The 144,179-nt window shown below is 38.2% G+C and overlaps 4 protein-coding genes and 2 long non-coding RNA genes across 12 annotated transcripts; 3 read left to right on the forward strand and 3 right to left on the reverse strand.

The window, feature by feature from the left end:
* Positions 1-5,524: 5,524 nt before the first annotated feature.
* Positions 5,525-32,828, reverse strand: LOC100713427 (ATPase PAAT). Of its 3 annotated transcripts, none has more exons than XM_003479296.5 (6): positions 32,614-32,827; positions 31,717-31,920; positions 31,060-31,132; positions 28,396-28,602; positions 19,018-19,457; positions 5,525-6,500 (listed from the first exon to the last, which is right to left on the reverse strand). In XM_003479296.5, the coding sequence occupies exons 1-6, from the start codon at positions 32,775-32,777 to the stop codon at positions 6,266-6,268; spliced, it is 1,323 nt and encodes a 440-aa protein (XP_003479344.1). In that variant the 5' UTR covers positions 32,778-32,827; the 3' UTR covers positions 5,525-6,265. The 3 variants fall into 3 exon arrangements, with proteins under 3 accessions (XP_003479344.1, XP_023417335.1, XP_012999133.1); XM_023561567.2 differs by lacking the exon at positions 32,614-32,827 and adding an exon at positions 32,099-32,247; XM_013143679.3 differs by having other exon boundaries at positions 6,426-8,001; positions 32,614-32,828.
* Positions 32,829-32,868: 40 nt separating this feature from the next.
* LOC134475231 (uncharacterized) lies at positions 32,869-34,480 on the forward strand. The gene is made up of 2 exons (XR_010046263.1): positions 32,869-33,047; positions 34,173-34,480. It is a non-coding gene; the product is annotated as an uncharacterized LOC134475231 (long non-coding RNA).
* A 3,557-nt stretch (positions 34,481-38,037) lies between these two features.
* LOC134475232 (uncharacterized) lies at positions 38,038-50,578 on the reverse strand. Its single transcript, XR_010046264.1, has 2 exons — positions 50,441-50,578; positions 38,038-42,625 (listed from the first exon to the last, which is right to left on the reverse strand). It is a non-coding gene; the product is annotated as an uncharacterized LOC134475232 (long non-coding RNA).
* On the forward strand, positions 50,153-58,916 carry Pstk (phosphoseryl-tRNA kinase). Its single transcript, XM_063244893.1, has 6 exons — positions 50,153-50,577; positions 52,909-53,200; positions 53,428-53,626; positions 54,952-55,027; positions 55,614-55,707; positions 58,700-58,916. Exons 1-6 carry the CDS (start codon positions 50,383-50,385, stop codon positions 58,894-58,896), a joined length of 1,053 nt encoding a protein of 350 aa, XP_063100963.1. The 5' UTR covers positions 50,153-50,382; the 3' UTR covers positions 58,897-58,916.
* Positions 58,917-59,873: 957 nt separating this feature from the next.
* Ikzf5 (IKAROS family zinc finger 5) lies at positions 59,874-76,410 on the reverse strand. Of its 5 annotated transcripts, none has more exons than XM_013143606.3 (5): positions 76,271-76,410; positions 74,645-74,796; positions 67,369-67,539; positions 65,138-65,320; positions 59,874-63,788 (listed from the first exon to the last, which is right to left on the reverse strand). In XM_013143606.3, exons 3-5 carry the CDS (start codon positions 67,499-67,501, stop codon positions 62,848-62,850), a joined length of 1,257 nt encoding a protein of 418 aa, XP_012999060.1. In that variant the 5' UTR covers positions 67,502-67,539; positions 74,645-74,796; positions 76,271-76,410; the 3' UTR covers positions 59,874-62,847. The 5 variants fall into 5 exon arrangements, with proteins under 5 accessions (XP_012999060.1, XP_005008131.1, XP_003479343.1 ...); XM_005008074.4 differs by having other exon boundaries at positions 67,369-67,507; positions 76,238-76,387; XM_003479295.5 differs by having other exon boundaries at positions 76,238-76,387.
* A 54-nt stretch (positions 76,411-76,464) lies between these two features.
* Positions 76,465-114,824, forward strand: Acadsb (acyl-CoA dehydrogenase short/branched chain). The gene is made up of 11 exons (XM_003479622.5): positions 76,465-76,626; positions 93,868-94,000; positions 96,011-96,111; positions 98,825-99,031; positions 99,662-99,832; positions 100,515-100,640; positions 101,386-101,478; positions 104,373-104,462; positions 108,649-108,786; positions 110,893-110,992; positions 111,681-114,824. Exons 1-11 carry the CDS (start codon positions 76,582-76,584, stop codon positions 111,749-111,751), a joined length of 1,275 nt encoding a protein of 424 aa, XP_003479670.2. The 5' UTR covers positions 76,465-76,581; the 3' UTR covers positions 111,752-114,824.
* The last annotated feature ends 29,355 nt before the right edge of the window (positions 114,825-144,179 follow it).

Here is a 144,179-nt window from a genome sequence, read left to right on the forward strand (position 1 = left end):
GGAAATAGTGCCATGTGTGGGCTGCAGCCAGACTGGGGACAGCCAGACCCAAGCCTTTCCCCATGAGTCAACACCATCTGCAGACTGCGGAGAGAGAGAATAAAGCCACAGCAGGAAGCAAGCCCAGTCTGGGAAGCAGTGCCATGCTGTAACCCTTCATCTGTAATAAACAGAAGAGGCAGGATCCTGGTACAGACTCAAAGGCCAAAAGCCAGCTATGCATAGAAAGCATCTCTGAAAAGTAGTCATTTCCTTAAGATGTCTCCATATTAGTAAAGCTCCCTACCATAAGCAATTTACAAGCCTCAGCACAAAAAACAAATAAAAAAATAGAAAATGATAAAACATGGAAGCAAGCTGCAACCCAACACCCCAACTATCCCAAGGCAAATCCAGGGGCCTTTGAGATGGAAGAAAGCCACCCAGCCATACATTCTGAAATGGTAGTAGCAGAAGTAACAAAACAGATAAATAAGTCTCTTGACAAAACCAAATCAGAATGCCTGGGATATAGCTCAGTGGCACAAGTTCCTGCCTTTGCAAGCACAAGATCTGAGTTCAATCCCTGGTATAAAAAAAAAAAAAGAAAGAAAAAAGAAAACAAACAACAGAAATAATTACACAGATAACTACAGAAATGATGGTCATATGAAGAAAATGACTAGTGAATCTAGAATATAGATAATAAAATACAGGAGATTAAGAAAGACAGGAAAACTATGAATGGCCAACATGAGAAAGAACTGGATGCATAAAACAAATTCAAATAGATATCCAGGAGATTCAAATTTCCATTGAAAGTCTATGCATTAGGATTAACCAATGTGAAGATAGGAAGGCCGATCTAGAATACAGGTTTACAGCTGGTGATCATCAAATGAAAAACTTCTTAAAAGTAGTAAGGGATCATGAAAAGTCAATCCAACAGCTGCCAGATGATGCAAAGAATAATTTAGTATTAAAACTTGTTCACAAAGGTAATAGCAGAAAAAAAGTAATAGCAGAAAACTTTCCAAGCATAGAAAAGAATTTGACATGTAGATAAGTGAGGTACACAGAATCTAAATAGCCCATGATCAGAAAAAAACTACACCAAGCCATATTATACTCAAGATTCCAGAAATTCAACAAAATGACAGACTATGAAAAGATGCTAAAGAAAAAAATAACCTATAAAGCAAAACCAATCAGAAGCACAGATTTCTCAAAACAAAACTATAAGGAGAATATGGAGCAAAGTATTTCAAGCCCTAAAAGAAAACAACCTGCAACTAAGACCAATGAAACAACCTGCAACTAAGACCAATATCTTTCAAACTTGATGAAGAAATAAGAGAACACCTAAAGAATCCATGAAGAATCCACCAAACATGCAACCAAAAAGTTCTGAGGGACAGTGTAGAAAAAAAGACAACAGGTACTCCAGCAGCAACAATGGAGGATCTCTTTCAGTAACCAGCTAGATCCTGAGGCAAGAGACGGTCCTGCCCCTGCAAGCACTCCACCAGCCATCAGGGAGCCAGCAGAGGCTGGGAAAAGCACCAGCCAACCCTATACCAGCACACCCAGTGGTCAACATCAGATACCCCTAGCCAGCACTGGCCAAAAGAACCAAATAATCTCACTTCACAGAAATTGTAGCCAATGCAGGAAGTGCCTGAGACACCACTACCCACTTGTTGGGAAGAACTCAGGGATATGTCAAGATAAAAAAGCAAAAGGCAGCCTCTGGCCTCCAACCCAAGCAGATCTGGTCCAGGAGATGTAAACACAGAAGAGATTGGGAGTTGCACACCTGAAGTTTCTGAAGTGATGGCAACTGAAGTAAAGAAACAATTCCATGAGACTATAAAAGAAATTAGAACACAAATACTTTCTTAGGTAAAAAGAAGAAACATAATAAAAGAATTGCTAAGTACCTCTAAAAAAGACACAGATTAAAAAAACACAGGAGAGGGGCTGGGGATTTAGCTCAGCGGCATAAGTGCCTGCCTTGCAAGCAGGCAGTCGTGAGTTCGATCCCTGGTACCGATAAAAATGAAAAAGACCAAAAAAAAAAAAAAAAAAAACACAAAAAAAAAAAAAAAAAAAACACAGGAGCATAGGAAAATGAGGGAAACTTTGAACAATATCAAAAAGATTTAGAATACATGAAACACATTCAAAGAGATTGCCAGGAAATTAAAAACTCCATTGAAAACTGGCAAAATCACTTAAAAGAAACTGAAGATAATACTGTTAAACCTCAAGACAGGTTTGCAGCTTGTGATTATGAAAGGAAAGATCTCTTAAAAATAACATGGAACCAGGCATAACCATTCAATGGCTGCAAGACAATAAAAAGAAACAAGAATAATAAAAGTGAAATGAGTGAAAAAGCAAGGGTCAACACAAATCACATAAAAAGTCTATTTACAGAAATAATTTCAGAAAATTTTTCAAGCATAGAACAAGGAAATGATATTCAGATAAGTGGGGCATATAGAACTCCAGCTAGCTGTAACTAAAATAAATCTACACCCAGACACACAATGTCTGTCAAGATCCCAGAAATTCAACTGAAAGAACAGAACATTAAAAGCTATTAGAGAAAAGAAACAGATCACCTATAAAGGAAAACTCATCAGAATCACGACTACTTCTCAACGCAGACCATCAAATCAAGAAGAGTTTGCAGTGGAGTATTCCAAGTCCTGAAAGAAACAACTTCCAATCCAGATTGATGTGCCCTGCAAAACTTTCTTTCGAAATTAACAGAGAAACAAGATACTTCCATGACAAAGAAGAACTGAAGGAATTCATGACCACCAAAACAACCCTATAAAAATACTGAAGGACATTCTAGAGAGAGATAAACATGACCATGATTACAGGAACCGTAGCAGGGGGGCTCACCAAGTTGGGCAGACAGTGGAATGGAGGGGAAAAGTAGAAAGCCAATGGCAGGAAAATAGCACGGCAGAGACAAGGCCATAACTATTAATGTAGATGGCCTCAATTCACTAATAAAAAGAAACACAGGCCAAGTGGATCAGGAGATAGGGTCCATCAATCTGTTTTACACAAGAAACACATTTAACTTTAGAAAGAAACATTTTCCTTTAGAAAGAAAATTCACAGACTGAAAGTCCAAGGAGAGAAAACAATGTTGTTTGTGACAGGGAGTCAGAAAAAAAGCAGGGGTAGCTTGCCCATCAATTGCAGAATGGATAAGAAAGACTTGGCATTTTTATACAATGGAAAGCTACTCAGCTATAAAGGAAGATAACCTCAAGGCTCTTGCAGGCAAATGCACACAACTCAAGATCATGTTCTTGATGAAAAAACATGAAACGGGTCAGTCACATGGGGGAACATCATGTCGTCTCGCTAGTGTAATGAGATCCAAAATGTACAGTACATATTGTGAAAGTGAAAGGGGAGGCAATGCCTAAAAAGGGAAGGCAGTGGCCACTGTGAATCTATTATTGGGTTTTGAAACCCTGTATTGTTTTCACTGTTCTGGTTTTATTCTGTTGTTTGATTTTATTATATTGGAGGGCATGGACAGCTAATTCAAAGATAACAAAATATATTACGGTAGCCATTATTGATTTCCTATTATCTTGTTTTGAAGACCTGTACTGCTTTCACTGTTTTGCTTTGATTTTATTCTATTTTGTTTTGTTTGATTGTATTATGTCTGATAGTATAGGCAGCGACTCTGAACAAGAGGCATTATGTTAGACCCTGTTGTTTTACTATTATTTCATCTTGAAGTCCTGTATTGCTTTTACTGTTTTGTTTATATTGATTTTATTCTGTTCTATTTTGTTTGATTTTATTATGCCCGATGGCATGGGTGGTTATTTTGAAGATAACAAGAGGCATTATGTTAGCCATTATGGATTTCCTTTTATCTTATTTTGAAGTTCCATACCATGTTCATTGTTTTGTTTTGATTGACTCTATTTTGTTTTATTTCTTTTGGTTTTATTCTCTTCCAAAATATGTTAGATTTAAAAAAAAAAAGACAACAGAAAATAGAAAGATATCCTTTGTTCTTATTCTTGGAAACAGAAACACTCAATCTGCTGGAAGATAGGATAGGTAAAATTCTCAAAAAAAAAAGAGGTATAGGCAAAGACACTATGAAAGAAACCTTGATCTCACAGGAAATGTTGCAAAGAATCAATAACTAAGATACAAAATCAAAAAGCTTTTGCATAGCAAAAGAAACACCAACAGAGTGAAGAGAAAACCCACAGAATGGGAAACATTTTACCAACTAGTCCTCAAAGTATTAACATCCAGAAATAAAGAACTTAAAAAAGCCCAGAATGCCAAAACTTAGAAAGACCCAATCTAAAAATGGGCGTTTGAGATGAACAGACATGTCTCACATGAAGAAGTAGATATAGCAAGTAAGTATGTGAAAATATATTTAACATCATTCGTCATTCAAGAAATACAAATGCAAATTAAAACAATACTGAGATTCCATCTCACTCCAGAAAGAATGGCTATCATCAAGAAATCAAAAACAAATACTAGCATAGCTGTGGAGAAAAAGGGACCCATCTCCACTGCTGGTGGAAGTGTAAATTGGTACAACCACTGTAGAAATCAGTATGAAGATTCCTCAAAAACTAAACGTAGAAGTTCCATTTAACTCAACTCTGGCTCTTCTAGGTATCTACAAGTAAAACAGGAAGAAAAACAAGAAAGAGAAACCCTTCCCACGAACCAGCTGGTATGTGGGGCTAGGAGACCAAAGCCAAGTCTTTCCCTCACAAGCAACTTGCTGAGTCACAGGAACACAGACTAGGATACAAAAACAACTTAATGCTTACATTATTTGATTGATTTTGCTGGTCTAAAGCCGGTAGTCTGAGTATCTATATAGAGGTTAATAATATATAATATAGCAACTATAAGGGATTTTCTTCCGTCTTGTTTTTGAAATCCAATATTGGTCTGTTTTGTTTTGCTCCATTTTATTGTTTTGTTTCAGTCAATGTTTTGTTTTGGTTTTATTCTGTTCTGCTTCTTTGATTTTATTCTGTCTGATGGTAGGGGGAGCAATTAACAAGAGGCATTATGGTATCAATGGTTGATTTCCCATTATCCTACTTTGAATTCCTGTATCACTTTCATTGTTTTGTTTTGATGGGTTTTATTCTGTTTTATGTTGTTTGTATTATTTTTTTAAATAAAAAATTTAAATTTTTTAAAATAAAAAAATAAACAGCAAAATAAGGTTATGTAGGAATAAAACTCCCCAAGGCAAACGCATTTTTATGTATCGTAAATATGCATTAGTAAAAAAACAAAACATGAAACATATAAAGCAAGATTAGTTGCTTAGAAGATGTAGCTTTCGGAGAGGATGCATTTCTTTTTATATGAAAACACATCCACCCTTCAAAGTCCAAAAAGTTAAGTCTGCTAAAAAGACTTGGAATTCTTCTTGATTTATAAGTCTTGATACTTCAATTCTTAGAACAATACACATTAAATATGCCAGCAAAGAATTCTGGGAGAATTTGTTTCAGTCCAAGAAAGGAGAGGTTTTATTACATTGTCTGAGGTTACTGTGATCAAAAAAACCAAATTCTCACTTTTTTATGAGAAACACCAATGTACAGGCAATTATACCTGTACATAATAACCCTAAAAAGGAACAACCTAGTTCTCAATTTTACTTTCCCACCTACAGCTACACTGTATGAAACAAATATTCATAGCCCTGGTATAAATTAGTTTTATATATATATCAAACATTGCATTTTACTCATCACCTCAGATAAACAATATAAAATGCAAAATAGTGATATGAATTAAAAGTTCCAAGTATATAATATCCAATACTTAGAAAAAGAAAAAAATGAAATATTTCACCAAGTACTGTATTTTCTCATACTTTTAAGACTATGTGTTTAATATAAATAAAAACTTCACTTTCATCAAACACAAACATTACAATACAAACTAATAAACTGCATTAGAAATTCATAAACATTTTAAATATTATGTGATGCGTGTATATACAAATTTCTCTAATGAAAAATAATACAAACAAAAATAACCTGACTGTATTACGTCAACTCAATGTACAGTACTGGATTTACAATAAGGGCAGTCAAAATGAACACTGAGGTCACATTATATAAGACAATGATCTTTAAAGGATGTTAAATACTTGCTTTCCATAAACATTTTTGGGTTTTGGTTGTGTAATAAATATGTAATAAATATCTGCAGTACAGTGTACATATTGAGAAGCTTATCTTTCTCCATTTGAAAGTCTTTCTCCAGAGTCATAATGTGTTAGAGGCATCCCAGTGAGTGGAAAGTTAGGATTTTGCAGCAAGTCCATTAACAAAGCAATTTTATCATCTATGTGCTCCTGGAGTTTATATATTCGCTGGTCAATGTAGTCCATAAGTTTCCTTTCCATCAGCTCCATATTTTTAGAAAGAATCTTTTCCAAGTAGGAGAAAATGGTTTGTTCTTCCATTCTAAAAATAAATTTTAAAAAGTATATCAATTTTGTCCAGTATTGCAAGTAAAACTAGCTATGCAATAAGCAAGCAATATGTATCACTAAAATTTACATTCACAATAGTACCATCTCCTTACAGCATTTTTTGAGATTCTAAACTACTTACACAACAGGTGGCTACAGCCCTGAATGTCCACTGCATTTTTATTTCTTTAATTCTTTTTATTCAGCATATAATTGAAGTGAGAATATAAAACTTAAGATGAATCTTTAAAGAGAAAAACTTTAGAAAAAACCTTTTTGGATTCTGAGTACTAAATAAAACTGATCTAGTCCAATTTTTTAACAATTGAACATACATATTTTCCAAGTAACCCTATAATTTCAAGCAGTTTTTCTTCTATACAAACAAGCTTACTAAAATACTGAAAGGCTCTTTATTAACCCAACAGGAAAATGTTGAAGACTGTAAGATGGGAAAACAACCAACCAAAAAAAAAAAAACAGTAACACCTATTTTTTTGTTCTTTTCCTTTTGTGATGGGTTTTGCTATGCAGTTTAGGCTGGCCTTAACCTTACTTTGTAGCCCAGGTTGGCCTCAAACTCACAGTGATCCCACACCCATTTCTAAATTTCAAGTGAACACCAGAATGATGAATCTCAGAAGATGGTTCACAAAATCCTGGAGTTTCCAGTAGTCATTCAGGGTTTCAATCAGGGTACAGTATTTTTATACTAACAGGAAGATGGTATTTGACTTTTCCATCCTTTTACTTTGTGACTATACAGTGGTATTTTCCAGATGTAACATAATGTGTAAAGTTACTGCTCCTAGTAACTAATAGAATTTTTAATTATGAATTCACTTATCACGAATTTCATACAGCTTATTATATAAATACATGCTTTCTCAGAGATTAACTCAGTTTGATCTCTAAATTTCTACTGTGCTATACTTGACTATACATCTCAAATACAACATGTATCAGAACAGATGGATACTAATACAGATTTTTATATATTAAGTCATTCTCATTATAACTTAAGAAAAGAATTTGGCTAATTTTTACATAAATATGTTAATATATATATTAACAATTTTTAAAAAAATAATGACTTTATTTTTTTATTACCTTTAAAACAAATATTTTACATGGCTGCTTATAGTTTTTTTGGGGGGTCCTCAATTTTTTTTCCTCAATTATTTTTTAGAGTAAGTTTGAGAATAAAGTTTGAGAATCACTACCCTAGAATAATACACACTAAGGAGGGTTTTTTAAAAATAACTATTTAAAATTTATAGATTCAAATAAAGCTGGAAGATGGTAAGTTCCTCAGTAACTATCTTGGTTACTTTTCTCTCGATACTGAGACAAAATACCCATCACCCAAAATTAAAGAGAGAAAGGTTTATTTAACTCATAGTTTGTGGAGGTTTCAGTCCTCATTAGCTGACTCCAAAGCATGGTGGTGTGCCAGAAAGGCAACAGTTCATGGCAGCAGAAGATAGCAAACGCTACAAGAGACGAAAGGGGAAGAGAGGGATTGAGGATTTAGCTCAGTGGCATAAGTGCCTGCCTGGCAGGCAGGAGGTCATGAGTTTGATCTCCAGTACCAAAAAAAAAAAAAAGGTGTAGGTGGGGAGACAGAAAGAGACAGCAAGGCTCATTCCTTCCCTTACATTATATGCAGACTACCTGCCCCAGGGTGGTGTAGCACTCACACCCATAATCCCACCACTGAACTGTAAATCAATCACAAACTCTAGAAGCCCAACTGCAGGACTCCATGAGGCTCTGGGAGATGTCTAGACACAAACCATAACAGTAAACTTCACCTCATTTTCTCACTGTTAAGATACTACCTAAGATGTAATATCAAAACCAGCAAATTGATATTAGTACAATATATGTATAGTTCTATGCCATTTCACCACATGTACAATCATTCATTCACCTAGTCACCAGCACAACCAAGAGGCAGGATTATCCTAACTGCAAAGATCTCCCTGCTGCTGCTCTATGGTCACATTCACTTCCCTAGTTCCCAGTCACCACTAAAATGTTCTCCATTCTTTTTTTTTTGAAGAATGTGATATAAATGGGATCAAATAGTATGTGATCACTTAAGATTCTCTTACCATTCAATACCCTTGAGAAACATTTAAATTGCGGCTTTTTTATTGCTGATTAGCATACTATGTATGCAGTGCTCCTTTAACTATTCACCTACTGTCAGAAATTCTGGTTGTTTCTAGTTTGAGGCTATTGCAAATAAACTCTCAATGAACAACGATGTGTGGGGTTTTATATAGCTATCATCCTTCATTTTTTAAGGATAATTGTCCAAGAGAATGACTGTTAGGTCATATGGTACTGTGCATTTAGTTGGTAAGAAAAAGAAACTTTTTAGTCTGGCTACACTGTTTTACATTCCCATCAGCAACTTATAAGATCCAGTTTTTCTATATCCTTTCAGCATTTGGTACTGCTATCACATTTTACTTTTTTTTTTTTTTTTTTGAGACAGGGTCTCACTGTGTACTTCAGAATGGCCTTCAACTTATGGTGAACCTCTTGCCTCAGCCTCCTGTGTGTTGGGATTATAGGTGTGTGCCAGCTCACCCAGCCTATTTAAATTTTAGTCACTTAAATATCTAGGTGGTGGTACAGTGTTAATATGCATTCCTCCAAAAGCAACAAAGTCAATGTTGTTCATGATGTTCTCTCCTCATCCCTGGAATAAAGGCTATTTTTACTTTATATTCTCTTTCATAATGCTGAAAACTCTTTCATAATGGTGTCATGACTCGGATGGCAGAGTGAGTGGCTCCTGGGAATCTCTCCCAGTTTGAGTCCCCCTGCCTAAGAACCACTTTTTCTTCCTCCTGGACTGTTTACTTGCTGCCACTAATCTGCATGCAACAGTAACCTTCCTCACTGAACAGGGGTGAGCTACCATCTGTCTGGGGTTTTCTATTTCTGTTCTTTAGCAAGCTTGTGACAGAAAATCCATCTGCCACCCAGAACAGGGATACCAGTTTTCACACTTAGGCCATATGGCTTGAGGCAAAACTGGTATTTTTGTTCCCTGGGACCCTACCCCACACTCTTTGGTGACCTGACAGAGGAGAATGGGTACTGGGATCTTCTGTGTCACACTTTCAAAACAGATGATGACCTCTTTAGTTAAGTGTGACGCAGGACAGCTTCTACGTTCCTTGGGAGAAGCTAAAGCTCTTATATTCCAAGGCGAAGCTGTTCTTCTCTCAGCTCACTTATAATTCGGTCATGGGGACCACTTCCTGTCCCCTTGGGGTGCCTGGCCCATAACCTTGGTGCTCTTGGCTTCTAGAAGGCTATGAAAACTTTGGCTCATCTTTTATTTATGCTTATGTCACAATGGCAGCAAGTTGGCAGAAACCCTTCATCTTTAAGCTTTTTTCATTTAAGGACATGTCCTTCTCTCACTCTGTCTTCTATGATGGCCCAAATACTTCTGGCTCACTCTGCTTCTCCAGGATCTCTCCCTCCCTCCCCACTGGACCCCCTAGATGATGCATCTCCTGTCTTTACGGCTCCTCCCCTGCATCTCTCTTACCAAACCCTACAGACTTCTCAGCCAGAGGTTTCTTAGCCTCCTGTGCCATCCTTTCCCCATCCTCACTCACAGCGGCCTCTAATCCTTCTTTTAGCATCTCTCTTGTCTCCAACTTCTCCATCCCCCCCACCTGACCCATCTGGGGGTTCTTTGTCTCCTTCCTCTACACTGCCATTTTCTTTGCCTGTCTCATGCATTCCAACTTTCCAGCAGGCCACATACTTTGCAGAAGCCACGTTGCTGCAACTTGCATGGAGGACAGCTGCCATCATGCAGCCCTCCGCCAAGTGGCAGGGTGTCGCCATCTTGTGACGGATCTCAGGGTCAATGGCTGCCCCTTTGTGGGGCCTCGTGGGATCAGCAGCAGCTATCTAACTGTGGGTCATATGATGACCAGCCACCATCTGGCACCCCCTCACTGTGCTACCGGCAACAGCTAGGCTGCTGTGGGTCACACAGTGACCCGCCAACAGCCTGCATGTCCTTGTCACATGGTGAGGAACAGTCGTTTTATAGCCAATCATTGGATAATTGCCCACACACGCCTGCCAGATGGTTGGCTACTGGGTGGCCACAGCCTTCTCAGCCTCAGTCTCTGCTTCTGCTTCAGGAACAGGACGGCCCCGTTCCCAAGAGATTAGCTAATATTTATATTCCTTTTTTTCCTTTCTGAGCTATCTCAGAATAGCCATAAATTAGGTCCCTTTTCTCATATTCTTATTTCAAGAGATCTCTATTAATTGGTCTATAAAAAGGTTCACGCTAGTCTATTTATTATAGTTCAAATTAGCTAAATATATTTGAGTACACTCTGATTTTATGATTGTCAGGTTACATATCTGTTATCTATTTGCCTAGTCTGTTTATATTGTACATATCATCTGTCCAGATCTGTCCATCTGCCTGCTCTGTAAACAGCTGTTCCTTTTTATTTGAGCACCACAATCTTGTTTCCTCCTGTTTTACATTTTCAGATCATTTAATCAACATGCTTCCACCTAGGTTGCCAGCCGGTCAAAATGATAGTAAAATCGGTTAAACAAAATCCTTTGGGGTGAGGAGACATTGGACAGGACTTCAATTGATGAACAAGAAAGTAACCACCTGGTACTTTAACCAGTTCTTATTTATTAATTGGAGGCCCCAATAATCTCCATAGTTCATACGACTAAAAAATGAATTGCTGCTGATCTGATGGAATATTCATGTCTTCAAATGTAAAATTGGGATTGTTTATGACAAGTGTTTTCTTTCAGATCCAGATGATGGCCTTTTTCTTGTGCTCAAGCCAGGAAATTCATTTCAGACCACTAGTCAAATGATAATTTTTAAACAAAAATTTATATAAGGTATATGCTATACTTAGAGATGCTTAAATAGTGAGCAGTCCAAACAATGTCACAAATTTCTTCAGTGCTCAAATATTAAAACACCCATGGTTAATGTTAAGCTTACTGTTTCTACTGCACTGTACTGTTATCAACCTTCTAGATGTTCAACAACAAAACTAAGAGATAATTATAAACCCTTTTGGATTCCTTTTGCTGGGATCCACCAGATCTTTTCAAAAAAAAAGGTTATATGATGCATATTGGGGCCATAATTGACTATATTCAACTGGTGTTAAATGACACTGCAGATGATCTCTTTACTAAATAAAAAGGTAAAATTAATAAAACAGGCCATCATCCAAAAATCAGATAGCATTAGACATTCTAACAGCATAAAAGATAACTTTAAAGTTATAATTATAAACACCCTTTTCATGGTATTGACTCCTGCATACGTGACTCTTTGCCTTTGTCTCTTTTAGACTTAAAGCTGTACACCTACCCAAGATAAAAACCAAATGTCTTGTGACTGTGCAGGAGACAGATACCTTCCACTATGGGCCAGATTCCAAGACAAAAAGCTAAACTGGGCCCTCAAACCCCACAAGGAGACCTTCTTAATATAACTTTTCAGGTTTTCAACAACAGAGATAAAAATTAAAAGGAAAAATAACTGTTGTACTCTAAGAAAGTAGCTTCATCATTTTGTGTATTATAGCAAACCTGCAACGTAGCTTACTAAATGTGTTTTTTTTATCCTTTTTCCCTAACTGATATGTTAAGTGACCTAATTGATATGTTGAGCAATACTCTCCTCTGTAAAGAATTGCAAGAATTTCACTTAATTGATATGTTAACCAGAGCGGCCCTCTACAAACAAGAAGAGTGGTGCTAAAACAAGCTAACAAGGGTTATTAATCACGGTTAGGCGCCTCTATTCTTCGCTAAAGAGCTAAAGAAGACTAGGATGGCCCACTAATTTACACTTGTTTGAAGTAACTTGTTTATATGCAGGGAGATTTGCGTATGAGTTTAACCTTTTTACCTAACCTTGGTTCCCTTTCCCACAAGATAGATACCCACCGTTTTCCTGTTCTGTAGTGCACCTTATTGCCTTCCCCCACCCACCTATCTGGGCCATAAAGAATTTGGGTTTCTGGTGACCTCTCCCCGACCCGGTGATGATCTGTCATAAAATGAGCCTGCCCCAATTTTAAGAACTGCTTAGCTTAAAAGAAATTACCGAGTAATACTATGGCCCAAACCCCGATCTGTGCCTTCCTTTTTGCTCTGTATGTATCAAATGAGTTAGATATCAGATCTTTGTAAAACTTAAGTTTCAGCGTCTTGTAACTCGTGACCCCTTCGCACTCACTAGCGAAGACGAGCTGTCTTGGGATAATTAACTCTCTACTTTCTTCTCCAAATATTGCTGCAGACGTGCCACTCTGAGATAATGTCAGTCTGCAGGATGGGAGTAATTCGAGGAACACCAGGAACTCCCAAGATTGTCAGAGCTAAGTGGACAGCAATACACTTTCCAGATGCAGGTCAACAGGTTTAATGGCCTTGCAGGCCCCCCCCCCACACTTTCCCTTACTTTTAAAAACTCCTTTTCCCAGTCTTGGGGTGCGCAGTCTTTGGGTCGATCCGGGAGAGACTGTGCCGCCAGGACTGGCTCAATAAAGCCTTTGCTACCTAAATTTTCGGACTCTTGTTTCCTTGGGTTTTATACCGGGGCCCAAGTTATAACATAACAATCTGATCTTTTAGCAGTGACACTTAGAGCTCTGAGACAGGTAAACTGAGACAAGGCAGAACTGCCCAAGCCCCTCCCGGACCATGATTCAAGTGCAACAAAGAAGGACATTGGGCAAGAGAGTGCTCCAACTCTGGCATTCCTCTGGGGCCTTACTCCTATTGCAATCTCAAGGGCCATTGGAATAGTGACTGTCCTAGCCACCAGAGAATGGATAAGCCATCCTCTAACTCCATAGGAAATCTCATCACCACTGGATTCATCGCTGACTGATCTACTCTGACTTACTGCTCATGATTCATGGGGCCCCCATTAAGGTGTCCTTCTCAGAGCCCCAAGTCCCACTAGAGGTCTCAGGTAAGACATTCTCTGTACTTGTGGACATAGAAGCCATATATAGTGTTCTTCCTGAGTTTTCAGGCCATTATATTAAGTCTTCAGTCTCTATAGTGGGTGTTGATGGCCAAGCAATGCAGCCTTTGCAAACAGGGCCTATTCCATGCAGGTTCCAGACTCCCTTTTTCTCTGGTCAATCCCATAGCTTGAGATACCTCCAATCCCACCTGCACTACCCATGCCATGCCTATTTTAATTCATCTCAGGGATCCTTCAATTTTTCCTTGCATTCCCCATTATCCCATAGCTCCTAAACATTTACAGTGACTTAAACCTATAATTAAGCGTCTTTTAGACAATGGCTTTCTTAAACCTACCCATTTACCCTATAATACTCCCATTCTCCTGGTACTCAAGCCTGATGGGTCTTACTGTCTAGTGCAGGACCTTAGGGTAATCAATAGTGCTGTTACCCCAATCCACCCAGTGGTGCCAAACCCTTATACCATGCTTTATCTCTCCTTCCACCACTCACTTTACAGTTATAGATCTTAAAGATGCCTTTTTTTACCATCCTGCTGTACCCTGATTGTCAGGATTTCTTTGCATTTGTATGGAATGATCCAGACACTCTTAGGTCTCAACAACTTACTTGAATGGTGCTCCCCCAAGGGTTAGGGATACTCCTCACTTATTTAGCCAAGCTCACGCTGCTGACCTTGCCGAACTTGATCTCAAACCTAGCACTCTCTTTCAATACATAGATTACCTTCTCTTACGTTTTCCATCCCATAGTTAGTCATACAGCATTCAGCTAGTCTCCTTAATTTCCTTGCCAGTTGTGGGTACAGGGTCTCTCCTGCTAAAGCCCAAATAGCTTCCCCAAAAGTCCCTATCTAGGTCTACATCATCACTGATTTACATAACTGTTTCCATATAGGATCACAGGCCCTATATAGACTCTTAGCCCCAGTAGTTACACATCCTTCCCTAAGGGTTATTATTCTTCAGATTACTCACACCTGTCATCTCTGTGCTAGGACCTCTCCTTAGGGTCATATAACACTCCCTTCCTTTCCTACTCATCAGTTTTGTGGACACTGATCAGGAATGGCAGATAGATTTTACACACATGCCCTGCTACAAAACTCTCAAATATCTTCTCATCTTTGTACTTTTTCAGGATGGATAAAAGCCTTTCCCACAACCAAGGAGACTGCTAATGAAGTTACTAAAGTCCTGTTACAGGAAATCATCCCAAAGGTTGGTCTACCTCGAAGCATTCAGTCAAATAAACGGTCCAGCCTGTATTTCTCACATCACTCAACAGGACTAAAACCAAGGTGGAACAGCCGCTATCTAGTCTTCTTGGCAACCCGGACAGTGGTCACAGTTGCTGGACTGCCATCCTGGTTTCACATCACTCAAGCTAAACAGTGCCCTCCCAACTCTGAATCTAACCATCCTGAGTGGTCGTCTCATCTTCTATCACCTACACGTCTCCATCTCACCAAGGCCTCACAGCCACAACTCTCAGGCTAAGTCATGTTTTGTTATCCAATTTGGTTCCTAATTCCTTACATTCTATTAACTATCTTTTTTTACAGCAGGACTCTTGATAGTTTTTCCTAAAGACTCCCACATCATGCATAAGATCGTCTTCATGTTATTCTATGTGACAATTGTCTTGGTTCTCTCTACCCTCAGCTGTTTGGCCAAATGTGAGATCCCTGAAGACCTAGGCTCTTATCTGCCTTAAAGTGACAGAGCCATAGCCCTTCCCTCCTCTACTCTGTAATTTCCCAAATATGATTCAATCAGGCCTTCTATTTCTCATGCCTCTTTTTCTTTCCAGCTCAACTCCTGGACCAGAGACAAGCCCTACCTACCTATACTTTTAACTTTTACCCTTTAAGATGGTGAAATCATTACCTCTCATAACTTCACTCCTCGTAACCCCACACCTAATTTTACAATTCTACCTCACCATGGTTCTGATGAAATGGCATATTTAAATCAAAGGCACCTTTCTTTCTACCTCACCTGGGTCCTTAAATATGATGGTGGCCTTCCTTTTCACAGCACCTTGTCTCTTTGTTTTTCCAGTCTAACATGTGGGCATTCACCAATGATAAAGTTGTCTTGGCTAAAACACCTGGTAGCAGCTTTTACATGGGCATCAACCATCATCCTCTCAACCTTCCTGAACCCCAGTGCAGTGCCCCCTTTCAGCAGAAAGAAGTAAGAGAGAGACTTTGCCCTTTTCCTAACAATAAAAAGACAGGAATGAAAGGTTCTTGCCTTAAAATAAATTACTGTACGGTTATAGTGGTGGTCTACTGTGGCAGAAGGCCAAAGCAGGAATGCCTATCACTTCCTGCTTCTTCCTCAGCCTTAATTGCAACTCCCCTTCCTGTTTGCATATGAAGAAAACTCCAATCAGCTTCTCATGCCTCATCAATGCCTGCCCTAGGGGCCACCCCTGGTCAGAGGTTATATACAGATCCCATATCCCACATTCTGGCAGAGAAAGCCAGGTTGCTGGCAGTCATGGAGTTCTCTCCACGTCCTTAGAATAAAGGCTATTTTTTACTTTATATTCTCTCTTTCATCATGCCAAAAACTCTTTCAGATATGAAGTATGCTAAACACTTTTATCAACCAATTATATTGATGGGAAGGGAAGGGGAAGAGAGGGAGGAAGGGAAATGGAAAAAAAAAGAAAAGAAAAAATGAAAACAAAACTTTTTTATGTAAGGATAAAGGAGTTGAAAGCTTAGAGGGAAAAGGGAAAAAGAAAAGTTAAGATGTAGCATAAATTCCAAATAATGAATGTTATCACTATGTATATCCAAAATATATCAATAAAATTCTTTTATGGGAGGTGCCAGAAATCAAACTTAGGACCTCATTCTCTACAGGCAGGAGCTGTGCCACTGAGCTATATCCTGGGCCCTTAAAATTAATTCTTAAAAAAAAGCAACTACAAAATTTAAACAGTTGTTGTTATGTATTGAAATATTCAGTTATGCTATATCTGATGATATAGCCAATTCTGTTGATAACATGAGACAACACAGATAGAACTCCTTGTACAGCAGTTTTATATGTCTTTCTAGTTTTATGTGTCTATAGGAATATTTTTGTTCTGTCCTGCTTTGTTCTGTTTCTCCAATATAGAAAGGATAGAAATATATGTTAAGACTCATGCTTGTGTAAAACCTATAAACAGTATACAAGAACTGATCTTATGACACATGATGAAATGGACAAATACTTTGAAGGAAAAAAAGGCACTACAGCACCCAGTGCCGACTCCGGAGTGTCATGATGTGAAATGCAGCAATACTAGTATTCTTCATTCGAAGTGATTTTAGTCTGCTTTGGTTTGTTAAATCTCAACATAAATGAAGATATGGATAAATGTGTGTATGTTTAAGAGTATAGGATTGATAAACCGTTTGCAGTCTCAACGTTTGAATTCCCTTTAATTGTTCCACTTTTGTATCTTGAACAACTATTTATGAGAGGACAATATGTAAACATCAACAAGTGATTTATTAGTTTATTTTTTTCTTTGAAAGTATGTACTATTTCTACCCATTTTGTTTTGTCTTTCTTTAAATAAAATTTTAAAAAATTTAAACAGTTGTAAAAAAAATCAATAAAAAATCAATTGAGTCTTCAAATCCATGAACATGGTATGTCTCTGCATTTTTTATGCTCCTCTGTGATTTCATTATTTTACAATTTTCAGTTTTTGATTCTCTCTCTCTCTCTCTCTCTCTCTCTCTCTATATATATATATATATATATATATATATATACTTTTTTTTTTTTTTTTTGACCAGGGATCAAACTCACAACCTTGCCAAGCAGGCGCTTATGCCACTGAGCTAAATCCCTGGCCCCTCAACTTATATATTTTATGTATATTTACATATAAGTTTCTTTGGGGTAATCTAACTATGTGTCAGGGCAATACTAGATTCACAAAATGAGCTGGGAAGGTTTTTTTCTCTTCTATTTTTGGAAAAGTATAAAAATTAGGTGCTTGCTTTATATGTTTGGCAAAATTCTCCACTAGAATCATTTCTTTTTCATATTCTTTGTAATCACAAATTCAGTATTTTTAGTGATTATAGGATTTTTCCAATCTCTAGTTAATGTTGTTAGGCAACGTGTGCTTTTTAAGGAATTAATTCATTTCTTCCAAATTGTTGCATTAATAAGCATAAAAGTGTTTGTACAGTCCCTTATCTTTGAAGTGACCTCAGATCTATAAAGACATTTCCTCTCCCTTATACTCCTTATATTGGTGACTTATATCTCCTTTTATTTCACAGTTTTGCTAGAAACTTACTAATTTTATTAAAAGACTCAAAGAATTGGCTTTTTACTTCACTGATTTGTTTTCCTGTTTCAATTAAATAGATGTATGTTCTTTACCCTTTCCTTCTTTCTACTTGCTTTGGGTTTGTCTGGCTTTTAAATTACAAAATCAATTTATTTAATAATTATAAGACAACTCAGATTATCTGTTTCATTTTTATTGAATTGTGGTTTTGTGCTACTGATCTGAGAATTATGATCTTTTCTAATGTATTTTATATTATAAATATCCTTATCAGCGGTTCCTTAGCTGCATCCCACAAGTTTTCATCTATTATAGTTTCATGTATTTAAAATACTTTCTGTTAAGACTCCTTGAATAATAGATTTACACAAATTGTTTAATTGCTAAGGGTTTAGGAACTTATCTCTCTGTTTCTGTCTTTTGGTCTTTCTTTGTAGTCAAGAGAAAATACTTAGTATGACTTCAATCCTCTTAAATTTGGTTAGGTTTGCTTTATGATTCAAGATAAAAATCTATCTCTATGAACCTTCCATGGATACTTGAGGTAAATGTGTATTCTGCTATTATTGCCAAACTAAGGCAACTACCCCATTTTCAGATGAAAACGGGAAGCTAAAAGCAAAGTCTAACAAAAAACAGTATGAACTTAAACTATTACCAGAGCCATGAAGTTCAATCTAGAGCTGTATACTAACACACTAATTACTCTGAGGCTTAGAATTCTTCCACATTCTTCCACATGGTCTCAGACGATTATCTGAGGCTTAGAATTCTTCCACAGAATGCTTAAGAAATGTGCAACATCTCCAATTTATATGTACTTCTTTCAAAGCAACCCATTCTATTCTGTAGAACAGTTATTCCCTCTAAGTACATTAGTGGCACAATGGAAAAGTTGACAAAATCTTCTCCAGAAAGAGATTTTCAAGACAATATGCACTGAAATAAATCTGTTTCCCTTCTTCTGATTCTCTTTCCTACCAAAACTAATAAACAACATCTTCACTGAAATGAAATACTTAGGGGCTGGGGATTTAGCTCAGCGGCACAAGCGCCTGCCTTGCAAGCAGGCAGTCGTGAGTTCGATCCCCGGTACCGATAAAAAGGAAAAAGACAAAAAAAAAAAAAAGAAAGAAATGAAATACTTACGAAACACCAACAATTCCTTCATGGGACTTGGAGGTATGTTCTTGCAACTTAGCATTATGTCCCACTCGGAGATGGTTAACTTGACTGCATAGATTCTGGAGAAAAGGCAGCAGCTCAGAGTTGGGCATATTTGAGTTGTCACTTGCTTTCTTTGGTAAGAAAGAAGACACTGCATTTTTAAGATCATTTTCAAGAAAGCAATGGTTTTTACACTCATCATGGTTTGTAGTACTTAATTCATCAGGTGGCTGTGTGCTTTTATCAATGAAAGCCTTTAAATTTTCAGTCATGTTTGTAGATGTCAATCCAGTTCTAAAAGGAAAACATGTGGAGGATGACCTGTCCAAGGGTCCTGAAGTAGATGACTGGAGTGTAATCATGGGCGCGAATCCAGTAGTTCCCAAAACTGACTGAAGCTGTTCTCCAATGGAAACACAATTCTAAACAAGGCAAATAAGTAAATAAAGTTACTGTTATTGTTAATGTCAATAACATTAATGTTAAGAATTACAGATAAATTTCAGTCATTACTAGGAGTCAGCCACTTTGCATTATTTCAGTTGACTCTCAAAACATCCTCATGAGATACGTATTACCATTCAATATAGAGTTGAGACCACAGCAAAAGGGAACTAACTTGTCTGTGACAGAACGAGGTCATACACTTGAACAGTGTAACTTCAAAGTCAACAACTGTTAATCATTTTCTACCAAAAATATTAAAATAAGTACTAACATGCATTTAAAACTGCACTGACATATTTTTTTACTCGAAAGGCCTTCTTAGTAGCAATAAAACATAGTCTTGATTGAGTCACAATAATTGGTAATTTTTTTTAAACTGTTATATCGTTCTCTAACTTTAAATCTATGTTAAACCACTCGCTTTTACTTGGTCATATCTTTTGCAATGAGTTTTTCATGGAGGCTACACAGATAGCTACAAATTTAAAGTCAGGTTCTACAGGCATGTATGAGACATTTTCCTTGTCTAAAATGAATTGCCACTTGGCTGTACTTGCCTTAAGACAACTGACCTGATAAGCCACAATGAAACTGCTAAGATAGTATCCTTTCCTGTGAAAATGCTAGGTTATTTTGAAGAGGTTATACTTACCTCCCTCCTTGGCTTTTAAGTTTTTTCACTAACAAAGAGCAAAATAAATGATATGTGTCTATAATCTCAGGATTCAGGAGGCTGAGCCAAGAGGATCACCAGGCATTCGAGGCCAGCCTGGGCTACACAGTGAGTTCAGGCCAGCCTGAACTACATAGCAAGACCCTGTCTCAAAAACAAAAAAAAACAAAAAAAAAACAAAAAGAAACAAAAAGAAACAAAAAGAAGACAAGTCAAGACAAGACAAAAAAAAGAAAAATGATCTCTAGGGGCCAGGGATGTAACTCAGTGATGCCGCACCTGCCTGGCAAGCTCAAGGCCCTGACTTCAATTTCCAGTACCAAAAAAGAAAAAAAAAAAAAAAAAAAAAAAGGAAGAAGAAGAAAAGAAAAATGATATCTAGGCCTAACTGTTGTCAATGTTAAGGTACATCTCTGTCTTAAATTCAAAACCTAAAACTAACTATCACACATCATAAATCTCTCTTCAAGTTTCAGAAGACTAACTTTAGTTTCTGCCAAGGCATTTTGTCAACTTTCAGTGGAGTTTTTAGTTTCCTGGTAATCTCTTTAGATCTGTTTCATGTATTCTAGATTTTGTTTATATTCTTCATGAAAGGTTTCTCTTTCTTTTCTGAGTTCCTCCATTCTTCCCTCTGTGTTCTCTTGGGGGGGCTTATCATTTCTTTAATTATTTTTATATCTTGCCTAACTTGGATCAGAAGTACAGCTTTAAATTCATCAATAAGGTCATGAAGGTATTTCTTTATGTCCGCTGATGCTGTGTCTAATATTACATGATTACTGCACTGGTTCTCTTCTGTATTTACCTTTCCTGGGCTTATTTTCCCAGGGTCTGTGGCTGGAGGGATTTTTGTTTTGTTTTTTTATTTCTATCTCTTGTCATGTATCTGGTTTCTTTCAGACAGGTGTGTCCTGGGGGTCTCTGGCCCTCTCCGTATTGCTTAGGGTCTTTCCAAAGCTTGCTGACTGGGGTTTTGCTGTCCTCCCCAATTTGCTGTTATCTGAGGTATAGGCAAGGACACAGGGACAGTGCAGGCCAGCCTCTAGCCTCTCGGCCAGTCAACATACATTTTCCATCAGGGATTTATGTTGTACCTTGTGGACATCACCGAGTCATGGCCTTTTTGTCCTTGGCTATTGGGTCCCGACCAGAGGTGTAGCTCAGCCACAGCAGAGCCCACCTATCCTCTCTGTACCAGGGGCGGTCGACTGACACTGCCTTGGTGACAGGCTCTGCCCAACTCCAAGATGTCCTCCAGCCAGGGACAGCAGCGGCGGGACCCAATCCCCAGCACTCACTGGGAATCAATGCAGCTTCTCCTCTTGACTCCACTCCCTGCCATGCCGCATCCTTTCGCCAAGGGCTCGGGACTCTACAATTCCCGTTATCATTGGCTGTGGCTTCAGCTCAACCTTGAATTGCCTGACTCCATGGCACTCCCAGTACAGTGCGGACCAGTCTCAGTAAGCGCGCAGGGTTCCAGCCCTACACTTGCGTTTTTCCTTCCTTCGCAAAGGTAGATTCTAGCTTGATGTGGTTTTTCTACGTCTAGATCAGCATCCTGCCTCTTCAGAAAACTGCGTGGTGTGGTGCCTGGCTTTGGCATGCAGGCACATGGTCCTCTCTGTGGCCTCCTCCAGTGCAGGGCCCTGGGACCCAATTTCCAGTACTCACCAAGAGCCAATAAAGCTCTCCCCTTTGGCTCCACTTTAGGCTGCACCGCGTCTTCCTGTAAGGGCCAACGACTCATCAACTGGCCCTCATCGACTCCCATTATCGGAAGCTGCAGCTTCAGCACAACTTTGGATTGTCCAACTCCAGGGTGCGCCCAGCCCAGCACAGAACAGGTCTCAGTGAGTGCCTCAGGCTACAGCCCTCCACCCAAGCTTTTCCTTCCTCTTCCTACTTTTATTTTTCCCTTCAGTTTCCTCCTGGCTTAATAAAAGTCATCCTCTAATTGTCTGGCACTCTCCATGCTGTTAAATTCTAGCATCTGAGCTGCCTTCCCCATAGAGGCTCTCGATCCAGCCCCCTATCAAGCCACCATTTTTTCTCACTCAATTTTTTAAAAATCTAAACATAAAATTATTTTCCTTTTTTTTTGGTATCAGATATTGAACTCAGAACCTCACGTATGCCAGGCAGGTGCCGTGCCACTGAGCTATATCTATATCCCAGGTCCTAAAATTATTATCTATGTAAATTTTTCTTTTCTGGCATACAAAAGTGCTTAAAAGAAATTCACTGATCATAAAAATCATTGTTGGTAAGAATATAAAATGCAATAATGAAAAGCAGTAAGGAAGTTTCTAAAAACATTTAAAAAAAAAAAAACCAGAACTACCACGTTCCTTAATCTTAAATCTGGGTTCCAGTATCGTTGGACTCAAGTTATATATTAGCAACTCTTCATGAGTATTGCTTGTATGGGAATGGGACCTTATGTATGTTTCTACATGTGCAGAGAACTTAATAGAGGATAAAGTTACCTTTGAGGATCAGAAGGATAAGTAGGAAAATACGTGTTTTTTTTATTTAAAATTTCTGTTTGATAAAATTCAAGGAAAGAAAACTTTTATAGAATAAAATCTTAAAAATGCAAAGATATAGCCCAAACAAAATTTACTATCTAATTGCATTTTTTTCTAGAGTCAAGTTTTTAAAAGATACCAGTCAGGGCGAGGAATACAGCTCAGTGGCTATAGGTCCAATGGGCAGATACATGTACATATACTTGGAGTCATAAAGAAGACAAGTCTGCTCACATGCAGCTTACACTTTAGTGAAATAAATAGCAGCCAATACATATTTTTAAAAAGTGATTAAAAATCACAGATGAAATTATGATATATATATTTGGAGGGACAGACTACTTTTATTGAGTGTGTAGGCATAGTCTCATTAAGAATGTAACAATGAAGAAAACTGAGTAATAAGAAAACTGAGTATCACAGGAAGGGAGTTGTAGCCAAAGAAAATAGCTGAGAGGTCCCCAGGTAGAAACAGATCTAGATACCCATGGAAATATCATAGGTCATAAAGCTGAGGATGCAGATGGGGTCCAATCTTACATGTAAACATAAGGACTAGGGGTTAACTCTAAATAAATGCAGAGGCAAGCAGCTAGAGCCTTACCCAGGGAAGGACAAGGTCTAGCTGCCTTTGAGCACACTGTGGCTGCCATGTAAAAGGTGGGTTGTAGTTGTGCAGGAGGTACACTTCACAGTATCCAGGTAAGGCAATGATGGAAGAAAACTTCAGACTGCAACCTGTTTTGAAATGCTCTTTTCTGTGGTTTCTAGAATCTTAAGCTCTCCTAATTCTCCCTTTAATTTTCTTCTCTTCTGGTTCTCTTAACTGTGCCCTTACACCAGTCCTAGTAGATCAAAACTTACACCTTTTTTTCTTCTGGTACTGGGGATTGAAATGAGGGCCTCTGTATTGAGCTACCAGCTCCCACCAGTCCCCACCCTTTCTTTTAAATTTTGAGACAGGATCCTGCTAAGCTCCCCAAGTAAGACACAAACTTGCAATCCTCTTGCCTCACTCTCCCAAGTGTTGGAATTACAAGCCTGTGCTATCACACTAGATAGAAATTTTTTTTAATTTTAAAGAGAAAAAATAAAAATAACAAAAGAGTTTCAAAGTAGGGAGAGTTTAAGCAAAGATAGCAGATATGTAAGAGCAGAATATAGAGGCTCCCTGAGACACACAACTCAGATGCTCAAATGCTCAAATAAAACATCATGGGGAGGGCTGGATAGATCCTCTTGCCCCAGGAAGAAACTAAAGGAAAAAAAATAGGTCAAATATGCAGTCCTGGGGCTACTGTTGGAACAGCTAAGATTCGGTGCTCTTGCTGCAGTGCCCGAACTCACATAGCCACGATTCATTGAGCCACCCAAACTCCCACTACTTTGACTCTCTGGAACTGCAGTCGCACTGAAGTCAGAGGTTGGCAAGCCCAACAGAGAACAAAGCCAACAAGGGACGTGCATTGACCTGCAGTGAGTGCTGGGAATAAGACCCTTCCACGGGAAAGGGGCACCAATGGAACGACATTTTGGAATCAGGGTGGACTGGCAGGAACAAGAAACAGCAGTGACTTCAGTCAGTTGTTCCCTTCCCAGACAAGACTGGTGGGGTATGCTTGGCCTGGATTACGCCTTTGGCTGAGACCCAATAAGTTGTCCGAAACCAGTTCCCTACATGTGGCACACACTAACACAGTGAAGGCCTCAGCAGGTTGACTGACCTGAAGGAGAGGAACCAGCATACACTACCCCTGTTTGCACCTCAATAACACACTGGAGTGGGTAGTATCACCTAGCCAACACGCTTCAGAAGAACCGTAACCAACAAAGAAAGGAACCTCCTCTATACACCTGTATGGAAGAAACCAAAAACATGACAGGAGGAAGAAACAAGAAAAAGTCCCCAACTCCCAACCCCAAGAACATTGATCAAGGAGAGGTATATACAAAAGAGATTGAGGACAGCAAACATGCAATACCAGACAAGGCATCAGTGGCCATGAAGAGATATCTTTAGGACCTCACAGACGAGCTCAAAAGTGAAATATTTAATCAAGTAAAGCAAGATATAAGTAGATTAATGAAAGACATGCTAAGTACCTCTCAAGAAGACACAGACGGAAGAATGGAGGAACACAAAAAAAGGAGAGAAAAGTTCAATGAAAAATATAAAGAAAACAGAATACATGAAGCAGGTTCAAAGAGATTACCAGGAAATAAAAACTCCATTGAAAGCTGGCAAAACTGCTTGAAAGAAACTAAGGATAGACTATCAAAACTTGAAGACAGGTTTGCAATGGGTGATCATGAATGGAAAAATTTCTTAAAAATAACAAGGTAACAGGCAGTAACAATAAAAAGGCTAGAAGACAACAAGAGGATCTATAACTTAAGAATAAAGAATGTGAATGAAGAAGCAGGGTACAAACAAAAAAACTACAAGGGCTATTAACAGAAATAATTAAGGGAAACTTCCCAAGCATAGGAAGAGGAAATGATATTCAGATGTATGAGGCATACAGAACTCCAGCCACCTATAACCAAAACAGAGCCACATCCAGACATATAATAATCAAGATCTCAGAAATACAATATAAGAACAGAATATTAAAAGCCATCAGAGAAAAGAAACAGATCACCTCTAAAGGAAAACCCATAAAAATGATGGCAGACTTCTCAACACAGACCATCAAATCAAGAAGGGCTTGGAGTAAAGTAGTCCAAGCCCTGAAAGAAAATAACCTCCAGCCCAGATTGATGTACCCTGAAAAACTGTCTCTAGAAATTAATGGAGAAACAAGACGCTTCCAAGACAAAGAGGAACTGGGGGAATTTGTGACCACCAATCCAACCCTACAGAGAATACTGAAGGACATTCTGGAGGGAGAAAAAAGTATCAGGATTTCAGGAACAGTGGCAGAGAGGCCTCAATGAATGCAGCAGAAAGTGGAATGAAGGAGAAAAGCAGACAACTGATGGCAGAAAAACAGTACAACAGAAATGAGGCAGAGAGGGTTGGCTATAATCTCCAATATAGATGGCCTTGATACACTAAAAAGAAAAGAAAAAAAGAAACACAGACAGAGTAGATCAGGAGGTAGGGTCCACCAAGATGCTCTATGTAGGAAACATAATTAATCTGAAAAAGGGTTTATGGACCAAAAATCAAATATGAGAAAACAATGCTCTATGTGACAGGGAACCAGAGAGTAATAGGGGCAACTCATCCAGCACCTGCAGATAGGTTGGAAAGACAGGCTTTAATAGGTGAAGGAATACAACTTGAGATCAAGTCCAAGAGGGACAAGGTTCTGAACCACTTAGGTAAATAGCAGGTTGCCCCCCCGAATCTAAAAACTGAGGGAGGTGGTGAGACCCAAAAATACACAGTACAACCTGGAGGAGCGAAAGGGGATGAATAGTCTTAAAAAAGAAGGCAGAGGATATTGTTACTAGTATACCAGGATTTAAAACCCACATTATTCGCACTGCTCTGCTTAGATAAATTATATTCTGTCCCAGTTTGTCTACTTGCATTAGATCTGAGGGCACAGACAGCTATCTCAAAAATAACAGGATATAGTACAGTAACCATTTCCTATTAACATAATCTGGAGCCCTGCATAACTTATACTGTTTTACCATGACTGATCTTAGTTAAATCTGGTTTGTCTGATTGCTGATTGGTTGTTGACAGATTTTATTCAAAACCGTTATGATTAATAGTATCAAGTCTGAGAGTATAGGCAACTACACTGAAGATGACCAGATTCACTATGACACCTATTCTGTTTTGAATATTACCTGTTTTTGAAGTTTTACACTATCTACAAAATTGTGTTTTTATTAATATATTAGGTATTGCTATATTCAATTATACTATGTCTGATGATATAGACAATTCTATTGAAGATAACAAGAGACAACACGGTAACCATGGTAGAACTCCTTGTACAAGGGTTTTATATGACTTTTTCATTTCATGTGTTTATAGAAAAATGTTTTGTTTTATCTTGCTTTGTTTTGTTTCTCCCTCTAATATAGAAATGATACAAATACATGTTGACACTCATGCATGCATAGAATCTATAAACAGTTTACAAGAACTGATCTTATAAAGCATGATGAAATGAACAACTACTTTGAGAAAAAAAGAGACATTATGGTATCCAGTGCTGATCCCGTAGTGTCATGATGTGAAATCCAGAAATACTATTATTCTTTGTTCAGAGTGATTTTAGCCTGCTTTGGTTTATTTAATCTCAACATAAATGAAGATATGGATAACTGCATGTATGTTTAAGTGTATAGGACTGATAATGATATTACTAAGTTTTTGCAGTCTTGCTGTTTGAATCCCCACTTTGTATGTTTCACTTTTGTAACTTGAACAACTATTTGTAAGAGGACAATATGTAATCATCAACTAGTAATTTCTTACTATTTATTTTTTCTTTGAAAGTATGTATTATTTCCACCCTTTTTCTGTATTGTTTAGTTTTTCTTTAAATAAAATTTTTTTTAAAAAGTTTCAGAGTAGGTTAATAGAAGAGTAACAATAATTAATACATTGCATATTACTATCTTCATAGTAGTTACTCTGGTAAAACTTTTGTACTTGAATTATTTATATTAAATTTTCATACCAATCCTGTGATCTTGACAGTACCATCATTCAGATTTTGTTGATGAGAATTCATGTCTAAAAAATGACTAAACCTGCCAAAGGAGGCAGAACTAAGTGACAGGACAAGAACTTGAAGTCACTGTATGAAAGATCTATCTCTTGCTTCCCAATCATACTGTTGTCTGCTGCTCTTCTTGTTTCCTTTCTTTCCCTGTATGCTAGGAACTGTAGCTACTCTCCAAGGTCTTTCTTCTCTCCCTTACAATACTTCTACTATGAGTATATTTCTCAAACCTCTCTTCCAGCTGAATGTTCACTCTACCTTCCCCAATCCTGTGTTTCCAAATTCTGTAACATCTTTCCAGAATGTCTGGTCTACAGCTAAATTCAATATTCCCAAAAGTAAACTCTTTTTTTTTTTTTTTTCCCCTAAGTACTCTCTTTTTTTGGGAAGCAATTATGTTGCTGGTACCACCATTCTCAAAACCTTAATTTCCAATGTGACTCTATTTTCTCCCATAATACCAATATTAAGTTACTTGTCTAGTCCCAAAGGGATTGTTTTAGAATCTCAAAATTAAGCACCATGTTGCTATATCTAACCTTAAATCTTATTATCTGGGTGAGGGACATCCCATGCAGATCTACTTGTTAGTTTCATTTTCCTTTGATTTTCTATCCAGGTCTTTTAAAATGTAGACCAAAAACATTTACAAATTTCCAGTCTGAGCTTTCTAGCTTCAATCTACTTTAAACTTCCCCTGTTATTATTTGCTCTAGAAATAGGCTACAGACTAACTGATCATCTCTGCACCCTCAAAGGTTCTTATACCAGTACTTTGTTTACTGAGAAGTTGCTTAACCAATACCGGCTGAATAAGTAGGTGAGTGAATTCATGAAATAATTGGTATGCTCTGTAGCCAAAATGTTTTGAAGGAAGGATAACTCTACAGAATGTTACTTTTGCAAAACTAAAAGGAGATAATAATAAAAATTAAAAGAAAAATTTAATATACTGCTTTTTCTTCTTAGAGGCCACCATTTTGAAATGTTTAAGAAACATATTTCTACATACCTGCTGCTGAAATCTAACCATGTTCATTAGCTGCTGAGCTCCAGGTGATAACTTTGACCCCATGGACTCCATCATGGTTTGGACTTTGTCAAGGTTTATCCTTGATCCTAGAGCAGGACAGCCTGGTGAAGAATGTGCTGAAATCGGTCTCATATGCACCACAACTTTACTGATGAACACACACTGCTTTTCACCAAAGGACAGCAACTATTATGAAACAAAAGAGTTCCCAGAAAAAATGACTTTTAAAACAATCATCATGTAAACTCACATCTCAGTATTACCTGAACAAGACTGAAATACAGTATGTAAGAAACTAAAAATTAACTTTAAGTATATCTTTACTTTGTAGAACAGTTTGGAAAATTTCAATTAATCAGGAAGCTCAGACGAACTATTTACATAAATAAGTGTTTTCAACTTCGTGTCAACTAAAAGATTACACATAAAAGTAGGAAATTACATAATTTTACAGACTTAACAGTTTTACTTACTAAATGAGGGAAAATAAACATACCAATGTGACATCATAACATACCAATTTGCTATATTATTTAACAAAATATAAAAGCATCCATAAACCTAAAGAGTACTGCATTTACTGAAATCCTAAATACAGTCTTTTCAAATGTAAAACTATAAAGGAACACCAGGATAATCTATGATAACTGGCTACTACACATAAAAGTAACTTCAGGAATTATTATCTAACTCAATGTAAATCCAGCGTGGCACCCAGCTCTTCTGGCTTCTACTCTAGCAGTTTTCTCATTGTTTTTGTTTTGTTGCTGCTGCTGCTGCTTCTGCTTTTTGGAAATTCTGGGGATGCAACTCAGGGCAGCATGCATTCTAGAGAAGTACTACGTAACTGAGGTATACCCCGCGCCCCACCATGTTTCAGAATCAAAAGACATTTTGGGTGTAGTACACACAGCAGCATAGCAAAATGAAAACTAAATTTTTAAATCAGACATATCTGGATTTAACTTATGACTCTGCTACTTAACAACCTGAATGACCCCCAAAACACAAGAAAGGCTGTAACAATGATTTCTCATGGTCATTGGAATGTTTATGTATCAATATCTACCACTGGGAAAGTGCTCAAAACCTGTATCAGGAACATTTATTTTTATTTTGAGTTTCATATAGTAATATTGCCCCTTTTCATATATACCCTATGGTTCCCCTAAATGAAATGACCCTTTGAGCTTCCATAATACAAGTATGAAAAATACTCACCTTGACATATACATACAGACCATGTCACAAGTAAGTCAATAAATACGCTCAAAAAGCTGTACTCAACAACTAAGGAAACACATACTAAACTCTTACCATATCTTTCAATCCCTTATTATCCCTTCTACTTTGTAATCCCTTTTCTCTTTATTACCATGGAATATAGCCCATATTTAACTCATTGAGATTGCTTATCATTTGTCTTGCTCCACCAGAATACAAGCAATGTGAGGCAAGTATTTCAGTTTATTTTTTTATTGCTAATTCTTAAATGCCTAGTATGGTATCTACAATCAAGAGGCACTCACATTTTTACTGAGCAAATAAATAACTTTATTTACACTGCTTTAGAAACTATCATTATTATTTATTTATTTATTTTTTGGGGATTGGGGATCAAACTCATTACCTAGCGCTTGTGAGGCAGGTGTTCAGGCTGCTGAGCTACATCTCTGGCTTACGATTATTATTATTAACTAAAATAGTATTTTTGTGATACCCAGTTCTGTGTTTGCTTTTTTTTTTTCTGCTTCCAGGGATTGAACTCACCAAGCAGGCGCTTATGCCACTGAACTAAATCCCCAGTCCCTTCTGTGTTTGCTCTTTACCTGCTACAAAAATCACTTATTTTTTATCTTATTCTAAAAGGAAACATCATAGTATTCCATAAATTATGACAATAAACACAGATTTCAGAGATTTACAAACCTAAGAATTTGCTTTTTTTTCAGTATTTTAACTTTATTCATAAAGTAGATCTAAACAGGTAACTTTCTCAAAGCTAATAATGTACCAGTCAGCAAGTGAGCTGAAAAGTCACAGTTTTAGACTCCCATCTCAGTATTCTATTCCTAGACTGTGACATCATTAAAGTTCTCCTTTGAAATATTTTTCATTTAAAAAAAGGAAATATTTTTCATGCTGAAGACAAAAGAAAATTCCTTTACCTTTAATTCTCATATCTAAAACTCCTCATTCCATTATTCCTCAATAACAAAGGGGGTCAAAGTTCTGCATATGGTTTTAATTTTTATTTCTGGAACAACAGTTTTACATATAGGTCAAAAATGTTTTTGTAGGCCGGGATTTAGCTCAGCTGTGTAAGTGCCTACCTGGAAAGTGCAAGGATGTGAGTTTGATCCCCAGTACCAAAAAAAAGTTTTAGCTCAGTTTCCAAGACTTCAAAGTAAAGCAATACTAAATTAACAAAATATTTTCTTTACTTTAAATAGTCCCATTTTAATTGGAGAACTCAGTGTAAAAAGGATTGGTAGTTTTCAAAAAGTAATTTTCTTTTACATAAATGTAAAATAAGGGACCATGATGGACTAATTTGTAACCAAATTAGCAGAAAACACATACGTATATAACAAAAACAACTTAGCTCTAATTTATATTGGTTAAAATTAGGTAATGACTTACCTTTATTTTACATGCATGTGTTGAAGGTTCCAATTTTAGGTATTTTTTATACAAAATGATCTTATCACATTCACTAAAAACAAAAAAGATTTTTTAAAAACATCACTTTTAATAGTTATTTCCAACACGAAGGGAATATACAATGGTTCAAATTTTGAGCTATACTAAAGAAACACTGGGGTAGAATCTATACAAGACAACAGGAAGAATATCACAATTTTAATTTTATAACAGGTCCAGCAGCTTATAGTGTGATAGGCTGCTATGGCAGTCACAGATTACTACACCATTTGGAATGGTGTAGAATGTCTTCAGTACACCAAGGGCTGACTCAGGTTTAAAAGATGAGCCTTGAGACTGAAAGGAAACTAGAAATACTTATCATGGCTTCATTCTAATAAAACTCTTCCACTAATTACCTGTAACCTACTACTAATTTGTCTCCATTAAATTAGCCATAAATTTATAAATGTAACAAGCTTTATCTGGACCGTAAGTGAACTAACCGTCTAACTTTTGAGGCCTATGGGTACATTTTTACTTTTTCTCCCCTAATTTCTAGGGGGCATCAATGTCAGGGAATCAATCACTATTCCCAAAGCTGGGGAAAATCAGAGCACTAACACACAAGAACACTCGCCTGAACAAGCCACAAACCTGCTATCCAGAACGGTGCAGACGCTGCTGCCCCTACTGGTTCCACAGTACTCCTCTCCTACATACACTTCCATGTTTCTTGCTGAACTCAAAAGGCCAACACAATCGATTTCTTCTTTTCCTTTAGGGTCACTCATCAGATAAAGGAAACAGGGGTTTCCTCCTTGGGGGCTCTGGCTGCTCTTTAAGCTCACCAGATCCTGGCTGAGAAGAAAATTGATAAACACATTATACGATGTGCTCTTCTGAGCAGGTCTCCAAGCCCACTTGTTCTTCTGACTCACTTCCACTTGCACTTGAGATCCAAGAAGCTTCTCAAACATACACAAACACTTAATAAAGAATCCACAAGAAAGGAGGCTTTATACACTGAGGTATTTACCTCGTTTCCTTTGATCATGTGCATTATATTCAATCTGGGATTCTCAGTTAATTAAACACATTCATTGGACACCCACTGTGTGCACAAAAAGGACAAAAGTGTGTCTGCCAAAGTTAGGCAGACTTCTTAACCAAAATTACGCGCTTCTCTCCCGTGGGTTGGTTGTGTGCATGTGTGTGGACAGCAGGTTTTTGCTCATTTCTGGGAGGAAAACCCTGCTGCCGGGAGACCGACGAGCTGCCCCGTCGGGCACAGGCAGTCGCTTCTGACCCGAGTTTGCAGGTCCTCTCTGGGCCCTGCGCTCAGCACCCGCGTCCCGCAGCCTCGCCCACTTCCCTCCCCGGTTCGGTCCGAACTTCAGGCCCTGGCTCCACCTCGCAGCCCCCGCTCCGTCCCGGGGTCCCAGGGTCCTGCGCCCCGACCCTGTGCCCTAGCAGCCCAGTCCCCAGTCACGGCTCCCCGGGAGCGTGGCTGTCACCGCGCTGAGCACCTCAGTTCCCTCCCGCCTGGCGCACCCAGGAGCAGGCGGCGCCAGAAGCTCCTCCCAGTCGAAATTCTGGGCGCCGAGCCCAGCCCGGGTAAGAAGGAGGCTCTGGGTCAGCGCCCCGTTGGCAGCATCCCACGAAGAAGCTAGCGTCGGGCTGCGGGTGAACCCCGCGTCCCCAGTCTTGGTCTCCATTCCTGCGCCTCCAGCCCTCACGAAGACCGGAACCTAGTTTGCAGGACTTGGGTTTCCGTCCGTGCAGCGTGGAATTGACGCAGAGCGACTTCCGGCTCGTCCAGCTTACACCCAGATCCGCCGCTCTATTCTACCGTGGGGAGAGCCGCAAGGGAAGACACGCATGCGCCTGTCCTCTGGCTTTTGGAAGGACTTTCAAATTCTGCGGGCGAACGGGAGGAGGGCGGAGCTCGTACACTGAGTTGACTGTGTGGAACTAGGAAGCAGCATGTAAGGCATTTGCTTGGTTCTTGGAGGTGACTAGGTCAGCAGTTCATGGAAGACTTGCAGAACCCATTCCTGACCTGGTGATCTCCGAGTGGACACCAGGGCCTTTTCTGCCTTCCTTCTGGGGCTTTTAGGGTGGCGAGAGTGGGAGAACAGCCATGTTTCAGATTATTTTTCTTTCCTACTGTCATAGGGAGAGGAAACTCCCCATCTACTATATGTCCCTTACTAGTTGTGTTCTTCAAAATCAAAGAATAAATTTTAGAAACAACAGAATTTAAGAGTAGAAATATTTATTGAGCAAAAGAAAGCTTCTGTCTGAGAGAGAGACAGAAGGGGTCCGGAGTGGGTTGCCAAAGATTCTGTATTTTCTAGGGGTTTTTATAGATTAAAACCATAAGGTGAGGCAGGTGTAAAGTGTGGAAAACTGGGAACTTGCAAGGCAGATGGGCATGAGGTGGGGCAGAACTATGGTCAACCAGTAAGTTTAATTTTTCAGGTGAAATTGACCAAATCAAGGGTAAACGGGGAAGTGAGTCACATAAGGGAGTCAGCATTCTTCCCTCAGTGACTCTTCCTATAGGGGATGGGGATGGTGACTCCAGGCTTCTCAAAATGATCTATATTTAATCCCTAAGGATTATACTTAAAGGTGTGGTTGCATTTGTTTTGCCTTCTGTTTTTAGATCTGGCCCACAGCAAGAGGTGTGAGTCTCCTCCATGGTCACAAGATACCTGGTCCTCTGTGCCAGTTTCCTGAGGGCCTAGCTATTTCTAACTAGCTCTACTGCCTGTTAACACTACCAGTTCTAACAGTAGAGCATAGTTTAGGTGGAGTTGGGAAGTTGCAGTTTGTTGGGCTTGCTGGGCTGTGTAAGGCCAGGCAGCCTTTGGTGTCTCAGCCTTTGCGAATTGGCTCAGTTTATAGAAAAGTGGAATATCAGTTTCCAAATTGTGTTTCACTCATATTTATATAGGGACAATATGGGACATCCAAATAATGTAAGGGAAATATTATTGAAAGGTTCTTGCCCAAGAAATACATTACTGTACGTTTATGGCGGTGGTCTAACATAGTGGAAGGCCAAAGCGGAACGCCTACCACTTCCTGCTTCTTTTCTTCCTCAGCCTGAATTGCAACTCCCCTTCCTGTCTGCGAAAAGAAAATTCCAGTCAGCTCCTGGTGCCTCATCAATGCCCGCCCTATGCACTCCCAGTCAGAGGTTTTATATATATATATATATATATATATATCCCATACCCCCACGTTTTGGTAGAGGTGGCTAGACTGTCTATGGTCATGGGCTCCTCTCTGCATCCTTGGAATAAAGGCTATTTTTTACTTTATGCCCTCTCTTTTAACGTGCCAAAAACTCTTTCAATTATAACTTCCAATCTACTACATGTCCAATACACAGAGTTTGTATTCCCCAAAATCTAAGAATGAGTTCTAACAGCAGAGGTTAAGAATAGGAAATCCTTATTGAGGGAAAGATAACTTCTAAGAGACAGAAAGGGGCCTGGAAAGTGGCTTGCCCACAAGCTCACTTCTCAAAGAAAAATTAATAGAGTAAAATCACAAGGTAGGTAGGAAATCATGAGATGGTTGTAAGGTGGGACAAAACTAAGGTCAACCAATAAGATTACAAGTATGCTCACTTACAATACTGATCCAGTGGGGAAGCAAATAATGTAGCAAGTGTGCATAGAAAGAACAAAAGCCTTTCCTGAAAGTGATGGTCCCCTACCCAGGTGGTTAATGCCTATTTAGGCTATCAGTCATATTGTTTATCCCTAGGGAAGGAGGTATAAACACTTATCTTTGCCTTGAGGCCTTGCAGGCAACAAAGAAGCCGCCATGCATAGTTATAATGTGTTCTCCTGCACTGACCCCTTCAAGGCCTATCCTTGTGTGACTGCCCATAATATTTCTAACTGTCTTTAATAGTGTGTAATCTGTAGAAAATAAAGTTATGCTTATCCATAACCTAATTTTGCCTCAGAACTTTATCATTCAGTGCAAAGTATGTTTAAATTTCTCTTTTGCTTAAGTTTTCATTTGATTTCATGCGGGTACTGCCTGGCAAATAAAAAATGAATAGTGACTTTTTGCACTGTGTTTACCATTGTCATGGGCCAAAAATAATGCATCTTTCTCTAGTTATTGTATATTTAAAGTGAATTCATAGTAAACAGAAAAACCCAACCAAAAGGCTAATATGGATTCCACAGTTTTTAATTGTAGAGGTCCTAATTTTCAAATTATTTTTGATACACCACACTCATTTTAAGTTGTTATTTTCATTATTTCTATTCTATATTTCTTGTTTTCTCTGGTCATAAATTAACTTTAATTCATGTTAATGTATGTGGACAGTCTGAAAGAAAATAGGCTTTTCATGAGCAACAGCAATATTAACATCTATAAGGCTGATAGATCAGAAATCAGAAAACTAAGCTGGGCATGGTGGCACATATTTTTAATGCCAGTGTTCAGGAGAGGCTGAGGCAAGATGATCTTTGCAAATTCCAGACCAGCCTGAGCTACAAAGTAAGCTCAAGGCCAGCCTGACCTGCATAGCAAGATCTTGTCTCAAAAAGACAAAAAAAAAAACCCAGAAAACTAGAGATTCTTGTGGTCTCCACTTCCTTTCATTCCCACACAACCAATAAGTCACTAACCCCTACACACAAACACACATACACACACCTTGAGGTACTGGATATTGAACTCAGGGTTTGTGCACTGAGATACATCTCTAACCCCTGACTACCTTGTCTTTTTTTCTTTCTTTTTTGATCGGGATATCTTTAAGTCTTTAAAATGCCCAAGCTGTGCTGGAACTTGGAACCCTCCTGCCTCAGCCTCTCAGGGTGCTGGGATTACAGGCCTATACCACTATGGCAAGTGGCTGAAGCTGGACCCATCACACTTGTGGGGCTGGAGCAAAGTCATCCAGAGAACAAAGAGCACCTAACATGAGCCACGTGAAGAAGCTGCTGCAGTGGAATACCAAGCCCTTAGGCTACCATGCAGGCAGGTTGCTAGGCAGAAGGGTATCAGGCAATATCAACCTGCCAAATGTGTAAGTAAATGAGCTGCAGAGATTAAGCAGTTCCTTTTCCTCACATTAGGAGGATCCCAGCCTTCTGTATCTTATCTTCATTTCTTCACCTTTCTGCCCTTCGCAGTCCTCACCCTGGGAAGTTTGAGAGCTGTGCAGGACACAGCTCACCACTCCACTCAGCTCTTTGTTTTCTTGAAAATTCCTTACCTGTGTTTTGAAACACTCACTTTATCAGAACAATTCCAGGAGTTTCTGTACTAATCATTAGCCTGTATTCTCATCAGGAACATATCAAGCTCGGCTGCACTGCCCTTTGTCCCTTCTGGTAATTGATGCTGGTAACTGAATCATTATCACTTTTACCCAAGATGACATGCAAAGTCCTTTGTACTCTGACCAAACTGCCAGTCTCCCAGTGTTCTATACCTGGAGTGGATTTTGTTGTATCCTCCCCACCAAAAAAACAAGGTCCCATGAGATGAAAAATGGGGCAGGATGACAATGTCTTTTTAAAAGAAGTGCTTTTATTTTAGCTGGCCCAGTGACACAGTGCAGGTGGAATTTGCAAAGTTGTGCAATTGAGTCTGAATTTTGACTGATTTTTTATAGTTCATTTATGATTAGCTCATTGATCATTAAGTACATAGCGATGAGAAACAGAAACAAGGTGGGCCTTTGTTCCCCTTTGCTTGAGGTCCAAGGCATTTTACAGTGTGTGGTTAGCCAATTTATAGTCCTTGGTCTGCCAATTCTAGGAACATTTGCCTCTCATAAAGGGAACAATGGTTGACACAGCATCATTTGTCTCTTACAAGGGGAATAAAAGTTGACACAGCAAACAGGCTACTAAGGTGGGGGGAACGATGCATACAAAACAGCATGACTATGCGGTCAGTTAATTTATAACAAATTTATAACAATGTGGTCAGTGCTCTAGTACATGGTTACTAGGGCGATAAGCATAGAGCATAACAGATTTTCAGTAGTTTTGAAAATTCTGGTTTTTATTCAAAATGGTTGGTAAACATATAAAGTTCTGGTTTTTATTCAAAATGGTTGGTAAACATATAAAGTTCTGGTTTTTATTCAAAATGGTTGGTAATGTATGTATTTATATGCAAGATAGACCTCTGTTCATCAGAAAGAACGGTTTGTGCTGTCATTGTTTGATTATTTTTGTGCCTAGATCTTGTAATCTGAACAGCTACTTCTAAGATAACAATATGTAACATACTAACTAGTATTAATTTCCTACTATTTTTTTAAAATTCTGTATCATTTCTATCCTTTCTTGTTTTGCTTTCAAAAAAAAAACACTAAGCTTCCACTCTGCTACAGAATTGAACAAATTCCTCTGTAATACACTGTACTTTTTTAGGCACTATAAATCTCTTGCAATTTCAAATTTTACTAGTTTACATATTTGTGTAATGTAAAGGTAATGTTTGCTATGATTAGGCATTACCTTGTGCTAGTAAAATTTTTCAGTATGAAGTTAATAAACTGGTAAGGGTTAGTTTGTAGCTTTATCACAAATTTATGAGTAGTATAAAAAGGCAGAACTAGTAAATTCCATTACTATAAGCCATGGATGGTGGCCCATGTCTATAATCCCAGTACTCAGGAGGCTGAGATAGGAGAATTGCTAGTTTGAGCCCAGCCTGGGCTATGAAGTGAGTTCAAGTCCAGCCTGAACTGTGCAGTGAGACCCTGTCTCAAAAAATGAAAACAAACAAATAAACAACCCCTCCCCCAAACAGCCTCCCAAATGCTAGGATTACGGGCATAGGTCACCATGTCTGGGCACTTACCTAGTTTAAATAATTCACTTGTTTATTGATGTGTAATAGCTCAAAATGCCCTGTAAGAGCATTGTCTTAGTTACTTTTCTCTCATTGCTGGGACAAAACACCCGATACTCAAAATGAAGGAAGGAAAGGTTTATTTCATATAGTTCTTGGAGGTTTCAGTCCATACTCAGTTGGCTCCAAGGCAGGGTGGCATGACAGGGCCACAGTTCATGGCAGCTGCAAATGTCAAGCTGGAAACTGATGAGAGAGAGAGAGAGAGAGAGAGAGAGAGAGAGAGAGAGAGAGAGAGACCTTCCCGCCATTACATCATATCCTGCTCCAACCAAGCTGAACGCTAGACAATGAACCAATCACAAACACATAACTGCATGAGGCTTGGGGCCACTGACATAAACCATGACAAGCATATTTCAACCTGTTTTCATCTGGGTATAGTGACACATGCCTAAAATCTCAACAACTTGAGAGACTAGGGTGAGTATATTATTTGAGCTCATGAGTTTAAAACCAGCCCTGTCTCAAACAGAATCAGAATGTGAGCCAGTACATATTGGAAAGGAACATTTTAGAAGAAAGTGACTTACTTATTGATTTTCTTGAGCAACTATTTAGGCCATCTTTATTTATTTAGTTTTGCTTTTTCTTTCTAAATCATCTTAATTTTAAATTACATTCTTCTTATATATGACCTATCTTCTACCTAGGATTATACTTCCCAGTAAGGTAGTTATGGGAATTTAATTTCTCCCAGCTAGGTCCACTTGCATTTTACTTCTTCCCTTCCTTTCCTCCTCCATTCCTTGCAGGTCCCAAAGCTGTGGAATTCTTTCTCACCCTGCCTTAATACCAAGCCTGCAACTGAAGAGAGGGGAAAAAACTGACCACCCTACCCTGTCCTTTCCCTTATTTTTATTATTAGCACTCTTCACTTCTACCACATTTATAACCTATCCATGGTTACCAACATTGTTGATCTGTATACAAATTTTAGTACAGCCTGTCTGAAAAAAAAATATAGCAATACTTATAAAGGTTTTAAACTAGTTGAGTCTATGTCCACACTAATATTATCACCTGTGTGATGCTTTCTTGTCCTAAAACTATAATGCAGGAAAGGGTTAATTCAGACAATCTGGGCGTCTCAAAGCTGCCTCTTAACAGTTCATAGGAGATAACCTCTAAGCTACTGGAATATCCTTCCAGGTAAGCATATCTTTGTATAAATCTAGAATTCTTTAGGCCCTTCGAGATAGTTTATATCAACAATATGGTTTATAGTGAAGGACCATGCTGGAATCACAGTATTAGTTTAACCTCTGGACGGGCTGAAGATAATAAATATGGCACAGGTCCCATGCCTGTAACCAACTCTGGTAAAAACCTAGTACACCATGACTCCAATTAGCTTCTCTGGTTGGCAATAGTGTGTACATGCTGTCATCCATCATTACTGGGAAAATTATTGCTGTCCATACAGCATCACTGGGATAGGACATAGGTTTGTATGTGAGGGCAAAATTGGCTCTGGGATGTCTCCATTGACGGTAGGAATGCTTTTTGGATTATTTATTACTCTGTATGATTACTGGCAGTGTTCCAAAGACCAAGTTAGTCTAAATGTGGGCACTAATATCCAACTGAGCAATAAAGCTCTGCGTACTTTCTCTTCTCAAAGCTTTCCAACGTTCTGCACTCAGCTTTTTTCCTTAAGGCACTTAAGGTGGATGGATGTAAATGGAGAAGGCAAAGTAACACAGGGAGGCAGAGCTACCCAATGCAGATAAGCGGGTTTTCCTCATTTCTGTTTCAAGTAGCTGTCCCAACTACCTGGGGTTACAAAATCAAAATTTAGTAAGTTTAGGCTTACCAAATCACTTTCTACATTTTTTTTGTCTTTTTCCTTTTTATCAGTACCAGGGATCGAACACACGACTGCCTACTTGCAAGGCAGGCGCTTATGCCGCTGAGCTAAATTCCCAGCCCCTACTTTCTACATTTTTTTTTACCAAAGTTCTGTAGCTCCTTTGCTGGCACCTTGTATTTGAGCTTTGGGCACTGTATCATGCAACAGCTACAGACATATTGCCTATCAATCAGGGAAGTAGGGCTTACTGCCTCAGTGTCCACCTACCTGAAGGAGAAATAAACAAAGACAGCTTCTTTCCCCTTACTACTCAGCCTCTAAAGATTCAATAGGCAGGATACTGAGGACCCTGACACCCACACACCCCAACTACATGGAAAACAGCATTTACTTCCAGATCCCAGGGAATCTCCTTATATCCCCTAATGTGGATGGTAGAGTCCTTTTGTCTTTTTCAAAAAACAGCTACGTTCCATCTGCACAATGATTGTATAAACTGGAATGGTTGGTATTACACATAGGCATTTATATTTTGACTTTGTAATTCTGTAGTAGTCAGCTTTTCACTACTGTGACAAACTTTCTGAGAAGAGCAATTTAAAAGAGAGAATATTTATTTCCTCTTTCAGGGTTTCAATTCCTTTTCAGAGGTTTCTGTTCGTGGCCAACCTTCTCTATTGCTTGAGGACTGTGGCAAGGCTGAAACATGGTGGAAGGGCATGGGTGAAGAAGGCAATCAGGATGGTGGGAGGAGCTAGGAGAAAGAGGACTGATGGCAGGCCTCTTTCTCCTGCTACCCTCTTCCTCCTGGGCTGAACCCTATTGGATGGTGTTGTTCACATTCAGGGTACATCTCCCCAGGTTGCTGTCCCATGTGCCAGTTGTCTCACACACGGCCGAAGTGAACTATAGTAATTTTCTAGGTGGTTCCTAGCAAAGAGGACATGACCTCTCCACTTTCCGCTGCTTCCTTAATCATTAGCACAACACAAAAAAGATTTTAAACATCCTTTTAAAAATAATTTTCCCAAAGACACATTTCAAATGATTCATTTGAAATAATCTATCCTTGAGGAATACCAGTCTTGAAGTAATAGTCTCACCAGGATTACCAGAAATTTTTTTTTTTTTTTGTCTTTTTCTTTTTTATCGGTACCGGGGATCGAACTCGTGACTGCCTGCTTGCAAGGCAGGTGCTTATGCCGCTGAGCTAAATCCCCAGCCCCCTCACCAGGATTACCTATGGTGCCAACAGATACGTGACTCCAACACTCCCCCCAACAGATGTATGAACCTCCAACTTTATCCTCCTTTTCCATAAAACCCCAAATGTGCTCACTTGCTAGCACATATACAATATAAAACCCCAAGACTTCTATAGGTCCTAAGAAGACATCTTGAAATTTTTTGTCTGTCCCTACATAGCCATGCTTGTTAATGCTACTTTCCTGCCCTTTACCACTGCTCATATCCTTGACTTGCATTATGGGATTCACAGCCAATGTTGTGCAAAAAGCTAGACATCAGCGGGCCTGGAGACTGACACCCAGGCACTACTTACAAGGCAAAGAAGACATCCCCCCTTTTTCATTTTCTTGTTTTTTTTTTTTGTACTGGGGATCGAACTCATGACCTCATGCAAGGCAGGCACTTATGCTGCTGAGCTAAGTCCCTGGCTTCCTTTGCTTTCTTAATCATTAGCTGTAAGTAAAATCCACATGATGGTTTTGTTACCATGAAATGTAATAGATTCTTCTAACCACAGGCTTAGCTATCCCTAATATAACATCTGCCCAACTTGATACCGGGCCCAGAGAAGCAACTTACCTAAGAGTAACTTCCATGTTTTCCTTCTAGTTTCAGAAATAAACCTCCTGTTCCCTTTTTGTTTGTGTGCGGAGTCCTCTCCAACCCCAAGACTCCACAACCATCCAAGAGCTTCAACCACAGCCCCTAGTAAATCCTGTTTCCGGTTTTGCGCATGCAGATGGTCCTTTAAATCAACTGTTGATGTGTTATTTTGCCCATCTCTCAAATTCGCCCTTCCAGCCAAACCTGATAAAAATACTTTCACTTCTTTGTGCTGAAAGTGCTTGCATCTCTTCTCCAGATCTCTATGCCCACAATAAAGGCCTCTTTTGTCTTTTGATATATGAATGAAACTCCCAACCTACTATGTCCACGAGCTTGTGTTCTCTAAGACTGAAGAATGAATTTTAGGAACAATGGAGGTGAAGAGTAGAATATATTTATTGAGAGAAAGAATGCTTCTGTCAGAGACAGAAGGGGACCCAAGCAAGTTGCCAAGGGTTCTGTCTTTTCCAGGGACTTATAGAGTAAAACTGAAAGAGTTTTTGGCATGATAAAAGAGATAATATAAAGTGAAAAAGAGCCTTTATTCTAAGGACGTGGAGAGAACTCCATGACTGCCAGGGCCTGGCTTTTTATGCCAGAAAATGTGGGGCATGGGATATACATATAATTTTCGACTGGGGTGGCGCTTAGGGCAGGCATTGCTGACACGCAAGCAGCCAATTACATTTGCTTCACATGCAAACAGGACCCTGGGGAAGAAGCAGAAAGTGGTAGGCGTCCCGCTTTGGCCTTCTGCCTCGTTAGACCACTGCCATAATTTCTACTGAGGCAAGAACCTTTCTTTCCCATCTTTGTATTGTTAGGAAAAGGGTGAAGTCTCTTTCTTACTACTTCCTGATGAAAGGGGGCTCTGCATTGGGGTTTAGCAAGGTTGACAGGATGATGGTTGATGCCCATGTAGAAGCTGGTATCAGGTGTTTCAGCCAAGACAAGATCATCATTGGTGAATGCCCGCATTTTAGACTGGAAAAACAAAGAGATAAGGTGCTATGAGGATGCAGGCCACTATCATATTTAAGGACCCCAGGGAGGTAGAAGCAAAGATGTCCTTTATTTAAATATGCTGTTCCATCAGGACCACAGTAATTCTGAAAAATAAGTATGGCTTTAGGAGGAGTGAAGTTATGAAAGGTGATTATTCCCCCCATCTGAAAGGGTAACAGTTAAAAGTGTAGGTAGGTAGGGCTTGTCTGTGGTCCAGGAGTTGAGCTGGAAAGAATAAGAAGGGTGGGGAGGGCCATGGCTGTGTCACTATAAGGGAGATAAGAGCCTAGGCCCTCAGGGATCTCACATTTGACTAAATAGCTGAGGGTAGAGAGAACTAAGACAGTTGTCACAAAGAACAACATGAAGATGATGTTACGCATGGTGTGGGAGTCTTTAGGAAAGACTGTTAAAGAGTCCTGCTGTGAAAAAAGATAATTAATAGAATGTAAGGAATTAGGAACAAACTGGATAGCAAAACATGACTTAACCTGAGAGTTGTGGCTGTGAGGCCTTGGTGAGATGGAGACGGGTGGGCAATAGAAGATGAGACGACCACTCAGGATGGTTAGATTCAGGGTTGGGAGGGCACCGCTTAGCTTGAGTGATATGAAACCAGAATGGCAGTCCAGCAACTTTGACCACTGTTGGGATTTCCAAGAAGACTAGGTAGGGCCACTCTACCTTGGTTGTAGTCCTTGGGATGTTTTCCTTACTATACTTTAGTAAGTATATCAGCAGTCTCCCTGCTTATGGGAAAGGCTTTTATCTATCCTGGAAAAGCACAACAAAGATGAGAAGTCATTTGAGAGATTTGTGGCAGGGCATATGTGTAAAATCTACTTGCCAGTCCTGACCAGGGTTGTGTCTGCAAACTCGATGAATAGGAAAGGGATGTTATGTCTGAGGAGAGGTTTTACTAGAGATGACAGGTGTAAATTGTTGAGACCTCAGAGTGTCTGGGTTAGTCTGGGTGTCTGCATAAACAAAGAAATAAATAGGCATTTTTAAAATCTATGACTGTAAAGTGAATGGTGCAGGGAGGGATATGAGAGAGCATAGTAGAAGGGTTTGGCACCACTGCGTGGATTGGGGTAATGTCATTATTGATTACCCCAAGGTCTTACACTAAATGATAAGACCCATTAGGCTTGAGTACTGGGAGAATGGGAGTATTATAGGGTAAATGGGTAGGTTTAAGAAAACCATTGTCTAAAAGGCTCTTAGTTATAGGTATAAGTCCCTGTAAATGTTTGGGAGCTATGGGATATTGGGGAATGCAAGGAAAAATTGAAGGATCCTGAGACGAATTGAAATAAGCATAGCATGGGTAGTGCAGGTGGGATTGGAGGTATCTCAAAGTATGGGATCAACCAGCGAAGAAGAGAGTGTGGAACCTGCATGGAATAGGCCCTGTCTGCAAAGGGTGCATAGGTTGGCCTACACCACCCTCTGCAACTTAAGCAATTTTGTTACCTTGACAGCAAATGGTCAGATTCCTTATCTTCAGAACTTTTTTGTTCTTGCAGCATGCCCCTCCTTCATTCAGGCATGTGGGGCAAGCCATATGCTTTTGGTCTGCTCCATGCTGCCAAAATCCTTACCTGACAATCCTGTGGACCTTAAGACAATATTCTTTCCACTCTAACCCCTCCTACCATACCCACAAAGCTCTCCTCGTTCTCCACTGCCACCATCCTCTCCTCTACCTTTTACCTCCCCCACTACTCATCTGTCATCATTTTCTGCTCCTTACCTCACCACTTCCTCCCCTTCCTGCTCCTCCTCTGCTCCACTATTGCCATTTTCTCCACCACCACACCACATCAGCTCTCATTCTTCTCTACCGCCATCTTGAGGCCCTTCATACTCACTGCCACGTGGTGACCCTTCCCACAGGTTGCCTTCATTATCCCTACCTTAAGCATCTTTGACATGATGCTCACCCCAACTTCTCCTTCTCCTTTGTGAGGTGACAGGTACCAAAGGCTTAACCCTCGTTCATGTCCCTTTTTCCCTCTCCAATCTCTCACATATCTTTCAGCATTTAATATCCTTTGCTGCTGACCCATACAATTATATCACACAGCTTAAATTTGTTATTCAATCCTATCTATAAAGATCTTTATGTTATTCTTGCTTCCACTCTATCCTCCCAACAAAAAATTAAACTCCTATTTTATTTCCCAAGCATCACCAGACATTCAGACTGAATTCAAAGAGTCAGACCTTGGTCCTCAGTCTCCCCAGGGAGACCTCTTAGATATGGCTTTCCATGTCTTCAGTGATAGAGAAAAACAGCAAAAACAAGATGACCTTAAAATGACTGCATTCCAGGCTAAACTTTAAGGCCAATTTCTGGCCCCAAAGATGCAGCAGCATTCAGGGCTCAAGATAAAACACAGGCAGGAAAAAAAAAATCTAAAAACCCGAGCCCCCCTGCTTCCCCCATGCTTCAAGTATGGCAGAAAAAGGACACTGGACACGAGCTTGCCCTGACCTGTGGCTACAACTGGAAATTTGTCCCATTTGCAACCAAGAGGGCCACTGGAAGTGCAACTGCCCTGTCCACCAGAGAGCGGGTGAGTCATCACCTTACCATAGTATTCTATGAGACACTGCTACCTTGGACTCATCACCAGCTGATCTGCTCAGCATCATGTGACACTGAGGAGGACTGACAGGATTCTGGGCCCACAGCTCCCACCTAGGTATTTTTCTCAGACACTCAAGTCTCACTAGACAGCTCAGGTAAAACCCTCTCTTTCCGTGTTGACTTGGAGGCTACCCATAGTATTTTTACTGAGTTTCCAGGCCACAGTGTCTGTTGTGGAGTGAACAGCCAACCTACATGACCTCTTCAGACAGGATCTGTTCCCTGCAGATTCCAAACCCTTTTCTTCACAACAATGGTCTTGTTATCCCAATCTGTGCTATACCCCTTTTTGATAAAAATTCACTCCAAAAACTCAACATCTCTTATACTCTCTCCCCCACTCCCCAGCTCTCACACTCCAATCCCAACCACCCTGTGCTGGTGACTCAGCACCTCCCCATCCCACCTCCCTCCTGAACCTTATAGTCTGGGACACTTCCAATCCTACTTGTGCCACCTCTGTTGCTAATTCACCTCAAACTCTCCTCAGTTTTCCCTTGTGTTCCACAATACCCAATAGGATACCTACTCAATACCTAAACATCAATGGGAGCTCAAATCTATAATCCACCCTTGTTAACTAATGGGTTTCTGAAAGTCAACCGCTCACCTTACGACACCCCTATTCTTCCTGTCCTCAAATCCAATGGCTCCTATCGCCTAGTTCAAGATCCCAGAGTGATTAACAATGTGATAGCGCCAGTTCACCCAGTGTTGCCAATTCCTTACACTACACTGACTCATATTCCTCCATACGCCTTTCACTTTTCTGTATTAGCCCTTAAAGATACATTTTTCGTTATTCCCTTACACCCCAATTCCCAAGATTTCTTTGCCTTTATGTGGACAAATCCAGACACTATCCAGTCTACACAGCTTCCCTAGACAGTCCTACCTCAAGATCTCAGGGACAATCCACGCTTCTTAAGCCACGCCCTTGTGCTGACCTCATGGCTCTGTCTTAAACCTAACTCTTCTCCAATATACAGATGATCTTCTCCTCTGCTCTCCATCCTATACTATAGCTATACATCATACAGCCACCCTCCTCAACTTTCTCTCAAGTCACAAACACAGGGTGTCCCCTACTAAAGCCCAATAGCGTCACCAAAGGTTAAATACATGGGTCTCACTCTCACCCCCCCCACTCACTCTGTAAATGCACATCGCAAAGTCTGTCTCCATGATCTCCAGGTGCCAACTACAAAACTACAGTTTTATCTTTTCTAGGTTTAACAAACTTCTTTCATCTCTGGATTCCTAACTTTGCCACACTTTATAAGACATCAAAAAGTTCCCTATCAGAGCCTCTCAACCCAGCTACTCCCATACACTCCTTTTCTAAACTAAAAGAGGCCTTTTCAGCAGCCCCAGCCCTCACTCTCCCTTACCCAAGCCAAGCTCTCCACCTCTCATAATCATAATGCTATAGGAGTTTTAGGAGACACACACACACACACACACACACACACACATACACACACACACACAGAACCTTCTTTCCAAGCAGAAAGCCTACCTCTCAAAACAAGATGACATAATACACTTGCCTCAGCAGCCCTACTCACACAAAAGGCCAAAGAGTTCACTTTAAAAGTCAATTACAGGGGCCGGGGATTTAGTTCAGCAGTGTAAGCGCCTGCCTATGAAGTCGTGAGTTTGATCCCCAGTACCAAAAAATCCAGTCAATTACAGTCCACTCATCCTATTATCCCAACAACCTTATTTCACACAAGACGTTTCCTGCCTTAATGACACATTCTAACCCATAACAAGTTCACTTAATACTCACACAAGATCTTACAATCACCATCTGTGCTTGCAGCTCCCTTAATCCAGACACCTTATCTCCCAGCTCTGATGAGACCCTGTCCACAATTATATTGAGCTCCTACATTTGACTCCTATTCCCGTCCTTCACATTAATAGTATTCCTCTTCCTACAGCTTCTGATACATGGTCCATCAATGACAACACAACCAACACACTCAAAAGAGGACAACATATGCTACAATCAATGGTTCTAAGGTGATAGAGGCAAGCCCACTGCCACCTAAAACATCTTTACAAAAAACAAAATTAATTGCCCTCACGGGCCCTCACACTAACTAAAGACAAAATCATAAACATCTATACTGATTCCAAATATACATTTAACATCTTTCCTCTCATACCATTTGACAAAAAAATCTAATTAATACCCACGGGACCCCCATCACTAATGCACCTGTCTCAAACTGCTAGAGACAACACAACTAGCAAAACAGATAACAGTTATCCACTATAAGAGACACCAAACATCCCCAGATTCTAACTCTCAGGATGATACCTTTATAGACACAGGCCAAATTAGCTACACAATAGTCATATGTTTCTCATCTTCTTCCCCCATCCTGAACACCTTGCCCTCACCTCAATATTCACCTACACAACCACAATTAATTCACAAACCCACTTATAACCAAAACACTAGAGATAAATTTTCCAAAAATCAAAGCTCCTCCTCCCAGATCAGCAAGCCTTAGACATCATCACTAAAACACATAACTGCTTTCATATAGAAATGCAAGTCTCATATAAACTTCTAACCTCAGTCGTGACTGACCCTTCTCTAAAAAATATTATTCATCAAATCACTCACAACTATCATATTTGTGCCAGAACCTCTCCTCAGAGACACTTCTTTCCCAACTCATCAGCTTCGGGGACACACTTCAGATTAAAAACTAATAGATGTTACACACACACCTCATCATAAGACCTCCACACCTCCACCTCACTCATTGATAGCCCAGTGTGCTGTTATTACCTTGACTTCCTTGACTTTTTTTTATTGCTAGTTCTCATCGTCACTGTCATACTTTAGACAATCTATCCCTACAACACCAAAACTCTGCTGTTCTTTACTATAATTTTAGGTTCAAACACCTTACACTGCCTAAAATAAAGCCCCCAGTCTTACTCCATCTTCCACTATTCCTGCTCATTCTCCCTCTAGGGCACATAACTTTAGCGACAGTCTACTCCACACTTTTCAAACTCACTATCCCTCTCTCCCACATGCATCTCAACCTAAAATCCCAAGTTTAAACCAACATTCAATACTACAACACACAACAAAAATAAACTCAACTCAAACCAAAGCTCCCACAATGCCCCACTTTCATCTCCATCGTCTCCAAAATTGGTAACAAAACCCTTACAACGATTAACTATATGGCCATCAATACATGTTACTCTTCATTTCCTGTACTGCCAGCTTTACCCCTCCACACAAACATAACTATAACAACTAACAAAAAACATCACTTTAGACATAATCATTCAAAACATCTTTCACCAATACTCTTTAGACAAAACATAGAGATACACCTTTTATGACGGAGTGGGTCCCTCTTCAGGCCTCATATTTTACTCAATGCCCATTAAAGCCCCATTCCTAAGTATGCTTGCTCTTGCCTCTCCCCCTACATGCCTGAATCCCCCACACCACAGCTCTCTACTTCTCTCCCTATGCAACATTCAACTCTTTCCAGCAACATTAGTATCACTGACAAGGTTTTTCCATCTGGTCTTCTCTGAGAGGATAAGCCCCCTATCTCCTCCCACCGCCGGGACCTCTGATAATATTCATCATATTATTACTTACAGCTCTTATTTTTAAAAACTTTTTTCAAGCCAGGATATGGGCCTTCACTACTACAGAGCTACTTGTCGTGGCTGAGAGCTCTGACACCAGCTTCTACAAGGGCCTAACCTGTCATCCCAACAACTGCATCAGCCCCACCACGATGTCCCTCTCCAGCAGGGAGCAATCTAAAATGGCCACCACTTCTGTTCACCCATAAATCAAAAGATGGCAAATGACAGATTCTGCTAACCTGGGGCTTAGCTACCTCTAATATGACATTCACCTAACTTAGTACTTGGCTGAGAGTAACTTCTGTTTGTCCTTTGTCTTTCTTATCATGCCATGATGGCATGAAATAAAACTATCATTGCTCAATATTGTGCCACGTTGGCATGAAGTGAGGTAAAATTATGGTTGCCCAATAAGATTATAAAGATAATTGCTCAGGTAATATTAAGTGGGGACCAAATGAGGATGAAGCAAGTGGGCAAGAAGAGAGAATAAGGGTCTTTCCTGCAGGGAGTGGGTCAATAGCTCTTTGTGGTTTTCCCAGGATGATCAGATACCTATTTAAAATATTAGTCACTGTGGTTTATCCTTAGGGGAAGTATGGGGGTGCATTCATTTCACCTTTTGTCTTGAGGTCTGGCCCTCAGAGCATGAGTCTGTATCTCTTCCACAGCTGCAATGTATCCTGTCTTCTGCACTGACTCCTTTGAGGGCCTAGCCCTGTCTGACAATATTCTACCTAATTTAGCTGTCTGTAACACTGGGATTAAGGAGATAAGCACTACCTTCCCTAAGTAGCCTTGATAAAATATAAAGGATAGAAAGAGTTGTGGTCGTCCCTTGCTTGTTTTGCTATCTTCTGTGTGCCATGAAATATTTTCTCCTCCATGATGCCTTGTCTGCCTGCCACCCTTCCTTGGAGCCAGCTAACTAATACCTCTACAAACCGTAAGCTAAATAAACCTTTCTTCCTTTAACTCTGGGTGTCAGGTAATTTGAGTCTGCAGTAAGAAAAAGCAACTAAGATAACTCTTGTGAACAGTGAGGAAAGAACTGCCAAGTGTACATTCAGTAGCAAATGGCAAGCAGCTACATTTATTGAAGGTCTTAGGAAGCTGTGCTCAGGGAAAGTCAGTGCCAACAAAAGGCATAGACATAGAAGATCTGAAGATTAACCCTATCGCTGGGATCCTTTAGGAATGTCCGAGACAGGAACGCGGCGCCGCGAACTCTCCCGCCCGCAGGTCTGGCCACAGGGGCAGGGGGCGCCCACAGACCCCCGGAAGTAGCCCGGACCAGGCCGACTTCTTGTCTGGACTCTAAATCTGGTCTATTCCTTCGCCGTGGCGGCAGGGGGCGCAGCGGGCCGGCAGGCACTGCGCATGCGCGTTGGATGGCAGCCACTCCGGAGACTCAGCTCTCTAGTGCGGAACAGGCGGCATGGAGACCGACACCAAGGGGCCGCGGCAGCTAGGACTCTGTGTCCTCTGCGGCTTACCCGCAGCAGGAAAGTCGACTTTCGCGCGCGTCCTTGCTCACTGGCTGCGGCGGGAGCGGGGCTGGGCCGTGGGCGTCCTGTCCTACGACGACATACTTCCTGATGCGCTCCTGGACGGCGCCGGCGCGGGACCGCCGGTCAGCTGGGAGGGGGAGGGGCGGGGCCTGGGGTCCTTGACGCAGCTTCGCAAGCCAACCGAGGTGGCCCTGTTTCTAATGAGCAAGCGTGTGTGCACTAGGCCGAATCTCCTATGAGGGTGGAAGCCGTGACAGGCGAGGAGAGGCAGGAGTTAGAGAACTGTGGAGCTGGATTGGCATTGCAAAAACAGAAAGAAATAGACCATAGAAATGTATCACTGAATAGTTAAAATACAACAGTTTTAGAATGTTACAGTGTGGTTTATGTGTTCTTCCATGTGTTGCATAGCCTATACCTTGAAGGTTTGGTATTTTAAGATGGGCTGTTGCTGTTGGCCAGGCTGGCATTGAACTGGCTTCGTACAGTTCTGTTGTCTCAGCTTCTTGAGTAGCGGGGATTACAAACGCCTCAGTGCTCTACTCAGAGAGGCCCTCTAAGTGAAGGACCTGGCATCTAAAGCTTATCCCTTTGTTCCTCTCAGGGCAAATCTGCATTGGAAGCCATTTCTTAATAGCCCACCAGATGAAGTAATGGGTTTTTATTTAGCACCAGCTTAATGTTCGAAGTACAGTACCGTGGACCCCCAGAATTTGTGGGAGGTTATGTTCCTGGAGCACTCACAAATTATGAAAAACAGTGAATTTTAAATAAAATGCTTATAAAATGCCTATTTTTATAATTTAAAAACATGCTTCATCTCCCACGGTGAATGTAATTTAATAAAGTAGCGTATTAAAACTTAATATTGTGTTTTGGTGGCATCTTAGGGATGGTAAGGCTGTATGAACGCCAAAACATAGAATACTGGAGACAGCTAAGGGTGTAGAGCAACCTGTTATGATCCTGGAATGCTGCTGCCTCAATGGAGATGGGTTAAGGGTTAGTAGCCAATCGGCAGTAAGGAAAAGTTCTGCCAAGAAAACACTTGTGGAGGATAATTGCTGTCTGTGAACAATTATTAGGTTCTAAGGAAAGATACTCGAATGACTGAGGCTGTGAACTGTGTATATTGATCTCCAAGCCTTCAATTTAGCATGGTTAGGTGTACTCCTTGGGGAAAGCAAATGAACTAACGCCTCCAGGGAAGAGGCGTTAGTTCTTGTCTACAATTACATTCTCATTTTAAAGCAAATACACTGAAATACGCTGAAGTTTTTAAGTTATTTTTGTTGGCTAATGCCTGACTATGGATGAATTCACATAAATCAAATACAAATATGTGACTACACTTTATATATGCAACGATATTATACATTTGGTGAGTGGAAAAATTCTAGACCTCTGCATCCAAGTTGAGCTGTTTCCTCATTCTTGGCTAATTGTGATGTAAATACAGTGTTAGGGTAGCACCACTAGGGAGAAAGCTAAAATTTGTTGATAGTGATTGTTATATATGCTGGCTTTTCCCTCGCTCATTGCTGTTATTTTTCTACTCTTTCTTTGCAGTTACTTGCCATGAGACTCATTTGGTCACTATGATTAGAAAATCTTACTTTTTAGGAAGTGACATGTTTTCTTTGCAGTGGATTTAGTGATGGACTTGTGTGTGGTGTCATCCCATTGATGTGGTAAGGCCTGGAACTGGCAAGAGAGGTTCCGTGGTCTCCTGTCCTTGTGTTTCCCTCCAGTCTTAGCATCAGAACATCAGTGCTGTCCACCGACCTCGAATGACATCAGATTATGTGTATTCTCAAGCTATTTGTATTTTCCCCCTCAAGCAGCTTTCTTTGTTCAGTCTCCGAACAGCCTGGTGGGTAACCTGAGGTCTTTACATCTTAACCCAGGCACCGTTCAGCTGACCATCGTTCTCTCCACAGTCTTTGTTGGTTCAAAGGCAAATCAGCATTTTTATGTCTTGACCAGACTATTTTAATTTGGCAGGATATGGATTTTGGTTCCTTTGGATGATAACAGCTTTTCGTTCTCTCATTTGTCCACTCAAACATTTCTGTTAGATGCCAGACTCTTGGCTTGAGGCTACATATAATCTAGCAGCACGAGATACAGAAACAAATGCCTGAACAGTACAAGTGCTGCTGGAGTGGAGACATATTTTGTACAGAATGGGGTGCTGCGATCAGCAGGGGTTGGGCTCACTTAGGTCAAAGAAGGTGTCACACAGCTAGCAGCATGAAGTTTTCTAGGCAGGGGGAGCAGTACATACAAAGCCATGGAATTGTGAGAAACAGGTTGTAGAAAACTCCGAATGGTTCAGGATTGTAAACTCAAAAATTTTCATATGGAGAGGAGTGGCAATGAGACTGTATCACCACCCTACTGAAAAAACAATACAAAATTCTTATAAATTACAATCCTTCTGTCTTTTATAGCCATCCCAGTGGAAAATGTTTCGACAGGAACTGCTGAAGTACCTGGAATGTTTCTTGATGGCTGTCATTAATGGGTGTCAGATGTCTGCCCCACCCAACAGGACTGAACTCATGTGGGAAGACTTTATAACCTGCCTGAGGGATCAAGATCTGATGGTTTCTGCAGCACCTGAGGCCCCGCCTTTTTACCTCTTAGCAAAAACTGCTGTTTCTAGACCTTTAGTTTTGGTTTTAGATGACAACTTTTATTATCAAAGTATGAGATATGAAGTCTACCAACTGGCTCGGAAATGTAATCAGAACTTTTTTTCTTACACATGGGAACATTTATTCATATATCAAAATCTACTTTTAGTGAGAATTTAATTGGATTAGAGGGTTATATGGGTTTAACTTTAAAACTAGGTTTTCATTATTGCAAATGAGTCTTGTTTTAACTGGGGTTTGTTTAGTGTATATTTATTTCACAGTTTGGAAAGACAGGAGACCAGTAATTTGGTGATTTTAAACTGCTTTCAGATTCGTTGGGTTTTTGCCAGCTCTTTTTAGACTGCCCTCTTGAGACCTGTTTGCAAAGAAATGGCCAGAGACCACACGTGCTGCCTGCTGACACTATCCACCTGATGGAGAGAAAGCTAGAAAGGCCCAACCCTGAGAAAAATGCTTGGGAACACAACAGCCTCACAATTCAGAGTCCAGTGCACTCGTTAGAGGCCAGGTATTCTATTCAGAACCATCCTTCCCACGGGCTCCCCTAGACCCCATGCGAGGTGGATTCTTCACCTGTACTGACTTGATCCTTACACAGGTCCTTGAGGGATATTTGGGTGGAAGAACAAACTGAAGTGAGAAAGTGTAGTTTGTGCAAGTAGCTTGAACTTGTGACAGCCAAGTTTGTAAATGGCTACTCTTAACTGTTAGGATTATAGTGTCTTCCAAAAATTAGAGAAGGGAACGCATATTAGAACACATCTTAGACACTCTTGTCAAAACAGAGGGGTCCAAATATGTTGCCCAGTAGTTTTCTCCTAGATATCTATGGGCTGGTAATGTAGCTCATCCTATAGCCATGTGTGATGGCACATGCCTGTGTGCCTGCATGGCATTCACACGGCCCTGGGTTTGATTCCTAGTACTGAGAAAGAAAAAAGACGACATTGTAAAAGAATAGGAACTTGTACTAGATCCTAACTTGGCTTAGACCTTGCTTTTACTACTCTGCTTCTGTATATGTGAGGTGCATGAGTTGTGATGTCCAGTGCTTTTCATTTATGACACATGTTCTAAGGGTTTTAGAGCAGCACATTTTTAAGATATTTATGATAGAAATGGCCTAGATTTTCACTGTCCAATATGGTAAAGTTGGCCACATCTGACTGTTGAGTACTTAAATGTATCCAATGTAACTAAATACCTGAATTTTTAGTTTAATTTTTTACTTAAACTTAGCTTCACATGGCTAGTATTTGTTATAATGGAAAAGGCATGGCTCAAAGCCCATTTGATATTTATGGGGGGATCAGCACTTTTGTGTTTTTTGTTTTTTGTTTTTGTTTTTTTTTTTTTGAGACAGGGTTTTGCCTTGTAGTTCAGACTGGCCTTAAGCTTGTGATGATCCTTCTGCCTCAGCCTCATAAGTGCTGGGGGTACAGGCATGTGTCATCACACATGGCTATAGGATGAGTAATTTTTAAGAGGCAAATTTTTAAACTCATTCCTCAAAAGATTAGTTCCCAGGATACAGATCTTATGTATTTTAGAAAATAAATATACCCCAAACAAAAACTGCATTTAAGTGACAATTGTTTCTATAGTTTATGAAGCTACTGGGGAGGTTTCTAATTTTTGATTCATCTATGAGTCTTAGGAAATTAGTATTTGTAAATGAGAGATACTTTAGATTTTCCTTTTTGTTAACGTTACAGCAATTTTACTCCTCTAGAATTAAATTTAGTATTAGTAAGTACAAGTCTTTTTAGTGTGTTTTTTAAAAAACATGTTTGGTATGAAGATTGACCATATTGTACCCCACTTTTTCTGTAGCCTGGAAGTGGCTGATTTATTGCTTACTGTTTTGGAAAATCCAGTAAAATATGTTGAGGACAATGTGGAACAAAAGGTAAGTCTTCAACGCAGAATTGATGCAAGTTTTTCATAGGTGATCTTGCGGTGTTTTCAGTGAGTAAAACATCAAAGATGCTTTCTCAGCAGTGTCTAACCAGCACTCACCTGCTGACATCTGAATGCAGTGGCGAACTGCTGGCAGCTTGTGCAGCTGGCCAAACATTCTTAAGTTTTTGGACATCACAGAGCTAGTTGACACTATGTTGGTATCTTAAAGTGTGCAGGATGGGAGATTGATACCACAGTAATAAGCAAACACTACAGTTAAAAGTTTTGGGGGGAATATCCAGGTATTAAGACATTCATCATTCTACTGCTGCCTAGAGGGAACCCAGTTTACAATTGGACATAATGCATTTGGACCCTTTCTGAAGGAAAGATAGCAGAAAAGCCACTTTAACTTTTCTTTCCTTTCTCCACTTTTTTTTTTTTTTTTTTTTTTTTTTGGTGTGGTGCTGGGGATTAAACCTAGGACTAGTCAATTAATCTACCACTGAGCTACATCCCTTTTTACTTAGTCTCTTACACTTTAGTGTTTTCTTTAATAAGACTGTTCCAGTAACAATGCCTGTATTACATAGGAAACAGACAGGATAATTTGTTCAACTAACGTTTTTCATAAAGCTGATCAGACACTCCGAAGAATTGTCTCTCAGACAATGAAGGAAGCAAAAGGTACGTTGGATAGTAATGCGCTGTTTATGTGATATAATTGGCTCTCTGTTGCTGTTACTTCCTAGTTTATTAGCTGTTAAAGTTTACATCATATTTTCAGTTTAAATCTGAAGTTGCATTACGTATACCCAAAAAGTCTTCTCCTGGAGTTGTTATTCATCCCTTTATCAAGTTTCTCCTGAGTGGCTGGTTTTTCCTAGTGCTTCTTTTAGATGCTGGAGAATCAGCAGGAAGCAGAATGTTCCAGTGAAAAGTATTGCGAAGTATTATGAAGTAATATGAAGATATATATATCCATGTCTTGGAAAAAAAATAGGATAAAACAGGAGGCTCACCACAAATTCAAGGCCAGCCTGGGCTACATGAGTTCAAAGCCAGGCTGAACTGCACAGTGACACCCTGTCTCAAAGAAAAAAAATACAGATATAAAATAATTTTTTAGGTTTTGAATATTTAACTGCTATGTTGAAAACTTGGTTTTAAAAAACAGCTGTTGGGTTGGGTATTAACTCAGTGGCAAAAGCGCCTGCTTGGCAAGTGCAAGGTTGAGTTCAATCCCTGGTACAAACAAAACCCCCCAAAGCCTCCCAAAAACCAGCTATTACTTCTTTAAGGTCCCTTTACATACTCACGTGTAATTTTACAAGTGGGAAATGGAGGTTCACAGTGGATCAAATCACTTACCGAAGGAGCTGCTAAATACTTGGGCAACTTGGGATTCAAAGCTACATCTGGTTCCAGTCAGCTGTTACGTTCCTTGCATCACCAGCACTTACTATCTCTTCACAGAGGCTCAGAACAGTAGGAAGGGAAATGATATGCCGGTCATCAAGTGTTTTTTAAATTCACAACGCATAAGTAAACATTACATTGCAAACCAGTGTGGAACACTGAACCTAAAATTAGGGTCTGTGTAGAAACAAATTTCACAAAACACTCAGATGTTTCATAAACTCCACCTGTGCTTTATTTGCTTTCATTTTAGAAAAACAGTGGTTGCTACACACTAATGAGTTATACTCTAAAAATTTTAAAGGAGGCCAGGAACAGAGATGGCAGCATAATTAGAATAAAAGCAAAAACAAGTTCCACTGATTCAAAGCCATTTACTGTTCTTCTGTCATATCCCAAATCACTCTTGATTATTTCCTACTCATTTCAAGAATTAGGGGGAGGGGGAATAGCTGCTAAATCTATGCTTAATTAAAATAAAGAACTGAGTTCCTCTGTCATCAAGAAAGTGAAAAATGGGGACTAGGGATTTAGCTCAGTGGCTCCAGTGCCTGCCTGGCAAGCATGAGGTCGTGAGTTCAATGCCCAGTACCAAAAGAAAAAAAAGAAAGTGAACAAGAACCCACAGATGGGAAAAATATTTGCAAACACAGTATTTCATAAGGAGAGCCAGGCGTAGTAGCTCATGACTATAATCCCTCCACTCTGGAAGGCTTAGGTGGGAGGATTGTCAAGTTTGAGCCCACCCTGGGTGACTTACAAAAATAGTCAGGTATATAGCTTAGTGCAAAGGCTTAGGTTCAATCCCCACTATAATTTGATATGGATAAATGGTTAGACAGACAGATGTACTTTGGTTTACAAACTTCTTTCCATGATTCTGGTCACAAACTCAATTAGATAAGAATTCAATCAAATTCCCCCACAAGGTCAACATTGAACCTAACCAAGAACCAAATCAAACTCAATGGTTAGGTAATAAATAAAAACTATAAGGATATCACTTCACAGCTACTAGAAAGGCTAGAATTAGGTTGAGGTTGAGGATGTGGAGAATTAAGAACTTTCATACCCTACAAAAACTACGTATGTTTATGCAGCTGCATGGTGGCATATGCCTATAATCCCAGCACTCTGGGAGGATTACAAGTTTGAGGCAATTTAAGAGATATAGTGACCTCCCCATCACAAAAATCAGAAAACACAGGTCGGGTGTGGTGACACATGCCTATAATGCTACCATCCAGGAGGCAGAAGCAGAAAGATGGCTGTGCATTTGAGGCCAGCCAGGGCTACATAGCAAGACCCTGTCTCAAAACAACAAAAAGAAAAGAAAAAAAAAGGATGTAGCTCAGTGTGAAGGGCCTGAGTTCAATCCACAATACTGTCAAAAAAAAGAATGTTTCTAAAAGCCATAGTGTTTATAATAGCCCAAAGGTAGAAACAGCTGATAGATAGATAAACAAAATGTGGTATAACTATACAGAGAAATAGAGTACTACTATGGGATACAATTTGAAGAACCTTGAAAATACACAAAATAAAAGTCAAAATACCTATTACATGACTCCTGTCATTTAAAATGTCCAGAACAAGGAAATCTTGAGGCAAAGTACATTAGTGGTTGTTTAGGGATTAAAAGTAGGAATCTGAGTGGGTTTATCAAGAATGATAGCTGAAGGGCACTGGTTTGATTTTTGGAGACGAAGAATATTCTAAAATCAGTGGGTGATGGTTGCATGTATCTGCAGTATAGTTTAAGTAGATGGATTTATGATATGTGAATTATGTATCAATAAAGCTAACAAATCTTCAGATTCTTAGTAATACTACTCATATAGTAATGGTTGCTATATTGAATATAGCACATATAGAACATTTCTGTTATTATAGAAAGATACTGGACAAATTTGAAGGCAGTATTTATCAGTTCAAAGGCAAATTGTCATTTTGTATTTTTGCTTTTTTGCCTTTGCAGGCAAAAGGTAAGTTGTTGTCTTGGGTCTTGTCAAGAAGAAAAATAATCTTTTAGGTCTGTCTTTTTCTGCTTATATACTTCATAGCAAGTTACTTAAATTCCTTCAACTGTTGAAGATGATTTTCCTGTGTCACATTTATATGACCTGTTGTCTGTAAATTATTCCAACTTACTCGTCATCATTTATAGGAGAATCTAACTTTTCTGATGTAATCAAATTAACTTTCAAGGTAGCCCAGGTAGACTTACAGAAATAATTTGAAGACATTTTTTCAATTTTAGATGAACAAATACTTCCTAACAACTTGAAGCTACTAGCAGAAGAACTTAACAAGCTCAAATCAGAAATTTTGCAAGACTTAAGGCAAGGAAAACTGCACTTTGAACCAACCACTGGCATATCAGATGTTGTTTCTTTTTTTTGTAATGAGAAAGATAGTATTGTATGGAAATATTTTTCAAAGCAACATCAACATTAAATTTTCTGAATTTCTGGTAAGACGTCTGAGTTTGATAAGCATCTGCAAACAAGTTAAAAGAATAATTTTGTATAACAAGATGTTTTCGAGGCCAAAGGAATTGCCAAACACCATTCTTTTTTTTTTTGTCTTTGTTCCTTTTTATCGGTACGGGGATCTAACTCGCGACTGGCTGCTTTACAAGGCAGGCGCTTATGCTGCTGAGCTAAATCCCCAGCCCCAACAAACACCATTCTTTAGGAAAGAAAAGGGCTACAGATAAAACTCAGCAGTGTACTGCCTGCCTAGCAAACTTGAGGCCCTGAGTTCAATTCCTGGTACCAAAAATGATAAAAAGGAAAAGCCAGAAGGGGCACATGTTGTAGTTCCAGCACTTGTGACCAAAGGTAGGAAGATTAGGAATTCTAAATCACCCTTAGCTATGTAGTGAGACCCTGTCTTAAAATAAAACTTAGTTTATTCTAAAAGATGCATTTGTTATGAAAATTACTGGAGTCTGTCATTTGTCACATGTGACATGAATAATTAAGCATCTGAGGCAGCCTTCCTCACGGTTGTGACAAAACCTTCAGAATATGCTAGAACCCACAGGATACAGGAGTCAGGTTAAATGGATCTTTAAAAAACAGATGGAGAGCCAGGCGTGGGGGTTCACGCCTGTAATCCCAACACTCGGGAGGCTGAGGTGGGAGGATTGTGCGAGTTGGACCAGCCTGGGCTACAAAGTGAGCTCAAGGCCAGCCTGAACTGCATAGTGAGACTCCATCTCAAAAAGACCAAAACAAACAAACAAACAAAACAGGATGGAGAGCAGTTACATAGCTGTTAGTAATTTGTAGACCTTTTCATGTAAGGCATTCCGTAAATCTGAACCAGTGTAACCATAAAATCATTTTCTTTTATTAACAATTTATACACCAGAAAATTACTACAAAACTAATTTGATAGTAGTTTTCAGAAAAGAAAAATTGGCGTCATTAGAAAGTGTTATTTTTTTATTCATATATTACAAAACCAAAGCTTCATTCACAATATGAACTATATACTAAATTGTTACTTAGCATTAACCTGTTTTTTGGATCCCTAAACAATATAATGCATTACAACCATAATGCAAGATTTATGCTTTGCATACAAAATATGTTCTTACATCGAAGTACTTATTAACAGAAAGTTCAAGAAAGCACATACCCTCTAAGACTAAAGTAGAAGTCTTAAGCAGGGAATTTAAAATTTTTCAACACATTCTTTGATACATTTTTTTTAGAACTTAAAATGAGGTTTATCTCTTATGTTTTAAATAATACTCCCTTTGTCAAATGATTCTACAGATAAATGGCAAATATTTCTTTCCAAAATGAAATCGCACTGGAAATCATCACTGGAAATTTTTTCAAAGTAAAAGTCTAGCCTTTACGTCAGTTTCTAGAAGTTGCAGCTACATACTATATTAGAAAAATCTGAAATAAAATTATTCCCTGTTAATCTCTTCACAGTTTCTTAAAAAAATATTAGCAGAGATAAATTACCTACCAGTTTTAAAAATCTAAGCATGTTCACTGAACAAAAATAAATTCAGTTTCAGAACATTGCCTATTAGTGGCAAAGTACTCTAAATAGTGCATGTTAAACTTTGTCAAACTCATTTATATAAAATACTTGATTAAAAATAAGATGAGAGGAATATATTCAGTGTGTAAGGAAGACCCTAACATCTTTCCAAATACAGAATTTAACTCAGAAGATTTAAATAAAACCCTCGATCTTTTATAAAGTATAATCCCAAGTTTCTAAGGTAGATTTGTTTCAAAATTTTTAGTGCATCTAGAATTATAGCTTTTAAGCATTAAGACCTTTGGAACCAACTGTGCTCTTAAAGTCATAGGAAAATTAGGATTTTACATTCTAGTTTATAACTATGAAAAACAATCTTTCTCATGTTTAAATTAAAATATACCTTCAAAACATCGATCTTTATTAGAAAAATTTATTCATCACTATTTGGCCCAGAATGTACAGTTAATAAGCTGGTTTGAAGGAGAGTTCATTCTCTTCTATGAAAATTTTCATTTTCTGTTTTGGAATATTGCTTTTATTTGAAGACTAAAATAGAAGAAAAAATAATTACAAAGCTTCCAAATGACAACCTGTTTCTTTCTGGAAACAGACAAGGATTAGAACGAAGTTCTAGAACCATATGAATTTGCAAATTGCACTAAAAATTGATCTGACCAGTGAGTGATTTAAGTTACAAAAGAAAAACATAGAATTTTTAGTGTCACGAGATTTGACAAGAAAGGAAGTTCCTGTTTGAATAAAGTGTCCTTAAGGTGAGCCTAGATCGGCTATTTAACCACAAGCACTCATGTTTAATGGCTTTCTAGCATTGGGAGAGCAAAGGGCTCATTAATTTGGCACTTGGTGTTTTTGTGGGCAGTTAACAATATTTCTCTTTTATTTACTACAGGAGGACAGGCCCTTTTTGGTTAAAATATTTTGGTGACAAAATATTTTCTTTAATAAGCCAATATGAGTATTTTCAAAATATGAAACCAAAAAAAAAAAAAGAAGAAAAGTTTTGCAAAGTACACAGAAACCGAGTTAGTAACAATATTTTATTGTTTAACCAAACTCTTCAGAGTAAGCTAGTTATTACATAGTATAAAAACAATAGCCTCCTATTCAAAATGAATCACTCTAGATTTAGCAAGTCTTTTAACAAATGACATGTTTAGATGCATTTTATATCCATTTTCATACTTTTTTGTTCTTCCCTACTAAAGTGATGATTCAGTTACAGTTTCCATATAGTAAGTGTTGTAACTGTTCATGGAAACTGGTAAAACTGCAAGTAAGAATTGTAATTTGAATTCACAGAAAATATTTTAAATGACCAACTTGAAGAGGAGGCCAGGGTGTATTCTGGGTACATATTACTATATTACTATCACATTTCCCCACATTTTATACCCATATTTTCTTAGAAATAAGGGGCAATAAATGCTTAGAAGGCAAGAAAAGGAAAATGGAGTTTTTTTTTAATCTGAAAGACTGCATCTTCATAATAAAGAAGATAACCCTTGTAGTACCTCTTTGGTCATCAAAAGAATAGAAAGAATAACTTTCTCACTAAGTCACTAATCTCACTGGACACTAATAACATCAAAATGAATTTAGTTAAAAAGTTTAAAATGAAAAAAGGCATCTAGCACTCTACTATATTTAACTATGATTTTAAAAAATAAATGACGTACAAAAAATTCAGTGGAAAACTAAAGGAGTGTTTAGACATTGAATAAACAGGTATTTTAAATACTAAACTCAATTTCAATTTAGGATCTTGAGTTTCTTTTCAGAATTTTCACCTATTTTTACAACTTTAATTTTAAAAGAATTGTTTTACATTTCCCTTTATAAAAAATTCAATATTAATTAACTTGAAATACCTTTACTATCATCAGTTGAAATGAAACTACTGATTTAACTTAAGGTACACAAACTGTATTTCAATTAGGAACAACCTAAAGGCAATTTCTCTACACACATTGAAATAAGTCATAACAGATTTGAAAGAGAAAATAATTTGTCCTGCCATTTTAAAATATGGCAGAATCAGAATCTAGCAGTAATATATCAAAATATCAAGAGTATGAATAAAGTCTTTATGGGGCACATATATGGGAAACTTAAATGAATATTTATTACGATGGATGGAATTCTTATTCTTACATATCTAAATAAAAGGAAAAAACAACAAATGTGACTATTCTAATATATAAGAGACCATGGCCAGATTTTTATGGAAGAAAAAGGAAAGAAATTTTCTGTCAAATTTAAATTTTATAAATATAGTGTATATAAACTTTAAATTAGTAGAGGGATGATTGAAAAAAAAAACCAAACTACAAACTCCCAAAAAGCCAAAGCCAGTAACCCATAATCTGATTGTTTTCAGTGTTGATTATGTTGCCCTCTTGCAAAATGGCAGGCAAAATCATACTTGTTTTTACATTTGCATCCACATATATTACACTGAAAAGGATTTTCATAGCCGTGACATCCCATATGAATCGTGTAAAGGATATTGTCTGCGAAGTACATGTCACAGTGCTGGCAGTGGTGCAGAAGCTGAGGGTCCTGGATTGGCAGGGTTGGGGCTGGAGTGCTGGGTTGGCTGTTTCCTATGCTGGGAGTACTAGTGTGGGCACTTGGTTCACTGCTTGGACCTGCTACTGGGCTGTAGTTCCTCTGACTGTGTGATGGCCGAGGCTCGGGGCTTGTCGGGGAGCTCTGAGGAATACTTGCTGACACAGTAGAGACTACTGCTTGGGCAGAGGGCTGCTGAATCATGAAAGGCTTTTCATCAGGGCAGGGGACTACATCAGGGGATGCAGGGTTTTGGTTTTCAGGTGGCAAACTGGACAGCTGTCCTGCTAGCGTTGAGAGCTGATTTAAAGGGTTGTCAACCATGAGTTCTTGCGGGTCCCTTGGTAGGCCACCAGCCGGTGTAGTTTTCGCTATACTTTCATAGGAGTCAGTCTGGATATTTGGGATCTCGTGGGTAAAATCATTAAGGTAGTCTGGTTTCTGAACCACCATGGAAGGTGGGCTTAAGTTGATCAGTGCTCTTCTGCTGTAGCCCAGATTGCTCGTTTTCTTCTGTAAAACCCCCCACATTTTCTTGCTGCTCAAGGAAGACCGAGTACCTTTAATTGGCACCATTTTATGCTTGCGCCTTCGATGGTGGGACAAGTTACTTCGATCACTGCAGCGGAAGGAACATAATTCACATTTGTATGGTTTTTCTCCAGTATGGGAACGCATATGGGCTTCCAGATGACGCTCATAAGCAGATGCAAATGGACATAAGTGACATCTATGAGGTTTTTCACCTATTTAAAATAGCAAAATAGGGGAGAAACTGTAAAAGTCACTCATTTATGTAATTCTGTGTTTGTCCATTCACTGCATTTGGAAATTGATAAATAAAATGCTTTTCAGAAATGCACATTTGCATAAAAGATTTAAATCTGTAAAATAAAGTTTAACTCATCAGAAACTATTTGAGATACATGTTTAGATTCTATTAGTCAATGTATGAAAATTGTTATGGCTTCAGCTGGCATTTAAGGAAAGAATAACAGTATTTCTAAAAAATAATGATTCTATCAACCATATGCTTCAAGTTACATGTTTATACATTCATTTATACATAAACTTATTTATTCATATTCACACATATGTGAACTTTCTTCAAGGGAAAACCAAGCAAAAAAATTTGAAAAAAAGGGTGCTTATATGAAATAGCACAAAACCAAAATGAACATCCTAGTCCCTGCATGACTTATACAAATTATCCCCTCAAAATTTCACTTTGCCTCCACACCGTACTCTTCAGTTGCCAGAAGGTGCAATTTTGCTTTATTTTTAAATTGTTGAAGGTACAATTTTAGTTACAGTGCTGTTAGTTGAAGATTTCCAAAACATATAAGTATTTGGAATATGATTAAAGTCATTCATCCGCACATTTTTTTTTGCTAGATGGCCTGCTAGGCTCTGAGGGTACAAAGACAGTCTCATTGTGATTCTTATTCTCCGGTGGTTTTCAGACCACTATGGTAACATGACGAATGAGCACAGGATGCTATGGAGCAAATGGGGAGGACACCTTGCCTAATCCGGGGCAGGGGCAGGGTATAGTTAGGAAGGTTTCTCAGAGGATTGGCTAAGGTGACACATGGGCTTGCTTAGTAGCAGCCTGCAACTATGTAAAACTTCCCTCTTCTTTCTAAAACTGAAATGTACTACGTGAAGATAACCATAAACCCCATACTGCTCTTAGTGTGAACCTCTCTAACCTGACACGCAATTAAGATCCAAAGAAACTATGTGGATCAAGCAGAAAAATGGCTAGGGAAGAAGGAGCTCTGCAGGTAGCCTTATTTCCCACTGTTTGTATGCCAGAAAGCTACAGCTTCCTAAGGAATAAGGCAACTTCACCACTGATGGCAATCTTACAAACCTTCACTTGTGCACAGTTAGAACTGTTTGTAACACTGACCGAATAAACTGTATTCCTTGACCCTTCTGCCCTTAAAGAAACATCTCTAGCAGTGGTTGGTATGCCTGTAATCCCAGCCTTCGGGAGGCTGAGGCCAATTTGGGTGACAAAATGAACTCTTATCTCAAAAACTAAAAAACAAGCACAGAGCAATGGCTTTTCCAGGTATTTCTCCATTACCTGTGTGGATTCTGATGTGCTCGATAAGCCGTGCTGTTCCTTTGCTGGCGTAGTTGCAGTACCGACACTTGAGCTTCCCATCAAAAGTCCTTTCAAACCCGTCTACTAACATTCCTGAGTTTTCATCCAGGGAAACTTCAACAGATGGATGATCAAGTCCATTTTGATCACCATCTGTTCCAGCTATAAACAAAGTATAGCAAAAAAATTATGTGTCTCAGAATCAAGTCTGTTTAGCATTTTAGTCTTAGTAGGCTGAAAATCTTTCATAAATTCGCTTCCTACAGTTAAATTCATAAAATAACACAGACTTTCTGAACTGAGATATTTTGTTTCTCTTTTTAAAAATTAAGTTTATTGATACATACATTAGTGATCACTTTCATTGTAGGGAATTTGTACCTGCACATGACATAACTTAATTCCTTTATTTTCCCTTCATGAATCCTGAATCCTTTCCCCCTCTTATTTAGAAAAGCTTTGTTTCCATTTTTTCTCTTTTCTCATCATTTTTTTCTTTTCCCTCTCCCCCCTCTCTAGTTCCGCTTCCCATTTGAACATTTTCTTCCCTATTTCACAATATCTATTATACATTTTGGTTCTTATTTACACTTTGGGTTTTTCACACCATAGATAAACTGAGGTTAATTCTGTACAAAAAAAGCAAGATTATATGCTGAACACCTTCTATAGGGGGATCTCATTAGTTACACATAAATTCAATCAGTCCTCAATGTGATTTTTTTCTTTTTTCTTTATGCTTTTGAGAGGAAAATAGGTAAGACAAGGGGCTAAAAAGCATGATCCATTTAAGAGTGACAGCATGGTTATATACAGTTCAAGGCGCAAGTCATCCCTACAACTATAATTAGCAGTCGTAACAGTCTCTAAAAGTCTTACTCTGTTTATTTTAGTCTAAAACAATTATTCCCACTTAGCTTATGTATGTTTTGGATTGTGAGTTACATTGAGGATTCTAAAGTTCTAATTAAGCCCATAAAGGAAAACACTATCTGATTTCTCTGAATGTTAGGACTGTAAGAATTTCAGAGAGAAAAAATGTTTGGGTGTTTCCTTTTAATCTAATCAGATTACTTTGTTTAAAGAAACTGAAGGGGCAGATTTTCAATCAGGAAACCAGTAACCATCAGGGACTACAACCTCTGCTTCCAGTATCTTTAGCATTATGACTTTACCATTGCATGACGTAGCAGATACTGGTATGAGGAATTCAATCCCCACTGTACCCTCACTGAGAGAAATGATTTGCTGACTGGGGCAAGTCCAGTGTCAAATGGCCACCACACTGGCGGAACAAGACCCAGTGTGTCCCTTTCTCCCACTGCTTTCCCAGCCAGTGACTTTCATATTTTGATTTGTGCATAAATCAGTTAGGGAATTCTCTGGATTGGGGTAAAGCTTGGTGTTTCCCATTTCTAACAGGTTGTCAGATGATGCCTGAGCTCTGCTGTCACCTAAAACAGTGCAGATAGAGATCCACAAACTTCTATAAGGATGGGATGGTACATATTTCAGGCTTTGTCTTCATAATAACTACTCAACTGTGCTGTTGTGCCATAAAAATAACTTACAGGAACTATGTAAACAAGTGAGCATGTGAATGTTCCAATGAAATTTTATTCATGGATGCTGATGTCTGAATTTCACACGATTTTCATATGTTATATAACATTATTCTTGAGGGTTTTTTTTTTTTTTTACCATTTTGAGACGTAAAAACATTTTTAGATTGTAAGGTATATGAAAACAGCAATTCAGATGAAATATAGGGGATGCAGTTTGTTAACTGGAGCTAGATTTAGAAATAGATTCCAGTCTGTATGGTACGCAAACCAGAGAACTTTTAACTCTAACAAACTCAGATCCTCTCTGCTTTCTCTAATCTAGTTTCTCTTCTTCGGACAGAAACAAAATGACCTATATTTTCTGATCTCATTTGGGTTCCTCAAGGATATGGTTAGCTAACAGAACTGGAGGACTGGCAAGGGATTTAGAAGCCTACCCTTCTAACAAGAATACATCTATAGACTACATTGCTTTCTCCTTGTATCAAAACTACAACATGTTTAAAAGAAAAAAAATGCCTTGTACCGTATCTTTCTAGAAAAAGATGGAACGACCCACATTGATCCTCACAGCAGAGATAACTATATACAAACATTAGCAAATTTTAAAAAGTGAACTATTTAAGAGTATTAAGATGAGTCTACCTCCCTGAAGAGCCTCTGCTTCTTTGTCCCCACTAACTGATCCAGAAATCATGTTCACATGATGGGTCTGCTGAGTCAGGTATTCCTGAAAATCTTTCACGAAGTCCAGAGGTTCTGGTTTCTTTTCACCCATTTTTGCCTTTTTTAAAAAAAGTTTCAAATTTGTTATACCTAGGGAAAAAAATTTGAAATAACTTTTCATACCCAATACACAATAAAGCAACAGTGATAAAAACTGTTTTGTGCAAGATAATGTGCAAAGTAACAGAAAACATAGTGCCTGTACTTAAGTACCATACAATATTCTTAATGAGCTAAAGACATACAATAAGATGAAAAATATGCTTAATAATCAAACTGTGACTCACAGTCATAAAGGATGAAAAGAAGGTACAAAGAACAGAGAAACTATTTACAATGTCAAATGCTGGGAACTATCCAAATAAACTCACAACAGTAGATGAATTAGTTGTAGCACGTTCACACAATGGGCTGTATTACAGTGATGGCAAACCTTTAGAACTTTTAATACCAACAGCCTGCTGTGGCACACATGCAGTAGGTTCATTACCACTGGTCTCAAATGCCAAGGCTGGCTTTGAACTTGTGATCATTCTGCCTCAGTCTCCCAAGTAATTGTAATTACTTACAGGTATGTGCCATCACACTCTGGCTCTAAGAAATCTTTATAGTATTCTGTCTTTTACTACATATGTGCATTTCAAGTACTTTCTTCCACTCTGATTTCAATATAATGGTAACTTTTAACAAACATAAATTTTAATGTAGTCTAATTTATTAATTTTCCCCCTTTACATTTAGGGTTGTGTCACACTGAGGAAATCCTTGCCTATATTTTACTTGAAAATGTCCTATGGTTCCTAAAAGTTGCATTTTTTTTTTTTATCTTTCACATTTTGGTCCATAATTTAGTTCTGTGTATGGTGTGAGGGAATTGTCAAACCATATTTTTTTCTAAGAAGATATCCAATTGTCCTGGCAATGTGCAATTAACAAACCAGCTTTCTCCACTATAGATTCTCTACTGTATTCCACTGGCCTATCATGTTTTTGTTTTCATAGAATATGTAGACTATCCTCTGTCCTGTTTAGCCTGCATTTTAAGTGACAGAATTGTGGGGTTAAGACAAGAGGGGATTTCATGAGAGCATACTTCCCAATTTACAAAAACTTGACCAATCTTTTAAGAATTAAAATTCTTCACTTCAACTTAATTAGAAATCTTCTGAAAATAGACCAACCCTTGACTATGCCAATACCCTACATCATTATGCTTTTATAAGAACACCCAGGGACTGGGGATTTAGCTCAGCAGCATAAGTGCCTGCCTTGCAAGCAGGCAGTCGTGAGTTCGATCCCTGGTACCAATAAAAAAGGAAAAAGACCAAAAAAAGAAAAAAAAAAAAAAAAAAAAAAAAAGGACACCTATGATATCTGAGGAAACAATGAAAGATGATTCTTATTTTCCTTTATGTTTACTAGCTCCAAACTAACATTTTATTTTCACATTTCTTATCCTTTTTTCTTATATCTAATCTATTCTTTATTCACATTTAGCCAACTAAGAATCTGCAGGTGACCAAATTCTCATTTAATGCAACATTTGGGAATAATTCCTTTCTCTCTCCTCAGAAGCTTCCTAAATTTTTTTAAAAAAATTATTATTACTATCTTGTTTCACTGTTTTCTAGAAAGTCAAGGTTACTGAAAGTCTATCCTGTGGATGAACGGAATATTTTGGTATCTGGTCAAACTCACTATAGATTTAGTATCTGAATAGCAAGGAACTCAGCCTTAGTTTCCTATTTTAAAGACTGAGACAATAGTAATAGTAGTAACTACTATGTAAAGTAGTACCACCATTATGGAAATCAATATGGTGATCCTGCAAAAAATAACAAATAGAAATTCCATTTGACTCAGCTACTCATCTTCTAAGAATTTTCCCAAAAGAGTTAAAGACATCATATTATATTGATACTTGCATACCCATGTTTATACCAGCACAATTTATAAAACAGCTTATATTCCCATCAACCGATGAATGGATAAAGAAAATGTGGTATTTATACACAATGGAGTACTACTCTGCCATAAAGAACTTGAGGTATTTGTAAGCAAACAGATGTACCCTGAGACCATCATACTAAATGAAATAAATCAGACACGAGCTTAAATGCCAAACAATTTCACTTATATGAGAAATACAAAATACAAATAAAGAGCAAAATGAAAGATAGTAAGACACAGGAAGATCTTGTTCATATGGGAAGGGGAACAAGAGAAACAGGAGGAATGAAGAACATGGGAAAAAAATTGAAGGGAAAAAAAATGGAAATAGAGCTCTCACAAATGGGAAGGGGACCAAAAGTTGGAAGGAGCAGGAAGGGGTAGGAGATTAAAAAAAATATATATGTACATGTATCAGTTCCCCAGGATAAATGTAATTATGGCAAACATACTAACAAAAAATACTAACAACTTCAATGTTAAAATTTTAAGTTTTATACTTTACACAGTTTCACAATGGTATGGTATATGGTAAACTGTAAGACAATCCTAGCTTTATAATTGTTGCAACAAAAAATTACACCTTGGATTAAAAATTTCTCACCACCTTAAGTTTTTTTTAACCTTTTTCTATCAGTTCATCAGCTTGAATATACTAAACATCCATCTGCTCTTCAATAAAATAAGAACCTTCCCAGTCTCACTAATTCATATATCCCAATTTATAATTTCCTACCTCCATCTGCAATTTCTCAAATTCATCTTTTATTTTACTTTCAGATCACCTCTTTAAGTCACTTATTTTAGAGGGCAGGGATAGCTCAGTGGCGCAGCACCTGCCTGGCAAGTGTGAGGTCCTGATTCTTGTTACCAAGAAAATAAAATCACTTAGTTTAGTCTGGCTCAGCTTTCTCATGTTTATGGATTACTGCTGGCTTTTGAACATCTACCATGTTTACTTGAGCTGATTCTGCAATTATATTACTTTTGTTCTGCAACTATAGTTGATTCTGCTAATTATCTGTCTTTAATTTTTGATCTTTGGTTAGAAAACATGACCTACACAGCCCCAATGAAAAAGATGATCAAGCATAAAATCTGGGAAAACATTTTTAAAATTTTAAGAACAGTAAGGCCCTGTCAGTTGTTTGTGTTTTAATTATAAAGTTGTAATTAAGAATAAAATTCCAGTTCAGTATGATAGCACAGACCTGTAAATCTCAGCTCTGGAAGGCTGAGGCAAGAGGACTGCAAGTTTCAGTCCCTGGCAATGTAACAAAGCTTTTATCTCAAAATACAAACAAACATGGTTGGGAATAAAGCTCAGTGTGAAGGCCCCGAGTTCAATCCCCAGTACCACACACACACACACACACCCCAAAAACCCTAGTATTCACATCATAATTTATCATCACAGTTCCTATGAACATTGATGCATGTTCTCTGAAAATGAATGTACTTTGTTAGGCTTCGATAAGCAAAAGAAACCATGAAATTCTTGATTAGAAAGTATAACACCATTACAGTACAACATGTGACAAAGCAGTAAAAACACCTAAAACTGCCAGTAAGCAAGCAGAAGAAAATGGTATTTTTATACATGCATCTCAACTTTAGGAACATAAATGAGCCAAATTACCCAGAATGGCTGACATATTTTGACAATCTTGGCTATTATCACATTGTCACATTATAAATTTCATGGTATTCTCTGCCATAAATTGTATGCTGCTTTTCAATTATGCATGATTGACTTAAAATTTTTTAAAGAATGCAAATGAAATAAGATAATATTGTAAACATGAAAGCTCTTCATCAATTAAATTTTAAATATACAAATACGGTTAATAACCTTATATATCCTATATTACCTATGCCATACTCATGATAAAAGACCTGATAAGTGCCTGCAGGGATCTGTGCAGGGCAATGGATCCACACATATGAAAGGTACGTAAATCTTAGTGAAGAGTTTGGCTCAAACTCTGCTGTCTCCAGTGCAAGTCAATATGTTTAAGTATAATATATGGAAAAACAGTGTTTCTGAAACACAGAAGTTCTGTTAGAAAATGCAAACTTTTCTATCCAAATTCTCTTCCTATCCTTAATAACAGTCTCAGAACTGAAACTTTAAGAATTTCACAAATTAATATTGGGAGATGCTGCTAATGTACTAATAACTTACAGACCTTTGCAAACATGGTATAAATGCTGTATCTAAGGATTTAAGCAAGTACAGAAAGGAAAAATTTGAAAAAAATTACATCCAGACTGAATATAGACTCTTGTCACTATTCCCTAAACAACACAGTAAAACAACTATTTACACTGTTTAAGTACAAATAATCTAGAAATGATTTAAAGAATATAGGGAATCAGGCATGGTGGCACATGCTTTTAGTCTCAAGTACTACAGAGGCTGAGGATTGCTTGAGCTAAGGAATTTGAGACAGCCTGGGCAACATAGCAAGACTCTGTTTCAAAAAACAGACAAAAGGGCTGGGATTTAGCTCAGTGGCATAAGCACCTACCTGGCAAGCTCAAGATTATGAGTTCGATCCCTCGTACAAAAAAAAAAACAAAACCCAGACAATCTAGAAGGATATGTGTAGGTTATACACAAATGCTATTCCAGTTTACAAATCGGGCCTGAGCACCCTCAGATCTTGATATACAAAAGGGGTCCTGGAACTAATCCTCCATAGCTACTGAGGGACAACAATATATACTTCATGAAATTAGCAAACTATACTTTTTTTCAATGATATGATTTTAACTAAAAACTAGAGCTTCTTAGCCAAAAAATTACACAAAATTTCAATGTATAGTATTGTGGGGGATGAGGTGTCACTTTGTAGGCCCAACCCCCTCTAACCTGCAATTTACAATAGCCCCCCTGGTATGCGAGACCGAGGTAGGACAGGAATGCCTGTTCTCAGTAAGATCTCTCACCCTCTGGAAACCATACTGTGAGCTGGCTTTGTTTTGCAGAAGTCTTGAGGAAGTGGCTGGCCACCCTTTGTGACACTAACAGCAGACAAATTAACAACATTCTTGAGCTAATGAATTTCTTCCTGGGCTAGAGAAGTTATGAGAACTGGTTGTGATTATTTGCTTCACTTAGATAGTTTAGAATAAACATTGTAGTCTGTCACGTTGTAGCTTGCCACAAAGAATGCCTTTTCACTACTTAATTATCTGGGCTCTGTGAACTGATCCGGTTTACTATATATGAATCTTAAAATAAAGATTGTGCGTGCAGTGCAGTGTAACGCGGTGCAGGCAGTAAAGGTGCCGTGTCTCTCCTGTCTTCCTTTCCGAGCACTGTACCCCCCGTGTCCCGATCAGGCGTGTTTGCGTATTTACCTTTCCCGGAGTTCAGAGTGCTCTAGACACTCACGACATAGTATCATATCAGAAGAAGAAATATATTTAAATATTCTCCAATGGTAATTTAGGTAGTAGTATATTCCAAAGAAGAACTATTTTTCCTACTGATACTGCTATACAGATTGTAGACCCTAAAATTTACGTGTTGAAATCTTAACTCTGCCAAACAAGGCTGAGGCAAGAGTGCGGTGAGTTTGAGGCCACTGTGGACTCCATAGTGAGTTCAAAGCTAGTCTGAACTATGCAGAAAGACCTACATAGAAAGAGAAAGAAAAAGAAAAAAAATCCCTAACTCTTTTTATAATGACATTTGGACGTGGGCTACCAGGAGAGTTGTGTGAGCAGAACCTTCCCAATGGGACTGTACCGTTATGAGAAGATAACACAGCTTCCTCTGCGCTACCTACCATATAGGATATAATCAGGAAGTAGGCCCTCATCAGACATTGGACCTGCCCAGTGAGGTTAAATTTTTTAGCCCCTCCCCCAACTGTAAAAAGTAAATGTCTGTTTAAATCCTCCACTCTATGGCAAAATTTGTTACAATAGCCTGAGCTCTAATTATATGAACTGAAGAAAAGAATTAGTACCAAACCTTACCATTATCACTTATGATACAGAAAAATTCCCAATCCCTTCCTGTGATTACTCTTCCTAATTAAGCTAAATTAGGCTAGGGATATATAACTCTGAGATGGATCACCTGCCTAGCATGTGTATAGCTCTACATTTGATCTTCAGCACTTTAAAATTAAAGAAAATTATGCTGAGTCGACTACGAAATTTCAAGTATATGTATACCCAATCTATATAGAAATTGACTACAGTATATCTAAATTATTTTTATTCAAGGCTCAAAATAAATGCTTTTACAAGAAAAAAATTTTTTTCTGAGACAGAGTCCTCACTATGTAGCATAGGATGGCCTCGAACTCACTGTGATCCTCCTGACTCAGCCTGCCAAGTGCTGGGAATATAGGTGTGAACCACCATGCCTGGCTGCTTTTACAAAGCTGGGGCTCATAACAAACACTTTTACAAAATATTTTGCCCAAGCCAACAGAGAAGAGATATTTAAGAATTAAGTTTAGATATCCCAAAAGAACAGTAAAACCTCTTTACCGTCAAGTAAGTAAATTAAACTATTCTCCAACTTTCTTTAGTCACTTATATGAAGTCCTCTGATCATTCTTTAGTCTCATAAATAAATCAATACATGACAACATAGAATATATAAATACATATAGGTCTATATGTGCTCATATGCACACACACAGAACTTCTTACCAGAAGCTAGCTATTTAAAACAAAACATACAAAAACGAGAATTAGAAGGCAATCACAACTATTGTCATGAAACATAAGAAAGAACTAGAGAAGAGCCTTTTAACCTACCTCTCCAAAACTATGGAAGAATTTTAAGAGCAATGTTATTAGGGAACAGTAGGGCACATTTCTTTCATCTAGTATTTGAGACATATCTAAGGATTACTAATCATAAGAGAGAAAATTTACCAAGCAACTTATACAGTAATTTAATATGGTGGTTAGGCAGGCCGTGCACATAAAGTGATTATAGTTCGATACATTTCTTACTTTGATCGCTTAATAACTATACACACTGAAAGATTACTCTCCAAAAGAACACATACCAATAAGGAATACTGATAAATGACGCTTGGTTTAGAGTAACATGGACCTTCAAAAATAATTGGAACATATTTCCTAATTTTATAACTGTCAAAACTTTTTGAAGGCAAAAAGGGACATTGTGAGGAGGCTGAGAAATTAGAAAAGCATAACATAACATAAATAAAGCCACATTGGAAGAAACCTCAAAGTTATACAATCTAACCTTTTTTTCACCCCAAATCAGTTCCACTTTTTTCTTGCCACTCCAACATTGATGAAATGTAGAGTAAGAGAAATTTACTCTGGAGACACAGCAAGAGACTCCAAAAGGCCATGGAGGGAATTTCAACTAAAATTCAAAAGCCATATAGAAGTCTGCAAAGAAAAGCACAACACAAATCAAAACCTTATTAGCATTTATAGGTGTAATAAACTAATAAACCCAACTTGTGCTGTTCCTACCATTTCCATTAGCTGAAAAGAAACCAAGCCAACAAAGAACAAAGCAACAGCCTCATTTCAGCAAAACTCAACAGGATCACCAAAGAATAACATGCATTGTTTTTTCACTGGCGATTTCTCAAGATTTTTTTTTTTTTTTGGCACTTTAAGGTGTCTTTCTAAATTCAAGATATTGGTTTCATTTGACATAGTACGTTTTTCTAAAAGAGCCAGACTTACTACTGCTGAACAGCCTCAGTTGCACAAATCAAGGAATCTTCCCTGCATTTAGGAAACAGTTGTAAGGAAAGGGTTTGTTTGTTGCTGTTGTTTTTTTAAATCACACACCCAACAAGTGCATATTTGATCCCCACCTTTATTATTCTCTATCGCAGTACGGAACAGTTATAGTTTTTTGGAGACTGGGCTGTTGTTAGGGAAAAGAATACCAACCACCTTACTTCGACTCTACCAAGAACACTGTATTAAACCCTGTTTTGAAGACACAATGTAAAACAATTTAAATACTGTTATTCTACATGCTTAAGACACTTGTTTTAAATTGTTTTTATGTCTTCTAAACTTAATTTCCCGAAATCTCACAATCTAAAAGACTTTTGTATCTCCTTCCCCTTGTCACTTCTCTTTTTGGTTTTGATCTGCACATTAAGGGGGTCAACAAATGGACCACGTGGTTATTGGCAGCTATAATCAGTTAACTTCAGAGTAGCAGTTACCAAGCACTTACTGGGGGCTTGGTTATACTTTGAGACCTAAAGTTCGAATTAATTCGAATACTTCTTTACTGAACTGTCCTCCCGAAACCGCACGTATTTCCAAAGTTAGAGCGCACATGATGCAAAAGCAGATCTTGGCAAATCATGAAATAAAAAGTACGAGGCTTTAAAAGTCCTCTCAAACTAGAGGAACAGCGTTAGAAGAGCATCTTCACTTGGATTCGAAGTGACATCCTCACTAGGATTCCAAACACCTGGGAGACCCGCGCCCGAGCTGAGCTCCAACCCCTGGGACCCTAGGAAGACGCAAACCGCAGAGCACCCTGCAGCCACCTGTCAGAGCCCCAAGCAGGCTCGCACCCGACAGCCTCCGAGCTCCTGCCGGTCGGCGCCGACCCACTAGCGGTGCTCAGCCGGGCTCCCGCGGCCACACCACACCAACGCCCTCGGGACTCGGGTCCGGAAGGTCTCATATTATGACCCTGCCCACAGACGGGCCGCTCACAATCTTCAGCTAGGTCCGAGGCTCGGGCGGGGTCAGCCGGCCCCAGCAAAGCCAGTTCTCACCGTTCCCCGCACCTTCTATCCACCCAGCTTTACCGCGGAACCGCCGTCCGAGTCGGCAGTCTGCAATTTACCTCCTGACAACCGCACCGAATAACCCCCACCACCTTGTTCAACGCCCTTGCCGTCACCGCCGCTGCCGCCGTCTTCGTCACCGTTGCAGCCGCCACCGCCATGTTTGTTGTGTCTCTGGCTCTCTTCCCGCCCCCTGCCTTGCTCAAGTCTCGCGAGAGCTAGACGTAGAGTGCTACAGGCGGTAGAGGTACAAGTTTATCTTGGGGTTGTGTGGGCACGAGGGGGCGGAGTCTCGAGGGGTGTGTGAGGGGCGGGTGCGAGAGGGCGGGACTGGCTAAACCAGCCGCTAACTACTGTGTAGCGCTCGCAGGCCCAGAGCTTAGAGCCCTGGCTGGTAGCAAGAATGGAAAGACTGCTAGCTGTTCGTTTCCTGCGCGGCAGCGGTCTGGTGAGTGAGTTCTTGGCTAAGCGCCAACCCCAATTTTGTCAGTCGCGAACCCTTTCCGTAACGGGCCTGGCGCAAGCCCTAGGCCCAGCTGGAAGTCCCGATGTCCCTTCGCCCGAGGGCCGACCGCGACCCCTGCCTTTTTCTAGGCTGCGGCCGATCTGAGTCCTGCCTTTGTATAGGGAAGGTTGGGGAGCCACAGCTCGTGGGAATAGATAAGGCTCTGATCTAGCATAACAAGCATCCTTTGAGCTGTGTCGCCTGATATCCTTTGCAGGTTTTTGGATCTTGAGAACCCGCGAGTCTCGTAACCCTGCAGCATTTTGCACAGATGTAACCTCTCCAGTAGTGCTTTAACTCTCCTTTCCCCTATGATTACTTGGACACCCACCTCAAAAAAACAAAACAAAACAAACAAAAAAACCTCCAAAAGATTGTTCAAATACAAGCTCTGTTTCCTTGTGGGCAATGGCTCCCTGTCTTCCTTTCTCAGCTCGGCTGAAAAGATAGGAAGGGACTTAGGGGGTTGGTCCGATTTGCCAGACAGAGAGTTCCTCTGGCTCTGTCAAGACTGGGGTTCACTGGACCGGGTTGAGGGACCCCTAAAGAGGAGACAGAGACCTCAACTCCCCCCACACCTCTGCAGGTTCTTAATGTATCTTCGAAGAAAAGCATTTTGGGCCCTGTCAGTGAAAGGCACAGGCAGATTTCGCAGAATCACAGCACACAGAAAAGTGCAGGCTCTCCAGCAGTGAGTTAGCCAAGTGGTCTGAGTTTGGAAGAATTTATATGCTCATGGGGTATCCTTAAGAGGAATGGTCTGGAATGTTTATCTTTTGAAATAGTTATCATTTACCTTTTGTCTGCCTTCTTAAGGTCAGTATGCCTCTTAGAGGGTTAATGCAAAACTATCAACAAGGTTAAATATAAATTGTTTATATGTGTTTGAAGTTTAAAGATAAACTACTAATAAATAGTACTGTTTCTTTGAGAATGGAATTCTTTGAAGTAACTTTTGGAATTTATAGACTTACAGTATCAGAAGGAAAGTGCTGGCCAAATTTCTGAACTTACACTATCCTTGAGACTTATAGAAATTTGAGTGAGGAACCTGGAAGAAAAGCAGTCCTAGGGAATAAAGGGCATGGTGTAAACTTTGGTAACTCTGATTCTGTCTTGAAGCTGCAGTTTCCTTAAAGCTATAGTTTTCTCAAAACTACTACAGTGGGTTTTTGTTGTTTTGTTGTGTTTATTTTTTATTGGACTTTTTTGTCCAATAAAAGTTACTTTCCTAGCCCCTTTTTTCTTTTGAGACAGGGTCTAGCTAAGTTGCTGAAGCTGGACTGGAATTTGAGATTCTCCTGCCTTAGTCTCCTGAACCACTGGGATTATACAGACATGCACCACAACCCTCAGTTAAAACCAATTTTTAGAAACAACAGTTTTCCAGTCCTCTTTTTACTTGTCTATTTCTTCTGTCCTACCTGTAGGCCTGAGCATCTTTGGGGGAAGGTATACTCCAGCACAGGGAAGCCCATTCTGGCCTCCTAGTATATGTATTTAATTGTGCTCCCTGGACTCACACAAACTGTTGGGTCTTCAACTCTTGTATAAAGGTTATTACTGCCATATTAAATGTCTCTATCTAAGGAACTTTCCCTTTGTTGCAGGCTTTACAGGATCCTCACACATTTGGTACATTTGCCTTCCTTTGTGGGAATACTTAATAGGGAATTTTATCTCAGTGAACTTCCCTTTGCAGTTGCTTTAATGTGTGAAAAGTTCCTACTTTAACCTCCTCCTCAGACAAAGCTTTTTATTTCTTTGTCTGACATTAGAAGTAATTAATATTATTTGTTTTACGGGCTTGTGGTAAGAATGCTAAGTCTGTCAGTATGTTGTCATAAAGGAATAGAAATATGTTCTCATGATTATTGTTTAAGACTTTTTTTTTTGTTTTTTGTTTGTTTTTATTTTGGTTTTTTGGTACCAGGGATCAAACTCACAGCCCGTACTTGCCAGGCAGGCACTTGTTTGGCTGAGTTAAATCTTTGGCTAATACTTTTATAATTGTTGATTAATGATGTAGCAGTTTTTCTGGACTTCACACTCTTGTTTTAGAGCCAATATTTATTGTTTACACTGTTGGTTGGGTGTACTTAGTGTGCTTCCTGTTTCTGAGATTTCGTTGATTTTCAGAAACATCCTAAAATCTACTAGCTTAATCTTGCAGATTTGAAGCTTGCTGCAAAAGTATTAAGTGCTTTGCCAAAAACTGAAAGTCATACAACTGGAAATTCAGGCTCCAATCTGATTACAACTGTAATGGTCACAAACTATTGTGTACCTATTTTAAAGATATCAGAGAGCTACTTTTGTTTGGATTTGTTTATTGTGGGCTTCAGTTCTTTATAGTTTTAGAGCTCATTTGCATAAATTACCATATATAATTGATTAAATATTGACTATAACAATATAATTAAGAATGTGAGGTCCAGTATAGTGGTATAGGCCTGTAATACCAGTACTTGAGACTGAGATAAGAGGATCACGAGAGAGTTGAAGGCCAGCTTGGCCCACACAGTCAGATCTTGTCTCAAAAACAAAAAAGAATATGAATTCTGCAGCCAGGTCGCTTAGGATTGAATCTAAGTGCTGTTATTTCCTAGTGTTATAACCTTGGGTTTTATCTCTTTGGATCTCAGTTGTCTGATCTGCAAAATGTTAAGAATAGTAGTATCTATCCCATGGGATTATTGTGAAAAATAAATGAGTTCATATGTTCACATAAGGCACTTAGAATAGCACTCAGCACATAGCATTCAGAAAATGTTAGCTTTGCATTAGGTATTGTGTACTTTAGTAAAAATAACAATAACTAAAAACCCTATCTTCCAGGTTACCTTTCATTGAAGAGTTTGGAAGTATCACATATCATTTAGAACAGACTCTAAGTGGTCTGCAAGTGGCCCCGAGTTCGGAGGAGAGACCAATCATAAGACTATTGGCAGGCAGACAGGCTTTTGGAGGTTGTGCTGCTTCCAACTGCCTCCTTCTCTCAGCTCAGTTTCCTCCTAGCCTAGGATTCATTGACTGGGTGACTCTGGTCTGGAACTGGTCTCTTGACTTGTATTTAAGTATTGCTTCTGCTATATAACTGTCTTTCTTGAAAAGGAGGGAGAATCAAAGACATTCCTAATACATGGTAAGGTATTGGACCCAAATATTTACACAATTAAAAAATTTAAATTCTGTAATAATTATTTTAAGTTTTCTTTGGAAATAGAGAAAAGCGAACATCTGGTTTTATTTTTATACACCGGATTGAGAATTTATTTTATACATTTTATACACTGGATTGAGAATTTATTGATTTTGCAAATGTCTTACAGAAAGCAAACACTTTTATGTTGATTCCTGGGCACTGTGCCCTGTTTCGTTTCCTTAAACCTCTTTCAAGCAGTCACTGTTACTCTTCTAGAAGGTGAACACATCCTCAGAAATCCTGTAGGAAAAAATGAGCCAGAGGTTTGTGGAATACAGTTATATTTTTAGTAGTTTTGGGGAATACGAAAAACAGAAACCACTGTTTATGGAGAAAGCACACAGAGACTCTGAAGTAGAAGATTGGGTTGGATTTGGAGATTTGAAAACAGCAAAATGATCAGGAATAAGATTCTAGAAAAACTATTTTTTTCTTCACAATTCTGTGGCCAGAGGATTTATTCTTACTGGATGTATGTACTGTATGGTTGATACATTGTGTCAACTTCAGCAGTTCAAAAGTTTAACTAAGAAACTCAAGGAAGAACCAGGATTCTTACATTGTAAATACCCTGATCCTGTGCAAGAGAAGGCAAGGAGATTTGATGGATGCTACACAGGCCCTGGAGGGTTTCGGGGTGGTAGCAATATAAAGGAGGAAAAGAGGCTTGCTCTTTGCCTCTTTTATTCTGGCTGCTTGCTGTTGCCTTGAGGTGTTGCCCCAGGGCCATGCCACCCGCTGTGGAACCAACTGATTATGGACTGAAACCTCCACAAACAGTGACCTAAATAAACCTTTCTTTCTGCTTTTAGGTGTTGAGTATTTTGTCTTAGCAGTGAGAGATAAGTAACCAAGACACTGTAGATCTTAGCAAGCTCAACAGATAACCTTTTTTCTTAGTGAGTAAAGAACTTTCACCTTTTTGCTTATGGTTTCTCTTTGGCCACTATCCAAATTGCCAGTGTCATTGTTTCTTTTGCACTGTTTGGCAGTTATTATGTAAACTAAGAGTCATCCAAACTGAAGCACTGCCATAGAGTGACAGTCAACCTAATAACCTGATATCTACTTAATAGTGGATATCTACCTATGAATAGTAATCGACTGGCAGTTATGGCCATACAAAGGGATGACTCACAGTCCTGGTTGGACAGAGCAAGATAGTATGAGCTTTCATAATGACACTGTATTAGTTACTTTTTTCTTGTTGAGACAAATTACCTGACACCCAAAGTGAAGCAAGGGAAGGTTTGTTTGTTACAGTTTTGGGGGGTTCAGTCAATATTTAGCTGGCTCCAAGCAGCAATGTGGCATGGTGGAGCAGCCATTCATGGTCACCATAAACCGCAAGCCAGAAAAGACATGCCTTCTTTCCGTCCTTACACTATATGCTGGCTCCACCTCTGGGCAGGTGCAGTACTCACACTGCCATTCCCAGCACTAGACAACAAACCAATCACAAATGCTAGACCCAGCCCCATTGATCACATGAGGCTTGGGAGCGCCATCTGAACATAACCATAACAGACACCAAGAATGGCACACAGGGGGACTGGGGATTTAGCTCAGGGGCATAAGCACCTGCCTTGCAAGCAGGCAGTCGTGAGTTCAATCCCCAGTACCAATAAAAAGGAAAAAGATAAAAAAAAAAATGGCATACAATTTAAAACTTTTAACTTGTTTACTTCTGGAATTTTTTGTTTAAATGTTTAGTGATTGTTGTAGTCAGGATTTGCAAGGAGAATAAGACAATACAGGACACACAATTTATAATATTGTGTATAATGGTCATCCAGGGAATCAAAAGAAATGCAGGAAATCTGTCCACACACCAAAGATCTAGAGAATCCAGCGTAGGACCTGGATCCCGTGGCAGTATCCTGCATGAGTTTAGCTGAAGACCTAGAGCCCATGAGAGTGCCTCCTGCGTGTTCATCTAAACTCATGCAAATTTGTTTCTCGAATCTGCACTGTGAAGGCCCCAAGTCAGTGGTGGAAGCTAGAAGGTTTGTGCCAGTGGAATGAAAGATCTGTACCTGAGGCTGAGAGTTCTGCACTGGAGCCAGGAAGGAATGCTCAAAATAAGAACCAAGGCTCAGCCAGAAGTACCAGATCCATCCTCAGTGACAATGAGGTCCTGAGCTCCTCTGAAGATGAGAATAGCTGAGTCATCTGAGAAAGCCAGTATGACAAGTTTCTCCTGGAAACTGAACAGCACACATGTTTCACTCTGGAGCCAGGAAGTGATGCTCAAAGTAAGGACCAGAGCTCTCCCAAAGTGAACCACAGCCATTCTCAGTGACAGGTTCCCAAGCTTCTCCAGTGATAACAGCTAAGTTCATATCAGAGAAGGCAGGATGACAAAACACCAGCTTGTTTGACCATCAGTTATCAATCCACCACAATGCACTGCTGATCAACTTGATAACTATACACATTTTTTAAACCCTAGTTTCTAGTGGGAGATTTGTGAAGAGCTAACATGTCTTGGCCTGTTTATATTTATATTAATATATATATATATATATATATATATATATATATATATATATATATATCCTATTGTACTCGTTCCTGCACCAAAAGCAAAATATTCAAAGGGTGACCAAAATTCAAGGTTAAAAGTACAATACTTTAATAATTAAACTGATTACAAACATATATCTAAAGCCAACATTAAAATCATATTAAAAGAACTATTAAAATCACCTTTCTTCCTGTTAATAACATGGCATGGTGAGACTAAAAAGAATCTCCTGCAATTCAGATACACTCTTCCCTTCAGGTGAAACACTTCAGTTAATTTTTTAATTTTTACTGTGTTTCATCCTTGCAAGCCACAGTTCGACAGGAGCTTCAAATCATTCTACTGACTCTTCACTCTTAATTTCCAACAGATCTGGCCAGAAGCTCTCAGCAGCAACCATACTACCATCTGAATAGTAAACTGCACTAAAATTTTTCTGCCACCCAGACAATATCTCTAAACACAAGCAAAATGCAGACCAACTTGCAGCCAAAACACTATACAGTACCCAGGATCCAACAGTTGATGTAGCCCTTCTTAATACAAGCCTCCTGAGCTTCATCTTAATCCACAGCATTTCTATCAGTACTCTGATTTTCCATGCTCCAACCAGAGTCACTAATATAGTTTACAGCATATATAGGCTGTCTCTTTGGCCAGTCTCTCAAACCTTTTCCAAATTAATTTCCAAGGCTCTGGCCAGGCAACAACACAGTAAGGATCCCACTCTCTCAGTACCAGTTTTGGTGATTATAAGATGCAGATACAACTACAAAGACACTCAACTACCTTATCTTTGACAAGGGGCCAAACATGTTCACTGGAATAAAGACAGCTTCTTTAATACAGTGCTTGAAAAAGTGGCTTTCTACCTGCTGAAGACTAAAACTGAACCCATGTTTATCACTATGCACTAAAGTCAAAATGGATGGATCAAAAAATCTATAAAACAGAAACAATCTACTGGAAGAGAGAGTAAGTAGAAGTCTTGAAGGCATAGGTGTAGACAAAGAGTTCATGAATGAAATCCAAACTGCACGAGAAATACTTCAAAAAACCAAGAAATGGGATCTTATTAAGCTTTTGCACCTCAAAAGAAATCACCAACAAAGTGAAAAGACCATGAACAGATTTGAAAAAAATTTTAGGCAGTTGTCCCTCAGACAGAACACTTGCATTTAGAACATACAAAGAATTGAATAAACTCAACCCCCACCAAATTCAAAGACCCAATCCAAAAATGAGCATATGAGGTGAATAAAACTTCTCAGAGGAAGAAATATAAATGGAAAATATATGAAAAAAATGTTCGATATCATTGGTCATTTGAGAGATGCAAATTAAAACAACACTGAGATTCCACAGCTGTCTTTAAGAAATCAACCAATAACAAATGCTGGAGGGGTTGTAGGGAAACAGTGCTTCTCCACTGTTGATGGGAGTGCAGACTGATGCAACCACTGTGGAAATCAGTGTAGAGATTCCTCAAAAAGCTAGGATTAGAGGTCCTGTTTGACCCAACTGTTTTTCTTTTGGACATCTTTGAATTAAAAACATCATACAACAGCAATATATGTGCACCCATGCTTATAGCAGCATAATATGTAATAGCTAAATCTTGGACACAACCCAAATGCCCATCAACCAAGGAATGGATAAAAAAGATGTGGTATTTTTAATATAATAACCATTGTTCGTTTTCTGTTAGTTGGTTCTGAATACCCTGTAATACTTTCATTCTCTTGAATGGTTTTATACTGTTTTGTTATGTTTGATACTATAGTGTATGAAGGTATATTCAAATATTTCAAGGAAAGAGACACTATGGTAGCTACTGTTATGTCGGGTTGTCTTGTGATGAAACACTATGTTGCTTAAATTGTTCTGTTCTGACCTGTTTTGTTATGTCCTCTTTTATCTTAATCTTTTTAAAAGTAAAAAAAAAAAAAAAAAAAAGATGTGGTATTTTATACAGTGGAGTACTATTCAACCATAAAGAAGGACAAAATGCAGAAGGCAGTGAGCTGAATGCTGTATGGCACCTCCTTTACAATAGCCTGGGCCTCATCACCTTTAAATGGCCCTACTGCTATATACCATCACATTAGCCATGAGGCTTCAACATCTAAATTTTAGAGGGGACATATTACAACTGTAGCATGTATATCTTTATGGTACCATAGCTAATTGTCCAAAGGGAGCTCACTATATTTACACACTCATCTTACATGGTAAAATTTATTCTCCTTTTCCCCACATCTCCCTCACCTTTAAGGGTTTAGTAGGGAAAGGGAATGTGCAGAAGGAAAGTGAGAAAGATTATTAGAGCTGAAAAGAGAGGAAAGCAGGGCATAGCCAGATCATGATAAACAAAGACAAGAGCTTTGTCAGGAGGAAGACATGCTCCACCACCTACAGTCTGCTGAGGGCAAATAAGTGGAAACCTGGAAAGCATAGCTATGTTTGTAACCTGACTGATGAGAGATCATGCTTTTGGTAGGCAGTTTGGAGGGAGAGACATCTTGGGATAGGTTGAGGACTGAACAAGAATGATGGGGCAAAGACGGCAAGCAAGGCCACATTTTGTCAATATTTGGCTGTGTAAAGGAGGAGGAAGCACCATAGCTACTGGTAGAAGCAAGATCAACATGGTTAACAGAGTAGAAATTAAGGCAGATTTTTTTGATGATAAAAAGTTTGAGGGAGAGGTAAGGGAGAAATGAGAAGACAAAGTGACACCTTAGAATCCTGGGAGGGCAAGAGGAATGGAACCCAGAGAAGAGATGGAGGAATGACCTTGGTGGGGGCAGGGGATGGTTTCCATTGTGAGAAGAAAAATGTGGGTACAGATGCACAATTTATGAATTTGGTGGTGAGCATTGAGTTAATTCCCATTGCTGCCATTTGTCTTGTAACAGAAGGAGAAGTCATAAGCTGACAGTGAAGGGTGGACCATTTGAGAGAGTACAGAGGTTAAGGTGATCATTCCAGAGCACCAGGAAGGGACTAAAGATAGAAACTCAGATACAGACAGTCTTGAGCACCACATTGATATTGGTGCCGTGAATTTATGGTTGTATGAGGTTCTTTCTGTTTGAAGTGAACGGTGGTGACTGAACAGTGGTTATGTACAGTGCTGATGCTTAACACATAAGTGCTAACACTTACATAAGTGGTTATATAAGGAAAGCTGCATGATAATACATGGAACTCTGTTATGTTTGTAATGTTGATAAGACTAACATCTAACATAAAAAGTTTAAAAAGGAAGAAAAAATATGAGTAAGAATGTTTAGAGTGTATTAAAATAGATGTTTTCAGAGGTCAACCATGGAACATAAGTGGCATAGTAAGGGAAATGGAAGAGGAAAGTCTGTTGAAGAAAAACGAAGTAGATGTAGGAAGGGCTGGAAAAGCTACCGACATTCTGGAACAAGTTTAGTGGTGTAGTTTAGTGGGCATGCTGGGGGACAGGAAGTTATGATCTGAAATAGACACCTCATGAGATAGTAGTACTAAGAGACTACTTGGAATAGGTGATCAGTAACAAAGGGTCGCAGCTGAGACAGTCACTGATAGGTGAAGAGTTCATAGTCAAAGTATCATATGACATAGGTTCCTGGACTCTGGATTCTGCTAAAATTGTGGTAGGTGTTGGGTAATGTGGGTACTTTTAAACTCAGTAAACAATGGAAATTGTCCAGCAGAGCAGAAGTACCAGGGTGAAGCCTGGGAAAGGCACTATTGGTAGCTATGCTGAGGGACAGGAAGCTATGATCTAAAATAGAGACCTCAGGAGACAGTAGTACTAAGAGACAGTTTGGACTAGATGATCAGTAACAATGGGTGGTAATGAAGCTAGTCAAGGGCAATTGTCTCCATTCTTACTCCTTCACATCTCTTCCTTCCATAAGTAGATGGAGTATAATGGACTTGAAGCTTCACTGAGGAGTAAAGAGTTAAGGAACCCTACCTTCTCACCCCTAGAATGGTAGACTGTGAGAGAAGAAAGTTTCCACTTTAAAGGGCTTCACAGGGAAGGAAGGAAGCTAAGCCCCTGCCTGTGAGCCAGCCAGAGTGTTGATCAGGGAGAATAAGGAAGGAAGCTAAGTGCCTTCCTTGTGAACTGACCAGCTCGCAGGCTAAGGAGAGGAGGACAGCACCTCCACCCCCCACCTCCCACCCAGTGACCAACCAGCTGATTTGGAGGAACTGTATTGTTTGATTGACTTTGCATGCAATATAGTAATTATTGTAGATTGACAGCATGCAATATAGTAATTATTGTAGATTTCCTACCATCTTATCACCATTTCAATTTGTTTTATTGCTGTTTTATTCCTTTTACAATTAAATTTAAAAATCAATAAAATCTTCATGAGAAGTATATACTACAGAAATGCAAACTTGGACTTAATGTGGGAAAGGGAAAAGAATGTACTCAGAAGTTCAAGGGGAAGCAGCTTTTTTCATGCTCTGATGACCAACTTCTAAATTAACAATTGTCATATGGTAGGCACAAATGCACATCTAGATCTATCTCACAGAGTAGATACGTAAAGTAGAGTCTTTTTCCCAGGTGATGTTGGAAAGCCAAAACCAAAGGCCAGTACCAGCAGCACAAGTGTACTCCAAATAATAGAGAAGCAGAAGCCTTGCTTGGAAACCAACTTCTGAACTCATACAAGGACAGAGAGCTTGACTATATCAGGAAAAGAAATGAGGGAAGGGGACAAGTCAACAAGGCAGAGGAGTACTCATGTCTTTTCCTGGACTTGGCAGAGATTAATATCAATGTTAGTGTCACTTTTTCTTCCTGGTATCTCTGGTTATGGCAGTTGGAGGATGTGTTGTTTACCATGAAAATTAGATTATGTTGAAATTAGAGGTCATCAGGCTCTTACAGTCAGGGTTAAGGTCAGGGATTTATCTTAGATCTAACTACTTTTGCTGGCCTACCTGAACAGGAAAAGCACCCTGTTCTTAAAGGTAAAGATAAAGTAAATTAGGGCAGGGTACAGCTTCACTTAGGTCACATAGGCCAAAAAACTGGATAACAGAAGGGGAGGAACGTGGCACAATGGGGAGAGAACTACTGACTAGAAATTGAGGGTGAATACTATTGTGTTCTCTTGATCAGCTCCCTGTGAAATTTTATCTGGGCTGTTCTTTGCAAGTCACCACAGCTTCTTGGATATGTCTTGTTTGTCTTCCATGTCTTGAAAGCATCTAGACTTTGATGCTTTGAAACAGCAATAGTTCATTGTGTTAGAGCATAAGGAAGGGGTGATGACTGGCATGTTATCTGACGTGATTACCCAGAGATGTATCAGAACGATCCATAGTCCAGGTTTACATTTTTGGGCCACAATGAAACGTATTAGCAATCTAGTAAACTTTATAGACCTTTTCTGGTTTTTAAAGGTTTTTAAAATACACAAAAGATGTAGGATTATAAAGGAAATAAATTATAATAAAACAATTGTAAAAATAGTTTTGAATTTGATGTAATATGTGCTTCTTAAATAGGGTCAGACAGGAGTTCTGATAGCTGCTTTGAAATGGTGTTGAGTACAGTAACATCAAGATGTTGGCTCTAATTCTAATATAAAAATAATTTCTTTTGGTGGCAGAGTCACAGATACTGTTAATACTACTAAAATTTTTTGTCCACATGTATTATTGAAAGAAATTCTGCATTTCAGCTAGAAGTTAGTGACATAAAGATGTAATTCCACATGCTTCCAAGTTCATGGACTTTATTGTTCTGTTCACAGGGGTCTAACAGGCTCCAGGTTTGGTCTTCAGCTCTTCTCTGGTTAGTTGAGCAGAAAACAGACCAGACTGAGATTCCAAAAAGTATCTGGCAAAGAATAAATAACCATTATTCCATTCAAGTAGCAATTGCTGTTCTGTACAAAAAAATGTGATGATGTGGTACAGTGGCTTATAACTGTGGAAAATCATTTTGATGGAGTGGACACCAAAGCTGAAATGACTGTAGTTAACATGGAATGGGAAGGGACATTAGAAAATCATTGTCAGCAGTGGGCGGGAACACCTAGCCAGCACAATTCAAACAAACCGTAACCGACAAAGAAAGAAATTGGGCCTCCTATATTTGCATGTATAAAAGGAACAAAAAATATGGGAAGAGGGAGCAACAAGAAAGGGTCCTCGGCCCTCAATCCTGAGAAACATGCAATATCAGACACGGCACCAATAGACATAAAGCGCTATCTCCAGAGCCTCATAAATGAGTTCAGGAATGAAGTTATTAATGACCTGAAGCAAGATAGAATAGTTAGAGAAGCACCGCCCAAGAAAAAATAGATGGTAGAATGAAAGAACAGAAAAAAAGGAGAGAATTGTTTGACGGAGAAAATAGAGAAAACATAGAATATGTGAAGCAAGTTCAAAGAGATTACCAGGAAACTAAAAACTCTATCAAAAACTGGCATAACAGCTTGAAAGAAACTAAGGATAGATTATCTGAACTGGAGGGAAGATTTGTAATATGGGAGTATGAAATGAAAAACTTCTTAAAAATAACAAAAAAACAAACAGCAACAATACAAAGGCTAGAAGATGATAAGAGGATCTATAACTTAAGAATTAAGAACATAAAAGAAGAAGTAGGGACACAAACAAATGAACTACAAAAGCTATTCACAGAAATAATCCAAGAGAATTTTCCTAATTTAGCAAAAAGTAAAGATACTCAGATGTATGAGGCATACAGGATCCCAGCCACCTACAAGCCAAACAGAGCTACACCCAGGCATATAATAATCAAAATTCCAGAAATCCAATATAAGAACAGAATATTAAAAGCCATCAGAGACAAGAAACAGATCACTTACAAGGGAACACCCATCAGAATTACAGCAGACTTCTCGGCACAAACCATCAAATCACGAAGAGCGTGGGGGGAAATAATTCAAGCTTTGAAAGATAATAACCTCCAGCCAAGATTGATATATCCTGCACAACTGTCCCTAGAAATTGATGGAAAAACAAGGTGCTTCCAGGATAAAGAGGAACTAAGGGAATTTGCAACCACCAATTCAACTTTACAGAGAATATTGCAGGATATTCTAAAAAAGGAAAATACCAAGATTCCAGAAATAGTGGCAGAGAGGCCACAATGAATGAAGCAGAAAGCGAAATGAAGACAAACTGACAACAAACGACAGAAAAAGAGCTCAACAGAAATGAGGCAGAGAAGGTTGGATGGTAGGAACAGCTATTTTGGAGAAAACAAGACATCATAATAGCTAGTGCTGATTTAGTATCATCTTGTTTTGAAGTCTCATCAAACTTGTCTTCCTCTGTCTCCATCGGTCTTAAAAGGTTGTATCTTATTGGATTTTATTATATATGATAATAGAAGTAAAAACTTTTATAGACAAGGAGATTATAGAGAAACCATTGTTCATTTTCTGTTAATTGGTTCTAAATACCCTGTAATAATGTCATTCTCTTGAATGGTTTTATAGTGTCTTGATATGTTTGATGCTATAGTATATGAAGTTATACTCAAAGATTTCAAGGAAAGAGACACTATAGTAATTATTTTTATGTCAGTTTATCTTGTGGTGAAACACTATTTTGCTTAAATGGTTACGTTTTGACCTGCGCTGTTCTGTTGTTATGCCCTCTTTTATCTCAATCCCCCCTGCTTTTTTTAATTACTTTTTTCTTTTTATCTTTTTAATTAAGGGAAAAATAAATAAAAAATAGCAGGATACATTATAGTAACCTACTTTGATTTCCTACTAACTTGATTTGAAATCCTGTATTGCCCTCACCATCTTGTTTTGATTGATTTTCCCCTATTCTGCTTTGCTTGATAGTACCAAGTTCGAAAGTATAGGCAAAACTGTGAAGACAATAAGATTCACTATGACGCCCATTCCGGTTGACTATTATCTTCTTTTAAAGTCCTGTAATGTCTCCAATGCTTTGGTTTTATTCTTTACTGTTTGGTTCAATTATATTATAACTGGCAATTCTTCTTAAATTAGCAAGAGGCAATATGGTAACCATTGTTGATCACCTTGTATTTTGTTTTTACATTATCTATTATGTCCATCCTTTTGATTTGACTGACTCTGTTCTGATATGTCGCATTTGGTTTTACTCTCTTCAAAAAAAGTAATAAGAACTGTGGGAGTAATAAAACCCAAAATGTATAATTGTCATTGTACAAAAGAAAAGAAAAGAAAGTGCTCTAAAGGTTATAACTGCAGATATGTTTAAGAAATAGATAACCATATCTAATAAAATAGATAACCATATTACTGAGTTGTTTGGATCATTGAACAAAACTGTTTGCACTCTCACTGTTTGAAAGTCCACTTTATATGCTTCAATTTTGTAACTTGAACAACTATTTCTAAGATGAGAATATGTAATCTGTTAACTAGTGATTTCTTACTGTTTATTTTACTTGTACCCTTTTTCTGTTTTTTTCTTTTTCTCCTTAAATAAAAAAAAAAAAAAAAGAAAAGAAAATCATTGTCAACAGCTCAAGGCAACAAAAGGACTGCTGTCCTTTATTATGGATTATCATATTACAAGGGAGAGGTAGTATCACTTAATAATATACGTAACAATGGATTTCATTCACTTAGCATATGCTGTTTTATGATGAACATCTTCAGTAATCTCTCCCTATGACTGTATACCATTTAATACTTTTTAAAAGTAAATTTGCCTCTGTTATCTTATTGGGGAATCTAAAGTAACTGTTATGTGTGGACTAGTGATATACTTTTGTCAGTACTAGTATTTAGACTAAGGGGCCCTTGCCAGATTTGGTGGCACACATCTGTACTCCAAGCAATTCTGGAAGCTAAGTAAGGGAACTGCAAGATCATGATCAGCCTGGACAATTTATCAGGATCCTGTCTTAAAAAGTAAAAAGGACTGGGATATAGCTCAGCATGAATTCCATGGATTTAACCCTCAGTACCACCAGAGACCAGACACAGACAATGAGGGGTGAGGAGGGAAGAGGGAGAGGGGTGCTGGGAGTGTCAGCAGGAAAATTTGTTACTAATACCTACTGGCTTCTTAAATTTCTCTCTTTGTCTCTCTCCCCCACCCCATCTTTCTTGAGACAGGGTCTTGCTATGTAGTTCAGATTGTCCTTGAACTCACTGTGTCTCCCAGGCTGGCCTCAAACTCTTAACAATTCTCTGGCTTCAGCCTCCTGGGTGCTGGATTACAGGTGTGCACCACCACAGCCAGCTCAAGTTTACTTCTTTTAAAGAGCAGTCTTACTAGAGATCAGTTTAGTTACAATGGTAATACGTTTAATAAGAGACAAAATAATTCTTCAGTGGATTTAGTGAAGTAAGTAATCTCCCCTAGAAATAAGAAATATCAAAATCTTGACTTGCATTGCAGTTTTTGAAACAGATAGGCATTTTGTGGAGATTAGTTGACTCATTTTTCATTCACTCCAATATCTGCTTGTACTGAGGGTCAGTGTCCTTGAAGGCTCCACCAGCAGCGCTGAACATACCCCCTCCCACACTTACTTCTGCTTACTTCCATTCCTTCTCTCTCTTCTTTCTTCATACCAGCTGCTACCAGTTTGCTTCCTGCCTCTTCACACTGTCCTGTTTTAGTCCCTTTACATTGCTCCTTTACCTGTTTTTTATATCTTCCTGTCTCCTATACTTCATGCCTCCCCCTTCCTTGTTTTGAGTTCTAAATTTTCCTGTCCCAACTTTGTTGTTTGTTTGAGACAGTTTCATTATGTACTCTAGGGCAGCCTGAACTGCCTTGAACTCATAATCCTCTGACCTCACCTCTCATGTGCTGGGGTTACAAGAATGTGTCATTGTACCTGACTCTATCTATGTCTTTTAATGAGAAAGAGTTGTGAAATCTTGTCCTAAGTTGTCTGCCTCCAGTTTTGAAAACAGTAACAAAAATATTTAACAACAAAAATGGCAACATGGGGTGATCAAAACCGAGAATGAATACTTACATTTTAAAAATTTATTACAGGAAAAGACACATTAATCCCCTTCAAAATATTCCCCTTTGCTTCAAACACACTTTCTAAAACAGTTTTGTCAGTCCTCTTTCATGTATGTCTTTATAAGGTTTGATCAAAAACACAGAGAATGTTGCTGTCCAAGGGAAAGACAGGCTTATAAAAGTATTACAGAGTGTGTGACTCACCACATCTGGCATTGTGAGACTTCTGGCTGTTCCCCAAAGTCAAAATACCATGAAAATCAATTTAGGACATGAAGGCACCCAGTAGTACAACTAACAGCACAAAACTTCCTAGAATTGCTTCAGAAAATGGCAAGAACAATGGAATAACTGGGTTCTAAATGGGAGGGAGTATTTGAGGGAGTTAAAAACAATGTGTCTTTCAATTTTAAACATTCACCATATTTTTGGATCATACCACACAGTTATAGTAAAATGTTATTTTAATGTTTGTAACATTTGCCAAGCTCTTACTGTACATTATATCTTATGTTAAACCCTTTATATGGATGGCTTTATTGATCCTCACAAAACTCCACAGGATTGCATTTTATAGGTAAGGAACTGAAATTCTGAGATGTTTTAACTAAGAGATTAACAATAACGTGGTCTTCTCTAAAACCAAAAAAGAAGGAAGGAGGGAAAGAGGAAGGAGGGAGAGAAGGAGGCAAGAGGAAAGGAAGGGAGAAATCACTTGCCCAAGCTCATATGAGCTATTAAATTTGACACTAGTTGATTTTAGCTTTTTTGTTTGTTTGTTTTTGAAACAGCGTCTCACTATGTTTCTAAGACTCACTTGAACTCACTGTGTAGCCTAGGCTGGCCTTGAACTTCCAGTGATCCTCCTGATTCAGCTTCCCTAGTGTAGGATTACAGGTGTGCACTATAGTCTTAACATCTATAGAGCCTGTATATTTAACACTTGTGCTGCACTGCATCTTACTAGGAGATCCTTAAAAGTAAAACTATCTATGAAAAAGCACAAAAGCACACCTGCCAGGGCCACTAAACAGGATGATATCTCAGCTCCCCATACATTCCCTCCTGACAGAATGCTCTTGAGAGTGGCCAATTGTGGCAAATGGTGGGGGGGGTGTTCTAGTTTCCCTATCCAAGAAGTAAGTGAAATGAGAGACTTATTTTGAGAATGAAATCCCTGTAAAAAGTTCTGTTTCCTTCATTGGTAAGCTAATTGAGGAATTTGGTTTTTTTAAGAACAGCTCATGGCTGGATAAAGATGATATATAGTAAACTAATTCATGTTTGTGTTCAAAAGACAATGAATTTAAAAGCGTACTAAAATAAGCTCCCTTATTCTGGTGATATGAAATACAAGAATGGGTTATGAAGTCATTCCCAAAGAAACTGATGTTCAAATACCATTTTTACTTTTGTATACTTTGTGTTCTGTCTTCAACTGGGGCTGTTTCTAAAGCTAAGAAGACATTTTCCGACTTGCCTGAGGTCTTGGAAAGTTCCTCCTCATGTCCTGAAATCTTCCCAGGCTCTGCTGCCCTCTGCTCCACTTCAGACATTCACAGAAGATGAAGTGATGATGAAGAGCATGGGTGAGTGAATTGCTCACCTTCTGCCTGTTAGTGTTTGGCTCATGACGTAGACCTGTGGTATGAATTTATGTATATGACAGATTAGAAGATACAGTCATCTGAAGGTTTTTTTGAAATAAAATTTATTTGAAAAAGTAAGACATATCTAAATTCAAAAGACAACAACAGCAAAATAAAAAGCTAGCTAAAAGTGTAATTTCTCTTTCTCTCTCTCTTTGAGATTGGGTCTCACTGTATAGTTCAGGCTGGCCTTGAATTTACTATGTAGCCAAGGCTTGCCTCAAACCCAAAATGATCCTCCTGTATCAGCCTCCCGAGTGCTAGGATTATAGGTCTGTGCCACCACACCTAGCCAAATCTCTCTCACTTCTGTCCCTAGGTTCCCCAGTTCTTACCAGAAGCTACTTTGGTACCAGTTTTTTTTCATAGCCTTGAGGACAGGGTATATGCTTCTGTATAAAGTCCAGAGGGGCTGCTGAACATCCTCCAATATCCAGGGTGACTAAGACTTTATTGCCCCAGATGTCAAAGTGGGCATGATGTAAAGATGGAGAAACCTTGTTCTGTGTGATAGTATAGCTGTTAATAGGCCTATGTTAGATGGTGTCTGCTGGCATAGAAAGATAATCAAGAAATGAGATGTGGTAGCACACACCTTAATCCCAGCATTTGGGAAGATAAGGCAGGAGAATTGCAAATTCAAGCCCTGGAAGAACCTGTCTGAAAGAAAGAGTGTAGACTGGTGCATCCAGTGGAAACCAGTGTGGAGTTTCCTCAAGAAACTAGGACTAAAGTTTGACCCAGCTCTCCTTCTTGCTATCTTCCGAAAAGAATGAAAAGCATCATACTACAGTGATATGTGCACCCATGTTTGTAGTGGCACAGTTTGTAATAACTAAATCTTGGAAACAGCCCAAATGTCCATCACCAATGAATTGATAAAGGTGTTGGTTTTTATACAGTGGAATACTACTCAACCATACAGAAAGATAGGCTTGAGATGTTTCTAGATATATGGATGTACCTTGAGACCATAGTCTTAAATAAATTGGATACACACATGTGTAAATACTGCATTGTTTCTCTGGTGTGAGAAACCAAAAATGCAAATAAGGACCAAAATGTATAGTGAATATTACAAAATAAGAAAAAAGCATTCAAATGGGAAGGGAACTAAGGCATGGGGAGGAGAAAGAAAGAAAGGGAAAAGAAAAAAAATGACAAAAGAAGAAAAAAATAGAAACAAAGTTTTTGTAAATAAGGAGGGGAGGAGAGGTTAAAGGTCAGGTAGGGGAATGGGAAAAAAAGAAACAAGTTTGTCATGTACAGGTACATATTCTCTATGATGAATATCATGATAATGCATACATAAAGTATACCAGTAAATTTAGTTAATTTAAGAAAAGGGATCATGCTGGGCATGGTGGTGCACACCTATAATTGAAGCACTGAAAAGTCTGAGATAGGAGGACTGCCGTGAGTTTGAGGCCAGCCTGGCAAGCTGTGCGGCGAAACCTTGTCTCAAAAAACAACAGAAAAGAGATTATCAGGGTATGTATAAGTAAGTAGAATGTTGAATATCTATCTTTTGACTCCTTTGTACAATCTAGATAAATTGCTAGGTAAATAATTGTATGTGCCTGTATAGACAGATGGTTTTGAAACAAAAGTTTTCAAAAAGAATACATAATAAATTAGTTATCTTTGGAGAGAGGGACTAGAAAACAAAGACGGGGATTGGGCTCTCACTTTTCATTTTGTGCTTTCTGTATTTATATTTTTACTCCATGTAAATGTATTATTTTTTAATATCTGGAATTATGAAAAGGAGATGGGGCTTTATACTCTATTAAAATTTCATAAATTCAGTTTTAAAAAGAATAAATGCATCTGTGTGTGTCTTACTGGTTAAAAGTAAATTTGTTAGCAAACTATTAATAAACTGTTATAATCTTTATTAAAATGACCGGTACTTGAACACAGGTTTACTGGTGATTCCTTTTCCTGCAGTTAAAAAATTCGCACAAGAACAAATTGCTCCTTTGGTTTCAACCATGGATGAAAATGCAAAAATGGAGAAATCAGTAATACAAGGATTATTTCAGCAAGGGGTAAATATTTCATATTTATTTCAATTTCAGGCTTTAATAAAAATATTCCAGTATTAAAACTGTATGTGTACATTTTTTAGCTTTTTGAGACAGGGACTCTGTAGTTCAGGCTGGCCCTGAGCGCACATTATAGCCCAGGTTAGTGTCAAACTTGCAACGATTCTCCTGCCTCAGCCTCCTGCGTGCTGGAATTACAGGCATGCACCACCATACCTGGCTATATGCTTACTTTTAAGTTCTAATGAACATAATGAACTGCATATTCTAATAAAAAAAGTGTGTTCTCTTTTTCATTGAGGTCCTATAATATTTACATCAGTATTTATATACTTAAATTTTTAATACTAGTTGAATGAAAGGTTTTACATTGGAAATATTGTGCTTTTTAAGGAAAAAGTGGGGGAGTAATTTCTGTGGACCAGTGATTCTCAGTCGAGTGATTCTCAGCCAAGAGCAGTTTTACTCTCCACGGTAGTGTTACTGGTGTCTTATGGGGCAGTGGCTAGGGAAAATGCTTTAAAAATCACTTCATTCACTCCTAAGTTCTCCTCTATGGATAGGAAATTTATTTCATTTTTCACTTTCAGTATTAAAAGTGTTCCAGAACTAGTCATTGGTATTTAGAGCCATTGATTATCCTAAATCTATTCTGTTTTTCTGTTTGAAATATAACCTTTACAACTTAGCCAAAAATTTTTTGTCTGTTTTAAAATGGCCAAGTTTTGGTAACTTTTCCAGCCTTCTCTTGGCAATGAAACTCTTGAGAAAATGGACTCATGTAGAGCCCATTGGGTCAAATGGAAGTTGTCTTAGTTACTTTTCTCTCATGGCTGAGACAAAATACCTGACATCCAAAATTAGGAAAGGAAAGGTTTATTTGTCTTATAATTTTTGGAGGTTTCAGTCCATACTCAGCTGGCTCCAAGGCAGGGTGGCATGGATGAGGGGCAACTGTTCACGGTGGCTGCAAACAGCAAGAGCAAAAAGGGGAAAAGGAGAAAAGCATGCCTCCATTCCTCTCTTATAGTGTATGCTCGCACCCCACTTCTGGGTGGGTACAGCACTCACACCACCAATCCCAGCGCTAGACAGCAAACCAATCACAAATGCTGGATCCAGTTACTTCCATGACTGTATGGGGCTTGAGAGGCCATCCAGACACAACACACCATAATAGAAGTCCAGTGTGTAATACTCTGTGAGTGCATTTCTTAGCTGAGTTTCACTGCAGTCACCAGCAGACCCTGCAGGCCTCTGAGAATCCTAGTCTCATAGTTTGGAAATTGTTCACTTGAGGTGATAATCTTGTGGGTCTGGACTGCAACTGTCTGCCTCCCATCTCTGTAAACTGTTTTTGTTAGCCTAGCTCCATCTACCTGCTAATTTCTATTGTCTTGCTTCTTTGGTCACCTGCAACATGATTTCTAAGTCAGTAGAAAAATTAATGACTTTTATAGTGAAACACACTGTCAGATGATTGCCCACAATATTATAATCAGATTGCTGTCATGCCCTCCAGTCTTAAGGCATACCCACATTGTTCAAATTTTTTTCAGAGAGCAGTATTTATGGTTATGTATATCAAACCTTTAGTTACTATTTTTAAAAGTCTACATCAAAATAGTTTTTGTCAGTAAGAGTCTTAGCTTTTAGTCCTCACCCTTTGTAGTTTTACCTTCATAGCAGCTGAGTGTGTCTTCCTTCAGCTTGCAATGTAACAGCCACAGGCCCGACTGCAGCCTAGTGTAATTCCAGGAGAGTGTAGCAGGGATGGCAAAACTTTTAGAGCTTTCAAAGATCCATCAGTGCTCTGCAGCATGGGTCTTGAATCACATGTACACGTGTTCCCTTTTTGAAATGAGGATACTTAAAAATGGAATAGTACTGAAGGAATGTCATCCCCCAGATCTCACAGTAGAAACCGAACAGTCAAGAGTTGCTCAGATTGTGGACAGTATTGGCCAACATTTGTCACTTTTAACAAGCACCTGTGTCTTGTCAAGTGTAGCTTTAGCAAACACCACCAAATGTTGTCCGCTAACCATCCAAAACTTGCTGAAGTGCCCCAAACTGAATGATCCTGCAGTCATTTATCTCAGGTAAAAATATCAAGGTAAAGGAGCCTTCCTAGAAGAGATTATGCCCAGTGAAACTGTAGACATTCCCCCTGAGGGCTGGTTACTTCCTTGCTATTACATTCAAATCAGTACAGTGGGGACTTTGGTGAAAGACCAAAGAACTCTTGTGGTCTTTAGCAAAAAGGCCGTAAGAATATCTTTATATAAGATATTGTCTCATTTCATTCAGCTACTCTTTAAAACATTTGACCTCTTAATTTTGAGGTCCAAAAAGGAGGCAAGCAGTTTTGAGAGTCTTACTAATTCCTGGCTGGCCTTGAACTCACCATATAGCTCAGGCTGGTCTCAAACTTCTGTCAGTTCTCTGGCCTCAGCCTCTCAAGTGCTAAGATAGCAGACATGCACCTCCATGTCCAGCTGTGGCATGTAAATTGTCCTTTTCAAATAGTTTCCATTATAAATAACTTGTAACTTGTTATTTTTACCAAAACAGGCGTGCAAAATTAAAACAAAATATTTGTGCAGTATTTTAGTTAAGAACATACCTGGTTGTGATTTACTTTTGAGATTATTCTTATAAGAAATTCCCCAGTATGAAAACAGCTTCCTTAATCTGCTTTTTGTTTTTCCTGTAGTTGATGGGTATTGAAGTTGATGCCAAGTATGGAGGAACAGGAGCTTCATTTTTTTCTTCCATCCTAGTGACTGAAGAATTAGCCAAAGTTGATGCATCTGTGGCTCTTATGTGTGACCTTCAGAACACAGTGTTTAACAAGCTCATTATGAAACATGGGACAGAAGAACAAAAGGCCACCTATTTGCCTAAGCTGACTACAGAAGATGTGAGTCGAAACAGATTTGGTCTTTTCTACATTTATAATATTTTCAGGAAAAAAAGTAGCTGCAATGTTGACTTTTATTATTCAAGACTATAGTGTCATGCCATCAATTAATCTGATAACTCTCAATAAGAAAAATAGGGCTGGGGCACAGGACCTGCCTGGAAAGCTCAAGGTCCTGAGTTCAATTTCCAGTAGCAAAAAAAAAAAAAAAAAAAAAAAAAAAAATAGAGAGAGAGAAAAGAAAGAAAGAAAAAGAAAAATATACTTTGCTTCTCATTTTCCACTTAGAAATTTAGTGAATAAGCATCAGGCAATAATCCTTTTTTGTCAAAATTCTGTTTTCTAGTACCTTTGTTAATGGTACTAGATCTCATTTAACACTGAGATTGCCTACTACTATAATTATTTGAATGAATTTAATAAAGTTTCATACGTATTCTTGCATTCTTAAGTTTGTCTGAGACAAATTGTAGGGTAGTTTGGAAATAATACTGACAAAAAGTATTTTGATACAGACTTTTAAAATACTAACTAAAGGTTTGATATACAAATTTTCATTTTGTCATTATTTGTTATGCAGAGCATAAATACAGTTGCTAATTTTGATTTTTTTTTCCCTTACATGTGCAGATAGGAAGCTTTTGCCTTTCAGAGGCTGGAGCAGGTAGCGACTCCTTTGCTTTGAAGACCAGAGCTGACAAAAAGGGAAATTACTATGTTATCAATGGGTCAAAGATGTGGATTAGCAATGCAGGATATGCCAAGCTCTTTGTGGTGTTTGCAAATGTAGACTTTACTGCTGTAAGTTTGTAAACAAATTTCTCCCCTTTCCCTGTAATCTTTCCTTTTTTTCTTTTCTTCCTTACACTTCACTTAATGTCTTTATAATTCTAAATGCTAGAAATGTAAGACTTGCCCTGGCATCTTTTCACCTTGTATTAATTGCCTTATTGTTAACGTAACATGGGGGAACATTTGTTACTTAAATTTTAATGTTATATTCGTAGGAAGCTAATTTTTAATTTTGAAGAATTTCAATTTTTCTTTTTAATAATGACTTTATTACCTATATAGTACATTTGTTTTTAAAACTATTTTATTCAGTTGGACAATAGATATATAGCAAAAATGGTAATTGTGTTTTATTTTTTGTCTTTTTACTTACATAATATTTAATTGAATTAAATTGCTAAAACTTTTAAAATACTTAATTGAATTTAAAAGTGAGACTTTCACGATTATATAACTTATTATAACAATAATTTCAATATTTAATATGGTTTCTAAAAGAGTTTAAAAAATGGTGAGATTCTTTAAATTGTGTCTGATGTGCTCCAGGCATTCTTTTGTAATGCATGTGTTGCAATTTAGAGCCCTTTAATATTTATTGCTATAGTCTGTTTTTAGTTTTCTTTTTATCTTTAAAACTGTATAAATGAGATTTTATAAATCCAAATGTTAATAGTATTGTAAATCTTTTTAGAGCTATAAAGGAATCACCTGCTTCTTAGTAGATCGTGATACAGAAGGCTTTCATGTTGGGAAATCAGAAAACAAAATGGGTATCAGAGCTTCTTCCACCTGCCCATTAACATTTGAAAATGTAAAGGTGAGTATTTCAGAATAACCAGTAAGACTCATGTGAAATGAACTTCATATGGAACCAGAGAGGTATCAAAACTTTTAAATGGAGATAAGTGTGCACGGCAGAGTATTTTGTGGAGTCCCTAAATAGTGCTCTTAGGTTAAGTCATGACCAAGTGTACTTTCCATAACTGTTTAGGCCAGAGTGGAAACTTTCTGTCCAGTTGCTGGCCTCAGGAACAAATGATAAGAATTTATCTCAGTTGTTTCTGCTACTGCTGCTGCTGCTGTTGTTATTACTATTGTTGTTGTGGAAACAGAATCTCACTGTGTAGCTCAGGCTGGCCTCAAACTCACAGTGATTCTTCTGCCTTAGCCTCCAAACGCTGGGGTTATAGGTGTGCACACTGTACTCAGCATATCTCTCTCTCTCACTATGTCGTAAGTTACATATTTGTGAACCATTTAAACTTTGTAAGTGATCCAAACACAGCTTTAGAGGCGGTCTGGTGTTAGTACACCACAGGCCACAAGATGGGGGTGTTGCTTAGAGTGAAGAACAACCAGGCAAGGCCTCACAAAATAAGACTGTCAGAGGCTGAGGCTGAAACAGGCAGATGTGCGAAGCTCTGGAGGATGCAAAAGGGAACATGGTTTTGAGGACACAATATAGATGTCGCAATGTCAACAGACAATTGGTATTTAAAAAGTATTGTGAAATGAGTCCTACCAGTTTAGATTAACAAATAAGTTCACATTGTTATTTTCAGGTTCCAGAAGCCAATATCTTGGGAAAAGTTGGACATGGCTATAAATATGCCATCGGAATTCTTAATGAAGGTAGAATAGGAATTGCTGCGCAGGTAAGTCAAATTTTACCTCTTCTGTAATATGAGCCAATGAAAATGTAAAACAAAAGAAATGCAGTAAGACCAAAAAGTATTTGGAAGCTTGTGAACACAAGATGGCATCCTTTTCTTATTGAGGTGAAAGAATGGTCTTTGGATTCCACTTTGTTCAATTATATACGTATCTGGAGAACCAAACAGTAGCTTAGTGGTAATGGTTTTTCTGCTTTGAAAATATTAAAATATTATCCAACACCTGAACCAAAACTTCTAAGATGCATTGTAAATTAAATATGGAAATTTTTTTTTAAAAAAATCAACCTTTCAAAACATAAAATTCATTCTGGAAGAAACTTCTAAAATTAGGAAAAAATAATTATCCTACTGTGTAAAGGTGTCTAGAGATAATTAAAGATTCATTCTTTTGCATGTGAAAATTGAACAATTTTTTGTGACACAGTAATAAAATAGTTCCAGTTACTTAGGTATGTAAGATAAAACTATTCAATTTTTACCAGGTTTGCCCTTTATAATACAGACTTCATGACATTGAACTTGGGCCTCAACCACACTCATCATGTGCTCTACATCTGAGCTACAACCTCAGCCCGCCAAACCTACTCTCAAATCAAATCTTAGCTAGGTTTTCTGCAAAGCCAAATTGTAAGTTACTAACGACTACTGGCATATTTGTACTTTGTAAAGTTTTTCTGTGGTTTAACTTCATCACATATGGCATTAAAAGCTCCAATACTGGACCGCATTGTTCCCAGACATAAATAATATAGATGTTCTGGCAGTAAAATACATGGCATGAGCTTTAGTCTAATTACTCCAGGTTATCTTATAATCTAATTAAAAGCTAAGGTCAGGTAGTTATTATGTCTCAATGGATGCCTTTTACAGGAGGCGGCACATATAACAGTGAACTAAAGTCATCTATTTTCAGAATTCTGCAGGTAGAGAAAATTTGGTCTTTAGTGTTTATAATGGAAACATTTCACTGAGCTGGAAACACCTATTTTGATTTTCATCTGATAGGATCAGTTTTCATGTTGGTACAGGCTATTATCTTTATGTCTTAATTGTTAGTTTTAAGAGTATAGTGAAATCATCTTTTTTTTTTTTTCTGATACCAAGGACTAAACCCAGGACCTTTCACACTAGGCACGTGCTTTGCCACTGAGCTATATCCACTGCCCTTTTAAAAAAATTATTTTGAACAGGATCTCACTAAATTTCTCTGATTAGCCTCAAATTGCAGTCCTCCTTCACGAGCCTCCTAAGTACCTGGGATCACATGTGCCATCACACCCAGCACAACATCTTAGCTCACAACAGAAGTGCAGTGAAGTTTAATTTGTGGGTTTGGGGACTTTTAATATAATCATCTGTTCTGCAGGAAGTTCAAAATAAAGGCTTGAAGCAAATGTGAGTAGCTGGGGATTTAGCTCAGTGGTGTAAGTGCCTACCTGGCAAGCACAAATTGTGAGTTTAATCCCCGGTACCAAAAACAAAAAAAAAGTGAGTGAACAGAAGTGAAACATTGATGTTTGTGGATATTTCTTTCAAAAACTTTATTGGTTTTTTGCTTTTTTTAAACCTTACATAGTTTGACATAGTTATAATAGTGATATAATGGCTACTAGTGTTGAAATTCAGAAACCATTTCTAAACTGGAAATCATTCAGTAGATATGAAAATTGGTTAGTAATGAGAGTTCAGCTAAAATCACTACCACATCCTGACTTGTTCTTCAGGCATATAAATTTCGTTTTTGCCACATGCTCTCTATCAGTTGTTTTAAACCGCAGCTGTACATTAAATCACCCAGAGAGTTTTTAAAATGCTGATTCTTAGACCTCACTCAACCTCCAACCCAATTCCAAGATTTGAATTTACTTGTTGTACACAGATGTTATCCCTGGTGTCTTAATTACTTTTCTCATTGCTGAGACAAAATACCTAAGATCAAAAGTTACAAGAGGAAAGGCTTTTGCAGCTCATGGTTTGCAGAAGATTAAGTTCATAGGGTTCACTAGTTCATACGTCCAAGACAGGGTGGCATGGAAGAGGAGAAGTAGTTCATGATGGGCAGAAGGCAGCAAGCAGCTGACTAGCAAAGCAACAAGTGACAATAACAGCCCCCTTTCTGTCCCTTATATTCTATTCAGGTTATCTATCTTTTTAGGGTAGCATTCACACACAGGGTGGGGTACCCCTAATACTAGCATTGTGCCATGAATCAATCCTAATATCACATCCTTATCCTAGCATCACACACTCGAGAGCCAGTCACTTCCAAAAACCCCCACCTATGACCACATGAGGCTTGAGGGTACATCAGATGTAAACCATAACATTTGGGCAACGGTATCTTTTAAAATTAAGTTTCCCATGTGAATCTGATTTGTATGCAGGATTGAGATATCCTGCAGCCTTATATTCTGATGCCCTTTCCATTGAAACTCTTGTTAATCATAAACAAAATGGACAAGAAGGTAAAAAGTAAGGAAGTGACCCTCTACAGTTTGATTTCTAGGATTGGGGGAAGCACTCTACAGTCTTTGAGACCACTTCTAAGCAAAGCTTCTGCAGCTTACTTTATTCTAGAGAATCAGAGCATTAAAGAAAGGATTCCTGAACAGTAGGCTGGTGTGAGTACAGCCATGCCAAATGGTTATTCTTTGTGCTAGAAAACACACGTGTTCATATGAAATCACACTATATTTTTTCCCAACTACTACAGAATGCAATGGATAAAGATGTGAAATTAACATACACCTCACAGTAACTTCAGTTCTTCTCTACCTCAATGATTCTATCTCACTATAAAAAGAATTTACAACTTAAATAAGTAAAAACATAAGCTTGTAACAAAATAATAGATTCGAATGTATTTTTAACAGATGCTGGGACTGGCCCAAGGATGTTTTGACCACACGATTCCATATATTAAAGAAAGAGAACAATTTGGCAAAAGAATATTTGATTTTCAAGTAAGTGACTAGGCTCTTTCCATTGTACTTGACTTTCCCTTCTTTCATTTAATAAAGAGTTGTGTTGAAAAGCCATGGAGAGAATCTCTTAGAGATTTTATGGGGAGAGAATCTTGGGGAGTGTAATTATGAGTGTCTTAATCTTTTTCAATGCAGAACTACAGCACTAAGGCCAGGCTGTGGCCGGATTCAGGATGTCTTGGTGAACACTGTAGAGCCATGTTCTCACTGCTTCGTAAGCCTAGGCCATGAGATCTAAAGTCAGGCTTCTTGTTCAAAGCCTAGTTCTTCCAGGTATAGTTGAGTATCCCTTTTCTGAAATGCTTCGAACTGGAGTGTTTCTGATTTCAGAGATTTTTGGATTTTGGAATATTTGAATGGATTTAATGAGGATTGAAGTATAAACATAAAATTCATTTATGTTTTATATATACCGTATCTAACCTAAAGGTAATTTTACACAATTTTAGTAATTTTATATATGAAACAAAGTTTCATTGTATGGAATTTTCCACTTGTGGCATCATGTTGACCCTCCGAAAGTTTTAGACTTTGGAGCATTTGGATAAGGAATGCTCATTCTGTACTACCTGTAAGCCTTGAGCACCTCTCTAGCCTTAATTGCCTTATCTGTGAAATTACAGTACAGGTGATACAATGTTTCCCATTTTTAAATTAGGTTCATATAAAGTGTTAGTACAGTGCATGAGCTTAACAATGCTCAGTTGAATGGTGACTTGTTATGAGTCACTGTTCAGAGCAGACCCATATGGCAGTCTTTAAGGGCACTTTGACACATGCACACTTTGCAGTGGCAGATACCATTGAGATGCCTTCAGCAAAGCATTTTGAGAAATACTAGTCGTGTCCATGTCTTGTCTTTTTAGAGCTCCCTAGACAGTCAAGGATTCCTTGGTAGCTAGGAACTTCTTATCCACTTGAGATTTTTGTCAGGCTGGGAGTAGCCTAGAATAACAGCTTACTAAGACTTGTAGGCAACCTGACATGTATTACCTGAAATTCTAGAATAATTGCATCACATGGTTACAAAACGTCCTCTTAAAGTAATAAGAACTAAGGAGTAATAAAACCCAAAATGTATAAATTTTGTTGTAAAAAAGAGGGAAAAAAAGAGCTCTAAAGGATACAACAGCAAGTGTGTTTAGGGGTGTTAAATAGCTGACCATATTAATGTTTTTGGTTAGATCATTGAACACAACTGTTTGCAGTCTCACTGTTTGAATGTCCACTTTGTATTCTTGGTACTGTGATTTGAGCAACTATTTCTAAGATGATAATATGTAATCTATTAACTGGTGATTTCTTACTGTTTTTTTTTTGTGTGTGTGGGTAGTTCTGTATCACTTGTACCCTTACACCGCTTTGTTTTGTTTTGTGTTTTTCTTTTTCCTTTTAAATAAAATTTTAAAAAAAAGTCCTCTTAAGTATCTCCAGGTTCAAAGTAGTTTCTTAACACACTAGCAGCTCCATGATACTATACTGTCTTCAAGTTTATGATGACTAGGCATCATATGAAAATACCCAGATTATGCTTGTATAAAGATATGAGGCTATGGACATGCAGGGTCAGTCTAAGATCTTGGAATGAGCATGGCAGTGTTGGCCACTGGCTTGCAGAGGCCATGTTTCCATTCCCATCCTGTAAACAGGATACAAGTCACACAGATGGTGGGTTTCCAAGACCATATAGCTAGCGCAGTATTTTCCAAAATTACAGGGTTTTGTGTTGGCTTCTGGTCTAATATTCATTTCATTATACTTGCATACTATCTCAGAGTTACTTTCTACATAGATGGCAGTGAGGGACAGAAGTGAGGTAGGGCTGTCGAGGCTTTTGTTCTTCATATACACCAGGGAACTGTACATGTGTGTGTGTGTGTATATCATTTATATACCTATGGACTACGTATGTAACAGAATTAGGTATACTGTATGGATTAGGTATACTAATAGGTATAATCACAGCATTTCTGGAGATGGCCAGTCTGGGTAGATTTGATTTGATTTGGTTTGATTTTGGTTTTTTGAGACAGGATTTTACTGTGTAGCCTGAGTCATCCTCAAGGTCGAAGCCATCCTCCTGCCTCAGGCTCCAGAGAGTTGGGATTATAGGTGTGAGCCACCATGCTCAGCAACTCTTGGTTATTATTTTTGAAAAATAGAAATTTGATGTTAGAAATTAGATCTGGGAATATAGCTCAGGGGCACAGCACCTGCCTGGCAAGCATGGGGTCCTAAGTTCAGTTCCCGGTACCAAAAATAACTAACTAAATAAATAAGTAACTAAAACCTGCAAAGCTATTTATAAGGCTTTGAATGAAGCTTGTACTGAGTTTCTCTGCATACTTCATCTCACCAGAGTGATTTACTTTTGGCGTTATATGTGTTCTTTCCTTTCCATCCTCTAGAGAGTAAGATCTTTGAGAATAGGGATCAAGTCTGTCCATTCTTATTTCCTGCAGTTTATTCGGTATATATTTGTTGAACATGTTCTCCATGACAGGTCTTGTGTTTACAGTGTAGTTAGGGAACCAATATTCAGCAGTAGTGAGTTCTCACTGAACAGGAAACATGCCAGAGTTTGTTTCCATGCTCCTCATGGTATCTGGAGATTTAACTGAACTAAACATATTTTGCAAAAATAATAAGAATCTCTAATTCCACATAAAAAGCCATTTGAGATGTCTAGAATGGTAATGTTAGCATAGAAATAGGCAGATTGCTAGAACAAAACAGGCCAGAAGTCAACTCACACATGTGTGTAAATTGATAAATGACAGAGATAACATTGTAGATCACTAAGTAGGAATGTTCTCTCTGTGTAAAAAAATGAAACCACATACAGAAAATCTATTTCAGATATATTAAAAAGTAATGTAAAGTAAACTTTAAGGTTTTATGAGCATATCTTTATGACTTCACATTTGGAAAAGACTGCATAAACAAGACACAAAAAGACTAATTATGATGACTAATCACAGTTGGTAAGCTTGACTATAAAATTTCTCTTTATTAAAAGATGCCATAAAGTAAAAATATAAATCATAAGGGAGAAGAGAGGTTCCCTGCACATAGCATTGTGGGCATTCAGTTTATTTTTATGTTTTATATACTACATTATACACTTATTTTATAAATGTTAAACATCATAGAAGTAAAAAGAACATTAGAATATTTGCAAAAGAAAGAATAAACTACTTGTTTTCAGTTTATCCTTCCTTTTTGTTTAAGAAAGGTCATTCTAGGATTATTAAGTAATTGCCTTAATCAAGGTTCTCTGTGTTACCTAACATTTGTTGCACAGTTATATTTATTGTCTTTTCCCTGCTGGACCCTACAAATCATGAAGACAAGGAGTTTGACTGGAATCTCAACACAGTGCCTCCATTGCTCAGCACAGTTCCTGGCATAGAGTAGGTGCTCAATAAACATCTGGGTGAATGGATAGGTTAGACATGATAAAGCATGACGGTTTATAATAATCATATGTACCTATCTATCCAGGAAAGTATTTATAGCTATAATCTATATTTTGAGTTACCAAGTCACTTATTTTTCTTATTAACATTTAATGACATCTGTCACTTTCTAAACTTTCAAGATGGTAGCAGATTTTTTTTTAGAGTGGTTTTAAGATTATTCTATTCTCTATAATCTTAAAGGAGCTGGCACCTATTATCGGATATTACAGTAGAGTCTCTCTAATAAATTTATTTGAAAGAAGAAAACTGTTTCTACAAATATTCCTTCATTTTTTGTATCTAACAACATCTAATGCTTTAAGCCCATAGGAAAAATCAAAATTTTCTTAACTCAAGAAAGCATATATTCAAAGTTTTAATGTGTGAGGCTTTGACTCAAGCTTAATTTTGATCATAAGGAGAATTACAAACAAATATTCACTAAAGCATCTAAGTTTTTAAACCTGATTTTGTGATAATTTATTATTTAAATCTTAACAATTAGGAAGAATTACATGAACTTTGAAATTTTTCTAGGACTAAAAGGCTTCATAACACAATGTTTTCAACTTTTTAAAAGAAATGAGCATGAATTTCTTTTGTGTTATATTTTAAGTCTGTCACTGTTCTGTGTCTTGGCAGGACCTAAAGATAAGCTGTGTTTTGGAAATCATAATTCTGCAACTTATGCCTGGTTGTTACAGGGGGTCCAACACCAAGTGGCTCTCGTGGCCACTCAGCTGGAAGCTGCGAGATTACTAACCTACAATGCTGCCAGACTTGTAGAACATGGGAGGCCATTTATAAAAGAAGCAGCGATGGCTAAATATTATGCATCAGAGGTAAAAATAAAAGTCAATTTTCACTTATTTTCAAATATGTTCTTAATAATTTTTTAACTTGAGTGTTTGTTTTTCAGTAAGTACAACAGACTTTTCAATTTTTATAGTAGGAAAACGAAAAAGTAAAACTACTATAGGAAATTGTTTTAATTTTGTAGGGTCTTGGTATTCCTATGAGTGGCCCTGTTTGATAGCCACTCTTGAAAACAAAAGAGAAGCCTTTCTGAATAATGGCATTGAGTTCAGCACTTCAAATTGGGGCGGAAAGATTGCCAAGGAAGATCATATGCTTGTAACACAAGCAAATGAAGTTAGAAACACCAGGAAAAGATTGTCTATATTTTTAATGCTTTCTACTTAAACATATGCATACTTTTTAACATGTTAGAGTTTGAGTGGAGAATTTAGCCAGGTCATTGGCAGCTGTTTCCTTGCTGGAGTACATCTGACTCATTTCAGGACTTTACATACTCATTTAACCTCTCCACGGCTTAATTTGATCTGTGCCTCAAGCGCCCTTGTGACTTCCTGCTAAATTATCCAGGCTTATTTTGACCCATCCACCTGGGGCACCAGTCAGAAACTTAAGAGTCATCTTGATACCTTTCTTTCATTCCTCCCCACCAAATCCATCATCAGTTCCTGAGGATTCTACCGCAAAAGAGTTCTTGAGTTGATATATTTTTCTCTCTTGCTATTTCATCCATCTAAAGTATGTCATTTCTTGACCAAACTATTGTTGACCTGACTACTCTTATGGTCCCTTTTACTCCAAGCCAGTCTGTCTCTCTTTTCAAAATGCACCTGAGTTCATGTCACTCTAGCTCTAAGATTTAGTATCTCACAATAACTATTTTTTATTCATTTCCTATCACCATATTACATATTACCAAAAATCTAGTAGCCTAAAACCATTCAGTTTTATTACTCCCCACCTCTAGAGGTCAGAAGTCTAAAATGAGTCTCATTAGGATCAAATAAAAGTATCAGAAGGGCTGTCTTTCTGAAGGCTCTAAGGGAGAGCCCCATTAAGCTTCCGTAGGCTGCTGACCATTCCTTGGCTTGCAGCCTCCTCTTCCATCTTCACACCCAGTTATGTAGTAGGCTCAAATATCTCTGTGGCTCTATTCTCTGTTGCAATAGTCATTGCCATCAGTAACTTAACTCTTTAACTCCTTCTGTCTTTTGTAAGCAGCCTTGTGATTATATTGGATATACCCAGATTATCCAGAATAAAGTCCTTATCTCAAAGTCCTTCATCTAATCCCAGCTACAAAGTCTCTTTGGCTATGTGAGGTACTGTATTCCATTTTTGTGGACGTCCTTGATTAGGCTGTGCATATCCCCAAGAAGCCTTTATCAATAGTCAGATTGCTGATTATTTTCTAAGGCTGGCCTGCCCCTCTTCTCTTTTTACCACTTACCCTGATCCCTGCCCACTGATTCTTTTAGGTCGTTAATGCTGATGATCCCTTTTATCCCTGAAGGCCTTTGCATGTACTATTCCTTAGCTGGAAATGACCTAACTTATTCTTTAGGTCTTATCCACACTGTTCTCAAATATCCCACTGTTTAGATCATATTAGTTTTCCTAGAAGAGTTTTCTTTTGCCCTAGACAGTTTATGACTGTCTGTGCTTAGAGGTTTAATATCTTTTTCTAATGCCTGTCAGTATCAAAGGGCCAGTGACTACCCACTTCTGTCAGGATTGCAGAGTCTTTGGCATGAAAGCAATGTCAATTAGAATTTACTAATAAATGATACCTATTGGCAAGCATTAAGTATCAACAGTGTTCTGATTTTCTGGGCTGTGTATGTATCTCAGAAGTAGAGCGCTTGCCTGGTATGCACAAGGCTCTAGGTTAAACCTCCACAAAGGAAAATAAATTATTTTATTAAGGAAATAATTTCACGAATTCATAGGATATTTTATAGAAATGGCTAGAGAATAGGACTAAACAGACTATGCTTGTTTCTAAAGTAATTCTTCTAATCACCAATCACAGTGAAATCATATTGCTAAAAGTATCACAAAGAGGTATTTCTAATATATAAGTTAAGTGACTTCAGTGTGCAATTTGCTGCTTTTTAAAAATTTTTTGATAGATTGCAGGGCTTACAACCAGTAAATGTATCGAGTGGATGGGAGGAGTAGGCTATATTAAAGATTACCCTGTAGAAAAGTACTTCCGAGATGCAAAGATTGGTAAGTAGATTTTTAAACATTTTATCTGGGTTGGTTTGCCTTTTTGGGTGTTTGGGCTGTTGTATTGGTTGATTCTGTTTTATTACTACCAAGGCAAAGATAATCCCAGTTTCTTCAGTATATGTTTATTGGCTTTTTTGTGACTGTATTTTTTCCCTACTTCTTCCTATCAAAAAATGGATTTATATTTTAAAAATATCAAATCACCTTTTAAAATGCCTCAACAGTAAAGCTACAACAAAATCTCCTATCTTAATTTTTCTTTTACTAAAATTGCTTTTTTGTGTGATCAGTGTAGGTAATGCTATTGAAGCATTGTTCTAATTGCAGAAGTGAAGTGCCTAACCAAGCCGGAGCAGTGCAGTGCTGTCCTACCAGAAAGAAAAATAAACACAACACCTCCAAAAGCTGCCTGTTCCTTAATAATCTTCTGAGCATCCATCGATAGTTTAGGAACCAGAATCTTCAACTTAAGAGCTGATTCTGGACATCAATACAGCTAATGGGAAATTGCCGTCTTAGTCAAAATTACTTTGTCCCGCAGTTCCATATTCCAGGGACATTAAATGATGTTATTAGTAACAAGTTTCTAGCAAATACAGAGGTGATATTTATAGCATTTATTTCTCATCTGACTCTTAACTGTGGGCCTGCTCCTAACTGTTTACTTTGCTCCCTTTCATTTTAGGTTCAATCTATGAAGGAGCTAGCAATATCCAGCTGAACACCATTGCAAAGCACATCCACGCAGAATACTGACACCGTCAGCCTGGGCCCCTCCCTGGTGTTCCTCACTTTAAACTGCTGTGCCTTGTTGGAGGAGGGAGGGAGCGTTTTATTGAGGCCCCTTAGGCGTGATCCTCGCGCTACACATTTTCTCTTTCCGCTTTCCAGTCTGCTTAAGTTAATCACAGGAAATTATTTCAAAAATTTGAGAGGCATGCACCCCTATTTTCTCCAAAACTGTTTTTAAATTTCTGTACATATTTATATTATCATCTAGTTTCAGAATACATGTAAGTTTCACTCTATAAACATTTGGAAAAAAATTTAGAAAAATGAAGACATTTGAAGTATTACTTATAGAAATAGTTCCTCAGGGGCTGGGGATTTAGCTCAGTGGCATAAGCGCCTGCCTTGCAAGAAGGCAGTCGTGAGTTCGATCCCTGGTACCGATAAAAAGGAAAAAGACAAAAAAAAAAGAAGTTCCTTTATACTCCTTCTAAATTTTTATATTATGGTACCAATCAGCCACAGTTGATACAGTAGTCAATTTTTATTAAATACCTTATAGATTTAACTGTTAAGTTCTAAATGAGGTATAAACTGATAAAAATTTATTTGGAAAATCTAAAACTTTTACTTGTGAATATCAGAATGAATGGGAAATAAGAGTGTAACTTCGTAATTCATAGAATTGAAAAAAACCATTATTTTAATCAAGTAAAATAATATAATTTGTTGCTATAAATGGCCTGTGAAAGTTTTAATTTCATGAAGGTTTCAGCAGGTTACTTTTAAAAACATGTCCCTGCATTAGTTTTCAACTATAAAGTTGGAATAATTTGGCTTAATAATCATTGTGTTCAATATTGTAATATTGTTCCATACTATTTTCCACTATTATCCATTGAATGCCTCAAACTTCATTCTTGAACTTCATCATGAATAGTAAGTTCAGAAATTAAGCTGTCTTTTTTTTTTTTTTTGATACCAGGATACTCATGACCTACTGCTTGCCAGGTGGGCACTTACGCTGAGCTAAATCCCTGGCTCAGAAATTAGGTTTTATTTCAGTGACTCCTGAGAGAGCAAGATCTTGCCCCCATAAGAAATATATCAAGAATCTCATGAGAAATGGGGGATCAAAGGACAGTGTAGAGTTTGAAAAAATATACTCAATATTAAAATAATTTTATGTTTAGGATGACAAATATAAATCTATTGTTTTATAAAACAAATGATAGATTTAGTCCAACAAATACATAATAGAGGTGCCATTTCTTCAGTATTAGGGTTTCTCAGTCAGGAAGAAAACAAATCTTCTAGTACAGAGCCTGAGTCCTCAAATGAGAGAAGTGGACAATAGATAAGAGAGAGTATTCTGCAAAAGGGAGTGAGTTTGACATGAAAATGTTCCAAGGCCCCGTGAAAATCATCACTGCTATTAAACAAGAAGCATTTTAGTTCTTTAATGAAAGGATGTTTGTTAAGAAAACCTGACTTTCAGAGTAATTTTGATTTGCACATTCATGTTTATTGAATTGGCTTAATTTTTACAAAGCAAATCCTAGGTAAATATTCAAAATTGTATAAATACAGTTATGATAGCAATTACATTAAAATATTAGGAAGAAATAAGAACAGATTTAGACCTTGGACCCAAAGAGAAAAAATCCACTTAATTTTCAAATAGGATGATGATGAGAACCCCTCATTCAGTCTTTCAGAACCAAAAGACAAGAGTAATCTGATTTGAAAAATAAGGAATCGATAATGTGCCTTAAAGGGGGCCAGACATCTTTAGTTTCTGCGATTATATGGAAGAGGTGGGCTTTATGGATTTTGAAGTAGGAGTCAACATTTGTAAACTGAGCACCAAAATTTTCCATAATAAACCTCCTGTTCAAGTTTGCAACAGAGAGTCTTCCATATATGTCTGAACCTTGAATGTATATTTAATATAGACAGATTTGTAATTATATCTTCATTTTGTGCATGTTTACAAAAAACAGTCAAAATTAATAACTGTATTCTGTTATCCCAGCATTTTGAGACAGCAAGCTATGAGACACAAGTTCAAGCCCAGCTTGGGCAGTTTAGTGCATTAGCAAGACCTTATCTCAAGATAAGAAAATAAAAAGAACTGGGGATGTAGCTTCGTCAAAGGGCCTGAGTTCAATCCCAGAGCTGAAAAGGTTTTAAAAAATAATATAGTTAATATATAATTAATATATAATATGTAATATAATTAATATATGTTAGTAAATGTTCATGTTAATATCAAAGAAGAGTTTCCCTGTAGTCCTTCCATCATAGCTATTCTGATCACCATGACTCTGGGGTTTTTAAAACTATATATTGAGTTTGTGTGTTGTGGAGAGCCACACATTCTTCTCCTGAAGTCTCTTGCTATAATTTGTTAATTTCAGGATTGGCTGTTGTGGGGCTCAGAAGATGGAGAACTGTTTTTATTCACATTTGTATGAATGGAGCTGGTTTCAACCCAACTGCCAAGAAAGAATTGTTAGAGTTTTCATTTTACAACAGGAAAACGAATTAGTGTCAATGACTTCAGAATCATGCAAGACTTTTGAGCACTATCCTGCCAATTCCCTCATTTTGAAAGTAATTAAAGGATTCTTGGTATAAGTTATTTTCCCAAGATCCTGTATCCAGAGTCAGAGACAACAGTTGAAATGTACTGGCCTTCAATTCGGTGTTCTTCCTGTCATTAAATATTGCCCCTGTTCAACAGATTCGGAGTTTGTCCTTGGTCAGTATTGTTCATTTCTTTGAGTTTTGGCTGGTAAAGAATGAACATTACAGAAGCATTGTCACTGATGAGTGTCATCCCTTACATGTATCAATCACTTGCTAAAAGTACTGCATTGGCATTTGTTGAGCTCTGTTAGGCTGTGTCTGAGATGTCAAATGCAAAAATTATTGTATGCAATTGTTTGTATACAATGGTTTGCACTGTGCTGTATCCGACTGGTCTACTTTTGCTGATCTGTCATAAAGTGAAAGTTGTATTTTAATAATATATATTAGATTATATTCATTTTTATGAATCAATATTCTATAAAGAATAAAAATATAAATTACTAAATTGACTGTTTTTTTGCTACTCTGATAAAGTAGAATTCACTGGGTATGATGGTGCACACCTGTAATCCCAGCACTGAGGAGACTGAGGCAGGAGGATTGCCACAAGTTTCATGCCAGCCTGGGCTACATAGTGAATCAAGGCCAGCCTGAACTTCACAGTGAGACCCTGTCTCAAAAAAAAGAAAAGGAAAAATTGTTTGTTACACATACAGATGAAATAAGAAATAATGTAATCTTCCTGCATGACACATCTTTATTTACCAAGCCACTAGTTTACGTCTCATGTAAGTCAATTTTTTTCATTTTAGAGAAGAGATTTTATAATGCAGGCCAAGTTTAAATTTGTGATGCTAAAGAAAATTTTGCCAGAGTACCCTTCACACCTCCCCATGGCAAAATAAGCCCTTCTTGAGTGGGGAGGTCTCCTCTTTTGAGCATATCATCATAGCACAATATTATCTTGCTGATAACTTGCATCTGTACTTTGTGGTATTCCTTCTGGAAATTTTACATTATTGTACTTTTTATCTCAATGATAACAGATTATTTCTCATCATTTTCCATGTTAGTTTAGAAATCTAGATAGTATTCTCTCTCTGTCTCTGTCTCTCTGTCTGTCTCCCTCTGTCTGTCTCTCTGTGTCTCTGTCTCTGTCTCTCTCTCTCTGTCTCTGTCTCTCTCTCTCTCTCTCTCAATTCTGTCATTCAGCAACATGTTTGAGCTGTTGCTAGGGCCAAAGTACTGTGGGCTCTGAGTACCTTTGCAGAGATGAATAACAGTAGCTCCTTATTTAAATGTTACCCAGCTCAATGTTTTTATTTTCTTCCATTTTCATTACTATATCTTGACAAAAAAAAAATAGTTGAAAACTACCAAGTTCAACCTTCTGAAAGGATTTCTTTGGAATTATGGCACATGCTAACACCTCTGGTGCTTTACCAGCTGCCAGCCATTTTTCTTACAACCCTTAATGCTGTGCTCTTGTATCCTATTTTACAAACAAGGAGACGGCATAGAAAAGTAAGCTGCTCCTTGGTACAGGGCAGAAATGAAATCCATAGTCAGGTAGCCTGGCTGACAGAGGCCTTCTCACTTTCATTCCTTTGGGTCTTTAAGCCTTGTCTGTCTTCAGGAGCCTTCCAGTAAAATACCATTACCAGCTATCCTCTTATTAGCTAATGATCTCCATGGATGGATTTCAGATCTTTTCAAGCAGAGGCACTCACTGAGACCAGGGTTTAGAAGAAAAATAAATAGGTGTGGTGGGAGCATATATTTTTGGGAGAAAGAATGGGATAAAGCTGGGATATAGCTGATGTTGAGCTCTTGCCTAACATGCGCAAGATCTTGGGTTCCATGCTCAAAAACAGAGTATGAGGGAGTAGGTCAACAGGGTGATAGGAAGCTACAGTCAGAGGGATGAGAAAAGCCCTGAAAAAGGAACTAAGAAATCCCAAAGAGCCATCTTCCCACCTCGTGCTGTATGTAATATCTGATTCAATTTGGAGGGAAAAAAAAAACCTAAAAGCTAGGTGTGGTGGCGCATGCCTGTAATCCTAGCACTCGGGAGGCTGAGGCTGGAGGATTGTTGTGAGTTTGAGGCCACCCTGAGCTACAAAATAGCTCAAGACCAGCCTGAAATGCATAGCGAGACCCTGTCTCAAAAAAAAAAACCAAATGAAAAAAGTTACCTGGAGTGTGAAGAATGACAAGAAATTATAATAAAAATCTGACTGATGGCTACAGAGTTTTTGGATTGCAGTTATTTGTACACAGAGTTCACAATGTGAAGAAAAATCTAACTTTGCAGTTTTTAAAAAGAAGTCATGGCAAGTAGACAAAAATAAGGGTAAATAAGGTAAGATAATATATGAAAGTTGAGATGAGTTAAACCTACCTACTTAAAAATGTTCAAATGAAGCAAAAGAAACTTAAATCCTAGCTACCTACAAATAGAATAGAAACCCCTAAAAAAAGACAATTCAGGAAAGTTCAAATAGATAGAAAAAGGCCATTCTTATGAACACTGCAAAAAACAGAAGCAGGAGTAGTAATGTTAATATCTAACACAACTGAATTAAGGGCAAAAATAATTTTAAAGGATATCTCATAAAAGAGAAGAATTCACCAAGTCCAATAGTCATGAACTTTATGTGCCTAACAATATAACCAAGAACTCTATAGAGCAAAACAAATAGAAATACAATGAGAAAAATTGACAAAGTCATAATCATAGGAACTGACTTAGAACTCAACAAGTCAAATTGGAAAAGGTAAGAACAGATATAAAGGATTTGGATACTATAATTAACAAGGTAGAAAAGAGAATTCTTGTTTCTTTTTTTGTGCAAATGAAAATGAATAGTCATTAGAAATTTGTCTCAGAGGAAATCTCCAAATTCCAAAAAGACAAAATTTTATAGGCAGTGTTCACCTTATACAACAAATAATCAAAATACAAGATATTAAAAAGCTTGTGATTTTAACCTGGAAAATCAAAATATAGATTATAAATTATCAACTAGGGTATGACTAGGCCAGCTGTCCCATTCAGTGCTTCCAGGGGATGTACCAAGAATGCATGTCAGGACACCCGGGGCTACAGGTACTGAAGTGTATACTGGGCATCCTTTATCCAAAGTGCTGGGGTGCAAAAGTATTTCAGATTTCAGATATTTTTGCATTTTCTAGTATTCTTATATACATGATGAAATACCTGGAAGATGGAACCCAGGTTTAAAAATAAGATTCAATTATGTTTTGCATATCTGTGAAAGGTAGTTTTACTTTTGTGAAAGTATATGTGAAAGATAAATTTCAAATGGGAAATTTTCTATTTATATTTGTGGGATCATTTTGGAGCTCAAAGTGTTTCAGATTTTGAAGCATTTTGGATTTTTAGGTTAGTGCCACTCAACATGATAATGAAAAATGAGAGATGGCTAAAATGGAATAAACAAAGCATGGAAACAGTCTAAGCAATCTTTTCATCAGTTTAAAAAAGAATAAGTAGATCTATGTATAAAGATTTTTAAAAATCACCAGCGATTCATACTGCTTCAGAAAATAATGAACCATATACCATTTGTACAGAACAGTACAAGGCTATTTTTATTTCTGTGTACCCAAAGGTACTACATTTAAACCTTAGAATTTGGAAGTAGAATCATGACACTGATAGTTGCACTTAATTTTGGGGTCGTTAATTAGGACTAAGAGTCATTGGCATGATTTATTTTTTTCAGTTTTTAAAAATTAGTACACTTTTGCATTGTGAAATGATTACATTCTTTGTAGGGAGTTGGTGCATGTACATAACACATCTCAACTCTTTTTTTCATTCCTTTTCTCTCCTCCTCCTCCCCTTCCCTTTTCATTTTTATAAAGGGAATATAGGCTTGTGTAATTGGAAAGGAACACAAAGCTACCTACAAAGTCACTGAAATCTTTCATTTTTGTGCATCATTTTCCCTTTAACTGATCTTTCTGCTTTTTTCCCAGTTGCCACAGACAAGTAGGCAGCTCTATTCAGCTTAAAGAGACTTAACTCTGGTACAGAACAATGGAGAAGGGACCTGATTCCTGCAAAGTCTGGCCCATGTAGGGAAATGGCTCTGTCCAGGTTTAGCTCTCTGTGCTAGGAAAAGCAAGTGTGTGTCTTGCTTTGCTGAGCTGGGTTTTCCAGGGATGGTTTCTTGGTTTCAGCAGACAGCATCTTCATTAGGCCTGGACTTAACGTCTTGGCTTTGATTTTTATGTGACTTGCCTGAGGTATTCAAATCAAACATTTCCTTGAACCATCTGTCTCAAGGAAAAAAGAAAATTAAAAATTTCCACTTGAGTCAACTGAACCAGGTTCATACCTACTAGATGTCTGAGGTATGGCTCAGAGGTTAGATCCAGCCTCATGTTTGTTTGTTATATAATTAAAAATATTTGTAGTATTCTCAATTTTGCCTCTTGCTCCAAAGCCTAAAATAATTACCATCTATCCTTCTAGGGTGAAGCATGCCAGTCTCTTATTAAATGATTGCCTCTAAATCATATTTTACTGAGGAGATTGGCCAGACTATCTAGGTGTCATATCAAAAGAAAAAAATGGAAAAAGCCCTCCCCAGGAACCTACTGATTTTTCTCTCTTGTTTTTATTTATAGTCACCCCAACCCTGTTGGCTTCCTCCTTCAATCTATGACTATGATTCTATCTTGTAATCCTCATTTACCTGAGGTACATGTTTGTCAGTAGATTTAAGCAATGCTCTCAAAGGTCATCTTTTTACCCTTAATGGTGGCCTGTTCTATCCATCCTAGCTTCTATGGATTCAGACACCTTTCTTCTTCCTAAGCCTCTTTGTTTCCATGACAAAGAACCTCCTCTTTTTGACTGACTTCTTGGTTTCTTTTCCCTTAAGTGGAAGTATTTATCATGACTCACCCTTTGTACCTCTACTGATATCCATACAGTGGTTCTCAAACCTCTCTATGCCCTAGAATAGCTTTGAGAATCTTGGGAGTCCAAACTGTGAAATAACATTGTCAGAGTTTCCTAATCATTGGCAATAGATCTGTCCTGGAACAATGACAGCAGATTTTGAAAATTTATGTCCAAACAGAAAAATTGGGGTAGAAAGTTGAAAAGTCCCATAGGGTTACTGATGGCATAAAGACCTCAGGAAGAATGAAATAGCTGTCTCCTTCTGGGGCTTCTGCCTCAAATGACCTAGGGTGCTCATAAAAAGCCTCATTTCTGAACAATAATTAGTCCTAATATGTACTTGCCGTAGTTGGGCCTAGGGCCTGGAAATCTATCGGTTTATGAGTCCCCCGGGGAATACACACACATTAAAGCTTGATTGGGGCGCTCAAAATGCCTCCAGTCCCAAAAGTCCAAGATCCTTTTCAACTTCTCCCCCAGTGCTCAAAACAACAAGTCCAACTCAGTAAACCATGAAGCTCCCTAAAGCCCTGCCTACTTAAAAGGGAAAGAAACAAAAAGGAGAACAAGCCTAGAGCCATCCCCTACGTCTTCCTAATTTCAGGAAGTCCCTTAGATGCCCCCTTCACCCTTCCTGCATGCTCCTGGAAAGCCATGCATGAGCTACTTTAGTTTCACAGTTCTTCCACCCCCACATAGGAGGGTCAGTGGTGTTTGGCTTCATGAAATTTCATCTTTATTATCAAGAGAGAGGCTGATGCTAAGATAAGTGACCTTAGTTTCTGTGTTTTTAAATCTAATCATTTCTCTTTGAATCAGATCCTTTTCCTTTTGGAGATGCAAAGTAATAACAAAGTGATACCTGGTTGTAGGGTTCTGTTCCCTCAGAGGATTAGAGAATCTAAGGGGGTTGAGTGAACAGCTCCTTCAAGTCTTGCTGTATTCCACACTCTGCTATATAACAGAAATCTATCACTGTATAATGTATGTTCAGTTCTTTTACACATTAATACTCCATCTTTCCAACCCAATTGATTTTTGCAAGTAGACAAAGGCTAACGATATGCTTATTGATTGTGGCTAAGCTCATTTTAAATGTATTTTGTAATGAGCATTTTTAGACTGAAACAAACCTTGACTTGTCCCATGGGCAAGAAGTGTCATGAATTACTTGAGTTGAAATGTATCAGTATAAAACTATTGCTGGCTATAGAAAGATATGGGTCTTGTTTTTTACATTATGTAAAAAATGTGGGCTCTTAACAAGGATGATCTTCTCACAAGACAATTCATCTAGTGTAGGTATCCATGCCTTCTTTGTGTTAACACACTTCTTTCCTAAGTTGATCCTACATTTATGTAAATATTTGCCTCATTCTAGATCAATTTTTTATTCATAATCTCTACTAGATTGCCTCAGCAATCCAGGGCAATTCTGGAAATTTCATAACAAGTTGCCCTCATTATCTGACTGGTAATATAGATAATAAAGACCCTGAATCCAAATCAAACACTGTAGCAGCACCACTAGTCCTTAAGAGCAAACCACTGCACTTCCTTGGGCAAAGCCAGAATATTCCACTGGCATCTGAAAGACAAGCTCTTGAAAGACAGTGCTTGGGGCTGGGGATTTAGCTCAGCAGCATAAGCACCTGCCTTGCAAGTGTGTGGTTGTGAGTTTGACCCCCCGATACTGATAAAAAAAGAAAAAGACCAAAAAAAAAAAAAAAAAAAGACAGTGCTCATATGGCCTCCATGACCAGTGGGAAAAGGAAGTGCTGTCATGGTTGGTGGTTAGTTGGTTAGTTTAAGGCTTTTATATCATTTCTTTCAAGACTCACCTGTCTTGTATTCCTTAAATGTTATCCTTTGCTCTTGAATTCTGAAGTTTTGCATCCTAATTTCATATCATTTTTCTGACCTTGGTTGGTTTCCCCTCTATGGCTCTGTAGTCCTTTCTGGATACTCTATGTCACAGAGTTCACAAGATTCCTCCAGCAGTCTCTACAAGTATCCTCTGGAGGTTGAGAAGAGCTGTTTTCCTGGGCATAGATCCAGCTACCACAGGAGGCCCATCCATGGGCCTCTTTCTAGACTTCTAAAATTTTTTCTCCACTCTCCTTTTGTGGTTTTTTTTATTTTTAATATTACCTTGCCATGTGCTCATTATAATCCACAGGATTATTTTAAGATGTAATAGTAGCCAAAGTATAAATAATTAGAATATATTTTCATCAAAATATAAATGAAAACTTTTAAAATAAGTTTTGTTCTCCAAAGCATTTTTCTTCTAAAGTAGTCTTTAAAATTACTAAGTCAAAATTTTTAGCTATAAAACTGAATTTTTATTTATTTTTTGAAATTTTGTTATTAAATAAAATTATATTAAATAAATTATATTTAGTTTGATAAAAAATTATAATTTTAGCATTCATTGTCCATTCACCAGTGTAAAAAGAATTAGTATCACATATTATAACTAGACCTATAAGCGGGCACTCTAGAGAAGGAACAAGTCAGCATCTTCTGAGACCTAGCCATGCTGAAACTTGGGGGTAACCAAGAAAGCAATGAGCCCGTTAGTGGCAGCGCAAGTGAGCAGTGGGCAGCCAGGGAGAGAACAAGTCAGTGTCTCCCGTGAGCCTACCAGCATGGCTTGGCGGGCTAAGAATCAAATATTCTGAATCTCCTGTCCCCTCATTAGCAACTGGATGGTGTCTTCCAACTGGAGAACAGCAGGAGTTGATAGCAACTAAGGCACATAAAGCAACTAAATGTTTGTGTTGTTTGGTTGATTATGCTGACCTGAGTCCAGAGGTCTGAGCATCTCTTGGGAGGATGACATGTGCAATATAGCAAATACGAGGGATTTCCTTCTATCTTCTTTTTAAAGGCAAATATTGTTTGCACTGTTTTGCTTTGTTCTGGTTGTTTTGCTCTATTCAGTATTCTGCTTTGGTAGATATTATAATGGGTTTTTGGTTTGATTTTGCTATACCTTATTGAATGGATAACTATTGTGAAGATAACAAGATATCCAATGTACCTATTACTGTTATCCCAGTATCCTGATGTAAAGTTCTGAACCAATTTCACTGCATTGTCTCAATTGGCTTTGTTCTGTCTTGCTTTGTTATATTTTGCTATCTTCAAAAAAAAAATAACTAGACCTATATAGATAATCAAATTTGATAGTAATAAGAATTATTCAGAGTGCAGAATGTTAGCCTCCATTTGAAACATTTGGAAAGACATGCCAGTTCATAGGAACCTCTGAAACTGCCCATCAGTACACACAGAAACCAGCAGAGGGTAGTTCGGTGCTATGGGAAATAAGCATGGTTAGACAAGAATCTTTGCATTCTTTTTATTAGATAGAAAACATTGGACAAGTTAGTAAATTTGCTTTATTTCTAAGCAAATCCGCCTTACCTGAAAAGTAGTATCTTTCTCTGAAATTGTCTTTCCTGTTATTTTCTGCATTTGAATGCAGCCTCCTTTTGTATCACCCATTTAGGACAAAGGAGGTGGAAAAGTCTCCAATGGCTTAAAATGTTTTAGTCATCATGGCACATGCCTACAATCCCAGCACTTTGAGAGCATAAGGCAAGAGGATTGTACATTCAAGCATGGACCATTTAGCAAGAGCCTGCAAAAAAACAAAAACAAAAAATGCCTGGGGATAATTCAGTGTAAAGTCCCTAAGTTCAATCTCCCATGCAAGGGAAAAGAAAAATTTCAGTCATGAGAATGAGTGTGTAGTGCTCAGGTCATGTTGTGCCCTTGCTGAAATGCAGGGCCTTGGGGACCTGAGGCACTCTGAGACCTGGGCCAGGGCTAAGGGCAGTACTAACATTGATAAAACTGGGTAAGCTACTTGAAAAACTCTAGGTTCATTCTGAAATGATTCAAAACACCTTGCCAAATTTTTGGAGTTGATGTAATAAATGAAAGCCATATTTTTTAATCTATTTTTTAAATACTCTGTTCAACATCATATGAGAAGTTCTAGCTAATGCAATAAGATGAGAAAGGAATGTTATGCATTTATGAGTAAGAAAACAATATTGTCGAGGTGTTAGTTATATCTAAATTAATCTTAGATTCAGTGCAATCTTTACCAAAATCTCTAGGAAATTTTTTGCAGATGTTGACAAACTGATTCTAAAGTTTGTATGAAGAGGCAGGAGGACCGCAATAGCCAAGATAATATAAAAGAAAAAGATGGATAACCACAACTTCAAGATTTAGTTGAAAGCCACAGTAATCAAGATAGTACAGTGTTAGTAAAAGAACAGACAGATAAGTAAAACAGAATAGAAAGCCCAGAAATAGACCCAAATAAATATAGTCAACTGATCAACAAGAAAAGATCAAAGGCAATACAGTGGAAAGAAGGTAGTCTTTTCAAGAAGTAATACAGAACAACCTAGCATCTACGTGAAGAAAAAAATCTAGAAAAATATCTCTGCCCTTCTCTAAATTAAAGTGGATTGTAGATCTAATGAAAACACAAAACTATAAAATTTCTATGAAATAATGGGAGCTCTAGATGTCTTTGAGTTTGTTGATGACTTTTTAAATACAACCCTGAGGACATGACCTGCTATACTTTGGACCTTAAATATCCCTCAAAGGCCTGTTTATTAAAGCCTGTTTCCCAGGAATAGAGCTATTGGAAGATGGTAGAACTTTCAAGAAGTGTGAGCTTGTAAGAGTTCTTTAGGACCTTGAGAGTGGAGTATATCCTTGAAGTTGATAGAAGAATAGCACTTGCTTTCCTCTCCTTTGTGCTCACTGGCTCTCCAGGAGACAAGCAGCTTTGCCTTATTACATGCTTTTATGGCTTCTGTTCAGATGTTCCTTCTAAAGCCTCAAGAGGTCAGAGATGGCTGAATCTAGATGCTTATATTAAGAGTGGGTTATGACTAAATCATCCCACTGAACCCTGGTAATCTACACTGAGTATAAAAGAGGCAGAAAAGAGCTACTAAGGTCCCTTGCTTGCTTTGCTATTTTCTAACTGCCATGAACTGTTTCTCCTCTGCAATGCCTGTCTGGCCCTGCTAGCCAATTATGGGCTGAAACCTCTACAAGCAGTGAACCAAATAAACATTTCCTCCCTTGCCTTGTAAGTATTGGGTATTTTGTCTCCAACAGGAGAAAACTAACCAAAACAGAATTTGATACCAGGAGTGGGGTCACTGCTGGGACTATACCTGACCGTGTGGTTCAGGAGCCTTTGGGACTTGTTTGTGAGCAGAATTTTGGAAGTTTGGAGGTGCTGCCTGAAAAATCCGAGCTGGCAGGCCTAAAACTGGACTATATGGGAGATTTTGGTCTAAGCTCAGAAAACAAGAGGCTGCTAGAAATTCTGCAGGTAAAGACTAGGCTTGAAAGATTTCTGCTGGGAAACTGACTGCATTGGCTGTTGGACTCCAAACAATTTGAGTTATACTTGGAAGAAAGTTTGTCTGCATTTTGCTCATATCCAGAGACTGCCTGAGACTGAGATTAAGGGCATTAGACTAATCTTGCAGAAGAAATTTCAAGGTAGTCTAATGTTGAGGAGGTGGCATGGATACTTCTGGGGATTTTTAACCAGATTTATGTTGTGAATTGAGTGAATATCCCATAATGATTTGGGAATGACAATACATGACGTACATACCATTGTTCCCCGTGATTGATGTGTTTTGAAATTTTGTTGTAGTTTTTCTTCTTCTTGTTGTTTTTCTTTCTTTTTATCCTTGAATAAAATGGATTTGAAAAAAAGAGTGAATGGCCCAGAAGAATGATTCAAAACATTGTGAGTTTGGCCAGAAAGGAAGTTCCAATAAAATTTCCGCCTGCAAAGATGGAACAGAGGAACAATGGGTTGCTGAAAAGACTCACAAAAAAATCCCAAGTATTTCATAAGAAGGCAATAGAACAGATGATCTGAAGGCATCACAAGAACCAGCAGGATTCTACCCTTTGCAACCTCAAAATTGCAAAAGTGAAAGACTTTATATTGAGAAGAAAGCCTCAGAGCACCATGTTCCTGAATGGCAGCAACATAGAGAATTTTTTCCTTAGAACTGGATTCATAGTGTCCACAGTTCCAGGCACTCAATCCCTAAACAAGAGAGAAAGAAGCCTGGATACTGTTCCAGCTGGTGGCAGACCTGGCATCATCCATATGTTGGGGGTCAGGAAGACTTTTTTTCCCTTACCTTGTGGGTAATAGATATTTTATCTCGACAATGAGAAAAGTAACCAAGATCCATGCTCACTATCACGATGTGATAACTTGCCACTGGTCCAGAACGAACTAATCATGGACTGAACCTCCAAAACTGTGAGGCAAAATAAACCTTTCTTTATGATAATTATATCAGATATTTGTTATTGTGCCTAAAAGGCAGCTAATAAATGATTCACCAAAGAATTAAAAACTAAATAATGTTGAAAACCTTTCTTCTGTGAAAAACATCAAGAGAATGAACAGACAAGCCATGCACAAGAAAATATTTGCAAGGAACATATCTGAAAGAGGACTCTTATCTGAAATATACAAAGAACTCTTACAAGTCAACAATAAGAAAACAACCAGTAAAAAAAGTAGACCAAAACCTTAAGAGCACCTCATCAAGGAAGATACACAGATAGCAAATAAGTATATAAAAAATGCTCCAAAGTGTATGTGATCAGAAAAATGCAAATTAAAGCAAGATGCCACTATACATGTGCTAGAATGGCCAAAATACAGAACACTGACAACACCAAAAGCTGCTGAGGATTGTTGGTGGGTATGGAAAACAGTTTAGGTACGTAGATATTTTGTCAGTTTCTTTAAAACAGAAACATACACCTAACACATAATCCATCAATCACACTTCTCCATGTTCACCCAAAGGCACTGGACTGTGGCTATGGCTGGATATTTGTAGCAGCTTTCTTCATAACTGACAAAACTTGGAGCTAACAATCAAGAAACTCCTCAGTAGGTGAATGGGGAATAAGCTGTGATACATGCAATCAATGGATTATTATTCAGTCCTAAAAATCTCTGAAAATACGTGGAACAAGTTAATTCAAACAGCCAATCTAAAAAGACAACATACTATTTGAGTCCAAATATGACATTCTGGGAAAGGAAAATTATGGAGACAGATTCAGGGACTAAAGGCAAGGAGGGATGACGAGGTGGAGCACAGAGGATCTTTAGAGCAGTGGAACTACTCTGTTGAAAATTGTGATGAGTACGTACTGTATGTGTTTCCAAACCAATAGGATGTACAGCACCCAATGTGAACCCTAATTGGACACTGGAGGATTATGATGTCAACATAGATTCATCCAGTCTGACAAGTGCACCACTCTGGTGGGGACATTAGTAACGAGGGAGGCTGTGCCCATGTGATTGCAGGAAACATAAGGGATCTCTCTTCTTTTTTTTTTTTTTTGTCTTTTTCATTTTTATCGGTACCGGAGATCGAACTCACGACTCCCTGCTTACAAGGCAGGTACTTATGCCGCTGAGCTAAATCCCCAGCCCCGGGATCTCTCTTCTTACCTCTCGATTTGGGTGTAAAGGTAATACTTCTCTAAAAAAGATAGTCTTTTTAAGATGCTTTTGTTTCCATAACTTTATATACATTTTTATTTCCTGATCTAAGATTTTATTTTTCACATAAGGAAAGCAGAGCTAGATCCCACCTAGTCTGAGCTCCTGCTTCACAGCCTTAATTAAGTAGTTAGGTTCAAGACTAGAAGAGATAGCAGCTTTACTCCTCTTCCCATTCAGTTTTACCCTAAAAGTAGCTGGTATTATTTGGGAAAGGAGTGAGGATGAGCCTAGGAAAGTAGTTTAGTATTTTTATGTTTGACAACAGAAAGATGAGGTGAGACCTAAAGCCAGGGATTTTTAGGTTCTGGCTTTAAGGCATGGTGTGAACTGGATGAGGTGGTACACATTTGTAATCAGAGCTACTTGGGAGGCCAGATGAGAATTTGAAGTTCAAGGCTAATCTGAGCAATTTAGCAAGACATTTCCCAATAAAAATATATAAAGGCTATGCACATAGCTGAGTGATAGAATGTCCCTTGGTTCATTACCAGAAAAAATGGGATGAAAGGGGATGCAAATTTTTTTCTTTTTTTCTTTAAAGAAAAGGAAACAAAAAAATACATGGAGATAAAAAAGGGTAGAAATAATACATAACTACAGAAAAATAAATGGTAAGAAATCGCTGGTCGATAAGTTACATATTGTCATCTTAGAAACAGCCGTTCAGGCCACAAAATCAAAGTATTTAAAATGACATTCAAAAGTGACACTGCAAACAGTTCTGCCCAATGATCAAACAAAAACTCAGCAATATGGTTATCAGTCTTACATACTCATCTTACATCTCAAAGAGGGTAAGATTAAACATATCAAAACAGAACATCTCAAAGAGGGTAAGATTAAACATATCAAAACAGAACAAAACAGTTTAAAAAACAATTTAAAGAAATACAGATTTCAAAGCAAGTCCACTGGAGATCCTCACCGTCCATCTAACTGTCTCTAGTTTCTTACAAATAGTTGTCCTCATCTTCACCCACATTATATACATATTGCATATTACAGAACTAATCAAATCATTATAGGATGATGAAGGCTTTTTAGGCCTTCAAGATCTAACATTTGGAAGACAATAATAACTACTATCGCATCTCTCATTCTCTTCGTGGTAGCCGTCCCCATCCCTACATATGCTAAAACTGAACTCAAGAGACTAAACCAATATCACTCTGATCAGCGAACAACAGTATTGCTAGAATTTATATCATAATGCTACAAAATTAACATTGGGTTTCTTAGCATCTCTTCTTCAGAGCATCTGTTCATTACATCTTGCATTATATAATCTGTTCCCGTAAATAATTTTTTAAAAAAATCTCATGTGTGAATTTCTACATATATATCTATCCTCTCTGTATTATAGGGACAAACAAATCATAACAAAACAGCAAAACAAATTCCTAGAAAAACATGCAATGGATAAGACATATAAGACCACAATATAGGTGATCTTCCGTAGTTACTATGTTTTCTCTTGTTATTTTCAATAGATTTGTCCACATCATCGGCTTAATATAGTTAAACATAGTATTACCTATTTTTATAAAAACACAACTTTGAAAGCATTGTAGGATTTGAGAGCTGTTAATAATTAATACCAGTATGGATATCCTTTATATCTTGTCATCTTCAGAGTAGTTGCCTCTACTTTTAGGGTTGATACTAACAAGCATACCAAATTCAAATAAAATCAGTCAAGGCAAACCCATGGTCTTATGAATCGGATTCAATTAAGATCAGTCATAGTAAGACAATGTAAGTTATACAGGATTTCAGTTTAAGTTAATAGGAAAGTAAGGATAGTTACCATGGTACAACCTGCTATCTTTGGGTCAGATGTCTGTGCCCTCAAATCTGACATGAGTGAACAGACCAGAACAAATTGAATTCAAACTAAATATGGCGATAAGACTACTGTGTCTTTTAAATCCTGATACACTATTAACAATGACCTCTGCCTTTTTTAATAGTGTTTCAGAGCTGTCTATACTAAAGACTATAGCTTACTGTCTCTGCCTCATGTCTGCTACTCCACTTTTCTGCTATAATTTGTCCACCTTATTCCCTCATTCCACTGTCTGCCCTGTTCATTGAGGCCTCTCTGCCACTGTTGCTGGAATCCTGGTATCCCTTCCTCTCTTTCTCTGGAATGTCCTTCAGCACTCTCTGTAGGGTTGGATTGGTGGCCATGAACTACCACAGTTCCTCCTTGTCTTGGAAGCATCTTATTTCTCCATTAATTTTGAGAGAGAGTTTTGACGGGTATAGGAGTCTTGGTTGCATATTATTTTCTTTCAGGACTTGGAATATTTCTCCCCATTCCCTTCTTGACTTAAGAGTTTGTGTTAATAAGTCTGTTGTTATTTTGATAATTTTCCCGTTGTAGATAATCTGCTTCTTTTCTCTGGCTGCTTTTAATATTCTGTTCTTTTGGTGGATTTCTGGAATCTTGATTATTATATGTCTAGGCGTAGATCTGTTTTGATTGTAGGTAGCTGGTGTTCTGTATGCCTCTTTTATCTAGATATCACTTCTTTTTGCTATACATGGGAAATTGTGCTTTAATATATCCGTGAATATTCTTTGTATTTCATTTTTGGTTGCTCCTGCTTCCTCACTCACATTTTTTATTCTTAAGTTATGTATCCTTTTGTCATCTTCTAGTTTTTGAATTGTTTCTTCCTGGTTCCTTGTTATCTTTCTTTTTTTTCTTTTTAATTTTATTTAAGGAGAAAAAAAAGCAGAGAAAGGGTCCAAGTTATACAGATTTACAGAAAAAAATAAACAGTAGGAAATCACTAGTTAATGGATTACATATTGTCATCTTAGAAATAATTGTTCAAGTCACAAAATTAAAGTTTGTAAAGTGGACATTCCATCAATGATACTGCAAACAGTTCTGTTCAACGATCCAACAAAACTCAGTGATATCATTATCTATCTTATACACTTATGTATACATGCAGTTATATCGTTTAGAGCACTTTCTTTTCCTCTCTTTTGTACAATGACAATTACCCATTTTGGGTTTTGTTGCTCCAACAGTTCTTATTACTTTTTTGGAAGGGAGTAGAACCAAATGTGACATAACAGAACAGAGTCAATCAAATCAAAAGGGTGGACATAATAGATAATGTAAAAGCATAATACAAGGTGATCAACAATGGTTACCATAATGCCTCCTGCTATCTCTAATAGAATTGCCTATATCATTAGTTATAATAAAATTGAACAAAACAGTAAAGAACAAAACCGACAAAACCAAAACATTGGAGACATTATAGGTCCTCAAAAGTAGATAATAGTCAACGAGAATGGGCATTATAATGAATCTCACTATCTTCACAGCTGTTGCTTAAACTTTTGAACCTGGTACTATCAAGCAAAACAGAATAGGGGGACATCAGTCAAAAACAAGATGGTGAGAGTAATACAGGGCTTTAAATCAAGATAATGGAAAGTCAAAGTGGGTTACTATAATATATCCTGCTATTTTTTATTTATTTTTCCCTTAATTAAAAGGATAAAAATAAAAAAGTAAATAATGAAGTGGAGATTGAGATAAAAGAGGGCATAACAGCAAAACAGCGCAGATCAAAATATAACCATTTAAGCAGAATAGTGTTTCATCACAAGATAATCCTGACATAAAAGTAGTTACCATATTGTCTCTTTCCTTGAAATCTTTGAGCATAACTTCGTATACTGTAGCATCAAATATATCAAAACAATGTAAAACCATTTAAGAGAATGACAGCATTACAGGGTATTTAGAATCAACCAACAGAAAACGAACAATTGTTTCTGTATAATCTCCTTGTCTTTAAAAGGTTTTGCTTATATTATCACACATAATAAAATCCAATAAGATACAACCTGTTTAGACCAATGGAGACAGAAGAACAAAAGCTTGATGAGACTTCAAAACAAGATGATACTAAATCAGTATTACCTATTAAGACGTCATTTTCTCCAAAATAGCTGTTCCTATCATCCAATCTTCTCTGCCTCATTTCTGTTAAGCTCTTTTTCTGTCATTAGTTGTCAGTTTGTCTTCTTCATTTTGTTTTCTGCTCCATTCATTGTGGCCTCTCTGCCACTATTTCTGGAATCTTGGTATTTTCCTTTTTTAGAATATCCTACAATATTCTTTGTAAAGTTGAATCGGTGGTTGCAAATTCCCTTAGTTCCTCTTTATCCTGGAAGCACCTTGTTTTTCCATCAATTTCTAGGGACAGTTCTGCAGGATATATCAATCTTGGCTGGAGGTTATTATCTTTCAAAGCTTGAATTATTTCCCCCCACGCTCTTTGTGATTTGATGGTTTGTGCGGAGAAGTCTGCTGTAATTCTGATGGGTGTTCCCTTGTAAGTGGTCTGTTTCTTGTCTCTGACAGCTTTTAATATTCTGTTCTTGTATTGAATTTCTGGAATTTTAATTATTATATGCCTGGGTGTAGCTCTGTTTGGGTTGTAGGTGGCTGGGGTCCTGTATGTTTCATACAACTGAGTATCTTTACCTTTTGCTAAATTAGGAAAATTCTCCTGGATTATTTCTGTGAGTAGCTTTTGTAGTTCATTTGTTTGTGTCCCTACTTCTTCTTTTATGTTCTTAATTCTTAAGTTATGGATCCTCTTATCATCTTCTAGTCTTTGTATTATTGCTATTTGTTTCTTTGTTACTTTTAAGAAGTTTTTCATTTCATTCTCCCATATTACAAATCTGCCCTCCAGTTCAGATAGTCTGTCCTTGGTTTCTTTCAAGCTGTTATGCCAGTTTTCGATAGAGTTTTTCGTTTCCTGGTAGTCTCTTTGAACCTGCTTCATGTATTCTATGCTTTCTCTATTTTCTCCATCAAACAATTTTCCCCTCTTTTTCTGATCTTCCATTCCACCATCTGTTTTTTCTTGGGTGGTGCTTAGCATTTCTCTAACTATTCTGCTTATTTCTAGCTTCAGGTCATTAATAACTTCATTCCTGAACTGATCTATGAGGCTCTCTAGATGGCGCTTTATGTCTATTGGTGCAGTGTCCGCTATTGCCTGTTTCTCAGGATTGGGGGCCGAAGGGCCTTTCTTGTTGCTCCCTCTTCTCATATTCTTTGTTCCTTATATATGCAAGCGTATATAGGAGGCCCAGCTTCCTTTCCTGTCAGCCACAGTCTGATTGAATTGCGCCAGCTAGGTGTTCCTGCCCACTGCAGCACACCAGGAAGTTGCAGATCAGGCAGCCTATGCGGGGCCTGCCCCTCCAGGTCACCCTCAGGCTCTGGGATCTGGGTTGTGCTAGCCCACTGGGTCTCAGCCAGCAGCATCACGTAGGCTAGGCACTTCCCACCAATCCTGCTTGAGAGGGGGATACATGGCTGAAGTTGCCACAGCACCCTGCTCCCGCAAGTCTGCCCAGTCCCAAAATGTCCTCTGTTGGAGTCTCCCAAACCATGGGAAGAGTGTCAGTTTCTCTCACTCACCTCACCGCAAGTCAATGCACAGCTCCCCACCCGTTCTGTTTTCAACTCCATTCGCTAATTCCCATTCTCAGAGCTTCCGCGCGTCTCTCTCCCTGCTGAGCCGGTGTAGACGCAGCTGCCACGCGGTGGGAAATCCAAATCGCGGCTTCTAATGCCGCGGGCTCCAGCTTCCACACTGAGGCTCTTCTGTTCCTGTTATAGCACCAGGATTGCACTCCAAGTTGGTTTCTCTCAGCCCAGTTCATTCTTGGGTCAGCTGATGACTAAGCAGGGCATATCTCCACCTGCTCACAACTCCTTACTCTGCATCATTCCTGAATTCCAAGCTGGTTCTTTCAGAGAGCCTCCATAGCTGCTGCTATCTGTCTGCCATGTTCTCCCGGAAGAGCCTCCTTGTTATTTTCAAGAGGTTTTTTCTTTCACGATCATATGTCATAAATCTCTCTTCAAGTTTCCTAAGGCTGGCTTTAGTTTCTGTCAGGGCATTTTGCCAGTGTTCAATGGAATTTTTAGTTTCCTGGTAATCTCTTTGGATCTGTTTCATGTATTCTAAGTTATGTTTAAATTCTTCAGAAGTTTCTCTTTCTTTTCTGATTTCCTCAGTTCTTCCATCTGTGTTCTCTTGAGTAGGGCTTGTCATTTCTTTAATTAATCTCTTTATATCTTGCCTCACTTGTATCAGGAGTACAGCTTTAAATTCATCTATGAGGTCATGGAGGTATTTTTTAATTTCGGCTGATGCTGTAGGGGATGCAAATTTTAAGAATAAGAGAGGGCAGCTCAGGAAGAACGCTAGTCTGAGGTGGCTCAGAAGCAAGAAGAGCATTTAAGAAGAAGACCACCACCACCAAGAAGCCAAGCCACGTCTGGGAGAAACTGGACACTCCATAGGACACTCCAGGCAGTCAAAGGAGGAAGATTTGCCACCACTGAACTTGTTGCTCCTAGGGTATGTTTCAGCTAAATGATGTCCAAGTTATTGAGGAATATGAAAGAGGAAAAAATATATCAAAAGGAATTTGGAGAATTAATTCAGGATATCCAACACCAAGAGATTATATTTTTTTGTGGCTGAGAGAAACTCAGGATAGCCACAGACAGGAGAAGGAAAAGTGAGCCACAATTCTGAAAGCTTGGGAGGAGTCACATATTTTGGATAAAAGAAGAAGAATTTTCCCTTTCCCCCATGGCTTCCCAGTCTAGCTTCCAAAACAGCTGAGAACAGGTATTGGGAAAGCCTACGTAGAATGGAGGACCATCCTGTGTGTTGCACTTAGTGAGTGTTCCTCCTTTCTTAGTAACTATCTTCATTCCAGTGGGAATCAGTGAGAATTTACTTCAGAATCACCATTTGGAAAAACAGCTAGATGGGGCAACTTTTCCAGCCCTGCTATTGGTGGGTATGCAGTTGGATAGAAAAGGTGTGATCCTTGTATCAGTTATGACATGTAGGTAAAAACAGTGACCAGCACTGAGAGAAGACATGCCCTCCATCAGTTGGCCTCTCTAAGGATCAAGGAGTGATTCAAAATGATTTCCAAAGAGGGTGGATCTACACTGTGGTTTGAGTGTATCTTCCAAATATCATGTGTTAGAACCTTAACTATTAACCATAATGCTGCAGGGCTGGAGGTGGGAACTACAGGAAGTGTTTGGATCATAAGAACAAAGTCTTCAGGAATGCATAGATGACTTTATTAAGTTCTTGCTCATGTGGAACTGGATTATTTTTGAGACTGGGTTATTGCAGAGGAAGGTTACCCTTCTTTTTGTCTCTTCCTACATGCATCCACCCACCCTTCCACTTTCAGCTGAAGCAACATAAGGCCCTCACCAGATACAATTCTCCTATTCTGGGCTTCCAAGCCTCCAAAACAATGAGTCAAAATAAACCTCATTGTTTTCTAACTTGCTTAGTCTCTGGTAATTTGTTATAGTAATGGACATGAGCCAAAATAATCTGCTTACCTGTAAATGTGACTTTTCAGATTAAAGCATGGCAATTAGGAGCCCATTGTTAGTGGATTTTTCCACTGGTTCATTCTAAGACAGTTCTTCAGACTATCAGGTCTCTCACTTTCACTAACACTGTATTCTAACATATGACATGGTTTCTTGCTGGGAACAATGCAATGGCCCCTTAATTGGCTCTTAGCTCCATAGCTTCTAACTATTCAATCCATTCTCTACCTAGCAACCTGTAACATTCTTTTAAATATATGTTAGATTATATCACTCCTCTTCCATGATTTCTATGAGCAGGGCTATCCAATATGATAGCCACCAGCCACATATGTCTATTTAAATTTAAGTAGACTGAAATCAATTAAAATTAACAATTCAGTTCTTCAGTTCCACTAGTCACGTTTTAAGTGCTCATTAACTACTTGCTGCCAGCAGTCACCACACTGGGCAGTGAAGACACATAGTATTTCCATTATACCAGAAAGTTCTACTGGTTTGTACTGCTCTTGAAGATGCAGCATCTTCTCCCTCAAAAAAGCAAGTAGTGCACAGAGCTGATGACTAAGCAAGCCTCACTAATCTCCAGGAATTTTGGCTTTAAAGTAAGAACAGTTAGAGCTACTACTCCCCTGTCCCTTCTCATCTCTATTCAGACAGGCTCTCTACTCCTCACCTCTGTTAAGGTTGGTGTTAGCACTTCTTAATTTTTGTTTAGAAGCTTAAATAGGTTAAGGAAAATAGTGTTTGAAAGGAAAAGGAAAGCTGAGCATGGTGGCACACACTTCTAACCCCAGCTACTAAAGAGGTTAAGGCAGGAGAATTACATGACTGAGACTAGCCTGGGCAAAGTAATGGGACTCTGTCTCAAAATAACAGAGCTGTGGATGTAGCTCAATGGTAAGCATTAGCTTATGCAACATGAGGAAGAGAAAAAGAAGGGAAGTGGGTCTTAGGACCCAGGACGTATCTGAAGAAAGAATGGAAGCCCACAGAGAGAGTAAAGATACAAACTTCAATGAAAAAGGATAGCAGGCAGCATTTTCTCCCAAGCCCAGATTTACTGTGTGGAAGGGGTGGCTCAAACCTGCATACACACAGAGTACTGATACCCCAGAGGCTTCTATGAAGAAATGCACCAGAGGAATAGAGCAGTGGACCCAGAAGACTTCAGTGGCTGGTTAATTGTTTGGGTTCAGACATCCCACAGGAGAAGACAATAGGCTGGTAGCCATTTTGGGGCCAGTGGAACTCAGAACTTAAAACAGCTTTGAGCCCCAGCTAGTGACTCCCAGTGACAGGGTCAGGCTGCCAAGTTCAAGTCAGAAGAAGGTCAGGGAGCCAATTTCAAGTGGGTTAAGACGTGCATGGACTGTTGCAGGGTGTACAAATCTGGTTCCAACCTCACAGCCAGAAACCAGCCTGAATTTCAGGGGAACTAAAGTGCAGACTTGTTGGGATTTTCTACCGCCCCACTATAAAGCTACAGCTGGTTTGCTGGGATTAATCAGCTGATATCTGGCATTGTTTTGTTTGATTTGGTTTGGTTTTAGTTTGATTCTTTGGTTTTATTATTATATGAGTGTGAACATGGTTTCCAACTTTTGTTCTTGCTGTTCTGTTGTTTTCATTTCTTCCTTCTCTCTTCTGTCTTCAGCAGTTTCTCAGCTACAAATCTAGTTTGTACTTTAAAGATGGAAAATTAACAGTTACCTCAGTTTGTCATTTTCAATGTTGTGTTTGATGTTTTCATTAGTGCTGAATGTATCACTTTAGCCAAGATGACATAGGTGTTTTCAATGGTTATTTGTGGTGTACCAACACTGAAATTGCCTAAGGGTCATCAAAATTACTATAGGCCAGTGTCAAAGAACCAGGAGATGGCAAAGTAGGCAGCAACTTCTCATCCTCAATAAATCAAAGAGTTAGGATTTTGCAACAGACTCAAAACCCAAAAGCCAGCTACCTAAAAGACACCCCTGAGTAGTGGTCATTTCCGAAGCATTCTAAATACTGGCAATAAAGCTACTTGACCTAGGCAATTTACAAGCATCAACCCAGGAATTAAACTAACAAATAAATAAAAAATGAGAAGACATCTAAACAAGATACAACCTCAGATTTCCAGCTCACCAAAGGCAATGAAGTGGAACAATCCAAAAGTCATGACCTAGAACCTCTGAAGTAGTAACAGAAAAACAAAGCAGATGAACAAGTCTCTAGAAAAAAAATCAAGTCAGAGATAATTTCTCAGATAACTACAGAGATGATGAACATAATGAAAGACATATTTAGTGACTCTAGAGCAGACATAGATTAAAAAAATAGAGGAGCTTTTTTAAAAAATTTTACTTAAAAGGAAAAAGAGAAAAACACAAAAGAAAACAAAGCGGTGTAAGGGTACACGTAATACAGAACTACAAAAAAAAAAAAAAAAAAAAAAACAGTAAGAAATTACCTGTTAATAGATTTTACATATTATCATCTTAGAAATAGTTGCTCAAATCACAGCACCAAAGAATACAAAGTGGACATTCAAACAGTGAGACTGCAAACAGTTGTGTTCAATGATCCAACCAAAAACATTAATATGGTCAGCTATTTAACACCCCTAAACACACTTGCTGTTGTATCCTTTAGAGCTCTTTTTTTTTCCCTCTCTTTTTTACAACAAAATTTACACATTTTGGGTTTTATTACTCCTTAGTTCTTATTACTTTTTTTGGGGGGAGAGAATAAAGTCAAATATGGCAAAACAAAGCTGTCAGTCAAAACCAAGGATAGACATAGCACATGATGTAAAAACAGAGTACAAGGTTATCAACAATGGTTATTAACGATGTCTTGTTTCCTTAAAAAGAATTGTCTATCTCATTAGATATTATAAAGTTGAACAAAACAGTAGAGAACAAGACCAATAAAACTTAGGCATTGTAAACATTACAGGACTTCCAAAGGAGACAATAGTCAAACCAGAATGGGCATCTTAGTGAATCTTATTGCCTTCAAAGTAGTTGCCTATACCCTCAAACTTGATACTATCATACAGAATGGAACAGAGTCTAATCAGTCAAAACAAGATCATGGGAGTATTACAGGACTTCAAAACAAGTTAATAGGAAATCAAAAAAAGTTACTATTATATATCCTGCTAATTTTTAAAATTTTCCCCCTTAATTAAAACAAACATAAGAAATAACTAAATAATTTTTTTAAAGAATAAGGGAGAGATTGAGATAAAACAGGACATAACAATATAACAATACAGGTCAAAGCATGACTGTTTCAGCAACCTAGTGCTTCACCACCAAATAACCCGACTTAATAGTAGTTACCATAGTGTCTGTCTTTTTCCTTGAAATATTTGAATAAAACTTCGTAAACTATAGCTTCAAATATTTCCATATCAAGAAGTCCAGAATAAAGCCTTCCTAATTAATAAGTGAAAACTTTCTAAGGCTTCAAGGCCACATAATGGGGAATATGATTACCACATATTTTTATATATTTGAATCATTACTTACATTAGGGAAACTATTCGGTATTCATACATGCGAGATTGATTTATTTCACTTATGAGTATGGTCTCAAGCTGCGCCCATTTATTGATAAATATCTCAATGTGATCCTTCTTTATAGCTGAATAATACTCCATTGTATAGAAATACCACAACTTTTTTATCCATTCCTCAGTTGATGGACACTTGGGTTGTTTCTAAGATCTGGCGATTACAAATTGTGCTGCTATAAACATAGATGCACATATATCATTGTGGTATGATGCTTTCAGTTCTTCTGGGAATATGCCTAGAAGTGGAATAGCTGGAATAAATGGGATTTCCAATCCCAACTTTTTGAGAAATCTCCAGACAGACCTCCACAAAGGCTGTACCAGTCTACACTCCCACCAACAGTGCAGGAGAGGAGCTTTGAAAAATGATAGAAATCATAAAAGCCCAATGTAGGAAAGAAATAGAATCTATGAAACAGATATCCAGGAGATTAAATGTTCCATTGAAAGTATATGTAGCAGAATGAGCCAATATGAAGAAGACAGAATTTCAGGTAAGAAAGACAGGATTGTGGTTAGTGATCATGAAAAGAATAGCAAAGAACCGTGAGAAATCAATCCAGCAGCTGCTAGATGATGCAAGGAAGAATAGTGTAACATTGATTGGAGTCAATGAAAAAGGGTCAATCTATCCCCATCAGCTAGCCTCATCTCCTAAATTTTCATTTCCTCCCTACAAGGTTAGTAAGTTATGTTCTTATTGATAAATCTACTGATGTAGTTAAGACTCTTCCAAAAACCTCACCTTTGTTTATATGAGCTTTGGGGAAGATATCTTAGATCTAAACTATAAAAAGTTCTCATGACTTAGTGATCTCTAAAAACTCTATCTCTTAATACTATACTGAGAATTAGGATTCAGAATATGAATTTGGAGGGACACAAACATTCAGACCACAACAGTGGGCTACTAGATCTGTCTAAGTTTTGGCTTCCTGAAATGTGAATGGGCACGATGAGAGTAACCTTCAAAGATTGTTAATTGTTGTAAGGAATAAGTAATATGGTACAGGGCTGGGGATTTAGCTCAGTGGCATAAGCGCCTGCCTTGCAAGCAGGCAGTCGTGAGTTCAATCCCCGGTACCGATAAAAAAAAAAGTTATATGGTACATGCAAACCCTGGGCAAAGTACCAGTATATAGAAAACCATTCAGTAAATACATATCACAAACCAGTGCTAATTCAGTGTTCTTGTTTCACAGAGTCAAGTCAATTGTTAGAATTAAATTTGAAAAGTTAGAATTAAATTTGAAAAGCTTCTAAAATCCTACTTTTTCTCAAATCACACACAGTACACTTTTAGGAAGTGAAATACCCTGACTCACTTGGCTTGTGGTCAGTCATCAAGGCCACTGCTGTGTCTAGTTGTGCAGGCAGCGGAAAATGCAGAGGCCATTCAAGTGCTATAGTTTCCACTCTAACATGATCTGCATGACATTTGAGTCAATCAGTCTAGAGATAATGATTCTCACTGCAGAGCTGTACATACCCAATCACAAAAACAGGGGTGCCCAATTGATTTTCGTGGCCTGCTTTCATCTTCTCAGCTTTTCAGGTCAAACACTGGCAGAATTGAGGGTGCTGATATGAGATAGCATATTGCCATTTTCTCTTGCCCAAGAATGTCTAAATCATTGTGCTTTGTTGAATAAAATTGGAATTATCAAGCCCTTTAAGGTATCAAAGGGACATTTTTAGTAGGACTTTTAATATAGGGGCGGGTGGGGTTGGTGCAGATGCAGCATCTGCCTGGAGGAGATACATACACATATATACACATACACATGTATGTTTGCCTTCTCAGAATAAATTGCTCACAGCAACACAGTGAGATTGAAAGATCTTTGAGGCACTTTTCCTGCACTATTTCTCTATCTCAGATGTGTGAACTTCATTACAACACCCTCAACATTAAAGAATAAGGAAGCATAATGAATAGTTAAAAGGATAATTAAAATAGACAACCGGCCTTGTTTCTCTCCTAAACTGATTGATATATTCCTTGTTGTCATTTTTTTGAGAACACAAAACTATTAATTTGTGTGTGAAAAGAACAGTGAATTAATCCTAAAGATCCCAGCAGCCTTTAAAGACCTGAATCATATGTTGAGCTCATTTAAAACGTGCATAGGAAATTAAGGCAGAATAAAGCCCTTTGATTTGAAAAGTGCATCTATATTTGCTGTCCCTAGGATATCTACAGGGTCATTATTCAGAAAGGTTAAGGAGGACTTTATTTTTTTATATTCCCTATGTATTTCCCAGTTACAGCTCAGCATGGTGCATTTCAACTTATAAAGAGAAGGAGATAAAGAGGGGGGAGGGGAGCTTTTTATTCACTTTCCACTTAATTTCCTTGCCTCCATGCCAGTCCCTGCTTAATGAATGTAATTGCTACCTTTGATGAAAATACTATTATCAAGATCACACATTACATTGGAAAACAGTTTTTCTTTAAACACAGCTACTGCAGTCTCTAATTATGCATGTAACAAGTGTCTCCTCAACAAAAGAACATGTTGTCTACAATTGCTAGGAATTGGAGCAAGGCAAATTTGAACAAAGGACAGATTAGATTTGCTCCCCGCTCCACAAAGCCTATCCCTGTGATTAATTTCCTGCAAAAACTAAAACAATTCTCTTAAAAGGCGCTCAGCCCCTTCTCCAGAATGATCCATATGCCATTTGGGTCTTTCTATAGGATGATAATGGCCCCTGATTTGAACCCGTGTTAGAAAATAAAAAAAGGCTTTTATGAACTTTCTTTTTCACATGCAAATGAGAAGCACAAGATCTTGAGGAATAATGAACTCCCTTCCCTCCCAAAAGTGACTTTTCTTCGGCTCTAATAGAGCTTACTGGTAGGGAAAGGTCTGCATTGAGCATGTTCAACCCAATTATTTTATTAGTTTCAAGAAATGAAGCATCTTTGCAAAAAATACTTCCATATCTGTTGAGACTGACAATAGCTTTTCTAGGGTGGCCTTTCACAGAAGACTTACACACAAAATTTTTCAAATGGATTTGTAATTAAATCAAAAGTACTCTTGTTAAGGATTTAGGAGACTTTAGATTTCAATTGCACTCTGCTATCAATTTAGGGGGCTGATTTTCCTGGGTCTTCGTTTTTCCACACTTGTCAAATGCAGGAAGGGGGCAAGACAATTCTAAATAGGTGACTCCTGTAATGTCTCCCCAGTATCATTCAAACCCCAAAGAAAAAGTCAAATTAGCATCCAGTACAACCTAACTAGCCATGAATATGAGGTCTGGAGTCTGACAGCCTGAGTTCAAATCTTAACTCACTACTAACCACTTGCGTGACCTGGAAAAACCATTTTCTATATCTTTATTTCTTCAAATTTAAGATTAGAAGAACACTAAAAGGGTAGTGAGACTTAAATACGAGTTGTGAAATGTTTAGAACAATACCTAACACAGTTAAATATTTACTACTATTAGTACTTGAGATTGGGAAGGCCACTGGTATTAGTGAGATGAGTTTTCCAACATGCCGAGTATTACCCTGAGTCCTGGGGAAATGGCACAGGGAAGTGTCTCCTCAGATGGAACCCTGTGCCTGTCCAGAAATCTTTACCAGAATCCAATTTAACCACTTACCAGTCAAATTATTTAAATACAGGATGACCAAAATTGCATTTTTTGGTTAATTTTTGTAAGACCACATAATAGGAAATATAAAAATAACATTTTTATCAAATTTATTCATATAAGAATCGACATGTTGAAATGACACTTCACTGAGCGACACTCAGGGTGGCACAGAAATGAACACACTGCCTGAGTGATCCTTGGGGTAATTTTGTTCTTTTGTACAGGGATTGAACTCACAACCTCACACTTTCATGGCAGGTGCTTTTTCTGCTGAACTAAATCCCGGACCCTTAACCACTGTAAGTGGTTAAGGAAGTTGCAGTGTGGTTTGAAGCTCTTTTTAAATTTTATTTTATTTTGCTTTGTTTTGTTTTATTTTTGGCTTTTTAGAAACAGTCTCACCAGCAAGTTTGGGCTGGTATCGAACTCAATATGTAGCTCACACTGGTGCGTAGTACTACACCCAACTTAAAATTCTTTTTTTGGCAAGTGTTAGATTTGAATGATTCTTTTCAGAGATTTATGTTCTCCATCAGGATGACTCTCTCAAGCCTGCTTCAGAAATAACACAGAAAGGAGAGAGAGAGAGAGAGACAGACAGACAGACAGACAGGCAGGCAGGCAAGCAGACAGACAGACAGACACAGAGAATATGTGTTACTGGCAATTGAGTCCGGACCCTTGCACTGTACTATATCCCCACTCTTTTTAATTTAACTTAATCTTTTTTTTTGAATGACAGTCTTGCTAAGTTACTGAAGTGCCCACACTGGGCTCAGACTTGCAATGCTTCTGCCTCTGTTTCCCAGAGTGCTGGGATTACAAGTATGCCACACCTGGCTTTCCTCACTGCCCCTTATCAGAGCTAGGACCTGAATGTGCAAAAAGAACCGCTGTATTTGTGATTTCTCATTATCCTAAGACTCATTATCTGTGTCTTCCAGCTAGCTCCTTGGGACAGTGAATATCATCATAGTGCTTTGCCCCTGAAGAAATATCTTCTGTATTATTAACGTGCTAATTTTTAAAAGTTAATTGATAAAGGAAAAACTATTGTTTTTTGGGGGGTGGGGTCTTTTTGAGACAGAGTCTCACTGTGCAATTCAGGCTGGGCTTGAGCTCACTTTGTAGCCCTGGCTTATTGTATGTTCCTGAGGTAGTATTTCCAGTACTGAGAGAACTAAAATAGAAAAGCTGTGAAACTCGAACAACCAACTAACCAACAAAAAACTCTATGGAAGGTAACATCCACTGAAATCTCCCTTCTGCTAAGCTCTAATGTCTGTCTTTGATTAACCCATATTGAATCATATCATACCAATCATCTCTACTGCATGTCTCACTAATTGTCAAAATATCCCAATAATAGATTACAAAATTGATTGTAAAATGAATTTGGACCATTCTTGTGGAATTTCATGGAGTTGTCAAAAGGATGCTGGGGAAGGCTTTGAACTCTTTGCAAAGCCCTTGACAAAGGAGGATCTGGCCATTCCTAAGTTTAAGGAAAAATTAGTAAGAAGGATGAATAGAAGATACTCCAAAGACAGTGATTTGAGTACCATGGATTAAGACACATCTTTGCGATGATACATGAGATATTTGGATAATTTTACCAAATGACACTCTCTAAGGCCATGCTGGGAAAATCAAGTGCAAAGAATGACTTAGAGAGTAAGCTATCATCCAATTTGGTACTGAAACCTTAGACCCCCTCCCACCTCACATTTGATTTACAGTTTACTCAGTTTAATATTACAGACGCAATTGCAGCCTTAACTTAAAAATAACACATTGATTTTCACACATTTTAAGACAAATACTACCTCAAGCCTCTTTTGTTTTCATGTTTACTAGAAAAAAGGGAGGAGGGGCATTGTTTTAAATCTATTTAAAGTGGGATTTTGCCAGCACCAAATTTTTAGGATGACAGGGACCTCGGGTGACAGTGTTCCTAATTTTATCATTTATACATGTTTGGTCAATGTGAGCAGGAAACACACACAGAAAGAGAGAGAAACACACACACACACACACACACAGAGGGGGGGAGGGAGAGGGAGAGAGAGAGAGAGAGGGAGAGGGGGAGGGAGAGGGAGAGGGAGAGGGAGAGGGAGAGAGAGAGAGAGAGGGAGAGAGAGAGAGAGAGAGAGAGATCAGTTCTCCTGAGCTTTTACCTGCCCTTCATGGGGCTGGGCTGGCAGGTCTGTTATCCTAGTAAGGAGAGCTGTCCCCAGTTTGGGTAACATCTCTGTAGCACAAGGCAAGTGAGGGGGAAGAGAAAATGGCGGCTAACTAGAGGATCGGGCGGAGAGTCTCTCCGGAGAAATCATATTAAAAGCTAGAATATCACAACATGGAGAGGGCCAGACAAAGGGATAACGATTCTTATTAACCAAGACAGTGCAGCTGGAGGATTTAAAGTCGTGCTAAGACTGTGAAGGCTGAAAACGGGAAGATGCAAATCCCGCGCCTTTAAATCAACAGTTTAACCCATGGACGCAACAGGAAAAGCTGTGTTGGCTTTTGACTGCCCAGCTACACCAGAGGAGATTGTGAAAGACTCTCGAGCTTCAAAGCCAAACGCTGCTCCGCACTGTGCTGGGAGAGCACGCCGCGCGGGTTTCTGACCCTTCCATACCGTACCAGGAGTGCACGCAGTGCGGATTTCTGACTGCTCCGTGCCGCGAG

This window comes from Cavia porcellus, unplaced genomic scaffold (genome assembly GCF_034190915.1).
Source record: "Cavia porcellus strain 051 isolate PalLab524CR breed Dunkin Hartley unplaced genomic scaffold, mCavPor4.1 scaffold_2, whole genome shotgun sequence".
NCBI classification, from domain to species: Eukaryota; Metazoa; Chordata; class Mammalia; order Rodentia; family Caviidae; genus Cavia; species Cavia porcellus.

Coding starts and splice junctions, on each gene's coding strand:
- LOC100713427 (XM_003479296.5), bottom strand. CDS start 32,777: ATGGAGACCAAGACTGGGGACGCGGGGTTCACCCGCAGCCCGACGCTA. Junction 31,133..31,716: donor TGCACCGTTCTGGATAGCAG/GTTTGTGGCTTG, acceptor TTTTGTTTTTAG/TGAATGTGATAAGATCATTT. Junction 19,458..28,395: donor TGGTTAGATTTCAGCAGCAG/GTATGTAGAAAT, acceptor TGCCTTGTTTAG/AATTGTGTTTCCATTGGAGA.
- Pstk (XM_063244893.1), top strand. CDS start 50,383: ATGGAGACCGACACCAAGGGGCCGCGGCAGCTAGGACTCTGTGTCCTC. Junction 53,201..53,427: donor CTACCAACTGGCTCGGAAAT/GTAATCAGAACT, acceptor AACTGCTTTCAG/ATTCGTTGGGTTTTTGCCAG. Junction 55,708..58,699: donor GACAATGAAGGAAGCAAAAG/GTACGTTGGATA, acceptor TTTCAATTTTAG/ATGAACAAATACTTCCTAAC.
- Ikzf5 (XM_013143606.3), bottom strand. CDS start 67,501: ATGGGTGAAAAGAAACCAGAACCTCTGGACTTCGTGAAAGATTTTCAG. Junction 65,321..67,368: donor AGCAGAGGCTCTTCAGGGAG/GTAGACTCATCT, acceptor CTTTGTTTATAG/CTGGAACAGATGGTGATCAA. Junction 63,789..65,137: donor GCACATCAGAATCCACACAG/GTAATGGAGAAA, acceptor TATTTTAAATAG/GTGAAAAACCTCATAGATGT.
- Acadsb (XM_003479622.5), top strand. CDS start 76,582: ATGGAAAGACTGCTAGCTGTTCGTTTCCTGCGCGGCAGCGGTCTG. Junction 76,627..93,867: donor TCCTGCGCGGCAGCGGTCTG/GTGAGTGAGTTC, acceptor CTGTTTCTAAAG/CTAAGAAGACATTTTCCGAC. Junction 100,641..101,385: donor TAACATTTGAAAATGTAAAG/GTGAGTATTTCA, acceptor TGTTATTTTCAG/GTTCCAGAAGCCAATATCTT.